General features: G+C 42.1%; 7 protein-coding genes and 1 long non-coding RNA gene across 24 annotated transcripts; 4 read left to right on the top strand and 4 right to left on the bottom strand.

The window, feature by feature from the left end:
* Positions 1-462: 462 nt before the first annotated feature.
* On the bottom strand, positions 463-13163 carry EIF2S3 (eukaryotic translation initiation factor 2 subunit gamma). Its single transcript, XM_033147242.1, has 12 exons — positions 13009-13163; positions 11235-11298; positions 10715-10842; positions 10478-10599; positions 8906-9000; positions 8470-8628; positions 6599-6733; positions 3179-3273; positions 2423-2567; positions 1579-1748; positions 1269-1441; positions 463-947 (listed from the first exon to the last, which is right to left on the bottom strand). The coding sequence occupies exons 1-12, from the start codon at positions 13075-13077 to the stop codon at positions 884-886; spliced, it is 1419 nt and encodes a 472-aa protein (XP_033003133.1). The 5' UTR covers positions 13078-13163; the 3' UTR covers positions 463-883.
* A 460-nt stretch (positions 13164-13623) lies between these two features.
* On the top strand, positions 13624-40494 carry KLHL15 (kelch like family member 15). Of its 8 annotated transcripts, none has more exons than XM_033147234.1 (5): positions 13635-13761; positions 16250-16344; positions 17083-17212; positions 24464-25175; positions 38337-40494. In XM_033147234.1, exons 4-5 carry the CDS (start codon positions 24471-24473, stop codon positions 39444-39446), a joined length of 1815 nt encoding a protein of 604 aa, XP_033003125.1. In that variant the 5' UTR covers positions 13635-13761; positions 16250-16344; positions 17083-17212; positions 24464-24470; the 3' UTR covers positions 39447-40494. The 8 variants fall into 8 exon arrangements, with proteins under 8 accessions (XP_033003132.1, XP_033003125.1, XP_033003130.1 ...); XM_033147236.1 differs by lacking the exon at positions 13635-13761 and adding an exon at positions 16570-16624 and having other exon boundaries at positions 16003-16344; XM_033147235.1 differs by lacking the exon at positions 13635-13761 and adding an exon at positions 16586-16624 and having other exon boundaries at positions 16003-16344.
* A 4539-nt stretch (positions 40495-45033) lies between these two features.
* On the bottom strand, positions 45034-58355 carry C4HXorf58 (chromosome 4 CXorf58 homolog). Its single transcript, XM_033147243.1, has 8 exons — positions 58201-58355; positions 56482-56581; positions 54147-54241; positions 52853-52964; positions 50151-50282; positions 49405-49634; positions 47222-47363; positions 45034-45223 (listed from the first exon to the last, which is right to left on the bottom strand). Exons 1-8 carry the CDS (start codon positions 58257-58259, stop codon positions 45062-45064), a joined length of 1032 nt encoding a protein of 343 aa, XP_033003134.1. The 5' UTR covers positions 58260-58355; the 3' UTR covers positions 45034-45061.
* Positions 58356-58411: 56 nt separating this feature from the next.
* APOO (apolipoprotein O) lies at positions 58412-75359 on the top strand. Of its 5 annotated transcripts, none has more exons than XM_033147244.1 (9): positions 58412-58511; positions 61153-61269; positions 61462-61581; positions 64271-64325; positions 67777-67872; positions 68354-68445; positions 70518-70625; positions 73382-73465; positions 74965-75359. In XM_033147244.1, exons 1-8 carry the CDS (start codon positions 58503-58505, stop codon positions 73436-73438), a joined length of 654 nt encoding a protein of 217 aa, XP_033003135.1. In that variant the 5' UTR covers positions 58412-58502; the 3' UTR covers positions 73439-73465; positions 74965-75359. The 5 variants fall into 5 exon arrangements, with proteins under 5 accessions (XP_033003135.1, XP_033003139.1, XP_033003136.1 ...); XM_033147245.1 differs by having other exon boundaries at positions 58449-58565; XM_033147247.1 differs by lacking the exon at positions 58412-58511 and adding an exon at positions 59225-59246.
* Positions 75360-80580: 5221 nt separating this feature from the next.
* Positions 80581-85475, bottom strand: SAT1 (spermidine/spermine N1-acetyltransferase 1). The gene is made up of 6 exons (XM_033147249.1): positions 85198-85475; positions 83767-83818; positions 83587-83670; positions 82136-82237; positions 82001-82041; positions 80581-81135 (listed from the first exon to the last, which is right to left on the bottom strand). The coding sequence occupies exons 1-6, from the start codon at positions 85261-85263 to the stop codon at positions 80965-80967; spliced, it is 516 nt and encodes a 171-aa protein (XP_033003140.1). The 5' UTR covers positions 85264-85475; the 3' UTR covers positions 80581-80964.
* A 5410-nt stretch (positions 85476-90885) lies between these two features.
* Positions 90886-111541, top strand: ACOT9 (acyl-CoA thioesterase 9). 2 transcript variants are annotated; one of them, XM_033147250.1, is made up of 16 exons: positions 90887-91222; positions 95223-95314; positions 96574-96600; positions 101096-101141; positions 101898-102068; positions 102331-102368; positions 103532-103615; positions 104393-104496; positions 104984-105057; positions 105481-105548; positions 106009-106120; positions 107645-107735; positions 108646-108731; positions 109406-109493; positions 109682-109832; positions 110805-111541. In XM_033147250.1, the coding sequence occupies exons 1-16, from the start codon at positions 91209-91211 to the stop codon at positions 110870-110872; spliced, it is 1314 nt and encodes a 437-aa protein (XP_033003141.1). In that variant the 5' UTR covers positions 90887-91208; the 3' UTR covers positions 110873-111541. The 2 variants fall into 2 exon arrangements, with proteins under 2 accessions (XP_033003142.1, XP_033003141.1); XM_033147251.1 differs by lacking the exon at positions 96574-96600 and having other exon boundaries at positions 90886-91222.
* A 1386-nt stretch (positions 111542-112927) lies between these two features.
* Positions 112928-120306, bottom strand: PRDX4 (peroxiredoxin 4). 5 transcript variants are annotated; one of them, XM_033147253.1, is made up of 8 exons: positions 119917-120306; positions 117696-117813; positions 115826-115942; positions 115352-115474; positions 114823-114953; positions 114440-114474; positions 113203-113249; positions 112928-113040 (listed from the first exon to the last, which is right to left on the bottom strand). In XM_033147253.1, exons 1-8 carry the CDS (start codon positions 120182-120184, stop codon positions 113037-113039), a joined length of 843 nt encoding a protein of 280 aa, XP_033003144.1. In that variant the 5' UTR covers positions 120185-120306; the 3' UTR covers positions 112928-113036. The 5 variants fall into 5 exon arrangements, with proteins under 5 accessions (XP_033003144.1, XP_033003145.1, XP_033003143.1 ...); XM_033147254.1 differs by lacking the exon at positions 113203-113249 and having other exon boundaries at positions 114757-114953; positions 119917-120304; XM_033147252.1 differs by lacking the exon at positions 113203-113249 and having other exon boundaries at positions 119917-120299.
* Positions 120307-120668: 362 nt separating this feature from the next.
* LOC117045820 lies at positions 120669-129101 on the top strand. Its single transcript, XR_004426476.1, has 3 exons — positions 120669-120902; positions 122523-122675; positions 129050-129101. It is a non-coding gene; the product is annotated as an uncharacterized LOC117045820 (long non-coding RNA).
* The last annotated feature ends 12665 nt before the right edge of the window (positions 129102-141766 follow it).

The raw sequence follows: 141766 nt of genomic DNA on the forward strand, positions 1-141766 counted from the left end.
AAAGTGTTTACTTCCAGGTCTGTCGGCCGCACGCGCGCAGATGCGCTCGATTGCGCTGTGCACGTGGGCAGAAGAGGCACTCTAGTTGCAAACTTTTCGGGGTGCAAACGGCACCCTAAAATGGATTAAGTCCGCAACTATAGGTACCACTGTATTGTTCCAAGGGCATATGGATCACATATACAGTCACTTTTCTAAAACTCATAGGACTGCAATTAAGTTTCTTCTTTTTAGAGAATCTGCTTTGACCATTATTAAAAGCAAACATTTAAAGTGTGAGAACTGTCTCGCATTCCATGTGAACAATATTTTATATCCTTGTGGTTTCAGAAACATCTACAAAGTAAGTAAAATCAGTAATTCTTAGTGATCTCAACTATAAACAGAAAAAATACAGTGACTTGCAGAAAGAAAATATTTGCTAGAAGCCTGAAAGCTAAACAATAGGGCAAGAAAGGGGACTGATCTTCCAAGGAGTGTTTATTATTATTTTTTCCACTAGTTCAACAATCTTTTCAGCTTTTTGCTACTCAAAGACTTGTAAGAATTAAATGAAAAAATAAGCAATATTTTTTATTTCAAAACAGATTGTGGGGTATTGTGTTACATTGTTTAAAGTTAGGTAAGCCAGCCCCAAAGAGTCTCAGACAAACTGACATAAATTAAACATGAGTCAAGTTTAGTTTTGCTGTGAGGATAATGAAATCCGTCTTTGCCAATTTCTTTTACACATTTATTGCAGATACCAACTAGAATTTCAGTTAAGAGGCTTGATTTTCAGTATAATGTGGACATTGTACAACAGCTTCCACTCTGAAAATGCACTCTCAGGTGTATGGAAACACTTCAGCTTTTACAAAGTGAAGCAATGCATTTCAGCTATTCAGTCGTCATCTATTGTGGGCTTGATTGTCACTCCTCTTCTAATTTGTCCCCAGCCAATTAAACTGCAAAACAGAGAAAAAGCTGACAATTACTGGAAGTTGCATTTTAAAAGCTGTAAATACATATTTTAAAAAAGTTATTCTGGACAAAGTGTGTCATAGAATGGTATGATGGCTTGTAGTTTATGAACAAAGCAATTAATGAAGACACACTTTTGTCAATAGCTGATGCTTTCATGAATGCTGCCTGTAGTGGAGAGGCTCAATCCTGCCTTACATTTTGCAACCTTTGCTCCGGTTCTCATATATTAGAACTACTAATGGGCAATAACCCACTCATCTAGGGATATCATTTTGACATTTTATTATTTCAAACCAACTTACCGCCAATGCTTCTCAACTCTTCGACTAAGGGCAATTTTTTCTCCTACTTCGGTGCACACAGGATTTGTTAGGACTATTTTGCCCAGATCAGCTTTCACTGCACTGACTCGTCCTCCAGTAGACAGTGATCCTATGTTTACCATTAGAACTTCATTTTTGGATAGTTTTTGCACCTGAAATAAGTGGTAAAGGAAAATCAGATACAACTCTTTTATCATTTGAAGTATATACACACCCTTTTCAAGTACTGAAAGATGAAGAATTTCAATTCTTCCCAGTATTTTTACATGGAAAGTGCCTAATAACTGACCTTTGCTGCTTTCTTGTCTCCTTCAGTGCGGACACCTAACAGTCGCCTCAGCAAGAAGTAGGAAATTTCAAGTTCTGTGAAGATTTCAGGTAGAGCTCCAACTGCACCAAGAACTTGCCCCACCATTCGATCAGCTCGGCACAAAGTTGGATCAATCTTGGTGCCAACACCTAACAACAAAAACGCTTAACTTACATCAAAAGCTATGTGACCGATAGATTCTCAAAATTTGCCATGCTGGCTAAACCGCATATATAATTAAATTCCTCTTCAGAATTGGATATTTTATCCAATATCAAATGTGTCATAACATCTAAATTTCAGATGAGGGACTCCCAAGTTGTCTCTTCAAGCACACTCTCTCCAGAGAGAAAGTGAGAGTGCTACATGCACTGTTGACAGTGAAACACCAACACTGAAGAGAAATCAGCCTCTTCAAATCACATAAAGGGCAGAACAACTAAAGTGCTATAGTAATAGTTTTCTCCCCTCTCAGCCAAGAGGCACAGCTATTAGTGAACGGGCAAAAAACAAAAGTACACTTCTTGCCCACAATTCTACATTCTGTAAAGCATCTTCTACATGCATATTCTACAAGTTAACTGCATCATTCAAATATTGGCTATGCAACTAAATATATGTGCTATGAATGTACATAGCTACCACCACCCAGCACATTCCTACACAATTTGTGTTAGAGAAGTTCTTGGAATAATCCTGTTAAGAAATCTCTCTTAATTAAGATGTTGGAACAGTTATGTCCGTTTATAGATGCACTCTTAATTTATGTTACGCTTCCTGCGACTCTTAAATAGGTGTGGCATAAATATCAAATATAACTTACCAATAAGCCCTCCAGGCACAGCATACTGCAGATCATTGTGTTCTGCAAAGAGTGATACAATTTTGGAAAAGATGGGCTTGCACATAAGTTTTCCTTCACTGTCCTTCGATACAATGCCAGGTCTTACCTCAAGCTCCTGGCCTACCTATAAACACAATAAAAGACAGAATATGAAAAGAAAATAAAGGTGTTCTATGCCAGTAAGATGCCAGTTACCTAGTTTAGAAATAATAATTAAAAAAACCTGAAGGGTTGCTCATAGTTGTATCAAGTTACAGACTTTGTATCTATAGTATCATAAAATTAACCTTTCTTCTATATAAAATTTTTGTTTTTTGAGAGAGAAATATTTATACGGGCAAAACCAAGGAGAGAATTAGGGTTTTTAAAATAGGGATGTGAAGACACGAGGCTTGGTTGAAAGAAACTAGTTTCAGTACCCCAAGAAAGATTTTGGTCTTTTCATCAAGCCCTTCTATGGCTCATGACAAACTCCATCTGAAACAAAATGGAGCACCATGAAAAGTTTGTGATTTAATATTAAAACCTATTGTTCCAAGGATTTATTTTAAAAAAAATAACATGTCACATCTAAGTCTTGGGGCTCATATTAAAAAAACCTTTTTGGATCCTGGTTATAAGTGCTATCAGGATACCATTTTAAACAATGTTTATTTCATCCTTGGCATAAATGCAGGTTCTGTGGCTTGCCATGCAGCATCTGGGGAAGCAGCAGTGAAATAAGAATGGCATTACCTTTAATACACCTTTTAGAATACTACCACCTGCTACACCTCCTTTCAGGTCATCTACTTCACATCCAGGCTTGTTGACATCAAAAGATCTAATAACTGAAAAGACACATCTAAATCAGATACATTCAGTGAATGCCTGTGTCAATCTTTTACTCCCAACAAAATTTTCTTGCTGACTAAAGTATATATGTAATGCTGTTCCCATGTGACTGTGGCAAGCACACAAAACTTATAGTGCAATTTTTACAAGTCAGCAGACAGACTTAACACACAATAAAATATTTCAAGGGCCCTTTAATGCCTACCTGTTATTACAATGTACTGTTCAGATGAAAGTATAATGGAACTCTCATGGACTGCTTCAAGCAAAGCAACCCCCCCCCCGCTATCAATTAAACCTAGATCTTTCAATCTTTAAACTGATTAGTTGAAGTTGTATCATTTGAAAGACTAGACAGATAAAACTGAACACAAATTTTACAAATCGTTGGATATGGGGTGGAATCTATCAAGAGAAAGAAGAAAACCTTTGGAGCCAATCTAAATTACAACCCAGAGTGCATTTATATGTTTAAGACAGAAATACTTGCTTATCATCACAACATCTTGATAGTGCTGTAATGGATTATGTAGAAGTGACTTCAGAAGTCTGCAAAAGCCACAGCAAAGACTCAAAAAAAGACACCTGTGCCTAGGAACTCTAGGAACACAGTACTTCTCCGGTAGATCACATGCTTATGTACATATGTCTGATAAATGAAACTGAGTGGCTGAATCCAGGATACAAAGAATTGTGTTCCTGAGTTAATTAGCCAAAGGGGACTTCATTTTTTTCAGGCTTCAGATCAAACTTTTCATCTCAGAGAAGGTGCAAAATGAGTTTGTGGAGGCCAACTGCTAAAGGACAAGAAACATTTCACTGGGTTAGTATTTGCCCTGTGTAAGCCTGAATAGCTCTGTGGTTCATGACTTCAATATTTAATGGTATCCTCTAAAAATGATGAATCTCTACTTGCACCATACTGTAGGTTGTAGTCCTAAACTCATCCATCAGAATCAGGATTTACTTCCCAGTAAATATGCTTGTAGTCATACCATTAAACATGGTATATACTAGGAGTATGCTCCAGGTCTGTGCATATCCAATTACAAGATGAACCGGAATGATTTGGGGAAGATTCTCCCATTTCTGGGTTGGAATAAGCTGTGAGCAAGGCATCTCAAATCAGATAAAGGGCACCTTTAAGCTTCCGAGTAGCTCTGTGGCCTCTGCTATTCAAAAAACACACACCTGTTTCTCTTCTCTCTTCTGAGAAATGAAACCAAGCTAAGTAGGGACATGCCCAGAAGGGATGAGGTACAGAGCAGGGAGATGGGTCTAGATTTGAATCACAGTGATCTGGGGAATGGATTTGTCACATGTATCTCTGCCTTCCCCTATACAAGTCAATGGAGAGATCTCCACTGTATCTCCACAAATCCAAGAAGGGCAGCAGTCCCCCACCCCTTGACATAACAGGGTCCTTGCTGGGGGTGACATTTACCCCACACCAGTATTTCCTGGCGATCCATACTTTTTTCCATCACCATCCACAGCCCCCTTAAGATTCCTATGGTGTCCACCCCATGCAGCTATCATTCTGAAATGTGGCAGGCTTCAACCCCTCACACAGGGTAAAGATGCTTGCAAATTGCATACAATTTTGGTGGAAAATGTAAAAGTTAATACTGTTTAATTAAAAAAATGAACTTTAACAAGCACCCTGCACAAAACTTCCCAAAAATGCTTCTGTCTACAATCTGGCAGGCTTAGTCCACTCAGAAGGGGCTTCTTTACATGAAAATTTTCACCTACTTCTACAAAAAGAAAAACTTAAAAGCCTATATACATATATATATAGAATGCATGAGAAACAAAGCTTCATTTTTAGCAAATCCTATTTAGTCTTGAATAACTAGCCAAACTAGAGAGACAAAGCAACTCCAAAACAAACCGGATTGCTTTTCAAAGATACAGATACAGGTCAGATCTTTTGGCCATTTTACATTCCTAGTTTATGCAGGCTCTGCATAAACAAGAGGGAGCAGCTCAGAATCTCTATTATTTGCAGCATCTACCAATTTTATTCAGCTTGTAACCTCCATCTTGGAATGGAGCCTACAAGCGGACTTTATGGCTGCAAAATTCCGCCTACCGTATGTTCCTCCTTCATCCCCCTCCATCCCTGCTGTGTGTAACATCTTGCCTGATGAAGAGTTCCAGAGAATTCAAAGGATCACCTCTTTTGTGACATTTTGATAGGCCTCCAAAAAGCTATTACAGTGGTGCCTCGCAAGACGAAATTAATTTGTTCCGCAAGACTTTTTGTCTTGCGGAAATTTCGTCTTGCGAGACACCGTTCCCCATAATTTAATTAATGCGTTCCTATGGGGAAAAAAGTCCGGGGGTGCCGGTTGCAAGGGGCGCCATCCGATCGCGCCCTTCCGACCGGCACCGGAGCCCTGACGCGTTTTAAGGCTGCAGCGAGTGAACAGCAGCGCTGCTGTTCGCCCGCTGCAGCTTTAAAACACGGCACCATACCGTAGGTGTAAAGTATTACCTTTTGGCTCCGGTCGGAAGGGGTGCCGTCCGCCATCTTGGTTCGACTGCGCATGTCTGGACATGCGCAGTCGACCCAAGATGGCGGACGCGATCGGACGGCACCCCTTCCGACCAGAGCCAAAAGGTAAGACTTTACAGCTATGGCGCCGCACCGTGTTTTAAAGCTGCAGCAGGCGAACAGCAGCGCTGCTGTTCACCTGCTGCAGCTTTAAAACGCAGCGCGGCTCCGGTCGGAAAGGGTGCCAGCCGATCGCGCCCGCCATCTTGGGTCGACTGCGCATGTCCACCCAAGATGGCAGGCGCGATCGGCCGACACCCCTTCCGACCGGCACCCGACCGCGTCGCGTTTTAAGGCTGCAGCGGGCAAACAGCAGCGCTGCTGTTTGCTCGCTGCAGCATTAAAACGCGGCGCGGCGCAGTCCGGTGCCGGCTTACAGTGGTACCTCGCCAGACGAATTCGTCTTGCGAAAAGCAGCCATAGACGAATTCGTCTCACGAGTCAACTAAAAACTCGCAAAACCCTTTCGTTTTGCGAGTTTTTCGTTGTGCGAGGCATTCGTCTTGCAGGGTACCACTGTACTCAGTTGTGGGTTTGGGAAGGTTTTTTAAAAATCCATCATGAACTAGCATGGTTACTTTAGTTTTTTTTTTTTTTTTTACATATTATTTATTCTTCAGATATTAAGTCTGAGTACTTGCACTACATACGCTTTACAACCGCATTCTAAATCTTATTTAACTCTAAATATTGTTTATCCAATGTTGTAAGCAAGGGGGTGAAAGTTAATATATAAAAGGACAGGTCTGAAGCGGACATACCAATAAGCCTTGGTTCTGATGTGAAGTCTCTTAACGGCACTGGAATTTTCTTTACTATGTACTCGCAAACAACTTCAATGTTGTATTTCAGCTGCGCCGAGATTGGAATAATTGGAGCTCCTTCTGCAACAGTACCTATTTTCACGGATAATAATGTATTAAAAGCACCAGTTATTATGTGACTTGTTCAAAGGTTAGCTACATCACAAGTAAGCTTTCTGCCTATTTTTTTTTATAGTCTACAAAACAACACAGAACTGTTGGGCGAATACACCCACACCAAAAACTAAAGCTTGCTCTTCAATGTGTATATGATTTAGCTATATATTCAGCAGTGATATTCATCAGCAAACAGTCCATACAGTTTTGAGTTTGTAGAAGCAGAATAGTCAATCTAAATTTTAAAACAACAACAACAACAACAACCCCTGGCTCATAGTAAAATCATCCCAATCTGCAAGAGTTCGAACCCTTAGAAACCAGGTGTTTCAGAATGAATGTCCAAGATCCAAACAAACTAGTGGCCAAAGAAACTTTGGTCTCTTCTTCCTTCCTTTTCTGAACAAGAGCTTCTCACACCATGTGGCAAATTACTTTTTAAATGAAACAGCCTTTTAAAAGCAATTTGCAACATGAGGTCTGCTACTAAAAAGAAAAAAAATAATTCCACTGGGAGAGAAAGCAGATTGTTATCTAGAAAGTGAGAATTTAATTTTAAAATGTGAGACTTTAGTAAAGAAAAGAAAAGAAAAGAAAAGGTAATCATAATACTACCCCTTAGGTGCAACAATATTATCAAATCAATTGTGCTTTAGTCAAGGTTTGGCCTTTGAATCTGAAAATACAATTGTTTTGGAAATCATGTCTGGATGTGGGTACAGAAAGGATATAATGCTTAGTATTTCTATTTGTTTACAAATCCTGGTTAAAATCAATGTCGCTTATTTTTGAGTGAACATGGTGAGAATTGAGCGTTGGGATGATTTTGCAAAAGAATACCACCAACTAAGAATCATTATTCCATTTTGAATTTAACTCAACTCCCTTCTAATTCAGTCCAGCTTGAAATAGCATTCACTCCCGGCTTGCCAGTCCTGTCAGGGGCCCCTTTCCTTTTTATTTGTGATTATCCACACAGATTACCATAATCTGAGGACTTCTAAGAGACACATATTTCATATGTTCAAGATTACTGAATTTTCTTTTTGGGAGAGACTATTTGAAGCAATTTTTCAGACACAGAATAATAAATACATCCAAGTGTTTCACCCAACAGAATGTTTTGAAATATTTGAAACTAGGAAAGGAACCATGGGAACCTGTGTGACTGAGGCAGGTAAAAAAAAAACCCAATGACACAAGAGCCTATGGTTGTAAAATGTGCCTTCCACTCGCACATGGAAGAAGCCAAAAGGGACTAATTTCGACATTTTCACCAACACCAGCTCCAGATGTACACACAGTAGTGCCAAAATCAAACTGCCATTCTAAATCTCTGGTGTAGTGACTATATACTGACACACAATGCCAATGGTCACCCAAGCCACTTAGAACTGCAAGAGAGAAAGCTCTCTAAAATTCAAGCACTTTGCACTTAAGCCTCTCTTGTACTGCACAAACATACTAGATGGGCCCCTTACCGTACCCATTACTTAGCATTCAAGAGGGGAGTCCCTGCATCCCATCTGCTCAAGGACTGAGCCAAGGTTTTTCCATGCTTATTTTCTAAAACCTTTTACAGAATTTTACTTATAGATTAATACACAAAGTGATTTTTTAAAACACGGTTAACTGCTGAACTCAGAATTTATGGTAAGTGTTTGCTTGTAATAAACTACTTGGCAGTGACTGGTTTTGTTCTAGAAACCTACCTTGTACAAAAGCTAGAATTTGCTCATACTGCTCCTTGGCTTGGCTTTCTTTTACCAAATCAATCTTATTCTGTAGAATCAGAATGTGTTTCAGTTTCATGATTTCTATAGCAGCTAAGTGTTCTGAGGTCTGCGGCTGAGGACATGACTCATTGCCAGCTGGAAAGACAAAGGAACAAATAATTATGTATTCTATTAGAGTATGGTCACTTTCCTTAATGAAAGATCACAATGATATCTCATCATATTATTTCTGCGGGTCGCAGTTCCTAGACAGGAACAATCTAAACATCCAGCACTGAAAACATACAGAATTCAATGCATCTTAAATATGATTACAGAACTGGATTAATCAACAGTGAAAATATTAAACAGCTATTAAAAAGCACAAGTACTGTATCAATACTATGTCAAATTTCTCCACTCCAATAGTTACCTATTAACAGCAGAGCTGCATCCATGACAGCTGCTCCGTTTAACATAGTAGCCATCAAGATATCATGGCCAGGACAATCCACGAAAGAGACATGCCTATTATGCAAGGAAGAGCAAAATAAGCAGCATTATTCTGAAGCAAAATAATAATTACTCTAATTAAAATAATTGAAGGTTTACGAATATGCAATAACCACACATTAAAGCAAATATGCAGAAGTTGGATAGTTTCAATAATATATGCTTCTCGAAGCAACTGAAGAATTAAAAGTGACAACTTTTGCACTGTATAGATTTAAAAGCAGATACATTCCTCTTAGTTCTTAAAATGTACTTGAAACGAAGTCACACTATGTTTAATGGTGCTTACTCCCTAATAAATGTGCTTAGTTTGGAGCCTTAATCATCTGAGATATGTAACAGGTTTCCAAATAACCCAAAGTTAAACTTCTTATGCAGCAAGCAACTCAGCTCTGCAGAAACTACCTATTCAGACAGGGAAAGCTGGAGAGACATGGAAAGGAAGGAACTGTCATCAGACTCACCCTTGGCAAATCAGGGATTTGATAGAGAAAGGCAGTTACTGGTTTGCTGGGCTTTCTCCTTCCATTTATTGTGAAACTAATTTGCCCTACTTCCTCCCCCCCCCAAACATGCTAAGGCAAAGTATCACACAACTGTAATAGGAGAAAACCCAAACAGCCAACAGCTTCTTTCTTCTAGCAAAGGCATGGCCAAACTTGGCCGTCCAGCTGTCTGGGGACTACAGTTCCCATCATCCCTGACCACTGGTCCTGTTAGCTAGGGATGATGAGAGTTGTAGTCCCAAAACAGCTGGAGGGCTAAGTTTGGCCATGCCTGCCATAGGCAAATCTGGTAACAGTTTCCCCCTTCCCAAAAACACAGGAATGACATGGAGCAAGAAAGCACCTCAAGCCTCTTCTAGCTTCCTTATCTGTTGGGACAGATTCTAGAGACAATCTTCAGCGTTTCAAAGTTCTTGCCATATAGGCAGTTGAACATGTAGCACTGCTCTTAGGAGAGCTCATTAGTCTTCTTCTGCTGTCAAGACCAATACTGGTTGCAGACTTAATCAATACAGGTAAATAAATAAAAAACCAGGTATTTTAAGTTTGAATTCCATATATGCACATAGGTAAAGGTACCCCTGAATGATAGGTCCAGTCGCAGATGACTCTGGGGTTGTGACACTCATCTCGCTCTATAGGCTGAGGGAGCCAGCATTTGTCCAAAGACAGCTTCTGGGTGGCCAGCATGACTAAGCTGCTTCTGGAGAACCAGAGCAGTGCACAGAAATGCTGTTTACCTTCCCGCCAGAGCAGTACCTATTTATCTACTTGCACTTTGATGTGCTTTCAAACTGCTAGGTGGGCAGGAGCTGGGACTGAACAACGGGAGTTCACCCTGTTGTGGGGATTCGAACTGCTGACCTTCTGATCAGCAAGGCCTAGGTTCTGTGGTTTAGACCACAGTGTCACCCGCGTCACACAGCAAAAACCACAACAAACTATGGGCCAATGCTAAATAATTTATGTTGAGCTTTTCATGTTACCTGACTAGTTTAAAATTCCCTTTGGTCCCAGAAATATCTGTTGGGAATTCGTCAGGTGTACTGCTCCCACACGATCGGTAACATTCTGGTCGAGAACAACTTGGATCATCAAGTTTGTAAATCTGCAGAGAAAAAGTGAAAATGAAGGTTTAATTTACTGACTTTGCACTGAAGAACAGTAAGAGCATGGCTTCAAACCAAAACAGGCAATTTGTTAGATGTATGGTAGTGACGTACCTTAGCATTGGCATAGCCCAGCTTGATAGTGATATTTCTCTCCAGTTCATTTTTGAATCTGACAGTATGAACTCCAGAAATAGCTTTTACTACTGTTGACTTTCCATGAGCTACATGGCCAATTGTACCTGGATTTTAAAAACAAATGTTTGTCAATTTCACAAAAATTCTCTACAGAGTAAAAATACATCACTTTCTGCATATACCTTAGAAGTGCTAGTTTCTCCAGTTATCCCTATGTATCCAAACCAATAGATTCCTCCATTTGTGAGAAGGTGAGTAAATTTGTTTATAATAAATTTGTTTATAATAGATCACAGGTTTAAAGCACTTAATTCCTATTCAACTCAATGGGTCTTAAGTACACCTAAATCTGTGCTGGATCGATACTTTAATCTGGAAGACCTCAACTCTCTTAGCATTTTTACGGACACCTCAGTTCACACAGAGACCCACAGGCTCAAGAAGCTATGCTATTAATATATTTCAACCTCTTCCAGTTAAATTTGTTTTAACTTACCTATATTAATTGTAGCTTGCCTACTGATGACTTCTGGTGACAGAGGTGTCAACTTAGTTACATCCTGCAGGAAAGAAATATTCTATTACTTCCAAAGACTTTGTTAACAAATACATTTGCTAAAAAACCTGCAATTGCTTATATTAGTTTTCTCTTTCAGAATACAGAGGGAAGAAACAGTAAAGTGTTTGCAATAGTGAACATAAAGGCATTCAAAACAAAGATTAACAAGATAGTTCAGCACTAAATAATTTATTTGATTGAGTTTATATTTATTCCTTGTCTATGAAGATCTAAGGGCATGTTAAGCTATTATGAATGAAATAAACAATTTTGCAGAAAACACTGTTCCAACATCTCATTTTAATCAACAGCCAAGCTCGATATAAATGGATTTGGACTGCCACCTGTAATTAACTGGGGGGGGGGGACACACCTGGATTTTTAAACCTGATTTTTACAAATGCTGTTGGCATAATTTTAAAATGTGATACAAGTTTGGATGTACAATGCTAAATCATTCATACTTAACTTGCAATATTTGTCAAATGTTCATGTTGTAAATTCTCTCATTAATTATGCAGCCTGTCTACAGCACAAAGTGTTCTGCATGCTTTATTATTACTGTCTTCATGTGATGGTATTTATCCCTATTTCGTAGGTTAAAAACTCAGGCTGAGAAATGGGTCAGTTGTCCTAGGCTACTTGTTAACACACAGTAATGCTAACCCCTGTGCTGCTGGAGAGAGTTAGGATGAAGTAAAGGTGACACTCTGGGGACTCTGATGTGGAAGGCTTTGTCACTACATCCAGCTGGAAGGATACTACTGTACCTACCCCGGCAGTGTTCCCATCAGCTGCTGCCTGTGAAGCAGCCAGAAGCAAGGCGTTTTGGGATGGAACAGTAGTGGCTTTGGAGCCACTGCATCAAAATCTCCCTTGGTGTAAATTGAGATTTGTAGTTTCCAACTACAGTTGAAGGTAAGATAACATACTGTGCTGACAAACTCAAAGTGTAGTCAAGCAGCACAATCCATTGCCATGTCAAGATCCAACCCATTTGCAATCAAACTTATGGCACGTTGCATTACACAAGATACCAAATGATATTAAAGCACGCCACTGAGCAAAAGCTACACCCTCTGCTTTTTGCACGTTTTGACTATTGCCATCTTGCTTCTCTCCACATAAGCAGGTAGGTGGCAGATAGTAGGAATATGACTTCATACCCAAATGTACCCACATATAAGTAAGGATCAAGTCTCCATCAACATACCCCTCCGATGATTTCTATCTACCCTGCTTTTAGTTATGCTATGGCAAGAGAGGTGACACCCCAAACTGTGGATGCATCAGAAAACTCATTTAGCTGTGGCAGGCTTCTAAACGCTGAATTTCAACTACATCCAGGCACTGTGCTTGGGACTCGCACTCAAATGACGAAGCGAAGCTGTCCCTCCAGAGGAATGAAGCGTGCGGACGTGCAACAGATCCCCCAGAGCAGGATTCCCAGAGCCCACCGCCCTTCCCGCCGAAGCTTTTGGCATCCACCTTCTCCAAATGGCTCCCTCTTCCAGCCCAACCACGAGGAGTGCCTGTCCCCGCTGGGACGGAAGGGGAGTCGGCAAAGCCCACCAGCTCCCTTCCCACTCGCTGCCCCTGGGCTTCGCAGGGGGTTCCCGGGCAACGGCCAGTCCGCCGCCGCCGCCTCGTGGGACGCTGCGCCCCGCGAGCCCACGAAACCCCCCCCTGCCCTTCGAGACCCTCTTCTCACCAAGGTACTCAGGTCCTGCCGGGAGAGGTGCGGCTGCCCCAGAGTCACTCCCGCCTCGTCCCCCGCCATCTTGCCTGAAAGGAAGTTAGGAGGCTTATGAAACTGCCTGACCCCTCGCCACAGAACACAACGGTTCTATTGCCGTCGCCCCCCGGCCCAGGCGACGCCAACAAAGGCACAGGAACACAAATTCTCCCCGCCGCCTCTTTCTAGCCCGGAGACTGGTTTCAAGGGGCTTCGGGGTTGGCTCAGGCATGGAGGAGGGCAGCCCTGGTAGGACCCCGGGCCTGGCTGATGCAACCGGCACTTGTGAGGAAAGGCGTGACTGCCATAGGGCGTCGCGGCTCCGCGTTCCCAAGCCCAGTGGGCGGGGCCGGAATGTAGAGAAGGGCGCGGGGCGGGGGGTGTTGCGGGTTGTGACTGAATAAGAAGGAAGGGACTGGAATGGTTGGTTCAGCGCGGTTCCGTTTTAAGAGCCGCCTTTGAAGGATCTTACGTAGGTTTTCTGAGAACGTTCAACATTCTGTTGCAGTGCAGCTAAATACAAGCAAGAGGAAATCCTACTTTTTTTACTTATACTTTTTATTGATGGTAATTTTGAAAAATATATACAGAACATGCAACATATTAAAAAATACAGTAGGAAATAAAATCTCAGAAGTTATTTATATGCTGTATGCGCTTGCATTTATAAACAAAAAACCTTCATCCCTCTTCCATATGTTTAGGAGCAGGTGGGGCACATGGACCAAGGTAAGGAAATTACTTTTTAAAAAATGAACATAAAGTCTTTAACCAAGCTCTCACTTTCTTTACAGGGAAGACAATATGGACTCTGGTCCGCCAGAAAAAGTGCCACTGTTTTAAGTATAAAGACACAGTTTACGTGGCCTAATAATAATAATAATAATAATGGTTTGGGAATAGCTAATTATACTGGAAATGAGTGTTCAACTCCACCAAAACAGTGTAAGCTTCCATTTTTCCTATGTGAAACATGATAACCAAGGTCTCAGATTTAAATCCAGAATATAATGTTTCTCTAGAAAAGACAGACAGGTGCTCCCATGCTGGGGGCAAGAGAGCAAATGAAGTGCTTTTTTTAGCTGTCAGCCCTTTTAACCTCCCTCTCCTGGCAAATAATCCGCTCTCCTTTTACTTTGTGAGGCAGGTCATTTTTTATAGGATCCCAGCAAGCCTCATTGTCCATCTTAACTTGCCCACACTGGTGTTATACAATATAACAGCAGCGTACACCCCACTTGTTTAATCAGTTTAGCTATTAATTGGAGTACGCTTTATGTATACATGTGAGTATGAAAATCTTTTAAAGATATGAGCCACTTCTTCCCCATCCCAGCTTTTCTCCTTAGGGAAGGATATGCATTTAGCAATAGGAACAACTGTTCTGGAATATTTAGCAACAGCAATTCTATTGGGTGGGACCAACTACAGTCCACTTCTTCAGATGCATATTCTGAGTATAAATGCATATAATTTGGGGGAGGGGAAAACTAAAGATGTCCGCTGGAAATGAAATGTAGAAAAGTTGTTGCTAGCACAAATCCTGGCATTGACAAACCAATTAACAGGTATAATGAGCACAAATCCATTTGTTTCTGTTGAATCTACAAGTGACAGCTTTGAGCTTTTGATGTATTATAATGATTGGTTTCATGCTGCAGTCTCCCTTTAAGTTCCTTTGGTCCAAGATGACTACTCTTAAGTCACTGAGAGTCATAGGAGACTTATATCATAGCAAAGGTAAAAGTAAAGGGACCCCTGACTATTAGGTCCAGTCGTGTCTGACTCGGGTTGCGGCGCTCATCTCGCTCTATAGGCCGAGGAAGCTGGTGTTTGTCCGCAGACAGCTTCCGGGTCAGGTGGCCAGCATGACAAAGCCGCTTCTGGTGAACCAGAGCAGTGCACGGAAACGCCATTTACCTTCCTGCCGGAGCGTTACCTTTTTATCTACTTGCACTTTTGACGTGCTTTCGACCTACTAGGTGGGCAGGAGCAGCGACCGAGCAACGGGAGCTCACCCCATTGCAGGGATTCGAACCGCCGACCTTCTGATCAGCAAGCCCTGTACCACAGGCTTAATGTTTGTTATCTATACGCTTTCCCAAGTGGACAGTTACTCTGCCATAGTATGCAAGTGTGCTGTAGCAGCCATGAAATATTTATATCATAATAAACATCAAAATGGTTTAGAATTTGTATATATACACCAGAGACCATCAACTAACTATGCTATGGAAAGATGCATTCTTAATTGCTTGCAGAAGTCCGAAATGAATAGATACCTCTTCAGGATTCTCACCAAACTACAGTTCCCAGGAGTCTTTGGGAGGAAGCCATGAAAATTAAACTGCTATATACAGAGCAATCAACGTGCGTCTACTTCAGGCACCCCCAAACTTGGCCCTCCATATGTTTTGGAACTACAATTCCCACCATCCCTGACCACTGGTCCTGTTAGCTAGGAATGATGGGAGTTGTAGTCCCAAAACATCTGGAGGGCAAAGTTTGGGGATGCCTGGTCTAGTTAGGAATGTTTCGTTCCCGTGCAAGCAGGCAGAGGACTGCAGACTGATATGTTTTTACAGTATTACACAACGATAACTCAAGTTGGAAGTGCCCCCCCCCCTCCTGAAGTGCACAGTACAGAATATACGTGCTCAGGGACGGAGGGAGGCAGCTTCTTAACTAGGTCAATGCACGTCCTGTGTGCTAGGAAATGGAAACTAACGAAACCAAACGATGTCATGTACGTTTGGTCTTTTCTGCTGTTAACCGCCCTGTGATCCTCAAGACGAAGGGCCATACAGGCATTTAATAAACGATTGTGGAAGTTGATAACGTGTGAGAACAGGAGGGGAGAAGGAAAGCCCACCCGACGGCGGCGGACTCGGGTCCTGAGAAGCCCCGTGTAACGGCCCGGGGAGCGACCGTGCGGGAGGCTGCATTTCGGCCAGGCTGAACGGGGAAGCGGCGGCGGCGTCCGGAGCTCCGTCGGGAGGCGGCTCCTCGTGCGGGGCGCTGCGCGAGGAGGGGCCAGTGTTGCGTGTGGGGTTGGCGGCTTTTGTGAGGCAGCGGCAGCACCGGCGAATGGGGCGGTCCTGCGAGAGCCGGCCGGGGAGCGCGCCTTGGGAAGGTGGCAGCGGCGGCGGCGGCCTGAGCATCCCATTCCGCCTTGATGGAGGTTCCTCCTGTGCGTGTCCCTCTGCCTCTCCCACAGGTGGTGGCGGCGGCGGCGGCGGAAGTGACGGCCGGTGCGGGGTGCTTGTCGTTGGGGGAAGATGGCGACTGTGGCTGTGCTAGGCAGTGAAGAAGGTAAACAAGTGTGAGAGGGAAGGGGAGAGGCAGGGACTCTGGGAGGGGGCGGGTGAGGCAGGGGCCGGCGAAAGCCGGTGCCTGGACGGTGCCGCCGAAAGAGGCCTCGCTCGCGTAGCCTCAGGCGAGGAAGGGGCCCGGGCGCGATACCTCGGTCTCCGTGTAACCCCACTTCAGCCCCACTGTGAGGCTCTCCTCCTCCTCCTCTGTCTTTATGTCACCCAGAGACCCCCCTCTGCAGGTTCAGCGGGAAGAGCTGTGTCTTCAGTGCTGCTGAGAGGTAGGTGAAGCTGCCCGAGGATCAGCCGTTCCCCTCCCCCTTGTATCTGTTCATGATGTTTGCTGCTCTTTTTCTAGACCCAGTTAGTCAAAGTCACTCCCGTTCCTCTCCTCCCTGAGATATAGTATTTCTTTTTCTGGCTTGCCCTCTCCTCCACCATGTTTGGGGCACATCAGTTGGGGTACTTCAATATACTTCCCATCTCCAGGTTTTGAAGGACAGATGCTTTTAGGTGTAAGGCTTTTTGGGGTGCGGGAAGAGTAAAGGCAGTGGCTGTGATGGAACTGGAGGTTTTCATGGTAGCATCATCCTAGTACATATCGGGTTCAAGGGTTTTTCAGTTGTTCCTGCTGCTAATTGGATAGTTGTGTAATGCCTCTGGGTTTCAGTCAAGCATCTTGCCCTCTCAGGTGTCGTGCGGTATGATGAAGCTTTCTTTCCTCTTTCTAATTCCTCAGAAAAGTCACCCATGATGAACAGGGTGGGGTAGAAGATTGATATATGCCCTGGCATTTGTGTATGTGAGCATGCTAGTGATGCTTCCAGGAACACAGCGCACTGAAGTCTTCTGTGCTTAAAATGCACATGGTAGGGACAACAGTGTCATACACTTCTTTTCCATTAATCTATATCCATGTTTTGATCTCTGGTTGCATGCAGCCCCTCCTTTAGTACTTCACTGTGTGCTCGAGATAGTAAAGTGTTTGACAGTTTATCTTAGTAAATATTACGCCATAGTGTTTTAGTTCTGTACCAGGTGTATTGGAGTCACCAGGGTATACGCTAAATTGCCACAATTCTGCAAAATTTTGATACATTTGAGGCTTGATATGTAAAAATGTTATGGGATTTTATAGTCTCCGAAAACTATTTGCCATCATCTTTGGTTTCAATGCTTTTTTGTAAAAGTTGGATGGTATACGAGTGAAGAAATCTTAAAATAGTTCTTGAAGAAAAGAAGCTCTTTGTTTTGAGATGGTGTGTGCTTGCCTTAGCAGAAATATTCCTTTTTGAGTGTAAGAGAAAGAGCAGTGGTCTTTTTGAGATGATACTTGCCATAAGTCATTTTTGTAACTACTCTTATTAAAATAATTAACATGAATATATGTATTGCTCAGTTACTCAGGAACATCTTAGTCAATGAAAAGTTCTAAAGTTTATTAATATAATAAACTAACTAAATTGTGCGGCCCTGATTTAAATGTAGCAGCAAGGTGTCTAGTGATGCTGAAAGATAACCTTACAAGACTTGTTGTATAAATATTAGGTTAATTTTTTAACTTTGTTCACAGAGTGCCTCTAAAATATAGTAGTACTTTCTGAAACTCAGGCCTCAACTATTTGAAGGCCGTGTTGAAATTTAAGTTTGGCTCTTACTGGGCAAAATCCAGCACTGCTTACAGTGTTGAGTCTCTAGCCACATTACAAATTTGCACAAATACTAAGATGAAAGTTGAATAAAGGAAATTGTTGAAATATGGAAGAAACTCCTAATTATGACAAAAAAAGTTTATGGTGCATAGGATAAATATTTTTGTACAATAATTTATAGAGCCCATGGGTTTTCAGTTGGCGCTATTCAGAACTGTGTTGTCTTCTGTTAGTATCAATTTCATGTAGCTTTCAGAGATACCACCTGTCTAGTTGTTTATTTAGTGTGGGATCCTAATACTTTAGTTCTTAATAATATACTATCAAATCAGCAATGTAAATTATAGTATCAAAGTATTGCTCCTTTCATAGTAGAAGTGTGAAAATTTACTCAAATGCAAAGTTTTATAGCTGATCAAAATAGAATATAGGACCAATCCAGATCTGTCTTGTTTTGGCAGTGATTGTCATTTTTAAAAATGGTTGTTTCTAGAAACTTCTTATGGAAATTGCAAAATGTAGAAATAAGAAATAAAATGAGCAGGGCCGTCTTAAAGGGATCGGCCGCCCTCGGTGCCCCCGGTAGGCCGCCTCTCCTCCCACCTCCCTCCTGCGCTGGCCGCCCCTCGGGAAGGGGGGTGGGCGAGCGGGGGATGAGGGGCGTGGCGCTGCAAGGTGGCCGCCCTCCGGAGCCCCAGCTGGAGTGCTGGGAAGGGTGTGCAAAGCCCCGCGCCGCTCCAGCGCCACGCCCCTCATCCCCCGAGGGGCGGCCAGCGCGGGAGGGAGGTGGGTGAGCGGGGGATGAGGGGCGTGGCGCTGGAGCGGCGCAGGGCTTTGCGCGCCCTTCCCAGCGCTCCAGCTGGGGCTCCGGAGGGCAGCCGGCTTGCAACTTGCCCGCTGGCGCGCGAGCGCCCGCCCGCCCATGGGGGCGGGTGTGGGTTGGGGAGGGGGCGCCCGGTATGCCGGCGGGCTCGCGGGGGCGCCCCTGGGGGGCCTGGCGCCCTGGTGCACCGTGCCACCCAGCCCCTATGATGAGGCGGCCCTGAAAATGAGCAACCCAAACATCACCCTCAACTATAATCTGCTGCTTTTTATTATGCATATATTTTGCTTTGTAAATTGGTTAATGCTATAATTTCATTAGTGGCATTTACATGTACACAGATATGTATAGTGCAATTATTTTTTCTGAAACAAGAACAATTTACTGAACATTCTGCCTTACATCTGATTGTAGGCAAGAAATGAAGAATAATGTAGTGTAGTTTGCATACCATGGCAGCTTTGATTCCAACCCCATGGTAATGGAGGTTGAAATCTTTGTTTATTTACCAATGATTGTTTTCATACATGAACAGTCTGGTAGATGGTATGATTTTGCAAGCCATCTGCCATCAGTAGAATGTGTTGATTATATATTCTGTGAAACATCTCTCTTCATTCACTGTATGTGCACTCACTGTTGTGGTTGTACATCACAGTATAATGTACCATTCAGTTACCTTAAAGAGTGGCAATGCTTTGGCCTTCCTTCATGTCTCAGACTGACAGCTTAATTAAATATTTTTGATCAGAATCATTGAGCACCTATCAGTGGCGGTGGCATCTTTTTATAGCATTCTCATTGACTCCTCTTTTTGGTTGTGTGGAGCAATGGTACTTGTGTCAAATTAACTGTTGCCCCTCAGGATATGCTTGTTTGTTCCAGATTGTCTCCACAAGAAAGTTTCAGTGCATTCCTAACCATTTCTACTCAGAAGCAGTGTTAGAAACCGAGATATGAAAGTTAGGAGCTAAATGTCACCTTAAACCCAGGTTATGGGTGCAACAACAGAATTTCTAGGCACACCTTTTTATAACAAGAATACAAAGCTGAAAATGAATGAACTTCAGCTAAAATATTATGTTCATTTTTCACATGGTTTAGTCCTTCCCCTGCTCACCTCTCTAATACTGTTAAGAGGGTCTCCAGTCTTCAGAGAGTAGCTAGAAGTGGGGAGGCAGAAAAGGGTCCTCCTTCCACTCTGCAGTTTTAATCTGAAATCTTAGGCGCAGCACTGCACCCAGAGCTGAGAAACTGCTTGCGCTAATGAAAATCCTTTTCGCAAAACACACCTGGAACAATGGGAGTTTCAAACACTGCTCAGAAGTAAGTCCTATTGAATTCAGTGAGTCTTACTCTTAGGTAAATGACATTAGGATTACTATCTTAATCCTATTTTCATTAATTTTTAAGAGGCTATAACTCTTGGTTAGCAGTTGTATTGAGGGAGTAACTCTTGAGTCTCACATCTGTATCTTTCTTTACACTCATTCCTCCAGGTTATTTTTGTGATTTGTATCCTACTTGACATCAGTTCAACCTGTTGTGGCCTGGTTTATTCTATGTAACAAGCATTCATACCAAAGGGAATCATCAGAAATCATTGTGATCTATATTACGTTTCTGCAGAAAATGAGACACATTTACCGGTAACTATGAAGTAGTCTTTCGGTAATCTTCTTTCAACTAATCATCCTTCATCTGAACTTCACTCTTCATAATAGCTCTCTGTTCCTTGTGTTTGGAAGCAGTATCCTTTTCTAAATTGCCCAAGAGCAGAAAACAGTTATTCTAGATTTTAGCAGTGACATACTGTGACTGGCCAAGAGTCTTGGTTACCTCTTTATTTACTAAAACATTTAGCCAATCCATCCCAGTAGCCACCTAGAACACCGTAAACTACTATTTTTCTGAGAAATTACATATATAAACTCATTGTGCTGTGTTTTCCTCTGTATTGGGGTTGGGGAATCTGTAGCCCTCCAGAGGTTGCTGGTCTCCAACTCCCAAAATTCCTGGCTGTGTGCCATGTTGGCTGATGCTGATGGGAGTTGTAGTACAAAACATTCAGAGGATCACAGTTTCCCTACTCTTACACCAAATGTAGTTAACATTGACTTCTAAGTTGTTTGCAAAAGCAAATGAGTCAGTAGAGATAGCAGGTGTCTATGCAGATTCAGATGCTTAGTTGTCACTTTCACAAAATTCATTGTATGCAAAATCAATGATACAGAAAGAGCAGTGGTAGAAGGCTCAGTTTGGGTAAAGGGCAAACATGCTGATTCTGTGAAGTATGAAATGTCAACCACATTTTTTGTCGATTTTCCTGATGTTCATGCTTAAGTAGTAGTGCTTCTAGAATAGTGAGCCAATTCAGATTCCTTTTTCATAATATTTGAATGGTTTACCTCAGTGTAACTAAGTATCAGTTGATATTTCAGGTTAAATGTTAGGGCCAAAAATATAAAAGCCTTTCTAAATAATACCAATTGCCTAAATGGTCATTCCAGAAAATGATTGCCACATCAAAATTACACCAAATTCAGATTGGCCCTGTCCTTTGATAGACGTGACTCACTCTGTATATATGACTTGCATTCTTGTTTCTACCCCAAAATGAGCAGTTTCTCACCTTAACAGATCAGTTAATACCTGATATCTAATTATAGTACAATTTTAGTATTATGTGGTGCTGAAGCACATATACTAGTACATAAGACATATAGAAGGTTGTAAAAGGGTATAATTGCATTACATAATAAAGAGATAGCTAACTTTTGGCCCTCTGTTAGACAGCATGGCCAATGGTCAGGGGTGATAGGATTGTAGGCTAACAATATCTGACAAGCTATAGGTTCCCCACCCCTGGCATATTACAAAATAAGAGTTAAAAATGTGGATTGGTTTTCTTATCAGATAAGAAAATTAAAGGTGTAGGTGGTGTAGGGTTTGAGACTGTTGGGCATAGCAACTGCTGTTGATTGTGGTTGCAATCCCATTGTACTTTTGCTGTTACTAAACATACGTGGCTTATTGAGAACAGTGAAGGCACAGTGGCTGCATTCACATACTACAATGATTAGGCAGAGTTATTGGCTTATTATGGTTTATTAGGAATGAACAATGTGCTTCTACACCCTGTTGATGGCTTCCACTTCACTTTTCTCCCAGTGCAAGAAACAAATTAGAAAGCTGCAGTTAAGCTTGGCCACTGTGATAGTCACTTGGGATTGTTGTTTGTTGCTCCCTATAAAGAGCCATGATTCATAAACCAATACAAACCATGGTTTCAGGCCAGGTTGTAATCATGGCATGTAAGGGAGCAATAAATCAGGATTCTGGGTTTGACTGTCATGGAAATTGAGACTCCATGTCTTGTTTCTCCTGCTCACACTAGAGGTGGTGTGAAACAGGAATGGATGGGTAATATGCTCTTTGTTCCCAATAAATAAGCTAGCAACCCTGACTTACTGTGATATGTAAGCCTTGCTAACAAGGAGTAAATAAAATTAAGGACAAAGATTCTAAGAACAACTATGCTTGAAGGTGGTCATTGGGGAATGATGATGTAGTCTTACAGAAATATTAAGTGGTATTATTATTTTGCTATACTACTGTGTTTAACAATATGAAGGTACGAACCAGTCCATGTAAGGTTTTACAACATAAGTTATAACTTTCTGAATTTGAATTCAAAGGTGCCCGCTTCTGTTTCCAAAATGCGCTTCTTAACTCCACTGCTTGCCTTTTGAATTTTTATTTGAATAAGTGCTGGCAACCTTGGAAGCACTTGGAGAACTTGCCAACATTGTTTTTAAAACACAGTGAATTTAAGCTTTCTAAATTGATTGTCTGCTAGCAGTATTTACTCTCAGTGATCTGCGTATGTGTTAAAAGTAGAGGAGTTCTTCCAACATTTTTCATGTTTAACTTGGTGTTGCAGAACAAATTAGCATGCTAAAGATGTCACTTTTTCTGATGGGGCCCATAACATGTCATGCTGCTTACAAGATGGATTATCTGCCTGTGCAAAGATTTTCCATGGCAGAATATACCATGTCTGTGTACAGGCTGTGCCATGGAAATTGCCTGGTTGACATATGTTAAAATCCTGCCAAAGTCCACATTGCAAAAAGCATGGTAAATTTCATTTTTTTCCTGCAGGGAGGAGGGGATCCTGGAATGGATTGTCCCTCTCACTTGCTCCACTAGGCAGGCCAATATGCAAATTAGAAGTCACTACCTCATGTGGGGAAAAGGGATGCGGGTGGCGCTGTGGGTTAAACCACAGAGCCTAGGGCTTGCCGATCAGAAGGTCGGCAGTTCGAATCCCTGCGACGGGGTGAGCTCCCATTACTCGGTCCCTGCTCCTACCCACCTAGTAGTTCAGAACCACGTCAAAGTGCAAGTAGATAAATAGGTACTGCTCCGGCGGGAAGGTAAATGGCGTTTACATGAGCTGCTGTGGTTTCACCAGAAGTGGCTAAGTCATGCTGGCCACCTGACCCGGAAGCTGTATGCCGGCTCCCTCGGCCAGTAAAGTGAGATGAGCGCCGCAACCCCAGAGTCGTCCGCGACTGGACCTAATGGTCAGGGGTCCCTTTACCTTTTAACCTCATGTGGGAGGCAACCTTCCAATTTTCTCCTGCCTAGTTCCACACAGGTTGGGCGACAGATGTTTTCTGTCATGCCATTACTTTTGAGGAGGTCTTCATGAATTCATTCAAAATTAGAGCATATCTACCAGCCAAATATATATTTTTTCTACAGCTCAGCTTTCTAGTCTGCTGTTCTTAGCAGATTCTTTGGCTGGGGAGCAAAGGTTGTCCATGGTGGCATACCTCTTCCTACCCTGATACAGGCTTGCTTACTGGAGGCAGAGCTTCCTGGACATTAATAAGAAACAAAAAGAAAATATTTAGCAATAGATTGTTGTGTCCCCTAAAGAACTATTTCGGCCCCCCCACCATATTTTCAATCCAAATAGTACAGGTTTTTTGTTGTTGTGTGTTCTTTGTGATATTGCCATGAAGTGTCGGTTCCAGGTAACATTGCTGCTTACCAGCTTGTGTTTTTAATTCACATTTGAAAGTTTTTTCTAGGACATGAGGAGAGATGTAGTCTGAGTATATCACAGCACTTGAACAATACGGCTGCTACACCAAAATGATCTCCACCATGGCAAATTGCCTATGCCATGGCATACTATTGTGAAGCTGCAGCAGTCTCAGCTGAGCTTGTGAATGACACTTTTTAAGAGTATAGTTCTATCTGCTTTAGGATCCTTTCATTTGCAATAGCAAGAATTATCCTACCTTGCCACTTGCAGATAGCAAGACTGATTTTGTCTGCCAAGTTCAAACCTAACACTCTGCCCACTATGCTAGATCTCAACCAATATATGTAATGCAAGAGTTTGGAGATAAAAGTTTTGAAATTTTGCTGTAGGTTATTTTCATGTACAGCTTCTCCCTTGTCCCTTCTCCAAAGCAAAATTTCTTGTATTGGTTATTGAATTGTTGTTGTTTTTTTAAAAGGGCAATTAACACTATTCACAAAGCATGATAAACACAAGTTTTATATGTTTCTACATTTTCATGAATCTTTAGAAATCATAACATTTCTTTATTTACATTTTTCCCCAGGTGATTCATGGCAGGGGACGTGGAAGGATTTAGTTCCTCCATCCATGACACCAGCGTCTCTGCTGGGTTCAGAACACTGTATGAGGAGGGATTGCTTCTTGACGTCACTCTTGTTATTGAGGACCACCAGTTTCAGGCTCATAAGGCATTGCTTGCCACCCAAAGTGATTATTTCAGGATTATGTTCACTGCTGATATGAGGGAGCGAGATCAGGACAAAATCCACTTGAAAGGCCTAACTGCAACAGGCTTCAGCCATGTTCTCCAATTCATGTACTATGGAACCATTGAACTGAGTATGAGCACTGTTCATGAAATCCTGCAAGCTGCCATGTACGTCCAGCTTATTGAGGTGGTGAAGTTCTGCTGCTCCTTTCTATTAGCAAAAATATGCTTGGAAAACTGTGCAGAAATTATGAGACTTTTAGATGACTTTGGTGTAAACATCGAGGGCGTCAGAGAAAAGCTGGATTCCTTTTTGTTAGAAAACTTTGTGCCTCTCATGGCCAGACCTGACTTCTTGTCCTATCTGAGCTTTGAAAAACTTATGACTTACTTGGATAATGATCGTCTGAGCAGATTCCCAGAGATAGAGCTCTACGAGGCTGTTCAGGCTTGGCTGCGGCATGATAGAAGACGCTGGAGGCATACCGACACCATTATTCAGAACATCAGGTTTTGTTTGATGACACCATCCAGTGTTTTTGAAAAGGTTGGTGCGTTTGAAAGCAATAGATAGAATTCATCATTACGTTTAGGGCAGCATGCTGTTAATAGGTAAAATTTCCAGAAATAGGAGGAGGGAAAAATAAGACACTGTTTTAGAAAATGGAACATTGAAGTCGTCAATGTCTGAAACAAGTGCCATCTAGCTTTTAGAACAAAACAAAACAAAATCCCCCAAATGCAAACTAGCAGGATTTACAGCCAGGAAAAAGGTAGGTTTGCAGCTTTTTCTGATTGTTAGTGATAGAGAAAACCTCATAAACAAGTACAGCAAGGTGACAAGACTACATGTATTGTAATCAGTGAAACAAAATATATTCCTGCAGCGGGGAGGGGATCCTCTGATGGTTGTCCCTCCCACTTGTTCCACAAGCAGGAATATGCAAATTAGACAAATTTTACCTCATGGTATGAGGGTAATGCCCCCTGTTTCATTCCTGCCTTGCTGCAGTGCAGGTTGAGTAATAATTATATGCTGTCGTCCTTAGCTTTGTGAGGAGAGGGTTGACTTTGTTGACCAATTCCCTGCGGGGGAAAAGAGGTGCACTTAATTACAGAGAATTCAACGACAAGAAAGTCTTGAGTCGTCTGTGAGGGCTCACAGCCCCCCTTTTTTGACTGATTCCTCGGAAGAAGAGGCCAGAGGAGCAGAGGTTACCCATGGTGGTGGGCTGTCTCCTTCAGTGTATGCTCAAGTTTGCTAAGAGTTTCATCCCAGGAAGCCAGCAGAGGCTGTGGAGGAGGCGATGGCTGACCTGACGGAAAGGCAGTTAAGATGGATGCTGGCCTTGCCCCTGCCTTCCAGTTAGCCCACTGAGAGAGCTGAGGTTTTGGAGGGTCTGCAGACACTGAACTTTGTGTCATCCCCTCATCTAGTGATCGACAACACAGCTCTCAGCTCCCAAATTTTGCTGGTGGATCTGACATATTGGTACAGGGCCTGGGGGTTGGTGTGGACCCAGTCCCTCAGATGGCCTTTTTGCACCCGCTCTTTTCCCCTCAACCATGGCCTGGAGCCCAGCCCTAAGTCTTACCTCAGGTTTGGGCAGGAGAGAGGGCCTCACAGTGCACAATGCTCCCTTTAGTGGTGTGTTGGGACTTCAAGATTCCTCAGTGACAATTCCTGTATAGGCTCTTTCCTGCTGTTTTGGGGGCGGAGAGCTATTCCTCGCCTTCCTCCTCTCCTGGCTGTAGTGATGCAGCAGCTGTTTCCAAATCCAGGTGGTGATCTAACCTTTGCAAGTATAGGGCCACCTCTGGGCAGCTGGAAGAGGAAATCTCGGTGCCACTAAAACACTGGGCCAGAAGAGAGGGAGCTGAAGCAGCTCAGAGGTCTGAAGGCAAGTCTATTCCTCTGCCTCAGCCTCCTATCAGCAGCCACAGAGTGGTGGTGCCAGGCAGGGGCTGCAGAGCAGGCAACAAGCTTTCAGACTTGTGATCGGCTGTGGGTGAATTGGAGGAGGATGAAGCCACTGTATCCGCCATGGCTTCCAATAAGGAGGAGGGGAAATTATCAGCCAGTGAGGAGGAGGAGGTGCTTTCTGCACCTTTGTCTTGCTTGTTTTCTACCAAGGATTTTGCCCTCTTAAAAAGGCATGTCATATCTTAGAGATCCCTGCTCCTAAGAACATGGGGTGGGAGGAAGGAGCCTCTGAAGTGAGAACTACCCAGCCCTCCAATCTCATTTGATACCTTTTCCATCTGTTTTCAAGAAGGCTCTGCCAGCTGAATGGGCCTGAAAGGCTTTATACCTTTCAGTCTGATACTATAGCTAAACTAATTACTTCTCCTGGGTGCCTGTTTAGTTTTGATGGCACAGAATCATAAAATTGTAGAGTTGAAAGAGACCTGGAGGATTGTGCAGTCCAACCATCTGCAGTGCAAGAATTCTACCCACAGCCATCCCTGGTTGGACTTGAACCACCAACCTTCTGGTTGATAGCCAGACACACTAACCCATTGCACCACAGGAGGGCAGCAAGGACAATGGCAGCCAAGGACACAGATAAATTAGCTATGAACACAGATGATAAGAGGACTGAGATCCTGCTGAGGCGTGCCCATGAAACTACTACATTGGAAATTAGGGTGGCCACAGCCTCACCTTGATGGCCAGGGCCTCCCTAAAATGGGCAAAGACTTCTGGAGGAGGCCTGGCTAGTAACTCCCACGTTCTATAGAGCATTTGAAAGCTGGAGAAGACAGCTGCCTCTATGGCTGATGATGGCTTAGATGTCATGTAGTAAGGGCCATGACAGTCAATGTAGCTATTAGGAAATACTGTACCTATGGTTTAAGATGTGGAATGCAGATTCCAAGTGTTAGGCAGGCCCTTTTCTAGGGGGCAGGCTCTTTGGTGACCTGTTGGAGCCCTACTTGGTGGAAACTAAGAATAAGAAAAACTGGGGGGTGCGTAGCTCCTTTCAGCCCTCCAAGGTTGCCTATGGTTCTAAAGACAACAGATGCCTGCGGTACTAGTGGGGTCGACAGAGATTCTATCCCAGGCAACAGTAGAACCAGTTCTCCAATTCCAGAGGCTCTGGACAGAGTCAGCAGGGAGGAAAGAAGTCAACTCAGACCAGACTCCCTAAGTCAGCTACAGGAACTTCCAGTTGAGGGTTGTCTGTAGTAGTTCTTCCTTTGTTGAAGAGAGATGACAACAGATCAGAGGGTTCTGCAAACTGTGAGGGAAGGGTATACTCTAGACTTTGCCTACTTACCTTAGGACCATTTGTGATTTCTCCCAGGTCCAAAAAGGAAAATTACACCATCTGGTCTTAGCAGCCATTCACCACCTGATATCCACCAATGCTATAGAGCTCTCATCCCCAAGTGAGCATTGCTACGGCTGCTACCCCATATTTATTCTTCATATTCCCAAAGAAGAAGGGAGATTTCAGGGCCATACTGGGTTTGAAGAGGGTGAACAGGCACATCCGGAAATGCAGGTTCAGACCCTTCATACCATCTTGGAGCATCATATCAGCTGGAGACTTTCTTGATAGCATTTCTATATCACACCTATACCAGTGTGGTCCAGCAAAACTCAAGAGTCTCCTACCTTTCCCATTGTCAGCCTATCCAGAGTTGACGGTGGAGAAAGCTACCTGCCCACACCGTTCAGTGCAAAATGTTTTATTGCCTCAAGACACAAGATAATTCAAACACATTATACACTTAGTAAGAGATGCTGGTACATCATAAACTATTCTACTAAGTACAGTAACCTGGTCTTAGAGGTTAAACTGAAGAGATCCAAATATACAGAGAGGTCCAAGTTTTGGGAGAGTTCCACCACCACCACACACCACATTGCTGCTGAATGCAGCCTTGGTTTTATACCTGCTAATGCACGTATACCTGTAGACGTTATTTGAGTTATGCCAGAGGCCTGTAGCCTTGAGCTGTTTCAAGAGGCCCACCATACTTGACATCCTAACCCTTAACAGAAATCAGTTGCAGAGGAAGGGCAACTCGAAACACAGACCAAGCAGTGCAATTTCGCATATATTCCAAAATTACACCAACACCCCTTCTATTGGGCTGTTACCTTGAAATATTTCAATCAGTGATACCTAACTGAAAAGTTGCAGACTTGTTCTTTTCTGCAGATACAGGCTTTGTAAATATATCTGCCAGCATAGACTCTGAAGGACAGTATTGGAACTTAACTAGACCTTGCTGAATATGATCTTTCACATGATATGGGATATCAGTGTGCTTTGTTCTGGGGTTACACAGCTCAGCCTCAGTAGTAGAGGGCCTACTATTTGCTTGTTCTTCCTCTTGCTTCGAATATAGCCAAAGAAACCCTTTTTATTATTTTTACCCTCTCTTGCAAGCCTGAGCTCATTCTGAGCTTTGGCCCACCTGGTCTTCTCCCTTAAACCGTTGGCTACTCATGTGTGCTGTTCCTTCATGATTTTCTTTCATTTCTTATACATACCCTTATTAAATCTCAGCCCATTTGTAAACTCCTTTGTGTAGCCACACTGTTTTCTTTAGATGCCTCCCATTTTTCTTCCTTGTTGGAATTTTGCATTCCACCCCCCCCCCCCCCAATATTTCACTTTTGAGGAACTCCCATCCATCTTTGACTCCCTTCTCTTTGAGTATGTCTGATGGGATGTCACCCAGTAATTCCATTAGCTTTTTGAAATCGGCATTCTTTCTTCTGGAAAGTGTTTTCCCCAGTAGCTATTACATCAGCACATTGAGTGTCACAACTGGGGGCACTCTCAGCATGTAAGGAACTGTGCTTGTTTCACAAAGATTCCGTGATGCAGAAGTTGGTCCCCACGTTTTAACTCAAGTTTTCATAGGAGCCAGGATGTCATCTTATCTTCTTTCTGTCCCCATTCTAGATCGGACAAGGGGAGGGAATGGTACTCTGGACTTAACAATGAGCACTGCATATCTGTCTAAAGAGAACAGATCCTACCTGTCTGACTCCCTGTTCATCTCTTTCCAGCCACAGACCATGGGAAAGAAGGTTTCAACTGCTACACTTTCCAGATGGCTGACAGGATGCATTTCCAAATGCTATGTGGTTTCTGATTCGGCCTTGCTGGCTGGGGTCACTACTCACTTCACTAGGAGTACCTCTGCTTCAGCTATCTTCAGCACTTTGGATATTTGTAGGGCAGCCACCTATTCTTCTCTGTCTGTCTTTGTGAAACATTACAGGATCAATATCTATGCATCTGCCAAAGCTTCTTTCAGTAGGTATTACAACAGGTGGTTCCCTAGTTAGGGGTAGGGTCCACAGCTGGCTCCACCTGACAGTAGCTTTGGTGCATTCCATCCAAGGATTCCCTACCCCTGGCAGGAAATTGTGATATTGGACCTTCAATGAAGGTCCATTTTCTGCAGGGGATGGAAGTGATCCTACCCACTCTAGGCTAGTTTTGGCTATTCATTGCAGCTTAGACAAATTCGTTTATATACTTTTTTTTTTAGTATTCTCCTCAGTTCACTTCAGTTCAGTTTTGTATTGGGTTTTTTTAACCGAATGTTCCTCTTTCTCAAGAGTTGCAGTTCTTGCCTTTTTCCTTTTGCATCCATGGCATGCAGTGCTTTTGTCTGAGATTAACATACTTTTTACTGCGCTGAATTACCTTGTCAACTGGAGGTGTTGCCCTCTCACCGTGAGGTAAGATCTGTCTAATTTGTATATTCCTGCCTGTGGAGCAAGTGGGAGGGAAAACCACCTAAGGATCCCCTCAATCCCCTGCAGAAAATGGACTTTTGCAGGAGGTCCAATGTCACAATTGCACACAATGACTTCTTTTTATAAAGTGGAAAATCAGAAATGCAAAAGTGTATTAGAAATATAGGTGTTACTTGATTTTATGTTTTTAATTCTACCCTTGATTTTATATTGTTAACCCTACCCTTTTCTTTATTGATTCCCATGGAATCAATGGAGGATCTAGGTTGATGTGCTCCAGAAGTAGAAATGAGCTCTGTTATGGCTCTTTATTTTTTTCAGCTGTTCCTGTCATTTGTGGCTGAAGTTTAAGGCAAATGGAAGAGTCTACTCTTGCTGGGGCCTTTAGTACCAGTTCTCTTTCTGTTCCGTCTCCTCTTTGTTGGAAGAGCCATCTCTGATTATTATGGGGCTTAAAGCACCCCTGTATTTCTTATAATTATTTATATTATTATTATTATTATTATTCTAAAAATATAGATTTCAAGTGTCAAAAGCCAGGGTACAGAGGCACTTCTTCAGCGTTCACAGAAAGCTGTATAATAATGTTGCCAGATGCACCTCTGTGGGAAGGGATTTCCACAGCTTAGGGGTTGCCACAGAGAATGCCCTCTCCTGGGCAGTGGAACAATCAATGAGGCCTCCCGTGCCAACACCCAACAGTGTCTGTAAATTAGGAAGTGGTTTTTCAGGTGTTTGGGGTCTGAGTTGTTCTACCACAGGAAGCTGAATTCTCAGTCTGCTTGGAAAGTTACTGTATAATACTGTTCCTCTTTTAGGTTTGGTCTTCTCCAATGACAGAAGTGGGAGGTGGTAAATGTCTGTTTATAAAAGTATTTACAGTGGTACTTTGGTTCTCAAACTTAATCCGCTCCAGAAGTCAGTTCCAAAACCAAGGAGCGCTTTCCCATAGAAAGTAATGCATAATGGATTAATCTGTTCCAGACTTTTAATAACAATTCCCAAAACAGCAATTTAACATGAATTTTACTATCTAACGAGTCCATTGTTCCATAAAATTAAAGCAATAAACAGTGTACTGCAGTCACACAATCAATCAGTAGCTGAACTGGGTTCCACATAGTCACACAAACAAAAAAGAGCCACAAAAACGCAAAATAAATAGCAAAAACAGACAGACCTCAGCGTAACACTCCAAACGGAAGTGTGGCACCCCAAACGGAAGTGTGACACTGAAATCGGAAGTGTAACACTCCAAACGGAGCACATTCAACTTCCAAAAAAAGTTCGCAAACTGGAACACTTTCTTCCGGGTTTGCAGTGTTTGGTTTCCAAGTTCTTTGAAACCAAGACGTTTGAGAACCAAGTTACCACTGTATATACTTCCCTCTTGCAGAACATCAGGGAGGTGTACCATATAAAAACATTTAGAAACAATACAAAACTCATTAAAATGACTGGCTGTTGTGCACTGGATTGAGGTCTGCATTCTTTACAGGGGCTGGGTTCCCTGAGGAATTAAGAGACCTTTGGAGAAGCTTGTTATTAGGAGAGTGGACTGCAGTTTCAATCAATCAGTAACAAAGCTTCTCATTCAGGAAGACTAGCAGTGGCAACTTCCTTCTAGGTCTAGATATGATATTTCAAGAGTTGGGCAAACTTTGATTCTAGGAAGCCCATCAGTATGGGGCAGGAAAAATGGGAAAGCAGAAGAGAGGAAAAGGTTAGGTGGAATACCACCTCAACTTTGCAGCTGTACATGGGGGGAATCCTGGCTGGGAGGAGGGGGAAGATCTCTTGGTGCCTAGTACTAAACAAGGATCAGCCAAATTACGAAGTAGATGGGTTTTTTCTTCTTCTTTATATTAAGAAAGCAAATACATTTTCAATAGCATTTTCCTCTGGTGGCTGTACACAGCCTGTGTTATCTTGTACACAGAGTTCTGTTTAAATAGAAGTTCTAAAGTGTCAGTACCTGTGTGTAATCAGACATATTTCTGCACTTGTTATCACCTGCCACAAGTACAAAACTATCATTAGAAAGATAGGGTTATATAAGATTCTGTAACAGTGACCCATCAAGTAAAGCTGTCATACCAGTTTGACATTTTTCTTTGTATTAGGACTAAAATAGTTGTTCAAAAGAATATGCAAAATGTTTAAATCCATGTACATTTTGATACTGATATGCATTAGAAGAAACCTAATGATATGGTTGATTTTAAAATTAGGTTTTTAAGTCAGGTGTCCAAATGCCAGCCTTATACATTTGTATTTTCATGCTAAGATGCGTTAAATAATTTCTTAAGTTTAGACTTAAGTTCTGTGAGCCAATAGAGTGAAATAGAAGCCTTTAAAAGACCAAACTAAACAACCAAGAATGACACGTATATTTTCTAACACTTATCCCTAATGCCACACTTTTGAAATTTATTAAATAAATGTGTTGTATTCTGATTGTTGTGTACTGTAGTCATTGGTTACAAACATTTGATGTATCTTTTAAACCTTATTTTGCTTTTCATACATTATTCTCTTTGTTGACTTGCTCACTTTTTATGTTAGATCAGCATATGTGTGTTTCTCATCCATATTTTCTGTTTCCATTTATATTACAGGTAATTCACAACTTACATGCACTTGTGCACATTCAGATTTACATGCTTGACAAAAAATGTTAAAAAATTCAGAAGGGGTTGAGTTTCTGGGGAAAATTACTTTGGCAATCCCACTTCGCCATGGAATCCAGTGTATTCTTACTATACACAATTTTGGCTTTACGCATAACCCCTGTGTAAGTTGAGAGCCACCTGTATTTATTAGTCTATTCTGTATCCAAAATATGGTTGTCTTGGTGTCAGTTCACGGCATAGTATCTTAATGAGATGCTTCCAGGCCTACATGTACATAACCCCTTGTGTCCCTGCCCTAGTTCTGAAAAGAAGAGAGGGACCTTCTTCTCCCAGTGACCAGGCTTTTTGTACTTTTTATTTCACTGCTGTTCCTCAGCTAGTGATCTGTTGCCGTCACACACAGTCCCATCTTCTAGCAACTTTTGGGTATAGTCTCCAGTCCTTTCTCAAAATCCAGTTTCCCCTGGCAGTATCTATTTTCTCCTGAGAACTCTCAAAGAAATGCAAACGCTACATGAGTGAGGATTATTTGAAGGTGGGATGAAGAGAGAAAGGGCTAGATGCGAAAGCCAGAAGTTGATAGAAATTGGGACCCAGTGTGGCAGTGGTGATTTTCTAAATAAGCAATATCAAATAAGTCTAAGCAAAATCTCGAGCCTGGATTGCTTTCTCCTGTTTTCTGGTACAGGCAAAGAAAGCATTAGATGAATAGTGTATGATTTAATCATTGGTATATTTCTCTTTTAGAGTTCAGCTTCTAGAATAAGTAACCTGCTCAAGGAAGAGCAGTATATGTATGGAAGTTACTTCATAGTTGGGTATTCCCTGGAATGAAAAGACTGCATCCACAATGCAAAACTGTGTATGTATCACCTAACAGTTAGTCCCTGACAGTTGGTATAACTGGGTTTCATAGCAAGTGGGAGGACTTGCTGGAAGTGGGTGTAACTGAATTCCAAACAACAGGTGTTTCATAACAAGGCCCAATCAGTTGAAGCATTCTTAGGATAACAATGCATTGTGGATTCATGGACTTCTTCCTTCCTCTCTTGCCAGGGGCTCTGACTTACCCCCTACATGGGGGGAGGGCATCATGTGATGCATCATGTAATGCATCTATGATGCAGCATTGGGTGGGGAGGAGGCGGAGTGCAGTGCTGGGCTCCAAGCTTGCACCCAGCAGGGACAGGGCGTGTGGAGGGCGATCTTCACCCTTGCTCGTCCCAGCCCGGTACCGGCTCCCGAGTGTGGGTTGGGGTGCACAAAGGGCATCTGGCAGCAGCAGGGGGTATCAGCCCCCTCAATATTGGGGCTGGGTCCTCTGATTCAAAACACAGAGGGCTGGAGCCCCCAGTGCCCCCTATACCTGGCACTGGTGCCTCTTGTATGGGTAGTCCTCCTTTTCAGTTTCAGAATGAGCTATGGTAGCAGCAGACTTGGCACCAAGCCATTGTTTGCAAACCTGCTTCTAATCAGTGTATCAGATTGAGTTTTTGTTTAAACTATAGTAAGGAAAACTTAGGTCTACTGGTAGTACTGAATTTAGTTAGTCCCCAAACTGAAAGAACAGGAGAAATGCCAATGGGAGAGAAGATGAGCCCAGAAGCACTACAATTAAGGTTACATTGGGTTGTGTTACATCTGCACCAAGCCTGTGCCAGTTATTTACTCAGAAGATGTGTATCCACAGATCTTCAGCTTGGCCTGTTCTTGTGTTTTAAAAACTGTAAATCAGAATAGCTGCCGGTCACAGAAGTATGCCAATTTGTGAAACTACAAATGCAGGGATAGGAGATACCGGTAGGTTGAAAGTTTTGGAATAGTATTTATTGACAAGGAAGGGGTGATATTCAATTAAGTTTTAATGCAATTAATGGACCTAACTTAGTAATGTTTATTAATTTTAATGGGCCAACACTGAGTAAAACTTAGCTGAATACCAAGCTACTGTCTTTAATGTAATAAAAGGGGAGGGTGGGGAAGGAATCCTCTTATCCCCACCCCTCCCTTCCTAGTGGTACCTGATAGCTTTCAACAGTACATTATACGGCTACAAGCTTAATTACTAAATATTGTGCTTAATAGGCAAGGATTAATTTTCATTCATCAGGACAAATTTTATTCATTGGCACTGTGAATTAAGAATGCATAATTATTTTGCGGGCTACCGTATTTTGGTCAAAGGTGTGATTCTGAAGCCAACAGTGTTAAGGATAAGCTTTCCTTATAACTGGTTTGTTAAATTCCAAGTTGTCAGACAACAAACAAAGATTCTCTGAAACAAAAAGTATATTAAGGGCATGAGTTGGATGCTTTGCTCAGGCTGCTTCTAGCTCATGCACGTAGTGGTTTGTTCAGGGTAGGGGTGGCTAACCTGTGGCCCGAAAATATGTTTCTGAGGGTTATGCCTGAGCAAGCCTAGACTAGTAATAGCCTTTGCTAACAAATGGCAATTAAGATAGGAGATAGAAAAGACTTTTGTCCTAAGAGAAGCCTGTCATATTGAAAACAAATTCAACCAGGTTGAAAATGAGGATTCATAGCTGCCTTTCGTTTTACTGATAGCAAAGGGAGACTTCTCCAAATTTTATACTTAGAGAAGTCTTAGATTTTATGAGGAAGTCATTATTTTGTAGCCTGTGGGAGCAAGTTGTCTTGGAATGCAAATGTTCTTTAATGTTAGTTACAGCTTGTGGAGTGGGATGGTGTAAGTTCTGCCAAATTTATGTGAATGTTGACTAATCTTATGTTACTTGGACTGCCAATCATTATTCAGTTGCAAAGGATGAAGATTTGAGGATCTATATTCAACTTTTTAGTTGCTTTATCAGAAATTTGTGCTGCTGCATGTGTTTACATTTCCTCTATTGTAGTAACTTTTCGTCTAAGCTACTACTTTGTTAGGTTTTCCATGCAACTTTGACAAACTAAAAATTGGATATATTAGTAAGTAAGCTAATAAAATCAAGAAAATGCACTTTGTCCAACCAGATGCCTCTAGGAGTAGAACTTGCGGTTGCTCCTAGCAAACTAGCTGGCATACAGTACTCCATATATAGCCATTATGACTTAATTAAATAATTTTTCTAATCTTTTAATGACTACTGGCATACATTGTTGCAGTGAATTTCATAAGTTAGTTATGTGTCATGTGAAGTACTACCTTTTGTCTGTCCTGAGTCTCCTACCAATTCCATTCTAGTATTATGGAGAAAAAATTGTTCCGCAAAGTTTTTGGGAAGCAATTTCAAATATGTGTACTAAATTCCACTGTAAAAAATCAAAGACACTCTAGAAACTTTCATAATGCAATAAAACTAGCTGTTCAGATTACTCTAGTTTTCTGATTTGGTTTTTCACAATGAAAAAAAAGTAAAGCATTTCAAATGTTTCTGTGATCATTTGTATTTGCAGTATTCAGTATAGGTTTGTAACCCTATCGATAAACCCAGTGTACATTTTTTCTTAGTCTAATGACTAACTTGTGTTCACAGCCAAACCTCTGTTCACAGGTCATTCATTGTACCACTAAAATTGAAACAAAAATACTATCTATTTACTACAACTTCATTTGATGTTGCAGGAAAATAAAGTACTTCTAACATTGATTTCCAAATACGTGAATATATAGTATTCCATTGTATATGTATTTAAAATTAAGAGAAAGTGGGGCTAGCGCTTGGTCACAAAGGTTCAAAATGTGGTCATTGTTGGAGCATGTTTTTATCTTGATGCCTCTTTGTATATGACTGAAATGCACATAGCTCTAAATGCTTTGGTAGCTTGATTCTTTGGTTAAGATCAGTAGGACTGTGGTTGTTAATGTGTAACTTCCTTGAGTGTAAGATCACAGCATCCATGAGGCAGTGGTGAAAAGTCACTTAAGGATGATCTTATCTCAGTTGCCTGTTATTTGTTAGATAATAGAATCTAAACCCCCGTAAAGGTAAAGGGACCTCTGACCATTAGGTCCATTCGTGTCCCACTCTGGGGTTGCGGTGCTCATCTCTCGTTACTACCGAGGGAGCCGGCATACAGCTTCCAGGTCATGTGACCAGCATGACTAAGCCGCTTCTGGTGAACCAGAGCAGTGCACGGAAACGCCGTTTACCTTCCCGCTGGAGCGGTACCTATTTATCTACTTGCACTTTGACGTGCTTTCCAACTGCTAGGTGGGCAGGAGCTGGGACCGAGCAACGGGAGCTCACCCCGTTGCAGGGATTCGAACCACCAACCTTCCGATCAGCAAGCCCTAGGCTCTGTGGTTTACAAAAGCAGCTCATTTGACGCCGGAATGGCTCTTGTAAATCTACTCCTGTCATGCCTTTCAACACTTAGTAAAGAGGTGTTTTCACGGAAACACCATTTACCTTCCCGCTGGAGCGGTACCTATTTATCTACTTGCACTTTGACGTGCTTTCCAACTGCTAGGTGGGCAGGAGCTGGGACCAAGCAATGGGAGCTCACCCCGTCGTGGGGATTCGAACTGCCGACCTTCTGACCGGCAAGCCCTAGGCTCTGTGGTTTAACCCACAGCGCCACCCGCATCCCTTTAAACCCCCTTACAAGCAGCAAATAAAGTCTTTCTTGTGAAAGTCTGTTCTGTAGCAGCAAGGTAAAAGGTCTTGGTGTAAATATGTAGCTTTGCTGTTAAACTTATCAAAAGTTTCCTATAGATCTTGGAAGGTAGAACCAACAGTTTTCCTCCTGCCTTAAAACAGTCAGCTGTGTGACCAAAGCTTGTTGGGCTCAATGAACATCAGAACCGGTGGCAACCACTAGGTATATGCTTGCCAGATTTGTTTGCAAGAGTGACAAAAGCCCACTGTGAAATGCATGGGCTTGCTGGCACGCCACCAGGAATTAACTGAAGGAGCTACTCAGCATTTGATGGCCTTTAAGGACTTTAGTAAACATTAGAGCATTAGGAAGGTAGTGGAATTCCTTTAGAGGCTATCTAAAACTGAATTGGGTTCTAAGCATTTAAAAACTGCCATGGAAAAAGCAAGTTCTATTTAATCCTTTTTGCCAGACATCTCAAGGTAATAGTTAAAAGGTTTTCTGGGAACAATCAATCAGATGTAAAAAAGAAAAAGAAAAAAAGATTTCATTAGTTATGAGTCCTGTTGAACATAGGCAGGGCAGTTAGATAGAAAAGTGACAGAATAAGAGGTGCCCTTTGTCAGAAGGTTCAGCAGGCTCTGTTGGACTTATGGGACTTATTGCTGTGATTAGGTCATGTTTCCCTCCTCATGATTCAATTGTGTAAAATTAGGCAGCATAAATTTCTTCCTCATACTGTTTTCCTTGGTCAATACACACGTGTGTTTTGCTCTGTCCTTAGGTGAAAACATCGGAATTTTATCGTTATTCCCGGCAGTTGCGGCATGAGGTGGAGCAAGCTATGAATTACTTCCATAGTGTGCACCAGCAGCCTTTGATGGAAATGAAATCAAATCGCATTCGTTCTGCCAAACCCCAGACTGCAGTGTTTAGAGGAATGATAGGACACAGCATGGTAAATAGTAAAATTCTCCTTCTGCACAAACCAAGGGTCTGGTGGGAGTTGGAAGGTCCACAAGTACCGTTACGACCAGACTGCCTTGCTATTGTTAATAATTTTGTATTCTTATTGGGCGGGGAAGAGTTGGGGCCAGATGGTGAGTTTCATGCTTCCTCCAAAGTGTTCAGATACGATCCAAGACAAAATTCTTGGTTACGAATGGCAGATATGTCTGTACCACGCTCAGAATTTGCTGTTGGTGTTATTGGAAGGTATATCTATGCAGTGGCCGGAAGGACAAGAGATGAGACATTTTATTCAACAGAGCGATACGATATCACAGAAGATAAGTGGGAATTTGTGGATCCCTATCCAGTCAATAAATATGGACATGAAGGAACTGTTCTTGGTAACAAGCTGTACATCACAGGTGGAATCACATCCTCGTCCACATCTAAGCAGGTGTGTGTATTTGATCCCAGTAAAGAAGGGACTGTGGAGCAGCGAACAAGGAGGACTCAAGTGGTCACTAATTGTTGGGAAAACAAATGCAAAATGAATTATGCAAGATGCTTTCACAAGATGCTTTCTTATAATGGCAAGCTTTATGTTTTTGGAGGCGTCTGTGTAATCCTGAGGGCCTCTTTTGAGTCTCAAGGGTGCCCTTCCACAGAGGTTTATGACCCAGAAACTGATCAGTGGACTATTTTGGCTTCTATGCCAATTGGTAGAAGTGGTCATGGTGTAGCTGTGTTGGAAAAACAGATAATGGTTCTTGGGGGCCTATGTTATAATGGTCACTACAGTGATTCAATTCTCACTTTTGATCCTGAAGATAATAAATGGAAAGAAGATGAATACCCAAGAATGCCCTGCAAGCTAGATGGCTTACAAGTTTGTAGCCTACACTTTCCTGAGTATGTGCTGGAACATGTTAGACGCTGCAGCTAAAATTTAAAAAAAAATACAAAACTATTTATAATTTGGTGGGATGGAGGGCTGGGGTAAGGGAAAGCAGATTTAAAGCCCACTGAAAAAAGTGTCTTGTGTAATATGCCACTTAAATTAATAAAGAGAAAAAAGAAGTGTACAGGGAATGCATCTACCAAGTTTATTAGGAATGCTAATACCTGTGTTTTCATACTGATTTTATTTTTTACATGCTATTACTGTGTTTTGAGAGGGGAAATTGTTCTTCCATTTCATGTGTTTTAACCCCATATACTATGTCCATTCTGTATGAGTGAAGACAACACATGCTTTAGGACGCACTAGAATACACTCTGTTTGCAAGGTGGGTCAAAAGCATATATGTATTGTGCATTTTTATTTTTTAAACTGTCAGGATAAAATTCAGCAGCCTTACTAGAACAGAGCCTGACTTCCAATGTAGCAGTGAAAGGGGCCTTTCAATTTGTTCCTGTAATTACTTGTTGTTTAAATGTTATTTTTATTTCCATTTATGACTCCTCCCAATCAGGTTTGACACTCGTCATTTTTATATCAGTGACAATTTAAAATGGTTTTCTATTTATTTTTCTATTTCTATTCAGTTTATTTTAATGTACAGTAGTTCCAGTAAGTCTGCTGAAAAAATAGGTTTTTGAAAAAAGAACACTGAAGATTTTCTACTAAAATAAATTATAGGCTGCATTTGTCTGCGTTGTGGTTTGTGAATAAAATATATCTATATATATATATATATACATACATACATGCATACACTGTAAGATCAAAATGAAATGCATATTTTTATGTGCAGCTGGAAGTCTATTTTTAACTAGTGGACAGATATGAGCTATATCTGTTTAATTTTAGCTGTTAATAGCACCCTTTCATGTATTTAAATTTGTTGGGTAACTGGAGGCCTCGTTCATATCAATGTAAACTTATATTTGGTATATACTGATTGATTCAGTAACACTTGAACTCCTTTATAACCAGGTGATAAAAATGTCGAAGCTAACATTTTTGTTTTTTATAAAGTCAGATCCCAACCCGTAGTCTTCAGTACTTGATTCTAGAAATACAAATCAGAAATGTTTATAACAATCACTGCCTCTGCTGTTCTTGAAGGATGGTAGAGCTTTTTAGTTGGTGTTTATTGCAGAAGCATTGCAGATGTACAGTTCTTTGCACTGATTGAGCTGCTGAGCTCAAAAGATGCCGAGTTAGGCAAACTTCTATTTTTTAAGCAAATTTAGAAAATAACCACTGGCTCCACAGTATACTTGTATGGAGGTCTGAGGATGTTGAGCAATTGTATCTTGTTGAGATCACTTTCTTAACTATTAGACACCTATCTGCATATGAGTGATAATATCACCAAAAATAAATCTGAAAAGAGTTCTGAGCTGAAATACTCAAGTTCCAGTAGCTGCCTGTGGAATATGGAGGTGAGCCAATCTTGCCTGAGCAACGTAAGGTAAGGCTCACTGATGCTTGGCAAACTGCTAAAAATGCGACTTCAGAAGAAATGCAAGTGCAACTGTTTGTGTAAAACATGGAGGCATTAACTGTACCATTTTGTTCCAGTATCATGAACTGGAAATCACTGTAGAACATGTAGTGCATTTCGTATTCTGGGAGTTGAAGCTTATGCATGCTAGAAACCTCCACAACGGACACATTTGACTGTGTCTTGTTTCATGCCCCAAAGTGGTGTTAATATTCTGCATCAAACATGTAAACGTCTACCCAAAAATGTTTTAACATTTTTCTCTTTTTTTCCTGACACATGGATCAAGATCTAAGCTGCACAATCTCACATGATGTGTCTCCCTGCACATACAAAACAAGCACGTACGGGAATAAGTTATAGCCCAACCCTTCTCTCCTACCCCCCCCCCATATAAGCCATTGCTTCACATGTATTCTTCGCCTATGACCTTTAGCATGACCAATGAAATCAAAAGCTTTCACTTCTGGTTTTAAATGAACCCAAGTTCCTCATTGAACTTGGGGGAAATCTGGTTTGCTTGATCTATGGTTTGTTCAATGAAGTCAAGATCAACCCATGTTTATGATCCTTTCAAAAAAAATGCCAGTGTTCCTGGAACAGAGAACTAATACCTTTAAAATATGTTTCCATTGAAGAGCCTCCAAGGCTCACTGCTGCTCATGCATTCAACACTAAACTGATTTAGCATTATGTGTAAAATAGGCCAAAATATCTCTGCACATGCAAAAGTAAACAAGGGCACTTTGTTGTGGGAGTGCTTTCTGAATCAGCTTGGGCGTCAAATGAGCTTTTAAAAAACGATTTACCTGGGTTTCTCTACCTTTGACGAAGACCAAATGTGTAGAAGATTTAGAAGTTATTGCATTGCATATGTGCCACTTTTCAGCTTCTGACTTGAGCTAGGTACTTGGTTTTCATTGTTGCTTTCAGCATAAAAGGAAGTTAGGTCTGAAATGATTCACCAAATGTAAAGCATTGGAGAATTAATGATGGCAAGCCAAGAAGGGAATGATAAGACGATGTAAAAATATTTTAACCTGTTTAGAAATCTCTAGTGCTTGTGGTTATCAAACCTTTATTCTTCATTCCATTGCAATGCAACTGTTTAAGAAGCCCAATTCTGTACATGTTTTATTGGAAGCCCTAATGAATTGGGGCTTACCTTCAAGTAAGTCTGCATGAAATTGCAGACTTATTTTATTCAATTCCTGTATTTTTTACACTGGATTTGTTTAATTGTATGTGTTTGTTTTTATTATCATTGCCCCATGTACCAGGTTTGAAAAACCAAAACCAAGCATCAAGCATTCAGTTTCAAATCTAAAGGATGGTATTGTTCTTCTCTCTTGTATAGGGTTAAGAAATATTTGTCAACTTGGGTGTGTGTCAGTGATATTTAGCCTATTATCTTGACTTTGCCGATGATGCCAGAAACAAATAGTACCAGTATGTTCTCAGAACTGCTGTGCATTGCTTGAGTTTGTTTGCTTAATATAAGAGAAAAGGATGCACCTTTTCTTTAGTTCAAAATTCTAGTTCTCTGGCATCAGGTACTTGCATCTTTTTCCTTTGATTCTCAACACATTTCCTATTATGGACTAGAATCTGTCAAGTACTAGGCAGACTAGTCTAGGCTCGTAATAAAAAGCTCAATACTTTGTTTAAGCCCTATGGCTTCCATTTGTACTGGTGCTTCAGCTGCCTGTTTAACTGGTGCCAAAACAAGGGGCATGAAACACAAAAACTCCATACAGGCAGTAACCACAATCCAAGACATACCCAGTACTTAAGTCCTCAGGTTCTGAAAGGAATTTGCTTAACATGAGCTTAAGTACCATATACTACATTATACAGTCGTACCTTGGTTTTCTGAACAACTTGGAACTCAAATGTCGCAAACCCGGAAGTAGGTATTCCCGTTTGCAAACTTTGCCTCAGAAGCCAAACATCCGTCACACCTTCCGTGGCTTCTGATTGGCTGCAGGGTGCTTCTGCAGCCAATCGGAAGTTGCTCCTTGCTTTCTGATCGTTTCAGAAGTCGAACTGACTTCCAGAACGCATTCTGTTTGAAAACCAAGGTATGACTGTAATGGTATATGGCCCATACGTTTCAGTGGAAAGAGGGGCATGTGGGGCAATCAACTGTAGGGAAACAAGGCTGGGAAAGAAGTGGCTGCTCTTAATGTTTTTTAAGGGACCAGTGGCTCTCCAAGGAGTTTACAGATGTTTTATACTAATGGAAAAGTTGACTTGCATTTTAGTGACATAAGCCAACCATTTAATAGATGAAAAGGTTTGCAATCATAATCTGAGCCCCACCCCCCAAGCATGGTAGCTGAGAAAAAGGATAAAGCTAGAATTGGAAGGCTAGACATATTTAGTATGATGCTGCTAAGTCACTGCTACAAACTAAGTCATTTAGAAACCATGCGGATGGGGTCAAACTTTTTTTTAAAAAAAATTGGGATGATACTGTAGAACTCCATCACTGCTAGTCTTTTTGCTTGTTTCATAAGTTAAAGGGAGAAATGCTTTCTTCTTACTAAATCCTGGTCACAGAACTTGCTAATGTTCAGAGTAGCATCAAGATTGCCCATATATGGTGTAAACTGTAAAAGTCAATTAAGGATGAGCTTATGTCTCTGTAAAACAATATGTACTGTATCATTAAAGTGATAGGAATTGAAAATCTTAGTTTTCCTATAGTGTGATGTCTTATCAGTGGCAGTTTTTGTTCCAAATAGTGTAGCAAAGAGAAAAGCAGACAGAAATCTGGATTAATAATTCTGGATTGCTTTGGTGGACTTTCAAAATTATAGTATTGAGTTAGGATCAGGATTCCAGTTATAATCTCAATAACTGGTAATCTTTACTATTAATATTAATGCCATTGGAAGTCTGGAAAAAAGTACTAGTGTAAAGCAAACTATGGGTCTGCAAATGTTGTTGAAGCACAACTCCCACCAACCCTGATCATTAAATGTGATGGCTGGGGCTGATGGAGATTGGGCATCTTAACAGCATGTGGAGAGCCACAAGTTTTCTGCATTCCTGGTGAAAAGGTTACCGGGCTGCAGTGGCATATCCCTATACGGCATAAATTCTACTGTTGCTTTACTGTTGTTCTGAATGTGTTGGCAGAGGTTTCATGAACAACGGTCTTGACAAGTTAACTTGGAAAGCTATCTTCTAACTGTGCTGAATCAAATGGAAGTACTTTGTTCAAACATACACGCAAACTCAAATGTGCGTTTTGGGGTACTTTTTCCAGGAACGTTCCCAGAGCTGCTATGAAATTCTGTGATCTGTCCTTTTTAACTTTCTAAAAGCATTTTTTTCTTCCCACCTGTTTCCGAACATTAACTTCTCTCATGCTGTGAATGCATTATGTTCAGTGATGCATATGTACTCTATTCTGTTTTTAAACTAATGTGTAAAAATTGTATATATTAAAAAATGTAAATAAAATATTTTTAATCTTTAGTGTACTTTGTCCATTGTGTATTATACTTCCAAGTTCTTCTTTTCTATGGGTCAAGCATGTTGACCTAACTCAAAAATTACTGTTTATTTAAAACATTCAGCCCAATTGATAAGCAAGCACAAATTAGTGTTAAAATGGACACTAAATTAACATTGCAATTTACCAGGCAATATCCTGCTGTGTCATGCTCAGTGTAGACCCCTTGAAATAAATACTTACCCTGCAAAATGGATCTACCCTGAATATGACTTAAAATGGAGATCATAAACCAACTTTCATTCTTTGAGCCCTCTTAGCTGTAATTCAGAATGGGAAACTATAACTCTCTTCTCAAAGTTGTCCATGTCGGTTCTAAGGATAAATAACTCTGCTTCTCTCCCTATAGGTCATGTTTCCTTTCCTCTCATCTGCTAATGATACCACCGTCATTACTTTAACACAATAACTTGCTGCACCATGAATTTCCTTCCTAAAGCCAGACAGTAATTATTTACATGCTATTCATGTTCATGATGTCTGCAGCATGATAGAAAATTACACACATCATGACAAATTATCTGTTTTCTACAATTCTGTGATTCAAGCAGAAGAAATGGAAGGGAACATAAGTTTTATCATGGGTTAGTCTCCCCCAATATCTTCCACTCGTAGGGATCTGGACCAGTCGTATAGCTTCACTGCCTCGTGCTCCCAGTCTTCATCTGACAAAATACTTTCATGGCTTGACTCTTCAGTGACTGTGGAGTCTGAATGATCACTTAACAATGATGAAGTTCTCAGCATCTGCTCCAAAATAATGAAGTACAGATTATTCAAAGAAGAAATCACAGCTTACTTGTTTAGCCTCATACTCCTAAACAGAATCCATGGTATATGTTGCACTATAGGATGGAATTCAGTGTGGGATGAGGGTCATCATTCCATCAGTGCAAGAATTTTTGCTTCCCAAACGGAACCATCTCCCTCCTCCCCTGTGCACTGTTCTATGGGGGTTCTCACCCGCACAGAGCCAATTTGGGGGAAGTCATGGGGGCACACAAAGGGGGGGGGAACCCTGTTGCACTAGCAGTTTTTGTTCATTTAGTTCAAGGGTCAGCAACCTTTTTTCAGCTGTGGGCCGCTCCACCGTCCCTCAGACCATGTGGTGGGCCAGACTATATTTTGGAGGAAAAAAATAAACGAATTCCTATGCCCCACAAATAACCCAGAGATGCATTTTAAATAAAAACACACATCCTACTCATGTAAAAACACGCTGATTCCCGGACCATCCGTGGGCCGGACTGAGAAGGCGATTGGGCCACATCTGGCCTGCGGGCCTTAGGTTGCCTACCCCTGATTTAGTTGAACCCGCCCCATAATAAATAACAAGCAAACAAATGTAAGGCAGTCTTGGATTGGACACTTGAGCAGTGTCTGCACTAATCTTCCTTCCTAGGCTATGTTGCAGCAATAGTCAATGCACTATGCATCAACCAGGATGGTGTCCTTCAATAGGGGCCCTATTGCAGGTTTTGTTGCAAAATGTATGTAACTTACTAAAGCAGCGCTTATTTTCTAAACTACTGAGCCTCTTGGGCTTGCCAGTCGGGGTAAACTCCCATTGCTCTGTCCCTGTTCCTGCCAACCTATCAGTTCGAATGCATGTCAGTGCAAGGAGATCAATAGGTACTGCTGCGGTAGGAAAGTAAACGGCATTTCCGTGCACTCTAGTTTCTGTCGGTGTTCTGTTGTGCCAGAAGCGGTTTAGTCCTGCTGGCCACATGACCCGGAAAGCTATCTGTGGACAAATGCCGGCTCCCTTGGTCTGAAAGCGAGATGAGCGCCGCAACCCCATAGTCACCTTTGACTGGACTTACAGTTCAGGGGTCCTTTTGCGTTGCCACTTAGTCAGAAGCAGATCTCAAACACCAGGTGTTTCTTTAGAACAGGGGTCGGCAAACTTACCTGGCCTCAGGCTGGTTCCTCCAGCGCCGATTGTGCAGTGGGCCGGAGGGCACACGCACATATGCGCGCGCGCTTGCTTTTTCCGATGCACTTCCGGGTTGGTGCGGCGCTGGAAATAGCTTCTGCGCATGCATCATTTCCAGCGCGCTTTTAGGTTGGCGGAGCACCGGAAATAGCTTGTGCGTGTGCGCACGGGCCTCCACAGACTCGGAAGTGCGCTGGAAATGACGCTTGCGCATGCGCACAAGCTATTTCCGGTGCCGTGCCAGGAGACGGGGGTCATCGCAGGCCGGATAATTGGCTCGCTCAGGCCGTATCCAGCCCGCGGACCTTAGTTTGGGGATCCCTGCTTTAGAAGGTCTATTACAATTAAGGACTGCAGCCAACCCCTTGAGATCTAGCAAGTGAGGTTACTTACTAACACATTAATTCCTACATTTTTTGCATGCCAAAGCTAAAAATGTGTTGTTTTAAAATTATGGTGATGGATTTCTAATATGTCTAAATGTCTTTTAATAAAATTAAAACAAAATAAAAATGACAGGATCAGTAAAATACAAAGTTTTTGGGGCCCTTTATTTAGTAAGTTACACAAACATTCCTCAGCATAGGTGATCAAGAACAATTAGTTAGACATAGTGTTAGGCTCAGTTTTCTGATGGCTTTTATGTAGAACAAGTAGGATTACCCTGGTTATAATCTTAGAACTGTCTTATTAAATTCACCCCAAGGGGGAAAAACAATAAAAGCTCTTTAAAACAGACTAGTAGAATCCTAGCTGTGAGATTTATCAGCATCTGATCAGAAAATTTCTTTTTCTTTTAACATGCTCACCTCTCTTTGTTTCCCAAGGCTATAAGCCTTTCTCATTTTTGCATTCTTCTTCTGAGCTTGGTAAGAGCGACGCCCAGTTTTATGTGCTGATTTTATAATCAGTTTTGAGAGTTTTGCAATTGTGGGAATTTGTTGTGGACATCTGGGGGGGAAAGCAATGTTTTAAACACTTTCCCCACACAATTGTACAGAATTAAAATGTTATCAGTGTTCACTATAGAATAAGGAAATTCAACTTAAAAGGTGAAACTAATATATGAGATAGACTCATGACATGCAAAACGAGATATGTCAAGCCTTTATTTGTTATAATTGTGATGATTATGGCATACAGCTGATGAGAACCCCAAATTAACAATCTCAACTTTGGGGTTTTCATCAGCTGTACGCCATAATCATCACAATTATAACAAACAAAGGCTTGACATATCTCGCTTTGCATGCTTTGAGTCTATCTCATATATTAAACTCCAGTAGCCAATGAAAACAATTGCTTACATTACCAACTCATTACCAAACTCAAAACCAAGGAGAGACCTGGTCTGAACAAAGACATTGGATTCTTATCTCATTATACATGACAAAGCTATCTTTAGTTACAGGTGGGTAGCCGTGTTGGTCTGCCATAGTCAAAACAAAATCTCACCCTTGCTTATTCCTCGTTAACAGTCATCAACAGGTTTTCCACACCCATCAGCCAATCACCCATTCCCACCACCCTTCTGAGTAATACCCCTCCTCACTCTCTCACTATATATAAGGGTCTGGTGACTTCTGTTTCAGTGTATCTGAAGAAGTGTGCATGCACACGAAAGCTCATACCAAGAACAAACTTAGTTGGTCTCTAAGGTGCTACTGGAAGGATTTTTTAATTTTTTTTTACTATGGCAGACCAACACGGCTACCTACCTATAACTAATTTTTCGAGTTTCACCTGTAAATTAATGTGAGCTGAGCCATTTAGCATTACATGGAAAGCCCTTTAAATACATAGCTGCTATAAAACTAAACATGATATGTAATTGTTTATATCGTAATATATAATAAAATAAAATAATGTATTAACTAAGAGCTGAAAGTGGACAGCTGAGGCTAGAGCAATGCTTATCTATATCCAGAAGGGGGAACACCTGCCTTCAAATAAACATTCCATTCCATATCAGTCATGCACATTGTATTTATTATTATTAATATTCTGTGGGGAGCCGCCCAGAGTGGCTGGGGAAACCCAGCCAGATGGATGGGGGAGTGTGTGTGTGTGTGTGTGTAATTTAGGCCATCTTGTTTAATGATTTCTATCATTAAGTATTCAGAATGCTCCTTAAGTGTTTGCCGAAACTGGTGCTTCAGAATAATTCTATGAACATCTGTGAAATGTGATTGACTGCAACTTTTAATGTTTGAGCAGAAGGCTTCATAGCTCTTTATACCACTTATCTATGTAACCAACAGAATGGAATTTGGACTGTTGCAAATGAGCCATTTAGAGTTGTGGATATCCACAGCTGCTTTCCTAAAAAAGCCCCTCTTGAGCAACCTATTCTTCCCACAACACTCTTTCATATTCCCCATCCCCTTGTGCTTCTGGGCTCCAGCTGGCATAATGTTTGCCTTGGTGGTAAGTCTCTGCCTGCTGTTGTGAGTTTACTGTGCCAGTGTATCTTGGGAGTCTGATGGGAGAGTGGGATTTAAGAGTGATCCTGTTCTGTCTGCTGGGCATAAATTCTGGGACAGGATCATGCTGAAACTGGTTTCCCAGAATGCAGGATCAGGCCTACGGTACACAATGGAATTGAAAAACCTTGATAGTTTATCTGCCAAAGATGGGTTCATGGGTATCTCACATGGCCTGCTGCTTTAGTGGCTTTGTGAATAGAAGTCTGGCTGCTAGCCTTCCCTCATCTGTCTCAAGATATGAGAGTACAGGTGCTACATTATTAAAAAGCAGCACTCATTGGGTGGCCATATACCTAGAGCTTTTCAAACTGTGTGTCACAACACATTAGCGTGTTGATTGCAGTGTGTAGGTGTGTCACGTGAATGCTCTCCGCGCTCCTCCTGGGGCTGGAAAGGGGTTAGTTTACTCTCCAGTTTACTAGTAAAACTGAATTATTATGTCGTGAAATGATGCATGTCTAAAAAGTGTGTCACCAACATGAGGAGTTCGGAAAGCTCTGATTTACCTGATTTGACAAATAGCCATGATTTGAGCACGACATGTTTCTTCATTCTGTGGCCTCAGCAGCAGAAATGGCAATTCCATCCTAAGTCTGGTAGATAGCTTCCCAGACTGTGCATAGTCCATGATGTCATACACAATCATTGATCTGGGAAAATCATGTAAAGACAGCCTTCTCCAGCAGTTATGTCTGCCACCATAGCATGCTGGAACCTCATCCATGAGATTGCTATACTAGACAGTCATGAAAGAACAATATGTATGAGAAAGTTGTACTAGGACTCTCTGGTTATCTTTTGTAAACTACCCCCTTTACTGCAATTCTTCCATTTTATCAGCCAAGAAAATGAATCCTAAGGCTCCAATTCTGTGAAATAGCGGTAAGTCCCTCTGAATGCAGTGGAACTTAATTCTAACATATGTAGGGTTGCACTGTATATTATTACTGCTAACATAATATTTTCTATAGGATCTGTTGTCTGAATTGATTATTTAACTGAATTTTACAAACACACAAATATAATCACAGTGTGTGTGGTAATATGCTGTTGCCTTGCTCTTACTAGTGTTGTATTTATGTTGACTTTGGGGCTGTTCAGATCTTCCTCCAAATCTCTTTCCAAGTGAGACTGAAAGCAGGGTCTTGGACTCATTCATTCCCTCCTCCAACCCTTCCCACGTGTTCAGTCTTTTTCATTATAAGATTAATTAATTATGGCATAAGGGGTGGAGAACATAAGAATTGCTTACTTGTATGTGGTCTCTTATTGTAGCCACATCCAACTCCTCTGTTATTCCGTATTTCTTATGCTGAAGTTCATCCTGCAATATCTGATTATAATACGTCCGATATCCCATTAACTTGCAAGCATCAACAGCCGCCTATCAATCATCAGAAAATATAGAAAATAGCCTCAGTATCACTGTAACTCTACCCTAAATCACCATTCTGAAATCCTCATGCATTCAAGACAAAGCTCAACCTGATTATACCATTATAATCAAAAGTGCATCAATTTTGTATCTGAAGATTTTATAGGAGCTTGATGGTGCATTTTCTAAGGCACAGTTCAGAAGCTTACTGGAAAATAATCCTAGTCTCATGAAGGAAATGTAGCTGCATCCTGCTTTCCATCATGAACTAAGTGTTACATGTGTTACCCACATCAGTTTTTAAGAGGGAAGAATAGCATGAATATGTTCTCCATACAAAGTGTGTGCATCATACAGTAAGTTTATAATATTCTTAATATTTTATTGTACACCACTTACCGTATTTTTCACTCCATAAGACGCACTTTTTCCCTCCTAAAAAGTAAGGGGAGATATCTGTGCATCCTATGGAGCGAATGGTGGTCCCTTGAGCCGAATTTCCCAGGGGCCAAAAGCAGATCCTGCTTTTTATTTTACAAAGAGAAAAGGGGGTGTTGAAAGGAACCCACTCAGCAGCTGATCAGCAAGAGATAGGGAGAGAGATAAGAGTCCCAGCTCCCGTTCAGCCCCGCCCCCTTGCCCAGGCCTCCATTATTGAATGTGCTGCAGAGGGAGGTTGTTTGTTTCCCCAGCGACATGTGACTGGCTGATTAGATTATCTGTCTGGAAACTGTAGAAACGGCTCCCTTTCCTTAAGAAGCTGCAGAAATGTGAGTTGAACCCCATAAAAACGGGGCTTTTCCTCTTTGCTTTCCCCCCTTTGCAAAAGGAGCTTTGCTTTTCCCCCTTTACAAAAAAGCTGCAAAACTTTGAGCTGATCCTCAAAAAACAAACAAACAGGGCTTTTCCCTTTGCAAAAAAGCTGCAAAACTTTGAGCTGATCCTTAAAAAACCAGGGCTTTTCCCTTTGCAAAAAAAGCTGCAAAACTTTGAGCTGATCCTTAAAAAAACTGGGCTTTTCCCTTTGCAAAAAAAGCTGCAAAACTTTGAGCTGATCCTAAAAAAAACAGGGCTTTTAGAGGAGGAAAACCAGAAAAATATATTTTTTTTCTTGTTTCCTCCTCTAAAAACGAGGTGCACCCTATGGTCCGGTGCACCCTATGGAGCGAAAAATATGGTAGATAATGTATGTGAAGTGCAGGATATAATTTCAAATAGTAAATTAAAACACAATGTGAAGAAGCAGATATTGAGGGGAAGGGCAATCTGTACACTAACTGTGATATCTTAGAACAGGGGTAGGCAACCTAAGGCCTGTGGGCCGGATGTGGCCCAATCCCTTCTAAATCCAGCCCGCGGACAGTCCAGGAATCAGTGTGTTTTTACATAAGTAGAATGTGTCCTTTTATTTAAAATGCACCTCTGGGTTATTTGTGGGGCCTGCCTGGTGTTTTTACATGAGTAGCATGTGTGTTTTTATTTAAAATGCATCTCTGGGTTATTTGTGGGGCATAGGAATTCGTTCATTCCCCCCCCCCAAAAAAAAATAGTCTGGCCCACCACATGGTCTGAGGGACAGTGGACCAGCCTATGGCTGAAAAAGGTTGCTGACCCCTGTCTTAGAACCAGTAACACTAAGAACTCAAAAATTCTAAAGAATCATATAATTGTAGAGGTGAAGGGATCCCAAGGGTCATATAGTCCAACCTCCTGCACTGCAGGAATCTCATGTACAGCATATGTTAGATAGGCATCTAACCTTGGCTTAAAAACATGCAAGGAAGGAGAGTCCACCACCTCCTGAGGGAGACAGTTCTACTGTCAAACAGGTCTTACTGTCAGAAAGTAGACTTGGTGTTTAGTCGGAATCTCCTTTCTTTTAATTTGAAGCCATTGGTTCAAGTCCTACCCTCCAGCGCAGAAGAAAACAAGCTTGCTCCATCTTCCATTTGACAGCTCATTAGATATTTGAAGACAGCTATCTTGTCTCCTCTCAGTCTCTAATTTTCCAGGCTAATCATACCCAATTCCCTCAACCTTTCCTCCTCATGCTTGGTTTCCGGACCCTTGTTTTGCTCTTGTTGGAACTGTCTGCATTTGTGCCTTCAATATTTCACCTTTAAGAAACTCCCATCCATCTTAGACTCCCTTCTCTTTAAGTATTTCTGACTATGGCATCTCACCCAGTAGTTCCTTAAGATTTCTGAAATCAGCCTTCAAGTTCAGAGTGGGTATCCAACTATACTCAGCTTTTCTTTGCTTCTATATAATGAAACTCAAGAGAACATGATCATTTCCTCCCAAGGTTCCCAGTACTTTGACTTCTTCAATGGCCAAATTAGGATCTCTGCTTGGCCTACTTAGGCCCATGGGCTGAGATTTCTGCACTGCACTGCAGGGGGTTGGAATTGTTTACCCTCATGATCCCTTCCAACTCTACAATTCTTATTCCTCACAGTTGGTGTAAAGGTATCATAAGTAAAGAACGGTAGTGTTTTAAATATAAAAAAACAACTTATTATAGTTTTAAGCTTAAGTAACAGATGATACAGAACATTAAAAAAAATCCAATAGGTTACCTCACTTGTTGCTGTTATTACGCTTTTCCCAGTGATGTAATGGGTGTTTTGGTCTCTTGACTTGCAAAATATCTTGAACACAACGAAAGGGGGAAAATCAGATCCAGCTAATCTGAAGGGAGGGGAAACACCAGAACTTAATTACCTATTGTTATTCAATGTTTGGCAATGGAAGTGACTGTTTTCACTTTAGTTCTAATTTAAATAATATGATTGGTAATGTTTTAAAAATCCATCTGTGGTTTTATTTAACAAAGGCAATCAAATGAATTATATCCTTAATCCCCAACACATGTTCCCTTGAAAGGTATGGGATTAGCTCCAATCTGTATGCAAATTCAGGTCTATGGGGTGGATTTAACTAATCTGGTTTGCTAGTGGAAGCCAGGGCATGGATTCTCACTATTGCAATGGGGCCCCCTCCTCTTCCTCCAAATCTGCTCTGGGTCAGGAGAACCCCCAGAATAGTGCATGAAGGAAGAAATGGTTGCATTGAAAGAAATGAAATGCTTGCATTGACAGAATGATCAAATCAGCACAATGTTGAATTCTACCCTATGTGTATAAAATGTTTTCCCTTCTGGATCTCTATCTGCTGGGAACAGAACACATTTTGCCTCATTGGACTAGAATTGAATGTACAGTGCTAAACATATCGCTGATCAGTGAGTCTTGGCACATCTTGGGAGGAAGAAGTGAAAATAGATCTCTTGCTGTCCTCTCTTAACAGCAGCTCTGCCAATGCTATCAAGTCAATGGAACTCTATGGATGTGACTCAAGTGTGTTTAAGGCAACAATCTAGGACATAGTTATAAGGAAATAAGAGCAAATGTATATGTTCAGTAAAATCACTTGGTAAAGTCTATATCATTTCAGACTATAAGCTGTCTAAATGCCTATCTATCTATCTATCTACACCTCCTGCATGTTGAAAATCAGCATATCAAGCAGAAAGATATACGTAGGACTGCAGCCTTAGTTACTGTCATCAGTAAAAAATAAGCCTGCTCAGATTGAGTCTATATTGGTGTTTTTTCATAGTAAAATATCACTATAAGATGTTTATGATTCTTGTATATCACTGTTCTTATGAAGCTACTGCCACACAAAGAGAATAAAACATTTGTTCATTTATCAATAGGAACAATTCATTCTCAATTACTCTTCTTTGGAAGAAACATACTCCATTGGAATCAGCCCACATACAGGTAGTAACATTTAAAAGGTGAAGAAAGAGACTGTTAAGCTAAACAAAATATATTAAACCAAGGCATGGAAATGTAGTACTTTTACCTGAATCGAACTCTGCACCTAAGAGTAGGGTCTTTAAGAAGTTCAGCCTCCAAAGGACACACTCTTTTCAAAATATCATGGGTAATGCAGTACTCCTGAAATAAATATATGTTTTGCTCACAGAGTTTTCAACAAGCTTTGTTTTAAAGCAGCATTTAAAATATCTCTATCTTGCAAAAAAAAAAAACTATATATGAGACAAGAAAGAAATGGAGATAAGGCATACTGAAGCAGTGATAATTAAAAAGGAAAAAAAGGAGGAACCCTCAGTGAGGAGGTTGGAAGTCATATGGAGAAATTAAAAATTTGTAAATCTAGAAAAAGACTTAAACAAAATAACTCTTTGTTGGGAATTTCAGGATTTGTATATATAGGTTGTATTTGGAAATTTGTTGTTTCTTTTGTGTTTTATTTGGAATGTAAATTTTTTGTTGTGTTGAAAATCAATAAAAAGCAAAAAAAAAAATCTCTATCTTGCTCTTCACTGTGAATAACAATTCTAGAGCAGATAACAATAAAATGTACATATGAAGGTAAAAAAAAGTAAAGGACCTCTGGACGGTTAAGTCCAGTCAAAGGCGACTATGAGGTTGCGGCGCTCATCTCACTTTCAGGCTAAGGGAGCCATCGTTTGTCCACAGACAGCTTTCCGGGTCATGTGGCCAACATGACTAAATCGCTTCAGGCACAACGGAACACTGTGACGGAAACCAGAGTGCACAGAAATGCCATTTATCTTCCGGCCGCAGAGAAACCTATTTATCTACTTGCACTGGCATGCTTTTGAACTGCTAGGTTGGCAGTTCATCATGGGGATTCAAACTGCCGACCTTCTGATCGGCAAGCCCAAGAGACTCAGTGGTTTAGACCACAGCGCCACCCGTGCCCCATATAAATTAGGCTTGCCATACGTCAAGAAAATTCCTGACATGTCCAGGTTTCTTGGGTGTCAACAACAAAAGCTCAACAATTTTACAGTAAAGGTAGAATATATTACAATCACAACCCAGGTCATGAGTAAAGGAAGAAGGAAGTATCAGCACGCTATGGGAGGGCAAGACTCCAACTCTGAAGTGTTTTAATTGACTTAAATTTTGTAATTTTATATTGTTGTAACTTGCCTGGTGCAACTGTTTTTAAACAAACATCAATGTACAGAAGTAGAAATTATTTTAAAGAAAAATTCTAAGGACAACCCCTCTTGTAAATAGCAAAACAAAATAAGAAACTCAGTGACCACAGAATGTTGAGGGTCTATGGATGGGAATGGAAAATTGGAGGATAAGGTAATAGAATGGAGTATGAGGAAGAATGCATGGCTAACTAAAACCATGAATAGCAACATGGCACACTGCAACTTTCTGTTTAAGGCCCATTTATATAGTCGCCTTTTCAGTCTGAAAAAGAACAGGTGCCCGTCAACGTCTAACTTCAACTAGAATGTTGAGGCATTGGCTATTACAGGGTCTGCAGCAAACCAACACATCTTCAGACAAATTAGAAAAAAGTAACAGTTGGGTCATTATTCTGCTTATTTGGCTTGAAAGGCATGGAAGACTGGGAGTAATGAAGAGCCTCTCAGATTGTGTGTGTGTGTGTGTGTGGAGGGGTACTTCTGGTCACAGCCTGGTCCCTGGATAACCAGGTGGTAACAATGGCCAGGAGTGCACAATTTGGAGTAACTGGGGTTGGCCTCATGCTTCAACCACATACAGGATAATGTAATGCGCTCTATATCTACCGGTAGTTGCTTTGAAGATAGTTGGAAAACTTCAAACAAATGCATCTACTATGGCTTTGACTCCAATTATATTATCTAATATAGTAGCCTTCTGCATTGGTTACTAATTTATTTCTGGCCTCAATTCACTGTGCTGGTTAGACCTTTTAAATCTTAAACCAGTTGTGGCCCACCTCTGATCTTCTGAATTTGTACTGTTTTACTTTCAGGAGCAATAATTATTCCTGATGGTGAAATGGCCAAAAATCAATTCTTGCTCCTCAGTCATTTAGGATGCAGCAACTTTCTGGTGGGCTTTCCTCTTACACCACACAGCCCAGCCCCTCTGTGTTAGCAGATTTCTACTGCCAACAGTGACAGAGAGCATGAAAGCATTATCCCTGGGTCCCTGCTGGCTTTGGAATATTTGTGTGTATACTGTTGCAAACAAAACAAATATATTCATGATACCTTGAGGGATACCCCTTGCAAGCCAGAGCTTGTTTCTATTCCTCAATGCATCCATACAAAGGAAACCACTTTAAAAAGAGTTATAATCACACATTAAACTATAGGACTACATCTAGTCAGCCCAAACCATGTGCAAGAGCATACCGCTGCCCGAATTGTATGTCTCATCAGTCTATACAACCGTATCCTTGTGTGACTCCACCATGCCTTCTGAATAATTTTTGCTGCTGTGTCAGGATGAGCCCTGGTGGAATAAATTGCAAGTCACAAGACTATGGTGATTGGAACTTAAAATTATTGCCAGAAATCAATTACATCCCCACAGGCCCATACGGGGAGGAAGGGTGCACAGCTGGGTACACTTGTCCTGGACCTCAGAGAGCTATGACAGCCAGGGCGGGTTCACCAGGGGCCTGCCAAACTTATGCTGTTTGAGTTTATAACTTTACCCTAACAAGACTCCGGCCCCCAGGCCTTATACAAGCTCTGCGCCAGCCTGCACCCACATGCTGGAAAGAGCTTCCCTGTTGCTTTCTGTTTTGCAGCTATTACAGACACAAAGTTTCTGACAATGTTTGAAACTCCCAAAGTTCTAGACACATTTTGCAACAGGGAATTTCATTAGCACAAGCAGTTTGAGCTCTGGGTGCAGTATTGCGCCTAAGATTTCAGATTAAACCGGCAGAGTGGAAGGAAAGGAGGACCTTTTTCTGCCTCCCCACTTCGAGCTACTCTCTGAAGGCTGGAGAAGAGACCCTCTTAAGAATATTAGGGTGGGCAGGGGAAGGACTAGACTATGTGAAAAATGAACATAATTTAGCTGTAATTCATTCATTTTCAGCTTTGTATTCTTGTTATAAAAAGCACACCTAAACATTCTGTTGTGCCCATAACCTAGGTTTTAGGTGCCATTTAGCTCCTAGCTGTCATATCTCAGTTTCTAATACAGTGGACCCTCGGGTTGAGAACGCGATCAGTGTGGGAGGCACGTCTGCAACCTGCAGCGCCGCATCTGCGCATGTGCAGGTTGCGATTTGGCGCTCCTGTGCATGCGCGAGCACCGAAACCTGGAAGTAACCTGTTCCGGTACTTCCAGGTTCGGCATGGAGCACAACCCAAAAACGCGTAAACCGCAGCCTTTGCAACATGAGGTATGACTGTACTGGTTTCTGACCATCAAAAAGGTGGCACCCTTCAACACAGATTAAACTGTGCTCTCCAGGCCAATGTTTGTGAGCCATAAAATAACATATTCGTCAGAAAACTGCTCACAAAACAAGTTGTTCTATTTGTTCAACCCTTGTAGTTTGGGGGCCAGACTCTCCACACAGATCCATATTCATATTTAAAGATTGGTTAGGTTTTTCCAACTTGCACAAACTTTTCAACGTGTTACGTTACGCTTCCCCTGCAAACACGTTATAAGCCGGCCGTTTGGGACTTAAAATAACTCCGTGGTATGCTTAGCCTAGGGACTCAGCTATCTATACAGCTGCAAATAAAACGTTTTAAGCGTGTTTCAAGTGCAATATACAATGTGACACGAAATATCAATGGTGAGCCTTATGGAAAACTCAATGTATTTTTAAAATAGCATTTTCAGAACGGCTTTTACATGTGTGTAATTCGTTATCTTTCGCGGCACCTTAACAGTTGGATGAGGCGGAAATTCAGCACGTGGGGAAAGCTACATTTACTGAGCGTCTATCTCATATACGGATGGTAAAAGCCGCCACGCGAAAAGGTGCCAACCCGCACGGCCACCTCCTTCTGCTCTATCCTTAACAAATTCACGGTAGAACTGGAAAAGCATAGCCCACTTTCAGCCCAGAGCCAGGCTCCCAATTTATCCGACGCCCTTACCTCCTCTTTGCTCTGCTGTCATTCTTACTTCCTGCAAAGCGAGAGCTCCTGCTCAACATCGTGGCCAGCCTCGACTCAAGAGCCCGCAGGCGCCGCAGTCGAACTCCTTTCGCCTGTCGCCTAGCAACAGGGACGCGCAACGCGACAGGAAGCCAATTTGGGCACCACCCACCAATCGCGCGCGACGTCTCTCCTCCCCCTTCTCTCGTGTCGGGCTGGTGCCGCTGTGGCGTCCGTCATAGGCGCGTGGTTTGTGCGTCATTGCCGTCGCGCCGCACTCCAGTAGCGGCGCTGTCCTCGGCATGTTCAAGGTGAGAAAGTTTCACCGGTAGTTCTAGAGGAGGGAATTGAACGATATCACTGTGGTTAGTTTTCTTTATCTTCCTCCGCCCCTCGCCCCCCGCCCCGGCTCTGATACTGTTTCGCCGCGCGACTTTCTAACTGTGTGTGTGTGTGCGCGCGCCCTTGCGCCGTAACGGTCGGCGCCGCACTCGTATTACCGCGCGGTTGCCATGGAAACATGCCGGTCAGTCGCGGCGGTTTTTTAAAAAAGGGGTGTAGACGGAGGTTTGCACGCGCCGGTGTTAGCAGCCCCGCCCTCTTCAGTTTTGTCTTTTGTGTGGCCGTTTGGGCTCCGCGGGGTGGGGGTGGGGAGCGAGGCGGACCGGAGAGTGAACTGCTCTTCTAATTTCGAATCCTCCGCCCGCACACATAGGGAGACCTCTCGATGTTGGGCCAATACAGTGCGGGGTTCAACTCGCATTTCAGCCCTTGCCCAAATCACCTCTTCCCTCCCATTTAGAAAAGAATCTAAATGCGATCTGGTGCTGTCGGTGCAATTAGATATACGCATATGTCGATCAAAAAAACCCAGTGATGATGTTCCCCTGTCAGTGTTCATTTCCTAGCAGAGTTCCTAGCAGACTTTTTAAAACGACTAAATCGTATGCATTTTGATGGCTCTTCCTCCCAAGCGAGTTTAGGATTGTAGCCTTGTGTTGTAGAGGGGCTGTTTATAGTGCAATGCTGCACACGTCAAATCAGAGGTAAATACCATTGAATTCTGTGAGACGTGCTCTCAGATAAGTGGCTGTAGGGATGCAGCCTTAGTTCGTAGCACAACCAGAGAATCCTTTAAGACGAAGGTTGCAGTCGACTCCTAACACCACTTCGTGTGAAGTGAACCCCATGGAATTCAGTAGGACTTCTGAGACCATGTTTACACAGTGAATAAATTAAGTAACTCATCACGAAGTGAACTGTAATGCATAGGTGTTTATTATGCCATAATAAATCTGCTGGTCTTTAAGGTGCCACAAGCCTCTTTGCTTTTGCTGTTTTGCAAGGGATACTGTAGGGACAAACAATATAACTTTTTAAAAAGAAAAAGAAAGAGGGTCTGCCATCTTATTTCGAATCTGTTATAGGAGTAACTACTCATCCCTCATCAGAGGAGCATTGACTGTTGATTTGTATTTTTCTTAAATGTTTCAGTTTGTGTTCAGTACAATAGTTGTTAGTTTTCTAGGGTTGTACATCCTGCCTTTCTCCAGGGGGAGCTATAGGACCAAGCTTTGTGAAACAGAAAGGTGTTTTGTAATGTAATTAACAGCGTAATTGTCAAAAAAATCATGATCTGGTTTTTCACTTAACTGTATTTGATGTAATACATATTCCTAACCAATTAATTTGTGAAAGAAAAATGCATATGCTCTTAACTATTGGATTTGAAAAATTTGTTATTCTATCTTCTTTGCTAATTTAACTGCTGTGGTTTTGATACAATCAAGTAAATACATTTTGTTGAACAAAATAAATAATTCAATGGTAATTTCGAATATGTAAAATAGAGGCTATTAAGTGCTTTCCTTGTAATAAAACACTATGCACATTATATATTCTATGAATTAACAGTTAAAAGTATAAATTAAACTTTCTGGGCCATTTTCAGTACTGAGCATTTTCAGAGTTTTGTGTTCTACATTATAATCATATGCATGTTTACAGAAAAATTCCCCCTCCCCAACTTCAGTGGTGCATAATTCCAAATAAGAGTGCACTGGATGGAAACCATAGAAAACCTGATGAAGATTGAAGTGTTGTTCTGTTTTAGGCATCTGTTTATTTTAAGAGAACATGTTACTGATGGTATGATTTCTATTTGAAATGTTCACTTAAATTCAGCAGTGCCATGTGGGAGCTCAAGTGTGCACATAAAGTTTCTTTGTCTCCCAGTGTTCTTTCTCCCTCACCCAATTTATTATGGTAGAAAGAATAGCTCTAGTCTAGACAAACAAAGATGGGCACACACTGCTTTTCTTTCTCTAAGCCTGACCATGTAGCAGCTCTATACTGTATCTGTATTGGTCTGAATAAGGGTGGCTTAAAATCATTGGAAGAGTGATACAGATTGTTTGTAGTCCTTATGCCGTCAGGCATTTACCCGGTATATAATTTGTGTGCTCTATTCATCTTGCCTCATTCCTAAATTTATTGTAGCAAACATGTTGGTATTAGTATTTACATTTTATCTCCAAAGAAGCTAATTTCCCTAACCTCTGAAGGTTAGTATGTTTTCTTCTTTGGTAATTATTATTTATTTATAACAATAAACAATTACAGAAATGATGGACAGTTTCATTTTTGATGGCAGCTGAGTGTCAGGAATTGAAAGCACAGCTTTTCAAGCTAGATTTCCGTGGAAGCTTATCAGAAATTACTGATTTGCCTCCACTGTGCTCCAGTTCAGGCTGAACTGAAAACAGAAATATTATTGACATGCTATCCTCAGGAAATGCAAACAAAAATACTGACAAAAATGTAGATTGATAACAGTGAACACACTTCTGATAGGCACCCTGGATTTTTTATTTGCGTGTATATTAGGCATATGGGATGTGCAATATAATTCCACTTGAGCTCATAAAATACAAATGTTTTCATCATATTTAGGTAAAGCAATTGATGGCTGCTCCTGCTAGCTTAAGCTTTCTTGCTGTACAAGTTTATGCTGCTGCTCCTGAGAATGATGCATCTAAAAAGAACTTACCGGTACTGAAAGTTGATGAGGTAAGAGTCTGTTGTCTTAGTAAACATTTGTTTTTGGTTAGCCAGCACCCAGTTTCAATGTGACCATTCTTAATTAAGAAGATTTCTCTTCCTGGGGTGCAATTATTCTGCGTACACATTGATGTCTTAACGTTTATTATTGTGGAATAATTTGACAATAGCAAGTAACTTTGTGTTTTCTGCTGTTCACAGCTTTCACTCTATACTAGTCCATCACCAAAATCAAAGTATGTGGAAGATACACATACACAGTTGGAGGAAGGTATCTGTTATGTGCGGCAATCTTTGGAGCCATACACAGCCTGGTTTCAGGTATAGCAGTATGTAATATCATTGAGTGTCCTGGCAACTGATGAATTCATACTAATGTGAAGATCTCATTCCAGAAATTCCCATGAGTAGAACCAGTTCTCTTGCATACTAACTGTTGATACAGACTTCCCCAATATCATCATTTTGCCAGGATATGTTGTCTTGAAGTAATTCTACCATTTTCTAAATACAGATTTGCCTGACAAGCTATCTGACCTCGTTTTTGTCTGGTTTTAGACACAAATTGAGTGTTAACAAATGTTACTTAGCTCTTTTAATGAATGTGCTTGAAAATGCCCAACTTGTTCTTTGTTGAAGGAAGTTCTCTTAATGGAGTTTTTGGGTTGTAAACTGAGGGGTACAGTTAATAGGAACTTTATAGAGTTTAAATTCATAATGAGACTAAGCTTTAACTGTTAATTATTTCAGATTGTGGAGATGCAAGTATAAGAATTCCACAAACAGGTTGCAATCCTGATAAGCTAATGGACATTGCATTTACATTTTAATCTCCCAGTCTTGTTACCGAAGCTTCCATACACCCCTCTGGTTTTAGGGCCCCCCCAAGACCACCTGCAATTTGGTGGTGCTGGCAGATTTTTTTAAACAGGGTTGTGTTCCGGATTCGGTCAAGGCCTGAGCCAGGGGAAAGTTTGGAGCTCACTGCCAGAGTTTTCTTCCTGCAGGGTGCTCCTTTGCTAGCAGCTTTATAAGTGCCCCAAATTGACACCCCTGCTCTCTGCTTCCTTCTTCTGCCTCTCATGACTGTTAATTAGGCTTTGGTGTTGTTGTTTTTAACCAAATAAACATAAGCCCTACACCTGAACTACTTTGGGGCCAGTTCCAGGGTGGTGCAGGTGGTTCTAGATGAAGTGTCCTGATATGGGACCTGGTGATTGTGGTCATGGCTGATGGGGCTGTGCACAGCCCTGTTTTTTTAACCTACCTTTAAAAACTAAGCCAACACATGCCATGTTCCAGTAATATTCTGCTTGTGGTTCAGGTTGTTCTGGTTTAATTTGCAGCTGTGGCACCATTCTTGGTACCACTTCCATGTTTCTTTCTGGTTGTGAGTATTACTGGGAGCAGTGGCATGTGGTGAAATTTTTCTTCTTCGTCAAACCTTTATTAGGCATTACAAGTATAAGCCATCATAAAATATCAATCTATAAAAATTTAAAATATATACAAACAAACAGCCATATAAAATATATAATAATGAGGATTTTCATTGGGATTTTTCTATGAAAATTTTCATAGGGGAACAGCTGGAGCCAGAGGCACCAGCTTGCAAGGGCGATGGGGCGGCATATCACACATGTGACATTGTGACATTGCGTGCATGAACATCGTGCCTTCCTCCCTAAGCTGGGTAGAAGCTTCCCATGCTTTGGGAAGGAGGCACCAGGGTTCTGATAGGATGCTGGAGCACTCCTGCCTCTTTCTTAAAGCCAGGATGGCTCTTGGACCCATGAGCATCACACCTCCCACCCTAAGCTAGGCAGAAGCTTCCCAGGATTTGGGAAGGAGGTGCATGAGGAACATTTAGGGGACTAGCCTTGTGCCCCTAGACCACTGGCTGGGAGGTGCGCTGTGTAGTGCTTGTGCGGGATTTGATCTCTTTCTTTGTTCCCACCCTGGCTAAGAAGTTGGGGGGAAAGCAGCAGCCAGGACATTTGAGCATTTTGACTTCCTAAAGTCTCCTCTTGCCTTCCATATCAGAAAAAGTGAGAAGTGAGGGAAGCTACCTCAGTCAGGATTCAGGAATTGCTTCCTCAGATATGGGAATGCAGAGCTCCTCTTCCCCCTCCTCATGAGGTCAGTCTGATGAGTAGAGTGAGACATGAGCTTCCATGAATTGTAAGGTTACAGAAATAGAAGAAGGGGCTAGAGCTAGTGCACTTGTCTGCTCCCCCATCCAAATCACACACTTGCAGATTATTTTGTAACACTCAAGAAGGCTCTAGGTTGCCATGGTTGCCTTCTTGATATAACGTGGTTGGATTAGAGTGTTCCTGTACAAATGACAGGAACATTTAGACAGGAACATTTAGAGACACCTAGAAGTGAGGAATCACTAGCTTACATTCCTTCCTGTGCGTGGTAGACATTCTATAGCAGAGATGTCCAACAGGTAGATCGGGATTTACTGGTAGATCCCTGGAAGGTTTTGGTAGATTGTGGTCGATCGCTGGATCACTTTCCTTAGCGTAGGTAAAATAAAATCCTGCCCTGCCCCGTCGCTCCACCCTCCATTGTTGCCTGATCTGCAGAATGGAAGACGGAGTTTAGTAAGTGATGCTGTTTGTTCCCCCAGCGATCTGTTGGTGAGTGGCTGATTCCGCTTCTCCCTTGAGTTTAGGCTCGAATTCTCAAAAACCAGGCCTTTCCTCCCTAAAAAAGCTCAACAACTTTGACCAGAACCCCCCAAAAGGGGGTAGATCACTGCCAGTTTTTAATTCTATGAGGAGATCACAGTCTCTTGGGAGTTGGTCACCCCTGTTATAGCAAGCCTGGTGTTACTGGGTAGCCTACAACACAGTATAATACGGTATAGAGATATGATCTATATAGAAACCATTTTAAATTGCTTTGGAATACCTGTAATGCCACTAGGTGCTTACAAACGGCTCTGTGATCTTCTTTGATGAAAAACAGTAGCAATTATCACTGTTGTTCCCATCTCTAGGGTTTTTCTGACAAAGCCATGCCCAAAGTAGAAAAAGCAGCTGAATATGGCAGAGGTAAGATCCATTGATAGTTCCTACAACTAAATCAGATGTGGTTAAGTAGTAGCAAGATTATAAAAACAGTTTTACATGACCTGTGTGATTGCAGCTGTATTGAACATTGCTAAAGCAGCTGCCTCATTCTGCTCAGGGGGAAGCTAGCCATGTAAGGTGCTTATTTCTGCCCTCTTAAAGGTCTCATTTATTATAGGCACATTACACCAAAGGTTACCCATAATGAGATCCTGTGGGGGCCTAGTCATACTGAGCCCATTACAGTGGTTGTTTTGTTGTTAGTATGCTGATTATAATTAACACAAAAGGCTTCCACCTTTTTTACTGCAACTTTCAAATCTTTGCCTAAGTTATGCAGGAATGTACTTTTCTCAGCTTACTGTAGTTTGTCACTGCAGGTCTTAATTCTCTCCTCTCCAAGAACAGTGGTGGTGATGGGTCTGATATGCTACAAGGAAAGCCTGGGAGATGGGAAGCATTGGAGGGCAACAAGATACCTGAATTCTGTGTTAAGCCTATGTTGAAATAATAGGTTTTGATGCTCCTATACCTGTACTGAAGCATTAAAAGATATGCAGCCTTGGCTTCTCTTTCTCTCTGTAAAGGAACCCCAGTCTTTTCAGCATTTCCTGTTTAAACAAGGAAATGTTTCTGTTCTTTATTGTCAAGACTTTGTAGATGTGCATTGTATTTCTCCATCTTGGCTGTACAGTGAGGCGAGGCACCAGTTAATTGCTGCATATTTATTTGCTGCAATGTATTTGGTTTTATTGGAGCGTATTAGGCTTGGAACAATGTGGTTATAAGAAGATAAGAGACCTATTAGAAACGAAACAAAGGTCTTCCCTATGCTGTTTCGAATAATGGTCAAACAAAAAAGGATTCAGTGAAAGTGCAAAACAAAAGATCTCAAAATGCATCTCTTCAGGGGCATAATGTGCTTTGGAATTTGAACCATAAGCTGATAGTTAATAGGTTATACAAAACAAAAGGATATTTATTTAGATAACTTCACTGAGGATCAAATTAGACCTTAACATGGAGTTGTCTCTAATGATCTTGTTACAAAAATGAACTATGGGAACGATGGTTTCTAACCCTTCCCTCCATGCCATTTTCTTGCTACCTCCCCCACCCCGTGTCATTTGCCCCTACTGGAAACAGTATAGTCATATACTACCTGTCCATGTAAGTCATTAAAAATTAAAAATCCTTAAGCTAAAAGAATCCTATTCTTTTTCTCTCTCTCAAACTGTTTAAATGATTTAAAAAGCAGAAAGAATGACGAAATCCACCGTTGGGCAGTGGATTTGTGGCAAGTTCTCAAAAACTCTTCATTTAGATTACCGTTGCTTTTTAAAAATGTAGAGAAATGAAAGAGAAAATATTTATCGCTTAATACCTTGATCTAACTTCAGAGTAGCAGTTCCCTTTACCCTCCCCAAATTACTCTGGCCCACTGTTTCTGGGGCTTAGTTCATAAATGATTGTCAATCCCAGGCTGCAGCTGACTAACCATGGATGATAGGCAGTCCTGTGCTTTGTACAACAGAACAGAATGCTTACTGCAGATGTATTTTTAAAGGGTTCATGTTGGAGAAAACTGCACATAAAGGAATCTGATAAGCTACACCCTGAGGAATCGTCCCTTATTGCTGTAGCAATACAGCAATACCCTGTTTGATAGCAGATAGGGTCAGAAAAAGGTAAATGGTAAATAATTGTACATTTCTGAATCATAGCATTGTAGAATTGGAAGGAACCCTGAGGTCATCTTGTCCAACCCCTTGCAATACAGGCATCTCATCTAAAGCATCCCTGACAGTTGGCCATCCGGCCTCTGCTTAAGAACCTCCAATGAAGGAGAGCCCACTACCTTCCAACAGGTGCATTCCACAGTTGAGCGGCTCTTACTGTCAGAAAGTTCTTCCTGATGTTTAGTGGGAATCTCCCTTCTCGTGACATGATCCATTGGTTCAGGTCCTAGCCTCAAGAGCAGGAGAAAACAAGCTTTCTCTACCCTCCATGTGGCAGCCCTTTAGATATTTGAAGATGTCCTGTCATTTAAAAAAATCCCTGTAACTGTTAGTGATTAAGGGAGAATTGTGCTTGGATTAGTCTGTTGTAGCAAAAATCGGCAAAGAATATTGTAGCTCCTGAAAGTCTAACATAGTTGTGGGTGGAACCCCTTTTTCCGTATGCATACCTGTTCCTCTTTAGCTGTTTATGTTTATCTTTGTTTTGCCAGCTTATTGCCAGTTTTGATCTTTTTACTTTTTTGAATATTTCTGTCTTCTGCATACTCATAGTCCACCCCTGCCTCTTGCACTGCTTTGCCTTCTGGCCTCACTTTGCAATAGCAAAGCAGGATTGGAGGAGTGCATAGAAACTAAGGCATTGGTTCCGATTTTTGAAAGTATTACTGTAATTTCATTTACTCAAGAACTCTCAATCAAACAGCACATTCACATTTGCTCTGCAAGAATGGTTACCAGAGATTGTTTCTTTGCCTAACCAGAGATTGTTTCTTTGCCTAACTAGTAGCACAAAGAGGACAAGGTGGAAGTTCCATAGTGCTCACTGGGGTTCTGCAGAGATCTTTTGGGCAAATGGCTACTCTTATAACTTTTCTTTTAATTCTTATACTCCTAGCTCAATCTTTTGGTTATGTGACACAGTCTTGATTGCAGATATTCTTTGGATTGCAAGATCAACTTGGAATGTTTTTTGGGCTTGCAAGATTCTTGCAGTATCTTTCAGATCCCCATCTGAATGCTTCTAGGTTTCAGGGTTTCAAGGTCTTTTCTGACTACATGACTCAAACGCCATAATCTTTGTCCTTATCATAGTGCCTTTAGGGTCTATGCAAATCGGCACTGTTGTTCTGGAACATGCAGTTTCATCCCCCAAGGAATGTTGTTTTTCTTTAATCTGATGTTATTCTTAAAACGAAGCCCTGTTTTTAGCTGTGTGCAACTGGATCTTGTTTTCCCTGACTTTGCACAGCCACATTTCCAAAAATTCACCCATTCCCTATTCATACAAATTAGAATTGATTACATTAAAAAAATTATAAAGTATAACAGTGTACATGATTATATTCACAGAACCTTCAGATTCATTTTGCAAAATAAAATCTGACTTGATAAGGTGTGCGACAGGTGCCAGAAACCTGGGTAGAGCCAGGTTCAAATCCCCACATTGCCTCTCATCCTAACCCACCTCATATAATTGTTTTGAGAATAAAATGTGGGGAAGCTATGTATGCTGTCCTGAGCTCCTTGGAGGAAAAGTGGGGTATAAGTGGATATTAAAAGTTGTTTGTAGTTGTAGTGAATTATTTGTAGTAGGAAATATAAGTTCAAATAATACTTTTAAATTTAATTGAAATTATGAAAATATATACAAACTACATGGCGTCTAATATGCTGCGGTCTGATTTTTATTTTAGAAGGCTACGAACTTCTCAAAACCCCACCTCCAGGATTTTATCCTAGGCTTGGTGTCATAGGTTTTGCTGGTATTGTTGGCTTGTTTCTGGCTAGAGGTATGTGATAGTTTACAATTTCACCCTTCAAATTCTAAATGATAATTTTCTCTTTCATTGACATAAATATTGATGTGCAGTGGAGATGTAACTGTATCTTTTTAATGTGTTGAATCCTCATAATTATAAAGAAGAATTTGGAATTATGTGGGCAGGATCTGCTAAAGGTTTGGAAGCCAGGCTTGAGTTCTTTAGTCATCAGTATATTTATATTCTCTGCAATTCTGATCTTCAAATTCTAACCCACTACACAAATTCTATTCCACTAAACTATTATGTTTAATCAGATCCCATTGCTTCAAACACTTTCATCCAGATCTACTTTCTGTCAAAAAGACAGGTACTTATAACAAAATAATGTGTCATTTGGATAGCTTAGGCTGGCTGAAAAAAATGTGTTATAATGTGTGGATCACCTTGTTCAGCATGTCATTTGTTGGATACAGACATCATGAAAAGTAATGTATATTCTTTGGTGCAGGTTCCAAAATAAAGAGGTTGGTGTATCCAGCAAGCTTCATGGGGATTGGTGCCGCTCTCTACTACCCGCAGCAAGCCATTACCCTTGCCAAGGTTAGTACTGTGGGAAATCACACAGTTCCTATTTGTATAACTGTAAATATGGCTTGCAAATAGCAAATGCTCATCTGCTGTTGTATGTACAGTGGTACCTCGGTTTAAGAACAGTCCAGTTTAAGAACAATTCGGTTTACAAACTCCACAAAACCGGAAAGAGTGTCCCAGTTTGAGAACTTTACCTTGGTCTAAGAACAGAAGCTGAACAGTTGAAGGGCACTGGCAGCGGGAGGCCTCATTAGGGAAAGCGCGCCTTGGTTTAAGAATGGTTTTGGTTTAAGAACGTCTTCCGGAACGGATTAAATTCGTAAAACGATGTACCACTGTACTTTGTTCTAAAGGCAAGCACAGCTTATTTCTTACAAAAGCCTGCATTACTAATACATGCAGGCTAAAATGCCAGAATGACACAACTTAGGGTAGTCTGCTTCTTTTGGTGTCTTTGTGTCAGCTAGGCAGGTTTTAAGGTTTTGCAGTGTTGTATGAATTATCAGTGATCAAAAGTCTTGTTTGCACACTTGTATTCCCCCTAGGAGTGCCTTAGAACTCGTAGAATAGTCCTAGGTATGTATTTTTCTTAAAATTGTCTCTTGGTTGAGTGAATCCTTGTGGTTGCTTGTTCATGTGAAATAATTCACTCTCATCCACTGAAAATGGTGAGGTTATCCTCCTTATCATAAGTAAAGCTGAAGAAGCAGCTGTTTTTGAGGCCCTCTCTAATTGTGTAAACCAGTGCTTTTTTCTAGAAAAATAGGTGCTGGTGTTCACCATGAAGTTGTTATAGTAAGTGTCACACTACAATAAAAGGAGGTGCCGGTACTGCGTACCCTTGAGCACCCCCTGAAAAATAAAACACTGGTGTAAACCCATCCTTCTCAAGTGTATTTGAAACAATTAAGTCCCACATTTAATGTGTTTGAAGCGTACAACAATGCTATATGGAATGAGTACTGAAAGTAATATGCTTTGAAGTACAAAGACATTGAGTACAGATGGAGCACAGCACAGTTTGTTTACAAGCTGGTGGCTTAGCCTTAAATTAATGATTAATCAGAGTTCTTGCATATCATTTTTTGCAGCTGAAATTTTGAGCAGATGTTTTCTAGATTTATCTTTGACCTTTCTTTAAGGATAACTAGTAGTCATCATATGCTTCTTTAAGTATTTTTCTATCTAGCCAATCTCTGCATTTTGTAAGGCTGGCTTTCTTACACAGCTTGTGTGGTTTCCGTCAAGGTGTTCCATTGTGTCAGAAGCAGTTTAGTTGTGCTGGCCGCATGACCCAGAAAGCTGTTTGTGGACAAACGCTGGCTCCCTCAGCCTGAAGTGAGATGAGCACCACATGCCATAGTCGCATTTGACTGGACTTAACTGTCTGGGGGTCCTTTACCTTTTTACTGGATTTGATCCAGTAAAATAAATTGAATAAAGGAACTTCATGAATGTAAAGTTTGCTACTACGTGTACCGCCACATCCCTTAGAAACCTCTACAAACACTGCTTTGACAGTGTGGGATGGGGTTGCTGTGAGCAGCAGAGTACAGGAGCGTTTTCTTTCATTAGCTACTTTTAGTTATTTTGGGAAGTTTTCTGCATTGCTCAAGAAGCCCCTGAATCTTCTCCTTTGCTAGGGGTGCTACTGTGTTGGGGCGGGGGAGCAGGGGACTGGGAAATTTCCTTCCATAAACCAACTTAATCTGCCAATATCTTTAGCACTGACATTTTTCTAGCAAGAACAGCTTTTTTAAAAGGTTGATACTTGTGAATATCTGTTGCATTGCTACAGTAGTTTGGTTAAGCTCATAAAAATGATGTTGTCCTTGTTCAGAGGGCTCTAGGCCTGTACTGCATGAATAGCAATTGATCTTCCCTGCCATTATTGGGCTGGGTCAATATTTTGTTGTAATGGCCTATGGCTAGATACAATAAAAGTAATTAAACTAGCACTTCTTCATAAATGTTTGTAAAGTTGTGGTTTTTTTTTTAAAAAAACCCTAAAAATAAAAATACACAGTGTTGCAAGTGGATGTTAATTTGACTGTTGTTATGAAATCTTCGATTTCTGAAAGGTAACTGGTTCTCAGCTGTATGACTGGAGTCTGCAAGCCTACATAAACATAGAATCTCTCTGGAAAGATCCTCCCAAAAAGAAAAAATCTGCAAAAGCCAGTGACAAGGTATGAAATTTGAGAGATTGTTGTGCTGTAGGTGTGTCTCTGTTCTTGGCTGTTTTGTTTTGAATTGCTGTGTTCTTTGTTTCTTTGCTATTCTCCTTATGCTTTTAGAGCACCAGAGCTGTGCAGGGATAAGTCAAATTAGTCACATAGTTTCAAGTACCATGCTGTTGTTCCCAGCATTTGAAACTCCCATTGTTCCAGGTGTGTTTTGCAAAAGGGATTTTCATTAGCACAAACAGTTTCTCAGCTCTGGGCACAGTGCTGCACCTAAGATTTCAGATTAAAACTGCAGAGTGGAAGGAAGGGAGGACCTTTTTCTGCCTCCCCACTTTCAGCTACTCTCTGAAGACTGGAGAAGAGGCCCTCTTAAGAATATTAGAGGGGGGCAGGCTGGGGAAGCACGGCTTTGTTTTTTGCAGTCTTCAGATGAAGACTAGACCATGTGAAAAATGAACATAAGATTTTAGCGCAATTCATTCATTTTCAGCTTTGTATTCTTGTTATAAAAAAGCCTGCCTAGACATTCCATTGTTGCGCCCATAATCTAGGTTTAAGGTGCCATTTAGCTCCCAGCTTTCATATCTCAGTTTCTAACACTGGTTGCTCCTAGTTTCATGTACCTGTATTCATAATTAGGAAATGCAACACACTACTAGAAATGCCATGCTCTTATAGGTTTGGGATTCAAGCAACATGCTATTGCTGCTCTTAAATTACGTTTAAAGGGAGATGCTGTTTAATATGCCATTTGAATCTTCTACATATTATGCTGCTCATTCTTCAAGTTTGCATGTTTAAGCACTAGTTTGTTGCAGAAACAGGCTACAATCCTCTACATCCCATCAGTCAAAATTGTAGTTACCTTTCAGAGATGTCGGCGACATTTTTCAAGTTCTTATATACTTCTGCTGTTAATTGCATCATATCCTTCCCTAACCTCATTCCTCTCTTGTTCCTTTTGGTTAAACTATTTCAACACGTTAATTTCAGTTGATGGTATCTGACTCACTGTAGGCCCCTTGAAATCCATGGATTTGTCAGTGATGATCGCCTTCAATCTATTTGTTTCAGTGGGTTTAGTCTGGGTTTGACTGAGTTGGATAGAACTCTATTTTTTTCAAAAAATGTTAAATACTTTATTGAAACAATACTTTAAAAACAAATAAACAAACAACAAAACAAAACAATGCAATAACAGCACCAAAGAACAAACAGACAAGGGGGGGGGGAAATCACATATTCCTTTGACTTCTATTCATCCCACTATGTTTTCTAGGCTTCATTTTTGATTTCACACTGTGCATTTACACTTCTTAATTTTAATTATCACTTAGTTTATTCGTATTCCATATTGTCCTGCAAGATTCAGTCTAGACTCGTCAAAGCATTAATTTTTTTTTACAATGTATCTGTAAATATTCTTTAGAGACATTCCATTCTTTATTTAATCTCTGTTTTGAATCATCTTTTATACTTCCAGTCATTTTGGCTAGTTCTGTATATTCTATCATCTTAACCTGCCAGTCTAATTTGGTGGGTATCACTTCTCCTTTCCAATTTTTTGCTATCAAAAAAGTTGGATAGAACTCAGTATTCCCAAGTGACAAGAAGTGGGGGGCGGGGCTTTAAAAAGGGCATGCATTTTTTTAAAGTAATTAAAATATATGAAAGGTTTCTTGATATCCAGTCCATGGCTTCTTACTTATGTTTTTGTTTAACATCTAAGCATATGACGGTGAGAACCCACTTTCATTGCAAGGGTTGCAGTCCTTTCTTGGCAACTCTCTAGGGACCACATGCCAGTGGTCGACAGGACCAGAAGCAAAAGTGGACAGAGCAATGAATTTACCTTTTTACTTTACCTTTGTGAAATGGTCTAGTTCATACACAGGTTCACACACCCCTCCCCATCCTCCTTCCAGGCAGGCAAGACAATATCAGAATTCAAGGCATCATTCTGGCCAGGCAAAAATCCTTGTGGGGAGTACAAAACAAGGCTGGGAGCCGGGTGGCCTGGAGAGAGTCCCAAGGACAAGAGAGAAACCTGGAGGGCTACATTTGCCTCCTGGGCCTTAGGTACCTCACCCGGCATACGATATTCTGTGACCTTCTAAGTCACAATTCAGAATAAAACTGTGCAGGGTCTATCGGGAAAAATAATTTATGTACACAGGCAGGAGTTATTACGCTGATGGAATGTTTGGTCCTCCACCCCCCCATATAAACACGTGTGTTTCTAAAATGTCCCAGCTGAGGAGACAACAACTTGCTTTCAGAATATGAGATTCTCTCATGAGGTTAAAGTCTCCACAACAAACATGGATTGCCTAAGGGAAATGTACCCATCAAAATTAACTTCAACTTTCCTAGAAACATATAGATTCTTTTTTCCTCTTTAATATTGGAATTTGTCCTAGGTACAGAAACACTGAACAAGCCAGACTCTCTTCATACTCCAGGCATCTTGTTTCACTCAATGATATTTTGCAAGTGTGATCGCTTTTGTCCAGAGGATGGACTAAGAAATCAGTTCCTCTGCCATACTTGGGCAGTTTTCTGAAAATTCAGAGATATGCACAGGCTTTACTAAAGGACCCCAAAATACATACTGAGGAGAAACTAACATTAGATCATCCTTTAGAGATGGTATATGCCCAAAGACTATGGAATCTTATAATCAAATACTTTATTTTGTGGAGGCAAATTGTTTTGATAAAAATTATTTAATAAAGTTCAATCTGTGATGTCTTTTTAAGGTTGATGCAGATAGTGACAAAACAGCAAAAGTACAAGAAGAAAAAGCAATAAAATAGAATTGTCTATGGCTTCTCAATGAACAGGTAAGGTGCACTAAAACTATTCCATGGCTCCCATGAGAAAAATAAGAATAGCCCTAAAAGTAAAGCTGGATTAGTTGTTAAGTTTGTTTTTTTAAATTCTTCTGGCTCCAAATACATAATTTACTCAAATAGAACACTTGAGTGATGCAATTTTAAAACTATTAGCTGTTTTTATTACTTGTGTTATCTCTCCTGACCATTCCAAAGGTATGGTGATGTGCATAATATTTAACTACAGCAATCAAATGTTTTCAAAGGCTTAGAACTTTGTAAAATATAAATCAAGCTGGGGGTTCATCTCTAGAGCACCAGTTTGCAAACTCTGCTTAGGTGCATAGCTGAGTGGCAGAAAATAATGCTTTGAAATCCATGTTTAGAATAAAAGAGTGCAGTGGTACCTCGGGTTACATACTCTTCAGGTTACATAGACTTCAGGTTACATACTCCGCTAACCCAGAAAATAACGCTTCAGGTTAAGAACTTTGCTGAAGGATAAGAACAGAAATTGTGCTCTGGCGGCGCAGCGGCAGCGGGAGGTCCCATTAGCTAAAGTGGTGCTTCAGGTTAAGAACAGTTTCAGGTTAAGAACGGACCTCCGGAATGAATTAAGTACTTAACCAGAGGTACCACTGTAAATACATTTCTGAAAGTAATGTATTGGCTTGCGCCCCTCTATAGCTATGGTTCCTGTTCCCTCTTTGCCGGAGGAAGAAAAACTAATAAAATAGCTCCATTACTTCTCACTTGGCACATTCATTTGAAGCCCTTCTGCCATGTGTTCCCTCCAAGGGAGATGCGGAGAGTGCGGACATGAGAAAAATATTTCTCAGCAATGGCTCCCCGCTTATGGTATACTCTCCAGGCAGTCACATTACCGGTACTTATCTTTAGGTGGTAGGCAAAAACAATACTTTTCCATCAGGCCTTTAGTTTTTAATTATGTCTCGCCTTTGTCAGTGGGTGTGATGATTTAGTCCTTTTTTTCAAAAATATGAATCAGTTTTAGATTTTAGTGTATTGTAGTTTATGCTGACTTTAATGCATGTTATTAATTTTTTGTTGTAAATGCATTGAGATTTTGTAATGAAAAACAACTAATAAGTTTGATAAATAACCATTTCAGAGTTTTCTAGAAGGTAAATCAGATTACTTGAAAATTGGACGGTTGCTGGCTAATGTGAAATATTATGTTATCTATAGAGTTGTTTTATATGCACTAACAGCAAGAAAACTGGGCTACTTTTTGGATCCCACTCCAAACAGTGTTGACTAAAAATTTTGGGGAACTTAACAATTTTTTTAAAAGTTTTGAAAACTTGCAGTTCTGTTTCACTTATTATTGAATAACCCCCCCCCCCAAAACACACACACACACACACACACACACACACACACACACAACAAGACTCCTGCTGCTTGGAGTAGTTTTTGGTTACAAAAACAGCAGAAATCTTGACTGACTGCAAAAACTAACTTTAAAACCCTTCTTTTGAATACAGATTGATTGAGAGCCTGCAGGAGATCAACACTTTTCTAAAAAAAAAAAAGCACAGAATCTGTGTTGACTATGAGGACATTTTGTCTGTGGCTTGGCTCAACAAGAACAAGATTTACAATCTGTTTGAAAGCACCATATCTGGATCTGAAGGGTTACAGTCCTGTTATTTGCCAGCTTTGGACTTTAGGTCAGAGTTCAGCAAGATTACTCATAGATTTTGTCAGGACCTCGGTCTACGTCTGCAACCCTGAGCCCTGCTTACAAGGAAGTACTGCACTTAATGGGACTTAATTCTAAATAATTGCTTAGAACTGTCCTGCAAGTTGAGTCTCAGAACTCCTCTGTCTGTTGTTACTATTTATAGGCTTAATTAAAATGAATGCCTGATTCCCCCCTTATGTTTGGTCATTTAATCAGCATCCATATATTAATCAGAATAAATTCCATTCTTGGTCAGAACAAAGCTTAATTGTGTTACGGGTGATGGTGGAGAAGCTAAATAACATAAGAGCATTAAAATTGTGCCCAGCAGTAGACTAGCAAACTTGACAAAAGGCTCAGAAATACAATGGCCTTGTCTCTTCTATGCGCCTTCCCCTTCCCCCTCCAAATCAAACTCTTCTGGATGACGAAGGTCAGTGGGAAGTGCATAATGGAATGTCTGTGAGATTCCCTTTATAGATGGATGGGAACAGAACTCTTTGTTTTTCTTTAGGGTTTTTTGTCTGCCTGAATGCACAGCTCAGTAAGGGTCAGAATGCTGCGCTGGTGAGAACTAGCTATAGCATAGCTAATGACTTCTTATCGGCTGCTCAGGAAGGAGAACTATAGAGCAAGGGAACGCAAACATTTTGTGTAGGGTTGGACACAATAGATGAGCTTTTTCTTGCTTGCAGCCACATCACATCATTTCCAAGTGAAAACAGCCTGGCTGAATGGTGGCATGCTGGCAGGCTGCCCATTCTTTAGTTTCACATGCAGGAAGTTTGCAAATGCATTTCAAACATGTAAATGAAACAACACAAGGCATCATTGAGCATATGTGTTCATGCCAAGAACATTCAACTATCCAAATGGGAACACATTTCAATATTTGATCGGATTTTTCAAGTATTGTACGGTATCCTGTATGAGTGTGTTGTGCTTCCTTTACAATTCAGGAAGAGGTTATGAGGCATGGGAAATCCTGTATTAATGTAGTATCTGTCCTATTAATAAGAGCAATTGTATGCTGGCTGTGTGAATACCTACATTACTCATGTCATGGCCTGGGAAAAAAAGAGAAACTACACAATAGACTTCAGTCTTATCAGACTACCAAGTAATCTGGTGCTGCTTCTAATGCAGCCTTTTTTTTTCTTGTTAAAAGCCCTCTCTTCTCTCTTTTACATTGGGACACTGGTTCTTGTGTCTGTTTGCATGCCACTTGACTGCTAACAAATTACCTCATTAGTTCAGCTTGTTTCTATAACAAATGTGCACTTAAATTTAGCTTTATGAACTTTATTTTAGACCCTCATCCACATACTAAGGGTTCATTAAAAAAAAAGCTTGCAAATCCATAAGACGTGTTCTATAACGGCTAAAATCTGGGGCATGTTCAGATATAGAAAGTCATATTCTCAAGATACTGAAAATGAGGCCTGGTGTATCAATTCAGGGGTCTGTCTTGCCCAGCATCCGGCTTCAAGCAATGGCCAGCTGGATGTCTCCAGGATGATAATAAGCAGGGCATTAAGAGGACCTCTTGTTTGTCCCCAGCATCTGGAATACTGCCTCTGGACAAGGAAGATTCATTTAGCTATCCTAACTAATGGTTAGGCAGTTCCTTTGCCCTCATGGTGCCAAGCGGTACTTGGAATGAATTAGATTTAGTGTATTTGTGTTACATAATATATACAGTGGTACCTCGGGTTACATACACTTCAGGTTACATACTCCGCTAACCCAGAAATAACGCTTCAGGTTAAGAACTTTGCTTCAGGATAAGAACTGAAATTGTGCTCTGGCGGCGCAGCGGCAGCAGGAGGTCCCATTAGCTAAAGTGGTGCTTCAGGTTAAGAACAGTTTCAGGTTAAGAACGGACCTCCGGAATGAATTAAGTATGTAACCAGAGGTACCACTGTATAATAAAACCTACAAATCAAAATACCCAGCTGATACTGTGGCTGGCATATAAAGTACCAACATGTGTTCAGGAGGAAGTATGTGTGGAGCAGATACTTATCTATCTCTAGATCTCAGCCTATGTAAAATCCAGATTTTTCAAAATCACCCTAAAACACAATTGGCTCTTGGCTGTTTAGGGCAGCAAAATCAAATTGTACAGCAGTTTTGTGATAGAGGTTTCTGGCATTTACCTATGCTGGTGTCCAGTGGAAGGGAGTTCCATAGTTCTAGGGTAGCCATTGAGAATGCTTATTTAATTATTTGTTTATTAAATTTGCCTGCCACCCTTCATCCGTAGACCTCAGGGCTGTTCACAACATAAAAATACAAAATAAAAACATAAAACACATGATAAAAGCAAGAGCAGCGACAACAAAAACCAATACCCCCCATCCACTCCCACAAATACATTTAAAAGTGAATAGGATGTTAATCAGCCAAAGTCCTAGTTGAAGAGGAATGTTTTCGCCTGGCACCTAAAGGTGCATAATGAAGGTACCAGCCAAACCTCCCTGGAGAGAGCATTCAACAAATGAGGAGCCACTGCAGAAAAGGCCCATTCTCATGTTGTCACCCTCCAGACCTCTTGTGGAGAGGGACACAAAGGACTTCAAATGCTGTTCTCACGGTCTTGGTAGGTCCATATGAACCTTGAGGTATTGCGGTCCTGAGCCGTTTAAGGCTTTGTAGGTAAAAACCAGCTGTTTGAATTGCTTGTGTGCATAGTAGTCAAGCACATTCCAGCAGAGTAGCAGAATGACCACACACTAGATAAAGTATGGAAAACCCAACCTTGAAATGTTTTCCTGAACTAAACCAGGACAGCTGCATGTTTGAACATTCTTCTGTGGTAGGGGGAGGTCAGCCACACAGTTCAGTTGCAGCTTGAGGCAGTGCAATATCGAACATTTACCGCTTGGACCTCCTGACTGTATGAATTTGCACTTATTTAAATCCTGTAAGAGAAAATTATCCAACTGCATTTCAGAATGCATTTTTCTCACCTCTTTAAAGCTAACGCTTGAAGGCTAACGAGGCAAGTCTCATTTCCTCTTACAGTAAAACCACAGAAGCTGAATTTCCTGCTCTTGTGAAATGCTGTGGTATATTATCTGTCCATTCCTTCTCAAGACAACAATAAAGAAATACTTGGGTAACAACATGTTTTCTTTTGTTGCTTATATTCATTTAAGTGATTTATTTTTCTATTTCTCAGTATGCTGGGGCTAACCAAACTAACATGATGACGTGATTATGAACTTATCTAAATTCATAACCTGCTGAAGAAATCTGAACAGTGCTATAAACAGTTTGTGTCATTTCCCTCTCTTTTTGTTGCCTCTAGCTGACAACTTGCGTTAAGGAAGGCTTGGCTGAATTATCAAAACATATGCACCCACCATTGTTCTACTCATGTGCTGTCAGCTCATAAAATGCAGTGGGAAATTCAGATTTCTAGTATTTTTATATTGGCTTAAGAGAGAGAAGCCGTATATTGCCCTCAAGTGGTTCTGGTTTTCATTTCCCCGCTTTTGTTCTTAAATATAGTAACAGTTGTTAAAGCACATGAGGCAGTGATATGAGCCTCCAGTGTCATAGCCACTTCCTGAGGGGCACTGTAAGCCTTCCTCTCATGTCTGCTGGTTTTCAGTCCAGAAGGGAATGTGATGTGAAGGTGGCATGGCGAACAACAAGTGCTGGGAAGGGGGGCACTTTTTAAGTGAAAAGCAGAGGGACGATGGGGAACCTCAGGCCTTTCTAACTGGCCCTCAGGATTCTCCAGACCACACTTTGACCAACATATACTCCTTGAGTGTTTTTGTGTGATTGGAACGTGTTCTTCAACTCCTAATCCCTTCTGCTTGCCTGGATAAAGATGACAGAGGGATGAGTGTGTGTACTGTAAAAACTAGGCTACTGTACCAAGGTCAAACTCACACTGGTTGCTTCATCAACTTTTGTCTCTAGCCCATCACACCTGGCACTTGGCCCCCACAAGGTTGGCCAGAAAGGAATGTGACCTGAAAAAGGTTCCGCAGTCCTGGTCTGCTACTGATCACCCATCACAAAGTGGCTTTAACAGGGGAAAACTAAGTGCTAATGAAAATTACTACTAATTTAAGTAATGTTTTATTGATAGAGCAGGGATGGGCTGCAGGTTGTCCTGGACTACAACCCCCATCACCCCAGCTCCTTAGACAGGCTGGCTGCAGTTAGTGGGAGCTGGGAATCCAACAACATTAAGAGTTGCAGGTTGCCCATCACAACCCAAAAGAAACAGATACAGGAGGAAAGGGTAGCATACATTTCTGTGTGTGTATGCCTTGCATGCTTCCTCCCCTTTAATATATAAAAGGATACTAAAAGTGTTTTTCAGTTCCTTAAAAAGATTTGTGCCTAGAGGTATAATGTATGAGAAATGTGGCTTATAAGCTAAACAATAAAAGCTCTACAGGAAATGAGTCAGTGACGCAAAATGTGCCCAACTTGCCGACATTAGTTGAAGGAATTCTGATTACGTTCTTCAGTATCATTCTTAGATCGTGAGTGTAACAGAGTGCAATGGGGGCTTTCCTTGGAAATTCTTGCCAAAGCTACTGCTAACAGGAAATAACCAGCACTCTCTGACTCTTAAGCAATGAGAGGACAGTTGTATATACTGATTTTGGGGGGAGGTGGGGAGAATAACGGTAGGTTAAAAAGAAAAACAATACAGGAGGTGGAATGAACAAGTTTGTTGGCTTTTAAAAGGTAAAGGACCCCTGACAGTTAAGTCCAGTTGTGAACGACTCTGGGGTTGCGGTGCTCATCTCGTTTTACTGGCCAAGGGAGCAGACATTTGTCAGCAGTGTTTTTCTGGGTCATGTGGCCAGCATGACTAAGCTGCTTCTGGCGAAACCAGAGCAGTGCACGGAAACATCGTTTACCTCCCTGCCAGAGCAGTACCTATTTATCTACTTGCACTTTGACATGCTTTCGAACTGCTAGGTTGGCAGGAGCTGGGACCGAACAACGGGAGCTCACCCCATTGTGGGGATTCAAACTGCCGACCTTCCGATTGGCAAGCCCCATGCTCAGTGGTTTACACCACAGCCCCACCCGCGTTGGCTTTTAGCAACCATTAAAGACAGGTATGTACACAGCACTGTTTTGCTTTCTTTACTGCTTCCGACTCAGAAATAACTAAGCGGCACTTGGACTATGATTTACAAAAGGGTAACTGTTAGTACACAGCAGCAAAAACAAGTATTGTGGCAGCTTTTTAAAACCAGACATTAACCCTGTCCTGCAGCTCGTTAACTGATGACACCATCAGCGAAGTCAGCTGATAGGTGGGGGGACCCGTCTTTGCAAAGCTCCCCACAGTGATATCAATGAAATTTCATGGGGCTAAAAGTACATTATAAACAAGTGCAGCAAAGAGCCACTGAATAAAAGATTATACCAGTTTGTGGTCGCTAGCATGAAAAACAGTTTATTTGCTTATGAATGCAAATAATTAAGAAAAAACCCTACCAGTGTGTACACTGTACACATTTGAATGACACTTACAAGAATGAAGTTATATACAATATACATTTCAGGATCACAGGTGTACTGATGAGAGGATGGAGACAGACAAGTAACTTGACTCTGTAACGGTCACTGCCTGTGGGATTAGAGTCCCAAAACTCCAGCAAACAATCATATTTATGCCACTGGTAATAAAGCTTTTGAATTAGGGTCCATATTAACTTATTTCATTACTACATGGTTGAATAGGAAACAGGAAGGACACAGTCAAAAAGGAAATTTTGGATGCAAATTGCTATTGTCCTGAGAGCTCAGCTCCTCACTCTTCAGCTGCCATCTTCATCAAATACTCCTTGTCTATTTTGAAAAGTCTCCATCCTTCCTCAGATGACAGGTCAGAAGCTCCCCGTCTCTTGTAGAACCTGATGGAAGGCTCATTCCACTCAGCTACTAAGAAGTGCATACTGCTGCAACGACATTTGACAGCCACCTAGAGAAAGAAAATGGGCATGAATAATTAAGGGAGTATTTCTGTGTGCTGGGATGTGGTACTGCTGCTTTTAAAAAGATCTATGTAGGCAATTTCCAGATGTGGTAGCAGTTATGTTGTTTCACTGAATCCCTACTTGATCTATTTTCTAGGTTCCCTAGTCCACTATAAATCTCATAAAAGCGAAGTGCTCTAGGATAGTTAGAAAAAACATTCCCAATGCACTTCTTGAGCAGTTTGCAACCTTGAACAAATAATGTCAATAGGCAGCTGAAGAAGAAGGGGAACCCCAAATATCTGAATGGCCTGGTGGATATTGCAATATTCACAAGTTCAAACATAGTGGTGTGCTACTGCTATACGTTTCCTTGAAAAAAGACACATGGGACTGAGTCACGCTACATTTGGTCATGCAGTTTACTGCTTATACCTCATTTGAGAAGATGTTTCCAAGGTGGACTGGTCATCTGAACACTCCCATCATCAGAACAATGAGGCAGTGTGCTACCACAAAGAACTCTTATCATGGGCCAGGCTGTCACAAAGAAGGCAGCACCATGAATCCAAGGAAGGATATTTAAAAGCAGCATGAGAGATACCCCAATAGGTGCAGGAAATGCTTTAATGACACAACTCTGTTGAAAACATTTACGTAAAAAATTTTTACATGTTGGGACATGTGTTCTAAATAAAAGTACTTCTTGTACCTATTGGGATACTACTTTCTATGCTGTATTTATGCAAGCGCAATCAAAGGCACACTTATCCATGGTAAATGCACAATCTGGATTGAATAATTTCCCAACTAAGTATGACTTTGGTTAAGTGATCATTTTAGAACACTTTTCCCATATCAGCTTCTTACCTGACTTAAATTCTTTAGAATTTCTGAACCAATGCCCAAACCTAAAAATAAAACAAGTGCAATTGTATCAGTCACATTTTTAGAAGAGTTGAATCAAACTTAATTCTAAAATGTTCCTTAAAATTTAAATAGTACCTCTGAACTCATTCATTACAAAGAAGTCTTCAAGATACAGCAGTTTTCCAATCCATGGGTCATACGTGAAGTAATACATGGCAAAGCCCACAACACTGTATCCTGCAACAAAACATATTTACTTTACATACATGTGCATTCATACAGAGTACCTTTTTAATAAAGCAACAAGTTAGTATATATGAAATATCACATGCTTGTGCAAAAATAAAGTCACTCTGAACATGCAAAATGAATCTTATGCTGCAACAAGCCAAGTTTAGCACTCATCATACATTATAACGAATTGCAGTTTAAGTAAGATAGGAATTCCTAGCAAGTTAAGGCCATCCTGGAAAGTTCTAAGACCCTCAAAAACCAGCATCATATTTTTTGGTCACAATTTCATGTTGTTCTTGCACATACCCAGGAATTACGTAATTGCAACCCCTGGCAAGTTGTGTCAACAATTACATCATAATTATAGCCTTTTGCTGGAGAGTCTCTGTACATACCCTATTGATACCACTTTGGAAAACAATTCAGGCTTCTACAATTTTACACGGCAGATCAGAATATTGTGGCAAACATTTCAACTCTGCTTCCTTCTAGATTTTGGAACATAAAACTCCCAAAGCAAAAGCCCCTGAAGTTTGTTTTCCGCGTTAATTGATGTCCATTTGTTTACAATGCAATCACTCTTTTTTTAAAGGAAGAGACTACAGGATTGCCTTTGTGACAGCTAAGAGCAAATACAGCAGCTATTATTTTTCCAATCTGAACATGTCAAGGAAATACTGATTGCATTTAAGTGTTTTCTTCTTGCATCATTCTCCTATGCTCCTGCTTGCAAAGGGAACAATTGTTCACTGCAACTTATAACCCTATCCTTACTACATCCTAGTCAATATTCATAATTTAGAACTTCAATCTTGTTACATGTAATCCAAGGAACAGAGTTACATACAGGATTTCTGATCTACCGAGTGTTTTGTATATGCTTTTTTCTCTTTCTTTTTGAGGTACATGTTTTGGAATAGGATTTGACCCTGGAGACCTTACCTCATATATCATGATCATCTACTTTATTGTGTAACGGATCTTTTAGTTACCTCCCCGCCCATCCATGTACACGGAAGGGCCATGTACATGGCGAAGCTAGAGACTGTAACCTGAAGATTGGGGACAAATTAAAGAAAACATGTGATTCAACAGGATTACATAGTGATAAGTTAGGGTCAAACAAAAACAGCCATGTAACGAAGTGGAATTATAATTTTGTTCTTTTACGATTATACCTGTTTCTCCATCACCTTCAGGATAACTGAACAATAAGAAAGATACCATTTGAAAAGTTCAGCAAGTTTTAGCATTCACCTTTTCAATGAAGTACAGCTAGAGTCTTACTTATTATAATCCAAAGCAGTTATTTACATTGTTATTTTCTAATTAATTTTTTTAAAAAGTTTCACCTTCAGCTGTCCAGTGTTCTTTTGGCACTTCTGCAACAAGGCAGTGGTAGAAAGGATGTTCTCCAAATCCGTCCTCAAGTAGATCTACAGGATTACAATAAATGTATTATCTAGCTAGAGTTTTCCTATCCCCAGGTTGAATTGTCACAAAACTGTCCAGGTAGTCTCATTTTATATTACCTTTTTCAGTCAGTACCACTTGATCCTCCATTTCTTCATATTTAGCAAGCTCCTGTCCAAAACAAAGCATGTATATTTGGTTATATTTCATTGGACCAACTTCTGTTAACTTAATTTGCACTTCTTTTTCTTGTGCCATGGACCATAGAAAAACCCATTTTATAAAATACTATCTGCTTCTCTTCTGGGAAGAGTGAAAATTCAGTAGGGAACTATACAGTTAATGGATTATCTACAGTATTGATTCTACACCCTGAAGGACCTGAGGGAATTGCCTAAAGAAGATATAAGGCAGCAGCCTTTACACACATTGCCCCCAATGCAGGCCCTAGCGAACACTTGAGACTAACTTCCAAATAAGGATGCATATAATTCAGCTGTTCCACTTTTGACACATTTTAAGCATTTAAAATGACAGGAACGAAAGGGTTAACAATAATAATTCCAATGTATTTAAGAAATGTAAGTTAATGCTAAACCTTTGGGGGGGGGGAATTCTCAAGTGAAATATGTGTTCCTCAATGTTTGTACAGTATCTAATGGGTCATCCCATCAAAGGAATTAAGACCAGATGAGCAGCTGAATCACTTTCAAGTGCAGTTCTGGAGCTGGGTCCTTTCTTCCTTTTTTCTTTACAGCAGTCACTTGTGCAGGGGGTAGAAACTGTCAGCAGCCTATTTCGCAACAGCAGGAAGAGGATGTTTTGCCAACTCAGGAGGGCAAAGGTGTCTGTGCCCAGAAGGAAGTTATTTCTGTTGCAGAACAAACAGTTCCCACCCTCAGTGGCCTACCTTTGCCCTTGAACTGTATGTGCTAAGCTAGACAAGAACTAGACTTGGGGGGGGGGGGACTCCTGAAAGATTGAAAACACAAGATCGTTTCAGCTTCCAGAGTAACTGCCATGGTGAGAAATTCTAGGCATGTTTACACTCCCAACGCATAGGATTGCAGTTTAAACTGGTGTGTCGCCGAGTACATACGTGGGGAATTTCTCGCTATACACACGTCAAACGTTAGCATTTTGGTTCCCTACACAAACCGCCTAAAGCAGGTGCAGGCTTCTCTAGGGTAAACATACTAAGAGATCCGGGTCGTCCAGTCTCTTGCTTTTATCCCACCTTAACTAATTTTTGAAAAAGTCGGAAGGCATGTGGTGGCAACTGATAAAAAATACCCCACTTTGGCGTGACTCGGTAAGCAGCCCCTCTGTTTGCAAAGATAAAAGCGCGAAATCCTTCCTTCCACCTCCGCCACCCAGGACGGCGCGCTCTGTTCAGAGAACAACTTTTATTATATATATATATATTTTATAAAAAAAAAACCTCTCAAGACGAAAGGAGGCCAATGGAAGTGACTTTTGTTTTTCCACTCTTGTTTATTGCATCTGCTCGTTTCTTTCCTGCGACTGGCCTGGTACAGAACGAGATCTACCTTTATGAGGCGCAGGAGGTCGGCGCAGTCCTCGGGCCGCGCGGCGCGTATACGGAACGAGGCCATTTTCGGCGGCGTTTCCCTTTGCGTCCCCCGCCTCGCGTGAGTCCCCGATAGTTGAAGAGCAGGAGGAGCAGTTTCTTCATTCGCGTCCCGGGCGCGGCGTGGGCAGCTGCGGCGGCGGCACAGGCACAGTCAGGCTGCCAGCATCCCGCAGCAGCTCTCGGAGCGAAACAGCAAAGCCACCGAACTAGGGCGCAGCAGACTCTATTCCGGGTGCCCGCCAAGCAGCCCTTATTTATGCCCCGCGATCCCGACTCCCAGCCAATCACAAGTTACCCCTCTATTTCCCCCCCCCTCCCGCCGTTCCACCTCTTACCTCATCTTTCCAGGAAATGATGCCGGGTGGAAACTTGTGACTCATCAAGCCCCGAGGCAAAAGGCAGGCAAGCCTGTGCAGAGATCGCCACCCTCTGGAGCGAGCAACCCGCACATCACCGCGCCCTGGAGGAAGAGGGCCTTTGTCTCAGGCTTCCTGACCTTTAACATCCCACCCTGCGGCACAGCCTTCCACAAAGGCTATGATCCCACCTACTGATGTATATGCTCACAAGGGAGGACAGTTTAGCATCCTATGCGCACGTTTTTCACATCATCTGCACAGCACTGTTTTCATCCAAGTGGCAACCCAAGCTCCCTCCCCCACATATTTAATTCTGATTTTCCTGGTCCCCAGTTGGGCTTATCCATACCTCTGTTTGCCCCTCTCTTCCCCCAGGGGAATCAGAACAAACAGCAATCAGCCCTTAATGTGGTAAGAGGGGATAATCCAACATAAATCACATGCTACCCAACTATGAGGGTATTGATTGAAGTTCATTTTGTGGGTGGGTTTTGGTTCTACATGTGTGCTGTGCAGTAATGTTTTGCTAGGTGTCATCTATCACCATATCCCTTAGTTCTGTTGGCCAGGCACTCCTCCGTGGGCTGGTGGTGGGGCTGGTCACAGGCCACAGGACACACAATGAAGACAAAAACCAAAACCTGCTTTGTGCAAGTCTGGTATACCAGAACACTGTTTGCCACACGCCCTGCTTGGCACACACTCCACATACATTTGCATACACATGTGCACAGGCAGGGAGCCTCAATGGCAACCCTCTGGAAGATTCACTCTGGGCAAAAGAAACCCAGCTAGCCCCTTCCCACCCCAGCTATGACATTGCCTTATTGTCTTAGCCTTTAATTCAAAGTAGCTGCCAGAGAAGGGCCACAATTTGATCAAGGAAGTGGTGCTGGGGAAAGGGATGGGAGCAAAGAAGCTTATGGCAGGTCCCCAGTCTGAATTGTTTCACAGGTTGCTATTAGCCCTGCTCAAAAAGGAATACCACAATTGAGTAGCTTTGGGGTAACAATTTCATAAGAACTCCAGAAACCACCTTATGCGATTGGTCCGCCTACCTCAGTATTGTGAATGCTGACTGGCAGTAGCTTTCGGAGGATTTTGTCTGGAGTCTTTCCCAACTCTGCCTGGAGGTGCCAAGAACAGTTGTGAATTACAACTTCGTTGTAACAGGTTGAACACCAACTGCTCTCAAGACTTGTTCCATTTAACTCCTTGCTCCTTAAGGAGACAAACAGAGAGGAATCCGTGTTATAATCTTCTTTCTAATAAATGTACAAGCAGCTTGGCCATTTAGTTTTGTTTTTAGGCAGATGCAGAGATTTATAAACAAATAAATCAGATGAAAATTATGCCCAGTGACGCAGTCACCATCTGGATTATATTAACTATGGTTAGCCTCGCCCACATATATATATGTATGGTCTGAGAAATAGGGTTGCCATATTGCAAAAAGTAAAATTCCCCACACCCGCAAATGTGTTGAGCTTTTTGTGATTTTAAGCTCACATCGGCCCCAGCCAGCGTGACCGGTGGTTTTAGGTGTTTGGAGTGGTGGTTCAACAAAATCTGGAGGGGCACAGGTTGATCATCCTGATAGGTAAAAGAACAAAATTTATCAGAGAGCAGGAAAAAATTACCTTGTATGTTTCTAATTACATGTGTGGGAGGGAAGAGAAAAAGAAATAGAACTGCCACATCCTATGCATGCTTCGCCCAGAAGGGGAAGAGAAAACACAGCACAGAAACTCCAAAAACAGCATTAAAAAAGCAGACATTTTCCCCAGTATCCTGAGAAAAAATACTACAGCCCATTAACTGGGGACCATGCTGGCAACCACACCCATCTGCCACCCACATACAGAGGCAAGCAAGTGAAAAAAACTGAGCACGTGGCCTCTGCACATATACCTGTACCAATGAAAACACAGTACACACAATGCCACGCTGTTCCCATTCCATCAGCTGCAGTAGCGTAGTTTCCAGTGTGGCTACTATCCAGACACCTCTGACACAAGGATTTGGTTTCATTAAAGCTTTTCCTGAGCACTGTTTTCTGAGTGCAACACACTGTTGCTGTGTACACGCTACCATTTAGTCTAGCTTCAGTGAGCTCCCACCGCTGGTGTTTGTAGTGGTGTAAAAAATAAATAAATACACATGACTTTAGCCACAATCCGTATCTATCCTATAGTTGCCTGACAAATACTGCTGTTTCATGCATTCTCTCCATCTGATTTGAAAAGGTAAACCAACACTATCCTGTCACAATTAAGCTCAGCTGTGTATGTTTGAGACAGGACTATGCTAGGGAAAGAGGCAACGCTTCCCAAACTTCCTGCCCCACATTCCTCAACGTCCAGTTGCCAAGCGCGCGCGCCAAATGTGAGGAGCGAGGAGAGAGCCGCGTCCTGGATCTGAAAACGAGCTATCGTGCAGCGCAGGAGAAAAACACCGAGAGGACAGGTGAGGGTGCTGATCCCTTATTTTCAAATCCGAAACTTGACAGCTATGTGCAGGAGTACAGGCAGAACAAGGCCTGCCAGGTGTGTGGAATAGCCCATGTTTTAAATGCAGAGGGACCTACCCAACACTAGAAAGGGACGAGTTTAGAGAAGTACTGTATGCACTAATTGCTTGGGTTCTGTACAAGCGCTAACCAGTCGTTTTGGCCTTCCTCTGGAAAACCTTGTGACCATCCGCTCACCCTGTTTTACCTGACAGACCAGTCCTGTGAGTTAGCCACTGGACATACCTTGTTCTACTCCTTCCTTATCTCGTCCTTCCTGCCCCCTCCTTGCAAGTGACTGCCTCATATGCCCTTCACAGCAACACCCATTTGATCTGTGAACCCTGAGACACCATCCCTCCTTGCAGTCCTGAGTGAGCAAACAATTAAGGGGCCACTGCCATTCAACATGAGGGCAGTCGCCACTAAAACTGACAAGTATTCTATGAAGGAATTTCTGCTAACGTTGAAATACACCTGGATGCGCTCATGAACATGCTATAAAAACCAGATGCACATTAACTCAAATAAACCAATGCAGCTGCACTTGAGAATGGGTGTGTGTGTGTCGTATTAGGCCAATGTTGAGGATTAAGATAAAAAAAAATGCTTAATCCACATTCCACAGCTAGGCTACAGCCACGGATGATTTCACATGCTGCCCAGCCCATATCTTCATAGTTTATCTTGGGGGGGGGGGACACACACATCTATAATTCATAGCAAACAAATGATTCACCATATTATAAAACATATGTTTGCCACAGGAGGCATTTCTTTTGTGATACTTATCCCTAAATCTGGGAGCTATTCTTTCCCAAATCAGATTCTCCCATGTGAACTCACCCCATGGCTCTGTTCTGAGGAATGGGGTCAGGGCTGTCTTTAGCAGATGCAGCACCGGGGTACAAATATCCACCTAGCACCCACAAATTACCATGGATAGTGTTGGGGTGGCCGTAGCTGCGCACTGCCAGCCATCTGGGGGGGGGGGCATAACTCTCTCCCGTGCTGCTGCAGGAGTGCGATCCCCGCAGAGGCTTGGGAGTGAAGTTGCGCCCCTCCCAAGCCTCCTCAGGAGGAGAGCGATCACCACAGAGACTTGGGAGGGAAGCTGCATGCCCACCAGCCTTATGGTTGGTGGGGCGCAGCTGGCGGGTGTGCAGGGAAAGGGGAGGCTGCCGGCAAACCTGCGCAGCTCCCCCACTTGCTGGGGCGCCCCTGAGAGGCCGGCGCCCTGGCGCAACGCACCACTAAGCCCTATGGGAAAGACAGCTCTGAATGGGGTTATTATTAGCAGGCCGGGGCACTGGTCTGATTTGGGATTCGAAGCTCAGAATCAAACTAAACATCAGTTTAAACTGGACAACTAAATTGCAGTGAATGATTTGGAATGGAAAGAAGAGTGGACCTGGTCTGAACGAGGAAATACCGGTAATGTGGATAGATTGCCACAGGAGAAAGCCCCTTAGAGTAGCCCCTTAAAGACCAACTAAGTTAGTTCTGGGTATAAGATTTCGTTTGTATGCACACTTCTTCAGATACCTGCATGCACACAAAAGCTTATACCCAGAAGTAACTTAGTTGGTCTCTAAGGGGCTACTGGCCTATTATTATTATTATTATTATTATTATTATTATTATTATTATTATTATTATTAATTTCGTCTGTGTCAGACCAACACGGCTACAAATAATTGTAATAACTACCGTTATAAAGCACTGCTATAATTATATATCATTTTCTTAAAATTTTGGTTTCATTTGCTTTTTCTGTGCTGAAATGTCACAACCTGAACGACCATGGCTTGCCCCCCCCCCCCTAGTTTTGATCCTGGGTATGCCCCCGGACTGGTATGCTCTCTGAGGGGCAAAAACTACAATGACCATAATTATTTGAAGAAAAGAATGCGTTTCAGTTGTGTTTTCAAGGTATATGTACACAGTCTCAAAATGGCTGCCATTTATGTCTGGGATGTGGGGCGTACTGCTCTTGGGAATAACACTGCAATGGGGCAAAACCTCTGTGGTGAGCACCCCGTTTTCTCAGATGTAAGTTCTGGGATGAACCTTTCCTGGGCCAATTTTTGGTGTTCCAGTGTAAGAATCATAGAATTATAGAGTTGGAAGGGATCACAAGGGTAATCTAGTCCAATTCCCCCCCCCCCCCGCCACCCACAATGCAGGAATCCTGTCCACAGCCATCAATGGGTGGGCTCAAATCACCAACCTTCTGGTTAATGGCAAGACCCACTGGTGTTTGAAGGAGCCTTGCAGGCATCCTTCCTCCAGTGCTGTTCTAATTTGGTTTTACGAAATTGATTTTATTGACTATATTGTATTGCATTTTATATGTAAACTTGCTTGATAAGTCACACTGGAGTGAAAAGTGGTATACATACAAAGTGGGAAATAAATAAGTAAAAGGAGCCCAGTGCTGTAACCAATATGGTGCCCTCTGGATCTTGCTGGACTTCAACTCCCAGAACCACCTGGCTATGCTGGCTGGAGTGGGGCTCATGGGAGTTGGAGTACAATTGGAATGCATCCTATTGGCTTTCCTTAAGGAGTGGAATCCCGAATCCAGCTTTTATGCATGCGTTGAACGCGTGAGGAAAAAACCTAATTCTGAGTCTAGCCCGCTATGGAACAGATCACGGCACTCCACACAGACTTGGGAGCAAGTCCCATTGAGTGGGGTTGCGCTGCAAACCCGCCACTTGTGCTATTAATCCCTCGCCGCACGGCCCCTGTACTCGCAAGCACACCGGAGAATCAAGCCTAGCAGTATGAGAGGGGACTAAGTCAACGAGAGCGGCTCCTCCGAATGTAATGGACGAGCCCGACGCTTAAGCGCGGAGACAGGCCTTGGGAGCAACTACTGCGGGGAAGAGGGGCGCGTCTGCCGGAGAAACCAGCAACCCCTCCGAAGAGCTTGTCGGTCCGGGCGGCAGGGCCGAGTTCCTGTTCCAGGCGTGGCTGCTGCTAGTCGCAAGCGGCAGGGTCGCGTGCCTTGGTAGAGTGAGTCAGAGGGCTGCCATTCAAGGAGGTTTCCCAAGTGCCGGAGGAAAGCGGGCTGCAGCCTCTGCAAGGAGCAGAATGTTGTCCCCGAGGTAAGGCGATTCCTGGCGGCGTATGCATCGTCTGCATCCAGCCGGCTCGGCACAGGCGCGGGGCGGGGAAGAGGGCTCCGCACAGGCAGGCGCGCGACACTTCCAGGGCCGAGTGGCAGCGCCGAGGCGGGTTAATAGAAAGCCAGGCAGCGCCGACCGTTTGGAGAACGGAGGCCCGCTCATCCTTCCCCTTTCTCCCCGCTTCGGCCTGCGCCCTGTCGGAGAAATGCTGACAGGACGAGAAGACCTGGCCGGAGCCAAGCATTGCTGTCGGACCTGCGCCTTGTTTGGGGCCTCCTTTTCCTGGAAGACAAACGCTAGACACTGCATACGGTCTCTGGGCTCCAGAGGACTAGCCTCGTGAGTCGTGACAGCAGAAAGCAGCAAGAAGCGCTACGGCAGCGCATGGTGCAGTTTGAATCACGCTGACTCGGAAGTAAAGTCTTCCGGTTTCCCTGGAACTTGCAGCTGCGTAAATGTGACTAGGATCGCGGACGTTAAAGACTAACCAATGCTGTTAATTTCAGGAGCAGAATTTGGTGGGGTTGGCCACCAATGAGTCACTCTGGACCAGGGTCGTTGAGTGGAAGTTCTGCCACCAATTTTTGTATATTTTAATGCAACGTTTTGCAAAGTATGAAAGTTAAAAGTTATACTACACTCAACTGTGTATTCATAAAGTACCGGGGCACACAGGACGGGTGGTGCTTGGGCCAGTAGCCATGGCCAGTTTGTGCTTTTGCCTTCCCACCACTGACAGGCCAGCATGCTTCAGTGCTCCGCCAACTGGCGCATGTGCCTGACAGGAGTACCCTGTTGAGAGAGAAGGGGCCACTGCTGCTGAACCCATTCAACTTCCCTGCTGTCCCATGAAAACATGTGAGGCTAACTAAAGCTAGATGATACTAGGATGTGGGAAAGGTTGTCATGTGACAAAGACGCATAAGAGCAGGAACAGCTGTTGGAGTCTAACTGCCATTCTAGTCTGTAACTGTCGTTCAGTGCTGTGTGAGTTACTTACCTTGACTGTGGTGACTACTTTCTCTCAGAGTGTGTGTCAGTACAGAGAAGAGCCTGTATTCTATATGTGATCTATTTTTAAGAAGAAGTTTGTTTTAAGCTTAATAAAAGTTTTATTTGTTTCAATGAAAACTCTGCTTAAATAATTCCCGCTGTGTGTCAAAGGTATCCCTTTCTACAAAGGAAACAACAGACGTACCAAGCCTATATTATCCAGGTTGGGGTAGATCATGAAAGGGAAAGACAGTTGGTCACCCCAGCAGGGTCAGTGGCATGACACATAGCAGGGATAGCAGTCACAATATCTCTTCTGGTTTCATCTGCAAGTTAGGAAAACCTTCACCTGTTGCACAACAGCTGGTCAACATGCAATTGTACAGGAACCCACTTGGGAACAAGTTGATTAAGAATCCCACTGAGAAACAGCCAGGAGCATCCTGGTTAGTGCTACCCGCGGGGTCCAGGGGAGGGGGTGAAACTTGGGCCAGCCCCACCCCGCTGGTGGACCGAGCAAGCTGCGGAGCGAAGCTGCCCCACCCCGCGGCCTGTCTGGGGTCCGCCTGCCGACACCGCTATGGGGCTGCCCCACGCGATCGGGACGGGGAAGCCCCAGGAGCCGGGGCTCGCTCAGCGGGTTGCCGCTGAAGCAGCAGAACCGGCGGGATGGACTGTGTAGTCCATCTCAGCTGGCGCTGCTGCTCCAGCGGCGACCAAGCGCCGGCTCCTGGGGCTTCCCCCTATGTGCTGCTTTAAAGCAGCACGGAGGGGGAAGCCCCAGGAGCCGGTGCTCGCTCGGCGGATCGCCGCTGGAACAGCAGCACCAGCGTGATGGACTGCGCATGCCCGGCTTTCCATGCACGCACAGTCCTGATGCATGCGTCGTGATGTCAAGATGCATGCGTCAGGTTGCCGCACCCCCGCGGGGGTGCCTCGGCGCGGCAACGCCGCCCCGGGCATCCGAGAGGCTTCCTACGCCTCTGGTGCTACCTTTCTCTTGATCTGCATACAGAGGGAAGCCCAAAGCCAGGGGCGTCGCTGGGGAGGGGCGGTGGGGGCGGGACGCCCCCAGTGACAGGGTGAGCAGCGGCGGGTGGGGGTGTCAAGCGGTGGCCCCTCCCGCCACTCCCACGCGCCGCCGCTCCCTCCGTCACCCCCGGAGCAGCAGCACATGGATGGGGTGCTTCTGCCGCTTTTTTTCGGCGGGGGGGGGCGACCCGCGAGGGGGGTTGTCACCCCCTCCTCGCGGGTCACCCCCCCCCCCCGCCGAAAAAACCGCGGGAGGGCGGGCGGGGAAAGCCTGGAAAGGAAGCAGAGCAGGCGTGTTTAAGCGCCGCTCTGCTTCTTTTTCCGCTTTCCGCCGCTTTTTTCGGCGGGGGGGGGGGCCGACCAGCGAGGTGGGGGTCACCCTTGTCACTCCCTCCTCGCTGGTCACCCCCCCCCGCCGCAAAAACCGCGGGGGGGGGGGGGGGAAAGCCTGGAAAGGAAGCAGAGCAGGCGCGTTTAAGCGCCGCTCTGCTTCTTTTTCCGCTTTCCGCCGCTTTTTTTCGGCGGGGGGGGCCGACCAGCGAGGTGGGGGTCACCCTTGTCACTCCCTCCTCGCTGGTCACCCCCCCCGCCGAAAAAAACCGCGGGGGGGGGGGCGGGGAAAGCCTGGAAAGGAAGCAGAGCAGGCGCGTTTAAGCGCCGCTCTGCTTCTTTTTCCGCTTTCCGCCGCTTTTTTTCGGCGGGGGGGGGGCCGACCAGCGAGGTGGGGGTCACCCTTGTCACTCCCTCCTCGCTGGTCACCCCCCCCGCCGAAAAAAACCGCGGGGGGGGGGCGGGGAAAGCCTGGAAAGGAAGCAGAGCAGGCGCATTTAAGCGCCGCTCTGCTTCTTTTTCCGCTTTCCGCCGCTTTTTTTCGGCGGGGGGGGCGACCAGCGAGGTGGGGGTCACCCTTGTCACTCCCTCCTCGCTGGTCACCACCCCCCCCCGAAAAAAACCGCGGGGGGGGGCGGGGAAAGCCTGGAAAGGAAGCAGAGCAGGCGCGTTTAAGCGCCGCTCTACTTCTTTTTCCGCTTTCCGCCGCTTTTTTTCGGCGGGGGGGGGGCGACCAGCGAGGTGGGGGTCACCCGTCACTCCCTCCTCGCTGGTCACCACCCCCCCCGCCGAAAAAACCGCGGGGGGGGGGGTGGCGGGGAAAGCCTGGAAAGGAAGCAGAGCAGGCGCGTTTAAGCGCCGCTCTACTTCTTTTTCCGCTTTCCGCCGCTTTTTTTCGGCGGGGGGGGGCGACCAGCGAGGTGGGGGTCACCCGTCACCCCCTCCTCGCTGGTCACCACCACCCCCCCCGCCGAAAAAAAGCCTCGGAAAGGGGGAAATCCCCCCTTTCTGTATACACGTGCGTCGTGACGTCATGATGACGTCACGGCGCGCGCGTCGTGCCCCTCCCCCAGGGGGTGCCTCTGCGCTGCCGCCGCCCCCAGCAGCGCAGAGGCTAGCGACGCCACTGCCCAAAGCAATTAGCAACAGTTAACAGCCAGAGCACAGAGTTCCTCAACCTGGATGCACCATAGGTGCTGTAAAGAAGAAGGGGAGGGGTGGTCCCACCAGCTCAACCAGTGTTGGTGCTTCAGCCTCCTCCCTCGTGGAGTGGGTTGGGGGGAAACCAGAGTGACTGCAAGTATACTTCTTCCTTGTTGCAGTGGCCCTCTTAGTGTGGTGACACCTTATTCTTCCTGGATCCAGACTTTGATTCTGCAAGGCAAAAATGTTCATGCCTGTTTGGCCAGCAGTGGCAATGCTGTCAGTGGCCCACATCTTTCCTGCATTTTAGCTGTTCAGCCAGTATATCTGTTCTGATAGTGATGCTTGCATACTGCCATCCAGGTGGGACTTCTGCCATATCCTCTGGCTCCCATTTAATGAATCTCAAGTATAGGATTGCACCTTTAATCCCACCTATGATATCATACTGTTGACAGTATTCATTCTCCTTTCGATGCAGATGGTTTTCATTAAGCAAGGCCCGTCCTGCCCTGGCCAGGATGCTGACTTCCTCCACCAGTGGCTCCCAGGCTTCCCAGACTATGGAGGAAGGTAATGTAACTGGGCTGCAGGCAGGTGTGAGAATACAACCAGAAAGGTTGATCTGTTTGTTAAGTGGCATCTATAGCAGTAATAGCTGTAACTGGGCTTCTATTTATGTGGGAACTGTTTTCGAAACAAATATATTCTTAGCGTTACTTTTTCCAACAGTAAACAAAGTAAAAGCAATGAACAAAGTGAGTTGTCATTAGAAGCACATCACTCCACAGCACCAAATTGCTTAGTGGAAGAAAACTGGACCCTCCAGAATGATACTCAGTGACCTTGAGGTCTCTTTGCATCAACATCCACATTTACACGTGACAAGAAGGGAAACTATATTTTTATGAAATGGCCTTCCTCTATGGCTGCAATGGGTGAGGTGTGTCTCAATAGTGTTGGGTGCCTCAGCAGCGCTTGACTTAGGGCAGTGTGGGCAGTTCCCCTGCATGGGGATCCAAGTTGAGGGGACACAAAATAATAACAATAATAACCACAATAAAACCCATCTATTATAAGGGTTGTGTGCCAAATTTTGTCCCAGCTCAAGGTGCCATATTACCACAGTGTTCTAGCAACTGTGTCTAGCAAACCAGCCCTGTTATCTTAACCTTCCCACAATTTACAGTGACTGGCTAGTTCCATGCAGGCAGTGGCCTGCATCATCAACACCAGTTCCTTGTAACACTTTATTATGCAATCTATAAAATCCATAAAAGTGCATACACGTGTTTTGAATTAAGTAGTTGTTTAATCGTATCTGTTATTATTCTGTATACTGCAGCCTAGAATGTCTGCATTTTCAGGCAGACCCACCACAGATGAAATAAAGTTTCTCTCTTACCATATCCCAGTCTAGCACATGGAAGACATTCTGTTCAGTTTTATCTTTGATACACAGTTTTGTTCCCTTTTTTAATTTAGATTTTAGGAATCTTATTGAAAGTCATTGTGCTTTTATTATACTTTGTGTGACGTAACTATAAGAATAGTTATGAGAAACGTGGAATAGAGGATGAAGATAAAGGAAGCAAACACAGCTATTCAGTACCCTGCAGTGCTATGTACATTTGGAAAACAAACAGAGGGACATCTTAACTTTAGCACGGAATAAATGATCAGCACAACAGAATTAAATCCTATGTTAGCACACTTGTGCATACACTTCTACATTTTGTCACTGAGTCCAAAATGACCAGGAAAACAATGCAGTTAGGGTTTTTGCCTTGTGTTTTACGACACTAATCTAAATGGCTTTTTCTACTTTACAGGACATTCACCCATTCATGTGAATAATGGTGTGTTGTGGTAACCTGTATGCATTTTAATATGACTATATATCTACTTCTATCTTGCTTCTATCTTTCTTTGTTGGACAGTTAATGAAATATATACATTAATATTTTCTGGCACCGGTTGCAAGTTAGCATTGTTGGTGGCACTAAATGGGTTCACACTGCTAAGCAAATAAAGCATGTCTTTTTAATCAAAATATCATCTCTGTATGCCTGCATCTTGTGCTGTTATTTATGTTTACAATAAATCAGAAGACAAGTACCCAGGGACTTGTATAGATTTATGTTGAATCTAGAACCCTGTATTCAAATAACTGGTGAGCAAGCTGTCCCTCTTAAATCCCTGGCTCACGATCTCCAGTTTTCCAAAGCTTTCTTAAGTCCACGTCCTTCCAGTGGTTCAAAGTGTCATTTACAGACCAACATAAGAAAAAGAGAGGTTGGTAAGCTTGACATTTTGTAATACTTTGAAATAAATATGGGTCCAATCATGTGCATGCAACCTCTTATTCCTATGTCCCTGTGTGAGGATTTGCCTCAGTCCTACTTTTTTGTTTTGTTTTCCTTACTCAGCTCCATACCGTTGCTACCCACTTTTTCCTAATGTTCAAACTTAAGACCAATGACTCCCCCCACCCCCGTTTCCTTTAACAGTTTACCAGATGGGCCTATAGGGACATTGCTAATCAACGCTTAACCAATGATAGGTGCTTCACTTACTGGTAATAAGAGTTTGACAGAACAAAGGGCAGTAGCTCAGTGATAGCAGGGGCGTCGCTGGGGAGGGGCGGTGGGGGCGGTACGCCCCCAGTGACAGGGTGAAAAGCAGCGGGTGGGGGTGACAAGCGGCGGCCCCTCTTGCCACGCCCACGCCACCGCTCCCTCCCTCACTCAGCAGCACCTGGAAGGGGTGCTTTCCGCTGCTTTTTTTCGGCGGGGGGGGGTCGACCAGCGAGGGAGGGTGTCACGCTTGTCACGCCCTCCTCGCTAGTCGACCCCCCCCGCCAAAAAAAACCCGCGGGGGGGGGGGCGGGGAAAGGAAGCAGAGCCGGGGCTTGAATGCAGAGCGCCGGCTCTGCTTCTTTTTTCCCCTTTCCGCCGCTTTTTTTTCGGCGGGGGGGGGTCGACCAGCGAGAAGGGGTGACAAGCGTGACACCCTCCTCGCTGGTCGACCCCCCCCCCGCCGAAAAAACCCGCGGGGGGGGCGGGGAAAGGAAGCAGAGCCGGGGCTTGAATGCAGAGCGCCGGCTCTGCTTCTTTTTTCCCCTTTCCGCCGCTTTTTTTTCGGCGGGGGGGGGGGTCGACCAGCGAGGGGGGGTGTCACGCTTGTCACGCCCTCCTCGCTAGTCGACCCCCCCCCGAAAAAACCCGCGGGGGGGGCGGGGAAAGGAAGCAGAGCCGGGGCTTGAATGCAGAGCGCCGGCTCTGCTTTTTTCCCCTTTCCACCGCTTTTTTTCGGCGGGGGGGGGTCGACCAGCGAGGAGGGTGTCACGCTTGTCACGCCCTCCTCGCTAGTCGACCCCCCCCCGCCGAAAAAAAGCCTCGGAAAGGGGGAAATCCCCCTTCTGCACCCACGTGCGTCGTGACGTCATGATGACGTCACGACGCACGCGTCGTGCCCCTCCCCCAGGGGGGTTCCTCTGCGCTGCCGCCGCCCCCAGCAGCGCAGAGGCTAGCAACGCCACTGAGTGATAGCATATCTGCTTTGCATGCAAAATGTTCTGGATTCAATCCCTGGCATCTCTTGGTAGGGCTGGGAAGGACTCCTGCCTGAAATCCTGGAGAGCCACTGCTACTCAAATGTTGACAGTATTAAGCTAGATGGACCAGCAATGTGACTCTATAAGGCATCTCCCTGTGCACTGTCTTAAGATACTTCATTTGTAGTAATTTGGAATGCTGTTTCCATATTTGCATGTGAGGGTAATACAGCTTGTAACTGTTCTTTCAGGCAGTCTTTCCCCACATTTGGACAGACATAAGCAGAACAGATGTGTGGGGTGGGAAGCAATTTCACTCCTCAACAGTGGTGTAATATCCATGATTAAGGATGAATTATCCCTGTCTCTCAAGGAGCAAATAGCTTTCTGAAGGACAAACAGCTGGCCCTATGTGTCAATGAGTTGTGGTCATCAGCAGCATATCAGCTCACAGAAAGATAAGGAAAGCAAACAATACAGCTTGTATAGTTGAACAACACCACCTCACGATATGAAAACTGGGTTGTTTTGATACTGTTAGGGTAATTACTGCAAATGAGCAACACCAGGACAATTATTGTGTTATTGGGGATGTCAAGAAAAAAAGAAGTCATATTCCTTGATAGCTGGAAATATTTCCCTTTTTTGGATTTAGGCAGTGGAGCAGCAGAGAAATGCTGTTGTTTGAATGTGGGAACAATGAGAATCAGAGATACTGGGAGGTTTTTGAGCTTGAGTTTAGCTGTGCCAGAAGCAGCATGGAAGGAACTACAGGGGCCCACTCTATACAGTTGCTCTGTGGAAACCTGAGGATTAGTGATTGTGTTTCCCATTTTAAGGGTCAGCTTGTTTCCACTAAGCTCTGCTTGAATAAGATAATCAGTTTCCAATTCTTTCTTGTGCAAAGGAAACAAAAACATGTGCTGCTGCTTCTGGAATCTCCTACTACTTGAGAAAGGAAAAGTGTTTAACAAGAAATGTTACATTCTTTTATAGTTCAAAAGAAATACAAGCATGTGTATAATGGTGATTTTTTTGAAGATGGTGTACTTGGGGAGCGAACATCTGATCCCTACAATCCAGACATAGAAGGAACACCTGGTTGACGTGGCTTCCCTGCTTTTCCTACCGGGCTGATTCCTACTGAGGGGATCCATAGGAAATATGCCTGCAGCTCCCAAGGACATTCCTTCAGGAGTATCGGCCACTGCTGTACAGATGTGCCCTAAACACAGCCTATGGGTGGAAGTCACTGTTGGCCTTACCACGAGATGAAGTGAAGCTACTTTCTCAGATCATGGATTGAAAAACTGAGGGCAGCAAAAATGGGCCACTCCTTAAATTGCAAAATGTATACATGAAGCACACCAATCTGACCATTCATAGGATGAAAATAGGTCTAGAGCAGAGGTGCTCTAGAACAGGGTAGCTAACTGATGTGCCTTCAGATGTTGTTGAATTCTGACTTCCATCATCCCTGCCAGCATGGCCAGTGGTCAGGAGCAATGGGAGTTGCAGTACAACAAACACCTAAAGGTTCACAGGTGAGCCATCCTTGTTCTAGAATATATATGGCATTAGCAGGTAGAATCTGGATTCTGCCTTGAGGGGCAAGAAAAATAAGGCTGGACCACAAATTTTGAAATTTGCCCTGATAGGTTAAGTTGACTGCATGTGTTCTTTATAGTTGACCTGGAAGAAGAGTCCTCTGACTCCTGTACTTTAAGAAAAAGTGCACTGGACCTCTAGTAATTTCAAGTACATATTTGATGTTTCTTCTGGCATGGTTGTACATTATTAAATACAAAATGATTAATATTCTAGTGATATGTAGTGTCATAAAACCTTGCCCAAGGACGTTGCTGGCTCTGTGGGTTGAGCTCAGCTGACTTAACTAGAGCAAAATGATTGGTTGTTTTTTTAAGTCATCCAGTTTACATGTAACAATTTTAATTTGAGGGCTGCAGGTCTTTTAGATTGTTAGATTTACTTGCTCTGATGAGTAGATGTACAGTCATACCTTGGGTTACGTTAGCTACGTTTTTTTTGCGTTACGAACGCTGCAAACCCGGAATTGTTTACTTCCGGGTTTCGCTGCGCTCGCGCAGAAGCGCTCCACACAGTCTGCACATGTGCAGGTTGCGCATGTGCAGAAGCGTGATATCGCGCTTCTGTGCATGCACGATATCACCGTTCGGGTTGCAGACTTTTCGCGGTGCGAATGGCACCCCGGAACGGATCGTGTCCGCAACCCGAGGTACCACTGTATTAGCCGTGAGCCAGCTGAGGTACCTAACATATAACTGCCAATGGCCCTGCATGGGGATCCATATCGCAACCTGCCTCAAAAGTGTCATCCATCCAGTCTGTTCAATGGCAAAGAGCATTCTGATATGTAGCGGCATCTTTTTGCCTATGCATGGAAGCTTAGTTCTGTTCATGGGTTTCCCTTATACTGCAGTATCAGAGCACATGAATACAGAAATTTATGAATGTAGACTGAGTAACTTAAACATTCATTTTAGAATGTGCAGGCAGTCTTGCTGGGTCAAATTTGACTTTCACAAAAAAAGTCACAAGGATCAGTTGGATATTTTTGGTTGTGAAAAGGTAAAAGCTGTCATAGTCTCCTGTGGTTATAATGGTTTATCCCCTGATAGCAGGAATGAACTTCACCAGCTGTTGCTTTTCATCTTCTCTTTTGCATGACTTTGCTTACTCTTCTGCTTCTTGGGTGGGTAGTAGTACCCTTTTGTTCAGTTAATGCATCAAATATTTCTGACTTTGTTGTGTTGCAGTGCGAAATAGATTGAGGGAGATAGTGGGAGCATCAACCAATTGGAGGTATGATACATGCAAAGCTTTCTTTGATTTTTTGATAGTTTCATTTCAAAATAAAGCAGACCTGAGTGGAATGTACTCTTTCAGAGATTTAACCAGCTGTCTTGAAACTCTGAGGGTCTTTGCCCCCACAGGAATGATGATGATGATTATGATAATACTTCTCCTAAATGTTAATAGTTTATATGCATTATTTTAGTAATCACCTATAATAAAGTGCAAGTGTCTCTGCGTCCAGTCCATGTGTCCGTGGGATTGCGCTACTGCGCATGTATGCCACAGACAGCCATTGGGACTTGGAGCACAGAGACACTCTGTGCGTGTTCCCGGTGTTGCTAGGGCAACAGGGACACTATGCGCAGAGCTGGCTACGTCATGCGGCTCCCACGTTGTTAGAAAAAAACAAACGAGATAAGCGAGAGCCGCTCAGTCAGCTCTGCGCATGTCCCCGACGTTGCTAGGGCAACTGTTTGACCACATATGTTCTAGCGCCCGTTAATTTAACGGGGTTAATGTACTAGTATTTCATAAAAATCCTTTCAGAGAAAGTAAATTATTATTATCCCTAAATTACAAAAATTATTTGAATCTGATAGTGCTTGCCTTAGGCTGTAACCATGTTCAAGGTGGTCCCAAGATTTGAACTTGTGATTTTCCAGCTCAAAGATCTTGATCTTAGCCATTACACTATGTAATTCTCTAGTAAACTTGTATTACGTTTTGCAACCTGTGTCTACCATCTGATTTGTTTTCCTCCAGAGACCATGTGCAAGCAATGAATGAAAGAAAAGCTTTACATACCCTCCTTGCAAAAAACCAAGCTGACCTGCCCCCTAGGAAAATGAGAGACAGCTATATAGAAGTTATCCTGCCTTTGGGAAGTCAACCTGAAATAAGAGAAAAATATCTGAACGTTCACAACTCTGTCAGGTAAAATCAGCTGCCTTTTTAATAGAATGATTATCTTCCTACTTGGTGCCTTACCATTTGCAGTTATCTTATGTACCATTTTGATCTATAAATCCCATCCCCCCTTCAAACCTGGCTCTCCTAATTATTATATGTGAATTTTCAAAAGGATCAAACTATTGATTGTACTTTTTTTTTTTTTTAACACCGCTATAGAACTATGTTGGATTCTTCCCAGTTTCTTGCAAAGTAATCTTATCATGTACCATTTTAACCTTGGTAGGTTTGGCCGAATTCTTGAAGATCTTGATAGCTTAGGAGGTATGTAACAGCCATGCAGTTTCATTTATCTGGTGGTCAGATTAATTTGGGTAATTAGAATTCTGGGGTCAGATATTACACCGAACTGGGATGTGAGAGAAAGGCATGTGAGTGACTCGGGCTTCTTCTTTTTTGACGTTCCTGTGTAAATGCTCAAATAGTGAATAGTGACATATGTGACCTATATGAGTTCTGCTCATGAATGCCCTCAACCTGCAGGAGCTAGGTGGGAAATCTTCCCTTGCCATGGTAAGGGTGGTGAATAGAGATAATGGTCACTTGATTTTTTTGATATTTTTCTTTAATCTATCCCAGATCCTTAGAGAAGGCAGCCAGACTGTGATGCAAAGCACACCTATCCAGAAACAAGGGCTGCCAAAATCTCTGAAACTTTTTTCCAAGCCAGGATTTGTGTTATGGCGGTGCAGTGCCATCCTCTTGAGCTCTTCACATGACTGATTGAATGAACCCATTTTAATTATATTTGTGAATGAGACATTTTCATGCATGTTCCTTGTTTGTTTGAGCTCTTAAAGTGTTATTCTTGGAATTTCACGAATAGCACGTTGTGAAGTTTTTACTGCACCCCCTTTCATAAAAAACTATAAATACGGATGTCAGGGAACTGCCACCTGGCCCACTGAGGGGAATGGAGGGTCCATTAGCATATAGAGAGCCCCATTGAGCAGCAGCACCTCTTCCAGCAGGAAAAGCAGCCACACCTCCAGCGGGGAGGAAGGGGGAAGGGATGAGCCGGGAGAAGAGAGGGCTTGGGGTTGCTGCAAAGAGCCCCAGCACCTCAGCCAGTCAGGAGCGGCAAACAGGGAATCTGGCGGGGAGACGGTTTGGGGATGTTGCAGAGACCCTGCGCTCGGCTGGGCAGAAGGGAAGCACGCCATTTCTGGCGCCCCATTTTCGCAGAGGGGTGAAACTCAAGGAGGGTAGGAGGAGATTTGGGGTGCCAAAGCTATTATGCTGGGGAAGGAGGATCCTGCCAGTGACTGAGACAGACATGCCTTTTGTAGCTCTGCACTGTAAATAGCTTGCACAATAAATCTGCCAAAAGACTGTTTGGGCTCCTGCTCCGTTACTCGTGAAGCACCATCACGCGAACCTTACAACAGAGAATAAATCATGCAGTCTCTCTTATCCTTTCTCTACAGTTCTGATTTGTTATACACACACAAAGCATGAAGCTGGTCAGATGTCTCCTTTGTCAATTGTTACGGCGCTGGTGGATAAAATTGGTATGGTGTTGTTTGATCTATTAAAAAACTTAATGCTTGAACTAGGAGTGCTTGCTGTGTTGGGTAAAAAGAGCTAGGCTTCATTTTGACATAAATGTTGGGGGAAACGGCAGGAGATAACTGCTCCACCTCTTTTGGATAAGACTTTCTTCAGGCTGACAGATGTTACAGTAAATGTGCATTTGCTTCCAGAACAACACCTGTGTTTCCACCCCCCTTTCATTTTAACAACTTAGGTCCATTATGTCATTAATTCCGCCCCCTCTGCTTCTCCCCCACACTAAATCAGTGATGTGGAACAGGGCAGTGCTGAAATATCAGGTCACACATTTCTCCAATTAGATACTGCCCCAAGAGGAAAGGCAGCAAAATGTGTTGCACCCATTTTCTGTGGCAAATGTGCACTTCCTGTTACATCTTTCTTGACCTGAACAAGGTATCTGGCAAACCTTTCTAGGGAGCATTCTACAGCTGGCAGCTGGAGTCTGAGAAGGCTCCTCTCACTAGTAGCCACCCAGCTCACTTCTCTTGCTGGTGGCACCCAGAGTAGGCCTTTAAAGAGGATCTTAAGCGGTGGGGGGCAAGGGCAGTCTTTGGGGTATCCTGGTCCCAAGCCATTAAGGGCTTTAAAGGTTAAAATGGGCACTTTTTCTGACTTGTAATAGATAACCAGAGATAAGTTAGCTTCCTTGAGCTAAAGAAATTAAGTTTTTGTTAATTTTGTTTTGTTACTTATCTTTAGTGTCTATGCTCTGACTCCTGTTTGTTTGCTTTTAGGATTATGGAAGCAGGATATTCGTCCAGACTGTGATATCAAGTTTGTTGGGAATGTTTCATGGGTAGGAAGGACATCAATGGAAGTAAAGATGCACATGCTTCAGGTTGTAATTTTTCCATATAAAAAGTAATACACATTATGAGTGCCTGAGAGTTCTAAAACAAGGACCTGGTTCACATATGACATTAAACCATAGTTAAAAACAAACTTTGGTTTAATGTGAACGTGCACCCACTGCTGAAAAGTTCTCTCTGCTCTGCTTTTGCACTTGTCACATCACCAGGAAATCTGACATGATGTGATGTCCCAACCCAGGCTTTTGGTTTGCTTCTCTCCAAACTGACCCTAGCTGGCAATTAAGGTCTGATTTGTTTTCTGATGGTGCAGTGGGGAGAGAGAGAGAGAGAGAGAGAGAGAGAGAGAGAGAGAGCCCCAGTTTCCAATAAACCATACCTTGTATTTAGCTATAGTTTAATGTGGTGTTTAAACCAAGCCACTATGAAGGCAGAACATCAAGATCTTCATTGCATTATCAGCAGGAACAAGACTAGTTTGCTAAAGATGATTTCCCTTCCATTGTTTTCTTTTAGTTTCACGATGGTGCCTATTATCCTGTATTAGATGCAACTTTTGTCATGGTGGCCCGTGATCCAGAAAACAAAAGGTAAGGCTTTCAGTAGACCATTGGGAATAATTGTACAGTGACAAGTGGGAAAGTCTTTTGCTGAAGGGAGGGCAAAGGAGGAGAGAGCTGCTTGCCCAGGGAGGGCAGAGCTGTGGCACTAGCTTTCTGACACCACTGCTGCTTACTGAAAAGGGAAAAGAGATCAGGGTTATGCTGGCGTACTGGTGGAAGTGCTGCATTGGCTCTGCATAGCCTCCTCACCCCTCTCCTTCTTGGTAAGTGACAGTGATGCCTCTGCCGGGAAGCTAACACTATAGCTCTGTCCCGCCTGGTGAGCTGCTTCTGGTGATAGTCTTAACGCTGCTGCATTCAAACACTCAGGCAGGCATATACATGCCTCATTTATTTCCTCCCCTTTGAAGTATATTGTTTAGACTGTTTTTGCACTTTGTGTATTCACAGGCCAGCATTTGTGAATCCACTGATTCTTGAAAGTCCAGAAGAGGAAAAAATATTTAAGGAAGGAGAAGGTATGTAATGCATTCCCTGGGGTTGTGAAGAACTTCTGGTTGTGGTCCATTCTCCCATTTCATAAAGGGCATTTAAAGATGCATTTTCGGTGTTCTCTCTCCAGCTCTGCACTTATAAGTATTGAATATGTGGAAGACCAACATGATTAATAGATAATAGGAGAAGGAATGTAATTGTCCCAATTGACTTGTAACAAGCCTGTCCACTCCATTTCACTTCCTTAAATATCCCTTTAAAGCCATGGAAGCCTGTGGCTATCATTATGCTGTGTTGGCCACTTCCGTAGGTGAATTATGAATTGGGTGAAGAAATATTTTCTTTTCCCTGCCCCAAAACTACCTTTTCCTTTGCTGACCCAATGTGTCAATATTAGTTTTGAAACAGGACGGGGTTGGATACAGCTCTTGGAAACTTATTTCCACCAAGTAATTTTCTGCTCATTTTCATTTACTTGGTTAGCAAACAAGACCAGAAGAGTTGATTCCAGTAGGGTTTCCTTGCTAAAAATGGCTCCTACTGCAGAAGAAAGAAACATTGTACATGACATATTTCTTAATACACTGGACCCAAGGTAGGTAGCGGGGCAATGAATGCTTTTACAAACTTTACTTCTGTTTGGGTCTGAATTTTCTTAAAGGTGGCAACTTGTTATTCTATCATTTCTCAGCATGTACCTGTTTCAGGCATTGAAAAAAGGGCTGCTCAGATGTTGTTTACCCTTCTTTTGCCTTGTGCAGAAGTGAATGCCCAGGCCAGGAGATCCTGCATTTATTTATTTGCAGTTGGGAACCCAGAGAGGTATACCATATAATTAAAATACTGGTACAAAAAGAATATTTACAGCCCTACTAAAAAAAAAGAATCTAAAAAACTGAAGTGACTAACGCTGACATTAGCTTCTCCTCTAACGCTGGATACTGAAACTGCTAGAGGAGGCAGTGTCATTACCAACAGTCAGGAGACATTTGTGAAGGTTGTTTTTTATTACCCATGTGTTTTTCTCTGGGCAGCATATGCAAGATTGTCCAAAATTATCCCACTAGCCCCTCTCAAATAAGTTAGATCAGTAGTTCTCAAAGGGTGTCGCAGGAGAGGATTGCAAGTGTGGCAGGAAGATTCAAGGACAGTCAGCATTATATTTTGGGAATGATTCATGTTCTTATGTAGCTGCATTGTATTATACTTTCTGGATGTCCCATGATCATATTATAAAGTAGCTGTCTTCTATGATACAGACACGAATTTATTAGCTCTGCACTGTACATAGTTTGCACAATAAAACTCTTAAAGGAAACTTGGAGTTTTGCCTGCTTACTCATGAGCAACTAACAGAGGACCTTACAGTTATTCTGAAAGTGTGGCCAAGAGAAAAAAGTTTGAGAACCAGTGAGTTAGACTGAGAAGTTAACCCTGTGAAGTATGTTAGGCTGAGAGATATGGCTGACCTGAGGCTTCCAGTGAGTTGCATGGCTATGTGGGGATTTGAACCTGGTTCTCCCTGAATCCTAGGCTGGCATTCTAACTATTGCACCGCTTTGGCTCTAAGAGGTATCCTCCTGGCTCCCTACCAAGGTGACAAAAGCTTACCTGAGGTAACCTTGAAAAGCTATTCAAGGGAAAATGCCACACTGATCCCCCCTAAAAAAACCTGGGGTTGATGGGAAGCTATACAATTATCTGAACCTTTAAAGAGGAAGTGCTTTATTTTAAAGTCCTGAAAAGCTTAAAGCAGCTTTGTCTTTTTGCTAGAGGTGCAACTGGATTTTTTATTACGAAAAAATAACCACAAAAGGGGTCTTAAAAACACAGGAGTGGATACATAGGCTGTGTTGCAATGAGTGGATGGCGATTCCTCCCAGAAGCAAAGGCGGAGTGGATATTTGAATCCAGGTCTTTTCATTCCAAGTGCAGCACATTTAACTACATCTATTATACGCATCCTGGTTGGGGCATTCACTATGTGTGTCACGGTGCAATGACGATGTGGGAGACATGGGGGGGGGGTGACATTCAGATAACCCCAGGTGGAGGTTAAGCAGGGGCTTTGCTTCATAACGTTGGGCTGAGACAACATCTGAACTCTCCTCTTTCATAGGACAGTGAGTTTTCGGAGTCGGCTGCTGCCACCCACTGCAGTGTGGATGGAAGATGCAAAACTGAAGGGTTTGGAAATCTGCCATCCTCAGGTACGGTATTTGAAGAGCTATAGCATGAATGTGTTTGGGGTGGGTTTTGGTTTGCTCTTGGTAAATAGATGTTTGACTCCTTATCCAAGCTGTGATATTTGATGGTGCTTCAGTTATATGGTAGAAATTGCCATTTTTTTTCATTCTGAAGGTATCTCCATGTAAGGAAGTAGTCTTGATAGATTTTTGTAGTCCCACAATTGGTTGTGAGTCCCCTTCAAAGGTCAGCTTAATTTTTAATTGTAGCATTACAAGAATGGCTGAGGAATCTGTAAAATACGTCTTGCATATTGACATGTGATTTGTGTGTATTGATAGCTAGATCAATGATATAATTCCATTGCTCTCTTCTCTTCCTCACCCATTTTAATCATTGATTTGCATTTCTCAGTTGATCCAAAATGCTTTTATCACCAAAGCTGCATACGTACTATACATTTAAAGTACAAAGAATAATGGGAGCTACATTTTACCCCTCACAGAGTTACAATTATCAGTCCTCAGCATCCTTTGGGGGTGAGGAATGTCATTTGCATTTGCTTTAAACATATACTGTGTTTGAAGCCCAAATCTCCCTGTTGTCACTGGACAAAAATTCTTCTATCACCAGCACAACTGGACTGGCACAAAAAGTTGGTACTGTAGTTCTCTGTATCCTTCATTGCAGTTAGTTGGACTAAATGACTCTTGGGAGTCCCTTCCACCTCTACAAATTGTATGATTAAGTGATTCACAGTATATTTTATCCACAGATTATGCATTTTGTGCTTTTTGTTATGTTGCCAGTAGCACAAACTGCTAGTTACTTGTTTTATGGCTACCTTGATGGAGAACAAAAAATAAATACACATTTTAAGGCAACATTTTCTGTAAGGGTGCATCATTCACCACTGAATATTTTTGGCTGTAGGAACGCAACATTTTCAATAGAATCTTTGGGGGATTTCTCATGAGGAAGGCATATGAACTTGGATGGGCTTGTGCCTACAGCTATGGGTAAGTCACAGGATGGTTTTTTTTTAAGGACTTAAAGCCCGGCAATTCTTTTGGGAGGGTGGGGGTAGGGGAAGAGGGCAGGGGTTCACTTGCTTCCCCCTCCAGACTTCTTCCTTCCCTGGCTACGAGTGGGAAGAGCACCTTTCTCCTCTAGCACCCTCAAATCAATACAATGTGAGCAGGGAAGAGGCCACGTAACCTTGTAAAGTGATTTATTTTACAGATCCAGTACAGCAGCCTTCCCCAACTTGGTGCATTCCAGATGTTGCTTGACTACAGCTGCCATTTCCCCTCACTATTGGGAGTGATGGCAGGAGCTAGTTGGGAGTTCAACAACATCTTGGGGGATCAGCTTGTGGAATACAGTAAAGTGATGCTTCCAAAGACGTGGGCTAATTTTGTAGGAGCTATACAAAGGAGTTAGTGAAATCTCAAACAGAAAATGAGTATCATGAATTTGGACAGTGAAAATGGTCTTAGGAACTGCCAGCTGGTCTTACCCCTTTCTTTCATAAAACATAATTATTTAAAGCCTTTTTCTAACTGCAGGTGATATCTGTACACAAAATTCAGCTTTTATGTAGTTTCTGATTTCTCGTGTTTTTTAATGTTACTTACAACGCAATGTTCCTCACGTTTCCCTTTTAAAAATGTATTATTTTCCTCTGCTCCAGAAACTCCCGGCCTTATGTGGTAGCTGTAGATGATATCATGTTTCAAAAACCAGTTGAAATTGGATCTTTGTTACTACTTTCTGCCCAGGTAATGGATTTATTTTACTGAAACAATTTTAATACAGTATATCATACTGGTATAAATCATTTGGCTATCCCTGAAAGTGAGCAATAACAAGTCAAAGAAACACTGGCTTTCCTTTTCAAATATTAAATGTTGTGTCTTCTTTGTTCAGTTCTGAATATGGAGGCCCATAGCTCTTTTTTGTTTTAAAGGTATGCTATACTGAAAATAATAATGCCCAGGTTCGAGTACACAGTGAGGTGTATGACCCAGCTACCAGAGTGCATCATACAACCAACGTCTTCCATTTCACCTTTATGTTAGAAAATGAGATACCAAGTATTGTTCCCAGAACATATGGCGGTGAGTACCTATTTTGGAAGCTTCACACAGTGCATATTGCATGATGCAGTGCAAAAGTAATGGTATTATAGGTACTGGCAGACGAAGATTGGGGCAGGGGAAGCAGCGCGCCCTGGGTGCCATCAGGGTGTGGGTGGGTGCCATTGCGGTCGGCCGCCCCCGGGACACTCGCTGCACACCCCAGGATGTGCCCCCCTCGCAACGCGTGCCATTCCTCCTGCGATGAGCGCCAGCCACGCCCCTGCCTGTTTGCCACTCCGGGTACCGGAGCATGTCGCTCTGCCACTGATTATAGGATCATGGGCCCAGGGTGGATTCCTTCCTATTCTGGTTGTCCCCCACCCCACCCCAGTACCCCTATTCCTTTCCATCACCTCTCCTTCTGAGTTCATTTAGGTAGCCCAGAGAAGAATTGTATGGTACCATATTGGCCCGAATATAAGCCGCTTCCTTAAAATTCCACAGGCACTCACACCTATTCCATTTTACCGTATGCCTGTTTCAGCAGCAATATCATAGAAGCCAATTTTTGTAAGGTCACGAATTTAAGCCGCACTTTTAACTTTTCTCAGTTGGAATTTGGGGAAAAAGTGAGGCTAATATTCAGGCCAATACAGTAATTTGTGCATTCTGTTTTCTGTACTAACGTAGTTCAAACTCTGTGTGAATCTAGGTCCACAGTTCCTATCCATTTTTGTTATTTTAAGGTATTAATCTGTTCACTTGTTCAGTCTGTGCTGTGTGAACTAACCTAAATGAAAGGAGGAACGATGGAAGTGTTCTCAATGAAGACAGAGTAAAACTTTTATTCCAACGTTGGAAACAGGCAGGCTAAAAAAGCAGGAACCCAGAGTGTGCAAGGAAAAAGTGTGAAAAATTGACTCGAGCATGTCTTACTAATTGACCACATAATCTTAGGAAGTTTGAGAAGTATCTGTATAGATGACTTAGTTGCTTTTTCTTGTCTTTCAGAATCCATGCTGTATTTGGATGGGAAGCGGCACTTTGATTCAGCCATGAAAGAAAACATAGCACCCTAGCAGAGTGCCACTTTTGGAAGATCGCCTTGGAAGCTTTAAGCATATTGCATCTCCACAGTGAAAAGCATTTCTGCCATTAAAAACAGTATGATCATGAATGCAGAAATACTCTAAAGCACTTACTTTTCTATCCATTTATTGTTTATTTCTATTTATACATAGTTTTTAGATTGATTTTTGTATTTCATATCGGTGTTTCATATATTTTATGTATTTTTAATGCAAAAAGGCAAACTATATATAATGACCATCACAGTGGTAATTTGCAAAGTGAATAAAGGTAGCTCTGAAAGTTGGAGGATGAAGGAAATGCAGTATGGAATTCTGCTGCTGAACAACTTTTGCATTCTTCGTTACTCAGAGGTGGTTATCAGTATACCATTTAAATTCATATGCTTGTGCTTAAATGTTTTCTACCACTGATTTCAGACTGATAAAAGCAGCTAAAGCTCCTGCACACTAATTGAAAAGGATTAAGCAGTTACATGGTGTGTCAAGGCCACATCAGGTCCATGAAGACCATTACCCTGCCTATCACAGTGGAACTTCCTGAATTAAGCAAGAACGTCTCTCGATTTCAGCCTCTGATTAACTACTACCAGATATGGAAATGTTTTACTGAATAATGTATTATATCCTATAATAAAAAAATCGTATGCTTGATTGAAATAATCTTGTTCTTAGAAGCTATAAAAATATATTCCAGGATGCTTCATATCACGTCTGGTAGATCTACCCTCACATTGAAAAGGATTTGGCAAAGATGGTGTTCCAAATATCAGTGAAGCCCGAGATTCCTCTTGGAGCTTTACCATTTTGTTTTTTCTTCTTTTCATAGAAATTTCTCTATGCCAGTTGCATTTTGAAGTTTTGGGCTATTCAAAACTGAGAATGCAACTCCCCCTTGTGGATGTTTGAAGCATAACCATGCTTCTACTATGAATAGATTGAGATACCCATCACATTACTGGATGCCGTCCTCCATCTGAGAATAAAGATACTTGACACTGTATTATAGTGTTTAAATTATGCATTTAATTTGTAAAAATTTGAGTGTTTGGATTGTGCTATTTTTGTAACTCATCTAACTTAAAAATACACCCCCAAAGTTTAAGTAAATGTGATTCCATCTAGTCCTGCACCCTTTGCAAGAATATAAGCAGGTGGCAGCACAAATGAACAATGATTACCTTCTTCTCATGCTCATCTTGCACTCGCTTGTTTTGTCTCTGCGTTTTCAAAATAGTAATCATAGAATACGGGATGTCTGAATTATGTAATCAATATATTGGGGTGGGCAACCTCCAGCCTGTGGGCTTCCTGCTTGCCCTGCAAAGCTGTTTTCCACAGCCATACCCACCTACCTTCCTGTGATGTCAGGCAGAGATGCAGCTGCTTTCCCTGTGGAAAGCAGGGCTGATCAATCAGCTGATGACTGTGTGTGTCCTTGGTTTCGGTGTGTGAGATTAATTTGTACACTTACAAATTCTATGGAACACGATGCTTCCTTCAAAGTAAACATGCATATAGTTGGGTTAGAAATCAGCATGAGGGGACGCAGGTGGCGCTGTGGGTTAAAGCACAGAGCCTAGGGCTCGCTGATCAGAAGGTCAGCGGTTCGAATCCCTGCGATGGGGTGAGCTCCCGTTGCTTGCTCCCAGCTCCTGCCCACCTAGCAGTTCGAAAGCATGTCAAAGTGCAAGTAGATAAATAGGTACCGCTCTGGCGGGAAGGTTAACGGTGTTTCCGTGCGCTGCTCTGGTTCGCCAGAAGCGGCTTAGTCATGCTGGCCACATGACCCGGAAGCTGTACGGCAGCTCCCTCGGCCAGTAACACGAGATGAGCGCCGCAACCCCAGAGTCGGACATGACTGGACCTAATGGTCAGGGGTCCCTTTACCTTTAGCAGCATGAGACTTCTAACAGTGAAAGTAATTTTACATGGTAATATTTTAGCACTGCTTCACTGCTATTCTACTTTAGTAGAACAAGGAGCCTTATACACACATCTGAACGAAACCCTGTACAATTCTACCAAGAAGCAACATGCAAGCAATTATCAAAATCAGTGGAACTTTTATTGGCAGATTCTTAGCTGTGAATTGTAGAATAAAGCAGTCAGTTCACTTTACCAAAATACTTCAGTTTTCCTGCAGGATCTGGAATTATCTGGATAAGGAGAAAAAAGTCATAATCAAAACCCAAATAGTCTAATGTTTGTTACATATCTGCTGTATAAAGTGAACTAAGTCCTGTGCTGATGATTGGATCATCCTCCTCCAATGATTTCCCCAAGGTAACACAGGTACTCAAATACCCAACGGTACTTACAAATCTTCTCTTGGCCACCACATTCTCATAGCATCTTCAGGTTTGATCTAAACATGCAGAAGGCATGGCTACAGCTATTAAGTGTATTCCTGTTTTCATGTCACAACAGTTTGATAATACAGTGTACCCTACAGACTCATGTGCCCTACCTCTCCTGCTGCTCAACACACACATTTCCTGGTAAAAACTAGTTACACCAGTTCAGATATGGTAAACCAAGGGTGGGTAGTCTTAGCCCTCCATGCGTCTTATCTTTCCCTTTCCCTTCACTGGCCCTGCTCTCTAACAAGCCTTTTTGCTTGTCTGAAATGTGTCTGAGAACTTTGACAATGCTTCTTGCTTGTGTGGATTTTGTATTTTGTGACTGTGTTCTTCCCCTCACACTGGATATGGTGACACATACACCCCAATCATAATGTGAGCATAGGATTGCACTGATAAGCACCGCTGATTTTTCTGGTACCAATTTTCACCTAATGCTCCCAAAATCATAAGGGGGGAGGCAGACTGCAATCATCTGTGTCTTTCAGTAACATGTCTGGTTAAAACAAACTACTGTAGGGATGTAGAATTGTCTTGAGAACACATGCAGTGTTCTTTGTGACCTGTCTACAATCACACTTGTGATAAACCACATGTTATTCCATTGCTGCACTTGTAAAGTCACTGGCCAAAAAACTCAGATTAATATCCTCAACTTTGATGTTTCTTTACTCTGAAAGTCTATAATGTAGAAATAAATGGCAAATACTTCTACAAAATGTTTATAAAGAGTGCAGCCCTGGGCATACCTACTCAAAATTAACTCCAATTGAATTTAATGGGACTTATTCCATGCTAAACGTGCATAAGACTGTAGCCTAAGTGGATGTACTTGGAGACTGGGAAATTATTGACCAATGAAGATACTGTTATAAGTTAAGGTACTGATATAAGTTAAGAATGCAAAAATACTAGTTATCTAACATGCAAGCACCTTAAGGAAATAATTAGTATTGATTTTTCCTGCACTGTGTAAAATCTTAGCAACAAAAGCATGCTGGAAAAGCTGATAGAGATAAGATGAAGAAGTAAAAGGCAAGGTTTCAAATGGCATTCAAAGTGCCCATACATTGCTTGTCGCCTGCTGATAAAATTCTCCACATGACATAAGATAAAATGGAGAAGATTCAAATGGAGCATTCAAAAAAAAAAAAAAAAAACTATGTTCCAATTATATTTATAAACACCAACTTACTGTTTCACTGCCTGGTCTCCAACCAGCAGGGCAAACTAAGAAGACAATGAAAGGAGACATTAAGCTCATGGTTAAAAATAACCCTGCATTCCTATTCCTTTTGTTCTGTGGAACATGAAAGAAATAATTCATTTTCTGCAAGTGCAAATCTATCTATGATGAGGTAGCTGAACGAAGTAGGATTTAATCATAGACAGAACTTTTCAATTAGTTTTACAGCTAATACCAGGAACCAGGTATTATAGTATTGAAGATTACTAGAAATGTTAAGACCAACAGTAATTTGCCAAAATATCTAACAGTCTCGGCTTTCTTACTTGCTATCTAGAAGAAATCTTTCTTTTCTGTGTAGGCAACTGAATGTTTAACCATGCAGGAAATACCTTCTCCATGTTCATCAGTATACTGGAATGCTTGTACTAGACGAAGAGTCTCATCTACAGATCTGCCAACAGGAAGATCATTCATTGTGATTTGTCGAAGATTTTTCTTGCCATCAATAATGAACAGGCCTCTGTGGAAACATAAATATAACAGATATTGGCAAACAAATATCAATAAGCTCATTCTGTGTATATATTTATTACACCTGTCTGCTAAACACCTGTACCAACTCTTCACTTAAAGCAGTATTTTATTTCACTGTGGGATTTAACTATGCACGTCACAGATCCACTAAAATAACTAACTGTTAACCCAACTTTAAAGAACTGTGTTCTTGTTCTAGTCAAGTTTTTCTCTCCAATAGACTCCCGTTGTAAAATTAGCAATTCTGATCTTGCAACTTTTTAAAAAGTTTTTTGTTGAATGTAACAGAATTTTGATATAGCATCATGCAGGAAAAAATATGACAATAATCTATAACTATTTGAGCAGCAGACAGAGAAGGAAATGGAATAGTTAACATTGTACCTAAGAGCATGTCCTTGATCCTCTAGGTAAACTCCATAATCTTTTGAGATCTGGTGCGTCAAATCTGAAAGAAGTGGTATCTTTATTGGTCCCAGTCCTCCTTGCTTCCGAGCTGTATTAATCCTATAGCAATGAAGATCACCAAATACTTCAGTGAGAACTATTCCATACCTGCACTATCAACTTAGTATCATTCACAGTATCTACTCTACATGATAGGTGGTGAATTTAATGGACCTGATCTAGTATTTGCATTTCCCTCATCCTCTCCTATGTACACTTCTCCAGAAATGGAAGTTTCTTGACAACACATTCCTCCTGCCATTGACAGGCCTCCTGTAACCAGGCAGCTATACTCATGGGATGGCTGCAGTTACTTAAACAGTCCCAAGTTTCCAATCAAGATTTCTGCTCTGTACAGAAAATGTAACAGCTACCAGTAAGTTGTGTAAATGAAAGGGGAAAAGGACTTACCATGCTAAATGAGTGAACTGCGAGTCTACTGAGCAAGCAACCACTTCAGCACCTATTGCTCTGAATTCTTCAATTCTGTCACTAAAGGCAATGATCTCCGTTGGACAGACAAATGTGCTAAATTTAAAGAGAGAGAGAAATGTAAATTTCTAAAAAGAACAGATCCCTACACTTATAACTAATCACTAAAACAGAGATGAACTGCTTTCTGCAAAGCACTCTATTTTCCAGCTATTTATTATTTTCTTTTATTTATGCCTGCCCATTTATAGCCTTTATTGGTCACTGATTCAAGGATGAGTGTAGGAAAATAAGTTTTATTCCATTACAACTTCTAAAACTCTAGCATCCTATTCTAAACATCTTTGGCATGTATTTTGTTGAACCATCTTGCAGTGCCAGAATAACTACATACTCTGTGATGTGTTTGCATAGCTGTTGATATGTGACATCTTAAATACTTATATGGTGCTACAGCCAATATTTTGAGTGCACCACTAGATAGAAAATTCTATTTCCAGTTTGTAAGCAGCAGTCAAGTTCAACATTATTATGTTTAATAGAAAACTATCTTATTTGTCCCTCACTTCAAGAATCAATCAACTATATAATCTTCTGGTACTGATGATGACAGCAATGAAGTCATATTATTAAGTGGGGATTCAGAACAAAATGCTGTGGTATATCCCCATCCCCTAATACAAGTTATTCTGCTCAGGGCTTCAGCAAGCTGGGATCCTGTCCTTATAGTGCAGCTTTGGGTTTAAACATACAGGGGAAGGTTTCAGGAGGCTACTGAGATAATCTCTGCAAAATCGGTGCAAGGCTGTGATTTTTATATGCTTACAGAAACTCCTTAGGCCTACAGAAGTATTCATGTTTTTATAAGAAGAAAAAGTCTAAACAGCCGGATGAAGACTAAGCATGTTCAGTGGCCTCCAGGAGCAACAAGATTACCAAGGGGGGAAATTTACTTGCTAGAGACCATAACGGAAAGAGACACCTTGTCTTTCCCACCCTCTTGAAAGCTTTTTATGCAACCAGAAACAAATTTGCTGGATGGTTCAGACCCACAGTGCCTGATAAATGGCAGTGGGATGGCTGCCACTCACCAGGAGGAACGAAGTAGCAGGAAGATTGGTGTGATGGGGCACACGGGTGCAGCCAATACAGCACTCCTACTAGTGTTCCTGTACCACATCAACCTCCGCACCATTTCACTGCTCTTGGTAAATAGCAGTGGCCCTGTGGCCAGCAAACTGGCATTCCTGCTCCACACCACTTTGTGAGCTGCTTTTGCTTGCTACATAGTGCTACAGGGCTCTGCTGTGTATAGTGGGACATTTCTGGCGAGTAAGGTCCCTGAGCATGAATCCCTGCTGGGCTGTTATCCCCTTTACAAACTAACAGCTTGCATAAAGACTACTACCATATCTCTAGGAGGCCCTGTCCTGTTGTCCTACTCCAAAAAAAATCAGACCACCCAAGTTCAGAATTAGAAGGATTGATGATCATTGCATGGGCATAGTCAGGATTTTTTTTTGGGGGGGGGAGGCAGGAATTATTGGGGGGGAGCAGAACAGAGTTATCTGTGATGCAATTGGTCACTTAGTTAAGTAATTTTATTTATTTACTTGATGGGGGGCAGATGCCCCCACCCATGAATCATTGTGAATTTCACCCATATTACCCCAGTAAAACATTTAGGATTATAATTTGTGGGATTTCCATAGCCACTTTCATAATTTTATATTTTCTAATTCTTTATTCCTGTTAGATAACCAATTTTTTTGGCCTAAAATGAAAGACTGCTATGATCAGCAAGCATTATATTGTGAAAATATACATATATTTCATGTGTTTTGCTTACAAGTCAAGTGGATAAAAGAAGAAAACAAGGTATTTTCCTTCAAAATCTGTTAATTTCAGCTCTTTAAACTCTCCATTGATGACTGCTGTTCCTTCCCAATAAGGTGCTGGTTCGGAAACTAAAAATGAAGGATACATTGAACTTTAATTCATTTTGCCTGATTGTGCTGGTATATAAGTGCAATATTTCTCTTTGAATAGATTAAAATATATAATGTTCATTTTAAAGAAGCAATGCTGGAAGAACTCAAATATTGGAAAAATTATTTCAGTTGCGGTTCTTATGACTTACAGTAAGTTATTGAGAACTGGTGTACCAACAAAGATACACTAATGCCATAGCACACTTATTTATTTGCAGGTGATGTGTGCAAATATGCCAACACAAATGTTTGGAACGATGCCAGCACAAATTTGGAAATTCATAGGATGGGTGAATGGAATATGTTGGTACTAAGGTGTGTACTAAAAATGGCAGCTAAAGGGTTAGGAAACTTAAACTGCAGTGCTGAAGATTGGGATTTGAGGTTCTACGAAACTTTTGTTAACTCATACTTCACAAGGTTAGAGTATGATATCATCAGAAGAAACCAGCTGGATTCAGGCCAAAGGATGCTACTTCAGCATCCTATTCTAGTGGTAGCCAGACAGACACATATGGGAAGTCTGCAAATGGGACCCTCTCTGTTGTGATTCCCAGCAGCTGATATTCAAAATATATTGCATCTTACAGTATTTTCAATGGCACAGTGAAAGGTAGCAGTCTAAATCACAGTAAACAAGGCTTGGTGTCACTGAAGATACCACTTGATGAAAAACATAACTGAGATATATATATATATATATATATAAAATGGACCCAACTACAGCCCAAGTATGAAAACTAAAGAATCACTGTCCATTGATTAACAAAACTCTCTTGGTATCTACTCAGACATAAGCCCTACTGAATTAAATTAAATGTAAGTACAATATGTATATGAATGAGGATTGCAACCTAAGGACATATACGCAAAGCACCTTCTTACTGGGTGAGTTTATGATGACTATTTACAAAAATAGACAAGCCACTCTTGGAACTAAGTGACTATTGGATACAAAGCTTGTCTTCTTTGCAAATTCTCTAAAAACAAACAAACAAGAAATCTGACAGATTATTCAATCTTGCAGTTTTCTTACCAAGAGATACTTAGGTGAAACTTTTTTGAAAAACAGCATATTGAGTTTATTGTACTGTACTACAGAATGCCACTCTATCATTTCAGAATGCTGTAAAACACAAGGCTACTCACTGAAGTACTGTGTTCAATGGGGCTAGGTGTAGGATTGCAGCTTTAAACTTCTGTTAAAAACCTCTCTGCACTTTTAAACCAATAGCCTTTGTCTGACGTGTCCTTACCAAAAAAACAAACAAAAAACCACCCCTCTAATCAACCGTGCACCTACAAGGAAAGTAAATACAGTATTTGAAACAAGAGGGAGGTGCTTCTTTTCCTTTAAACCCATTCCCACTCTGCCATTTGCGCTGGGGGGAAAGCCTTTAAATTTTACCCAATTTGCAGGAGAGCACTTTTTTGGCTTTAACCTGCTGTTCCTTTTTTGGAAGGGGAGCTTAAGAAGAAACACTTAAGAGGCCTGTATGGCCACTTGATTCTGTTTTGCCTATTGCAGAATAAGCTCTCGTGATGTGCTGCGAAATAGCTTATGCCACCACAAATCCCTTTTCTTCTTTGAAGGCCCCTCTCTCTCCCCCTTTTTTCTGCTGCAATTGATCAACGACAAGAAGCCACGTTGCGGCAGCGACATCATTCCCCGCCCCCGCCCCCGTCGCAATTTCCCAGCAGCGTCTCTAAACAACACGGCACGTCCTGCGCGTCTTAGCAGCACTCGCGTTTTCCCCACTTGCCACCTCCGTAAATTCTCTTCCCCAAAAGGGAACAAAACTGGAGCGGGGACTGTGGGTGTGTGGGGCTTTGCTGTGCTTTGCACAATGCCAACGTCGAGATGAACAATCACGAAGAGTAAAAAAAAAAAAAAAAAAAGGCAGAGGGACCAAGGAGGGGGGAAAGGCTGGGCTGAGGGGCTCCTCCTGGCCGCCGCCGCCGCCCCGGCTTCTCCCTCGGCGCCAAGGATGAAGCCACAAGGCAGCCGCCTCTTGTCTCCCTCCCGCCTTCCCGCTCGCTCCTTCCTTCCCTCCCTTGCCGGGCCTCTCCGGCACCTACTCTTGGCCTTGCTGAGGTGCAGCGAGTGGTCTCGGACGGGCACCCGCGACGCCTCGCCCGGGTACACCTCGCCCCCCGCGTAGTAGTGGCACTTCTCGTCGCCCGAGCCCTGCGCAGCCTCGGCGGTGGCCGCCTCCTCAGTCATGATCGCCGCCAGCACCAGCAGCACGCCAACGGCAAACGGCCGCCTCGCCAACCGTCGCGGGCGCCTCGCGCTCCCCGCCGCCCTCTGGCATTCTGTGGGTGTCCCGACGCGCGGCGTCTCCATGGCGAGCTGGGAAGCCGCACGACTCGCTGGCCCCCGGCTAAGGGAGGAAAGAGAATGGCAGCGCCGAGGCCTGGCGGGAGGAAGAGGCAGGCGCGCGAGCCGGGGCTGCTTCTGGGGGCGGGACCCGACGGCCGACACTGACGCGCCCGCCCTCTTCCCCTCGCGGCTGTTCCCCGCTTGTCCTCAGCTGAGGCGCAGTTGCGCATGTCCCGCTGACTGCGCCCTAGTTTGTGAGGCAGAATGCAGCCTCGTCGCGGGAGGAAGCTTGGCGGCCCTTCAGGCTGCGCCTCTGACCGTTGGGCATGCTGGCCCGGGCTGAAGGGATCCCAGCAGCGCCTGGAGGGCCACGGGTTCTCATTCCCTGCTTTACAATGACATGAGTGTCAGTGCAACACCGGATGTGGCATAGCCATAGCATCGCATTCCGATCAGCAGGTCAATTCTTCTACTTCTGTGGCATTTCCCCCCAGAGTAATCATCATAAAAGCTGCATTCCCAAATCTTTCTCTGGGAAAGGACACAGATGTCTAAAAAACATCTGATTCACAGCTGCTTGCTCCTTTTTGGAACTGAATCGCTGGCCATGAAGGAAGCATAGAAACGTTTTACCATAACAAGGACAACAGCAGCAGCTCCTATTTGCATTCTCACAAAGTGAAAGCAATGAAGCACCCAGCTTCTCATTAACAAAGTGTCTAATTCACTTGACCAGAAACAGGTGCTAAATCAAAAGTGATTTATTATCAATAAATGAAATCCAGGACATGGTATCGCTATGCTGAATCATCAAGGACACATTTTCACTTTTTTGCAATTGTTTACTGGAAAAATTGGCAGCCAGGAATTCAGTGAAATGCAGCAGCAGCCAACTCCTGTGTGCACCCCCTTTCCACTGCTGCCAGTCCTGTTCTGCCATGCCCAATGAAGCTCATGCAGACCAAGCTAAAGTCTGGAGTCAAACTGTGTCTGCACACAGAGTTTTCCTCTTCCTACAACTTTGCTGACAGGAAGCCCTTTGGAAGTTTACACCTCACCTAATGGCATCAGGTGGGCCCTGTGCACCTGTGGGCCCTCTGCACCTGCCAAAATGGCCTGAGGGGTGGTGGTGGGAGAGGTCAGAATCTGGAAAAGGTGATCCATCCCTGTTGTAGAGGTGCTGCTTTTTCCTTATGTTGGTGAAAGACAACTTTTTTTTAAAAAAAAATGTACAGTACTTGTATTTGATTTTTAAAGTGACTGGTGACTGTGCAGGAAGGCATTTATAGCTACATTTCATGCTTCTTGCATTTTTGTGCTACTTGTGAACATGTTATGTATCTGAAGCTCAAGTTATAGTCCGTCCACCCACCATTTTTCTTGTATTGAACTATATATATTTGGGAATGTTTTCCTCTATGGAAGTGAGTTTCATAGAGGCAGATTTCCCTTTACCATGTCCCTTCTTCCCTCTCTTGTGAAACTAACAATGTTGAGGGAGAAACCTTAGCACTTTCATGGAGGCTATGAGAGCATCACATGTCCATCTTAGAGACTTCTCTGCTGTTGTTACTGTTGCTACTCAGCAGAGCAGGCAGTTTTTTTCCTACTTCAAAAATTATGTATGCACAGCACACCAGTCTAGTTGCACACAGGAATACTTTAATCAACATAGAAACTAGAGGGACAGGTGAATCTGATATGGTTTCCCCCTGACTTTGTCAATGTCACAGGAGAATAGGGGAGTAGAAGGAAACCATGAAGGAACTAGCAGTATTGCAGGCACATACAGGGCAGTCTGGCTGGTATTTAGGATAGGAATGTGGAGAGATGTCTTCTGAAGGCATGTGACATTTCAGGCAGGAAAAGAATGGTGATAAATTCATTAACTGAAAGGGAAGGTTGCCCTATCAAAATTAAAACAGATTAAAATGCAAATGCAATTTTTACCCTAGAACGGATAAAATAAAATTATCCATTAGATACTAAACATGTTGACATGGAAGCAAGTCTCAATGTTTCAGTGCAACTTGCTTTCAAGTATGTGCTAAACCATTATTATGTGGCTTAGAATACAGGCTATCAAACTTCAAAACATTAGTTTTCATGGTATCTTTCCTAGCTTAGATTGTTCCGGTTCTAGTCATTTTGGCACCCTTTCCTTACCTCTGTCCTCAGTGTCTTCTACCTTCCATTCCATTTGTTATTTTTATACTCAGGGCTTCTGTGGAGGCTCAAAAGCAACAAATATTAATTCATTGCAAGATCAGTTTCATGCAATGTTGGGCTCAAGGAAACCTATGAAGGCTCATTCTATCCTTTGCCTCCTATCATTGCCTTTTCTCTGGTTGTTTGTTGACAGCAAGAGCTATCTTTAAGAGCCAGAGTGTCTGATTGCCAAGGATTTGTGAGGAATGGCAAAACCCCCAGTGTCCTAACACAAAGACAGCTTACTGATTTACTGCAACCCTCTGAAGAAGAGCTGCTCCACTTTTCCCATCTTGGAACAGTCAAGGTATTAATTTTCACTTCACTTGCTCTCTGTTCTGAACTGCAGGCCCAAAGGAGGGCTCGGGGGAGGGGTTGGGTACCGGGATACCAAATAAGGATGTTAAAAACATCCAAATGGCCAATTCTAGTGCTTTATTAAAGAAGATGTAGACTTAGCAGCAAAGCAGCCTGCTAGGCCTCCCAGCCTTTATAGACACAGGATGGGCACCAAAGCAAGGCAATTGCTTGTCCGTGCCCAAACAAATGTGCCTACATTCTTTATACGCAAAGCAGCGTATGTCACTTTGTCTAGGACATCCCATCACTTCACCTGACCAGATGAGGGCATAGGCAGCAAATACCCAAGTCTTACAGATGGTTCCTCATTTTGCTCTCAGAGCCCAGTACTCCAAGCCCACAGATAGGAGTATTTGCATTGAACTTCCCTCTTTAACCTAATACAGCTCTATGCATGCCAGTCTGGTAGTAATTGCCTTCTCCTCTCTGTAACTGGCATTGGGGTCTTCTTACCACTATCCAAAGGTCAAATTTAAATACTGCCAGTATTTTGTTTCTTTGACAAACTGCATAGCAATCAATCTTCCATTTTTGTAATATATCTTCCTTGACTCTGTGATTGCTAATTCCCCCTGGTACAAGTATAATATATATGTAAACTGCCTTGTACACAGTGACTGAACTAATGATCTGACCACTCTTCCTCCTGCATATGTGCATCTCCCTAATGTGTGTAGACAAGGGACTCAGTTATACAGCTGCAAATACAACATTTAAAGTGTGTTTTAAGTGCACTATACAATGAAACATTTCCAATATCTTTTTTTGCAATATGGAAAATATTATGCCAAATGTAATATTTGGACTGCAACATGGCATTCATTGCCATTTATTGGAGGCACTCACTGATATTTAACAATATTCTGCTGAAATTGCTAGCTAGCTCCTTTTATCTTCTCAAACTGAAAAGGGCATTTCAACAAATATATGGCACTGGCTGTCATGTATGAGAGAAAATCTATAAAGCAGAGGGAGAGGGAATTTTTTACCAGGGAACAAAAAGAAATGTGGTTTCGAAAGTGGCGTTATGCTCAATAGAATGAACATGATGAAAATTACTAATTGAAAAAGTGAAATGTTTTGGCTCTCACTAAGGCAGACTGGTGGGTAGAGTCATGTGCAGGGACTGCAAAGCGCCTGTAGAAAGGAATTCTGCACACATAAAGATTCGGCTTCCTGAGCAGCTTTTGCTTTTACATTCCTGCCTGGAAGCAACTTCTGGCAATATCAATTAGTTAAACCAATGAAAACATGGGCTGATTGAACAATGGTGTCAGTTTATTATCATCTGCTTAGACATGCTTGTTCTGGTGGCTGCTTTCCATCTTTTGGGTGCTGAAAGTAAGTGTACTTTTCTATACAGTATAAATTTGGTCATGATTCAGCTGAATGTGATTCACAAAGCTGTTTAGTTTATCAGACTTATGATGTACCTGTTCAATACACCTTGGGGGGAAATGAACATTAAGTAGTTATTTTAAAACTATAGTTCCGTCTATTCATAATATATCTCTTTAGCACTGCTGAGGCATTGCTTCCTGCAATCAGTTGGAGATGACATTGAAGTAGTGGTTCCACACATATCTAGCAATCCTTCCCCATGACTAAGATCCTTAAATAATGCTTACTCAGAAGTCTGTCTTCTTCAGTTTAGGTCCTTTTCAAAAGCTCCCTATCCCTTTTATTGCTTTCTGTTCAATGTGGCTTTGAGATTACTGATGAATAGCCTGTTAATTACACCTGGAACAGTCACCTTCATTGCCTATTAATATTAGTTATTGTTTCCATGAAGTGCACTTTAATGCAGATTTTTCTTTCTTTCTGAATTTATAAAGCAAAAGAGTACTATTTCATTATATAAAAATGAAAAGTAAAAAAAAAAATCAATGAGAAGAAATTGGTAAAAATATAACCATAATTAAAAAATTTAAAAATGGAACACCAGTTCAAAATAAAACAATGCAGTATCAGATTCAGAAGGGAAAGTCCCCACAAATCACGTTGGGTGGGGGAAATAGAAACTTCAGAGTGCAACCATCTGGCAGTAATAGTATCTGGTTTCTCCGTAAAAGGGGAGTGGGGAAAAGGCAATTCTTTGCTAAACTGCCAGTGTGGCATTTGTCTGTGTATATCTATCTATAGCTATAGTTTCCGCAGAGTAGATTTAACAGACCTCCCAATATTTGACTGCCACTTCTCAAATTTGTCAAATTAATCTGTCAAAATTAGCTCTGAGTCTATAATTCTGAACTGAATTCATAGCACATGCATCTATATGCATGTGTCTGAAAATATCTCTTTCATTTACAAAACAAAATCGAAAATTCTTTCTAGTAGCACCTTAGAGACCAACTGAGTTTGTTCCTGGTATGAGCTTTCGTGTGCCTGCACACTTCTTCAGATACACTGAAACAGAAGTCACCAGATCCTTAAATATAGTGGGGGAGTGGGGAGGGGTATTACTAAGAAGGGTAGTGGGAATGGGTGAAAGGCTGATAAGTGTGGAAAACCTGATGACGACTCTAAACGGCTGCAATTAGTCTTGCAGGAAAAGGCAAGGGGTGAGATGGCTAAAGATAGCTTTGTTATGTATAATGAGATAAGAATCCAATGTCTTTGTTCAAACCAGGTTTCTCCATGGTTTTAAGTTTGGTGATTAGTTGCAATTCAGCCACTTCTCTTTCCAGTCTATTTCTGAAATTTCTTTGTATTAAGACAGCTACTTTGAGATCTTTTATAGAATGTCCTGGGAGATTGAAGTGTTCTCCTACTGGTTTCTCTGTCTTGTGATTCCTGATATCAGATTTATGTCCATTTATCCTTTGGCGTAGGGTTTGGCCTGTTTGTCCAATATAGAGAGCTGAAGGGCACTGTTGGCATTTGATTGCATACACAATGTTGGAAGATGAGCAATTAAATAGTCCTGAGATGGTGTGTTTGATGTTGTTGGGACCAGTAATGGTGTTATCCGGGTTTATGTGGCAGCAAAGTTGGCATCTGGGTTTATTGCAGGCTCTGGTACCAGTGTCCATGTTGAGTCCTGTTTTTGTATTATTGTGGGTGAGGAGCTGTTTGAGGTTGGGTGGCTGTTTGTAGGCGATGAAGGGTCTTCCTCCCAGAGCTTGAGAAAGAGAACTGTCATTGTCTAGGAGAGGTTGTAGATCCCTGATGATGCGTTGTACTGTTTTAACTTGGGAGCTGTATGTGATGACTAGTGGTGTTCTGTTATTTTCTTTTTTGGGTCTGTCTTGCAGCAAGTTCTCTCTGGGTATCAGTCTGGCTCTGTCGATCTGTTGTTTAACTTCATCAGGTGGATATTTTAGTTCTAAAAAGGTTTGCTGTAGATCTCTTAGGTGAGAGTCTCTGTCTGTAGAGTTGGAACAGATGCGGCTGTAACGTAGGGCCTGGCTATATACAATGGATTGTTTGGTATGTTTGGGATGGTAGCTAGAAGCATGTAGATATGTTTGTCGGTCAGTTGGTTTACGGTATAAGGTGGTGTCTATGTGTCCATCCTGTATTTTTATAGTAGTGTCCAAAAAGTGTATTTCTTGCATAGATTGGTTCATAGTTAGGTTGATGGTGGGGTGAAAGTCATTGAATGTCTTGTGGAAGGTGTCCAGGGTCTGTTGACACAAGACATTCAATGACTTTCACCCCACCATCAACCTAACTATGAACCAATCTATGCAAGAAATACACTTTTTGGACACTACTATAAAAATACAGGATGGACACATAGACACCACCTTATACCGTAAACCAACTGACCGACAAACATATCTACATGCTTCTAGCTACCATCCCAAACATACCAAACAATCCATTGTATATAGCCAGGCCCTACGTTACAGCCGCATCTGTTCCAACTCTACAGACAGAGACTCTCACCTAAGAGATCTACAGCAAACCTTTTTAGAACTAAAATATCCACCTGATGAAGTTAAACAACAGATCGACAGAGCCAGACTGATACCCAGAGAGAACTTGCTGCAAGACAGACCCAAAAAAGAAAATAACAGAACACCACTAGTCATCACATACAGCTCCCAAGTTAAAACAGTACAACGCATCATCAGGGATCTACAACCTCTCCTAGACAATGACAGTTCTCTTTCTCAAGCTCTGGGAGGAAGACCCTTCATCGCCTACAAACAGCCACCCAACCTCAAACAGCTCCTCACCCACAATAATACAAAAACAGGACTCAACATGGACACTGGTACCAGAGCCTGCAATAAACCCAGATGCCAACTTTGCTGCCACATAAACCCGGATAACACCATTACTGGTCCCAACAACATCAAACACACCATCTCAGGACTATTTAATTGCTCATCTTCCAACATTGTGTATGCAATCAAATGCCAACAGTGCCCTTCAGCTCTCTATATTGGACAAACAGGCCAAACCCTACGCCAAAGGATAAATGGACATAAATCTGATATCAGGAATCACAAGACAGAGAAACCAGTAGGAGAACACTTCAATCTCCCAGGACATTCTATAAAAGATCTCACTGGACACATGGTCAACAGACCCTGGACACCTTCCACAAGACATTCAATGACTTTCACCCCACCATCAACCTAACTATGAACCAATCTATGCAAGAAATACACTTTTTGGACACTACTATAAAAATACAGGATGGACACATAGACACCACCTTATACCGTAAACCAACTGACCGACAAACATATCTACATGCTTCTAGCTACCATCCCAAACATACCAAACAATCCATTGTATATAGCCAGGCCCTACGTTACAGCCGCATCTGTTCCAACTCTACAGACAGAGACTCTCACCTAAGAGATCTACAGCAAACCTTTTTAGAACTAAAATATCCACCTGATGAAGTTAAACAACAGATCGACAGAGCCAGACTGATACCCAGAGAGAACTTGCTGCAAGACAGACCCAAAAAAGAAAATAACAGAACACCACTAGTCATCACATACAGCTCCCAAGTTAAAACAGTACAACGCATCATCAGGGATCTACAACCTCTCCTAGACAATGACAGTTCTCTTTCTCAAGCTCTGGGAGGAAGACCCTTCATCGCCTACAAACAGCCACCCAACCTCAAACAGCTCCTCACCCACAATAATACAAAAACAGGACTCAACATGGACACTGGTACCAGAGCCTGCAATAAACCCAGATGCCAACTTTGCTGCCACATAAACCCGGATAACACCATTACTGGTCCCAACAACATCAAACACACCATCTCAGGACTATTTAATTGCTCATCTTCCAACATTGTGTATGCAATCAAATGCCAACAGTGCCCTTCAGCTCTCTATATTGGACAAACAGGCCAAACCCTACGCCAAAGGATAAATGGACATAAATCTGATATCAGGAATCACAAGACAGAGAAACCAGTAGGAGAACACTTCAATCTCCCAGGACATTCTATAAAAGATCTCAAAGTAGCTGTCTTAATACAAAGAAATTTCAGAAATAGACTGGAAAGAGAAGTGGCTGAATTGCAACTAATCACCAAACTTAAAACCATGGAGAAACCTGGTTTGAACAAAGACATTGGATTCTTATCTCATTATACATAACAAAGCTATCTTTAGCCATCTCACCCCTTGCCTTTTCCTGCAAGACTAATTGCAGCCGTTTAGAGTCGTCATCAGGTTTTCCACACTTATCAGCCTTTCACCCATTCCCACTACCCTTCTTAGTAATACCCCTCCCCACTCCCCCACTATATTTAAGGATCTGGTGACTTCTGTTTCAGTGTATCTGAAGAAGTGTGCATGCACACGAAAGCTCATACCAGGAACAAACTCAGTTGGTCTCTAAGGTGCTACTAGAAAGATCTTTCATTTACGAAATGCCCACCTGTGGGCTTGTGTGTGCATTGGACATGCTCTTGACTCCAATTGGAAGTATCAGATAATAGCATTTGCACAATGCTTTTGAGTTTCTAAGCAGGCACTCCACATATATTATCCTGTTTCTAAACCTTGCAACAAACCAAAGAGGTAGGTCAATATTATTATTCCTATCTTGCATATGAAGAGGGCCAGGGCATAAGCAAAGAGAGCACACTTTGCCTAAAGACACCAAGTGAGTTCCTGGTAGCGGTGGGATTTTATAACAGGGACTTATTGAATCTTAGACAGCTGCTTTACACCTAGGAACATGCAACAATTGGTTAGAATGTCAAATAATATACGTTACATAAGCAAGGATCAGTGTAACTATTTGAAAGTCCCTTGGGCTTAGGAGTGGGTTGGAGTTGTTTTTGGAAAGATGTAGATGCCTCAATACCCAGACCACTATTAATTTTTTCAATAGGTGGCAGTGTTCTCCTACTTTCGTACCTCGATGGCAGATTTCACAGCAGAAACAAAAGCCCATGAAGATAATGGCCTGGATCCAAACTACCACATAACAACTGTGTTGTTCTGTTACAATATGCTCTAGGTGGAGCTGCCTTTGAAGATCTGAAAACTATAGCTGGTTCAGAATGCCGCTGCCAGACTGTTGATATGTGGTGTGTGTGTGTTGTTATTCAGAGCATTTGACTCCATTGCTATTTAATCTGCTTTGCGTCCTGGTGCGTTTCTCAGCCCAAATCAAAGTTCTACTGGTAGTCTTTAACGTTTAAAGACAATAAGTGTTACTTTGAATTCTGCTCAGAAACACAGAAGGAGCCATTGCAAAGCTAAGTGATTTGCGTCTGGAATACCTAAAGGCCTGGTTGCTCCTACATGTCTCTATCTATTAAGATCTTCGGAGGAGACTCTGGATCACACCTCAATGCTGTCTGAGGTGTGCTTGTTGGTTATGGGGGACAAGGCTTCCCAGTGGTGGCTCCTAAGGTCTGGAATCTTCCTCAAGAGGTTTGTTCTGGCCTTCTCTCCTAACCTTCAGGGAAACAGCCTTGTTTAGAAATGCTTTTTATATAGTTTTGTTTTTAAACAAATTACTTGTGGTTTTAAATCAATGCTATTGTTTTGTTCTGTTTACAGCCTGTTTTGCAGACTCCATTTGGAGCAAAAAAAAGAAGGATACGGCTATATAAATAAATGAAATAAATGAATGACTTCTGCACTCTTAAGGGTTTTGTATGTGTGTGTTTCTTATACAGCAGGTGGTGTGAACTTTTGGTCCTTTAATCCTTTTGGCCATGCTTGCTGAAGTTGATGTGTGTTGTAGTTTAGCAACATCTGGAGGGCCAAAGGGACCTTTCATACAGTATATCAAGGAATAGTTGTAACTCAGGGGTAGAGCTTTGGCCTGGCATGCAGAAGGCCCAGGTTCATTCCCAGGCATCTTCAGGTAGAGGTGGGAAAGAGTCCTGCCTAAAACTCTGGACAGCGAGCCATTGCCAGTCATGATAAAAAAAATTGTGCAAATGGTCTTAAGTTCAGTTTTCCACATTCTCAAATCAGTTTTTTTAAAGTCCTCATGAAAATTTATCCACATTTTAGTGCAAATTTCTTCTCTCATACTCATTTTTTTGTATGCAAAATAGCTTTATATACAAGCAAGCAATTTCCTCTTATTTATTGCTTTTTGTATGCTGTTTTCACTAATCTAATTTTTTAATGAACACTTTACCTTAGTATATACATCTACAGCACTTGACTTGAGAATGACATTACAAAATCCAAAGATGTGTAACTTTTGAAGGATGCCTTTATTTTGGTTTGCAAATTGTTTTGGGAAGTTTGGATTAAGTAGTCTTGCCTTTAAATGCAAACTGAACTAAATTTCTCCCCCATCCCTGTCCCTGCCGAATGCAACATAGCAAACTTCTTTTGCAACATGAGACACAGTTGCAAATGCAGCAGAATGAGGGGGAAGGAAGATGAGGTGATAAAATCAACCACACTTAAAGCACCATTTTTATAATGTTTTCCAAGATATGATGGGAGTGGGGAACCTGTGGCCCTCCAGCACCCATCAGTTCCAGCCAGTAGAGCTAATAGCCATGGATGATGGGAGTGGGACTCCAACAACATCTGGAGAAGCACAGTTTCCCCACCCCTGATATAAAAACTCCCTGAAAATAAAATAAAATAAAAACATTGCACACCAGGAAGAATGGCTCTAGCCAAACTCTTTCTCTGCTGAGAACATTTTTTTTTACTAACGGAGTTGTTTTTACATTGGAAACATTGAAAAATGTGATTATAATCCATTCCACTGCCTTCAAACTCTTCCATAACATTCCAGTCTTCTTTTGCAGCATGTCTACATCCAGCCTAAGGAGACTTTCTAAAGTGATGTGGCATAGGGTGGCAGAAAATATCTGAAGGCCAAAGAAACATAGTTGAAAAATTGCATTGGGCATGCCCTAACCCTAGGGCAAGCTAAAGCAGTACTTTGATCTATCTGTGTTATGTGATTATCCAATGATTATTTCAGAAGGGTGTGACTAGATTAGAGGTATGTGGAATCTGAAGAAGGAAAAAGAGGTAAGATTGCATATTTCCTAGAACAGGCAGAGGGAGCAAAGGTGGCCAGAAAAGAAAGAAGGGAAACCAAAGGAGACAAACCAAAAGCCACCATCTGGGACATTTTAAATATTAAGTGGTTGGCGTGGGATGCATTTTAATTGGTCAGGAGAGGATATATTAATTGCAATTTATCCCTCCAGGTGCCCATGTGTGTTGGTTAAACAGAGTTTCAAAATCCAATTCTTAGCAGCAAAATTAAAAGAATAGGAATTAGGCTGTAGAGTCTTGTTTTGAGCAAGTCCAGCTATGAAGTAAGCTGGCTCCCCTTTCTTACTCCACTTAATAAAGATTCAGACAACAACCTGGGAAGTAAGTATAAAAATATGATCTATTTATCTTGCATTGGTTCACAGCAAAGGCAGCAATAAAAACTATGAAGACAAAATACTTACATTCACAGTATAACCAGCTTCAGAGCACATCTGCCCCTATGGCAGGCAGGTCACAGGAAGAGAGAGAGGAACAGGAAGTACTATATGCTCCTTCCTCTCCAGAAGAGGGGAAATGACACCACACAGAACCCTTTCTACCAATTGTCTTTCTATGGCCTATCACAGGTACCCCCAAACTCGGCCCTCCTGAAGTTTTGGGACTACAACTCCCATCATCCCTAGCTAACAGGACCAGTGGTCAGGGATGATGGGAACTGTAGTCCCAAAACATCTGGAGAGCCAAGTTTGGGGATGCCTGGCCTATCAGCTCTGTGGACTTAGACCCTTCTCACGTTAACTAGCAAGAATATGCATTTGTTAGGTTTAGCTGCTAATCTCCCACACTTGAAACATCTGGGAAGGGAGCAACCCAAAAACTGTGAGAGCACATGTATAGTGGCTGATGTTGGTTTTTTTTGGTAAGTTTCCATACATTATCCTGGTGACTGGGATTGTGGAGGTAATAGATAAATGAACACAAATGGCCCTTTTGCTGTGAGTGGCTAATGGCAACTTTCCCCTTCATGTGAGAACGCTGGCAAGTGACACCAATGGCAAGTGAACATGATTATTCATGCATCTGAAAATCATTTATATTCTTTAGCTGTATAGCCAGTCTGTTAGCAGACTTCTGTGTGTGAATAATGTATCCTGAACCATGACAAATGAGCAAAACCTTTACATCAAACTGAAATGTTTATGACTGTAGTATAAATTTGGCATTAAAATAGTGCAGTGGACTACCTTCTGTTATTACCTTTGCCAGAGATTTTAGTCAACTGCATTGAGTAGGTAAGGCGCCACTGTTTCAAACCAAATTAATTTGCCTGAAAAAGCGGAAACCTCTGTTTGTATTTCCAGAAGGGAAATGAAGTGTAGGTTTTACCCAAAGCTTTACAAGATAGAAAGAGCTACCCATTACTTACCCTTATCTTGTCTCAGCAGACACTCAGACTTTGCCTTGCTACAGAAATTATCCTGGACTTTTAGAATGGATTTTTTAAAAAGCCTGAAGGAAACCAAGTCTACACATACAGTGAGGAACACTGATCTCTAGCAATACTTTCACTTTCTGACAACATCAGGAGAAAACAAAAAATCTGGTCAAAAGTACATGAGACTGAAAAGAACAAGATACATAAGAAAAAGATGAATCTAGACTTAAGCCTAAATATAACACATACTCTTAAAAAAATGTGATCCTGCATATGTAAGATGTAAATCCTCCTAATTTACTCAGATGTAAATCCCATTGATTTCATTCAGAGTAACCCCCAAATAAATATTCACAGAACTACAGTCTGTGTGTCATTTTGACTGTATGGAACATACAAGCCAGTGAAACACAAGACAGCTTTATTTTGAATGATTTTGTGATGTATGCTGTATCTCTATTATACAATAATTAGAAACCATCATATTAAGTGGTTTCTAAATTATAAAATAAATAAACAGAATGGTTGGGATTCAAAAGAAAGTCTACTCAGACACTGAATTTCTTACTCTCCCTCGAAGAGAGTCTTAGTAGTAGCTACTAGTATAGAGGAAGTTTTATTATACATTCAGATCATAGTGTGTGGCACTCATGTCACGTGACCTGTCTCTACACATGGCCAAGCTAGGAGGGAGTCACATTTATTGCACTTCTTCATTTGCCCTCTCCATGGGAGGTTGGGCCTTTTCAGTGGTGGTTCCTCACTTGCGGAATGCTCTCCCCAGGGAAGCTCACCAGGCACTATTATTATTATTATTATTATTATTATTATTATTATTATTATTATTTTATTACATATCTTCAGGCACAAGGCAAAAATCTTCCTTTTCCATCAGGCCTTTGACTTTTAATTATCTATGGCCTTTTTAATGTGTGATGTTTTTACCTAGTTTTTTTAAATAATATAATTGTCTTTAAGAGGTTTTTAAAAATAAAATAAAATACTGGTTTAACTATATGTATGCATTTGTTTTTTGCTTAAGATACTGAAAATTGCTTTGAGCTACAATGGCAAAAAAGCAACCATTACATTTAATAAATAATGATAATAATTGCTCCACCCACTTTGCCTCCAGCCCCACTCACTTTTTGCTTCTGGCCCCACCACAGGCAGGCAGCCTTCAGATGGTCACCTGTGAGGAAAAGTGGCCTTCAGGCATTTAAAGTTCCTCATCTCTCAGTGTACACGGTAGAGGAGAACAGGAAAACAGTCACATCAAGCAAAATCCAGTGCCTTCCAACAAAATGAAGGATCCTCCTTGGTGGACTGGTGCAATGCTGCAAGCCAAAGTGCAAGTATTTACTCAAAACAATGATTTCAGGTGCCAATGTTCATAGTCCAAGAAAGCCAAAAGATTCCTGATTATTTTATATTTGTGTAATTATGTTACTGCAACGTGACAGGAAAATTAATTCACAGCTTCTTTTTCTGGACAAAGTCAATGTGTTCTTCTATCCATTCTAAATACTACTTTTTGACCAAAATTTTTTCACCGAATTATTGGAAAAGTGCTGATTTTGAAAAGTGATAAAAACATTTGCAGTGCTAACATGTCTGTACTTGTATTACTACATTATAAAAGCATACAATTTGATCTAGTTCTAAGTGCCCTTAATAGTCCTGTTTGAGCAGCGTTCTAATATGCAGAATGGTATTCATTGATTTGGAATGATGTGTTTTGGGAAGTGAAATCCTGGGTAGTAATAGTTCTTGATTCAATCTGCTTAAAGGAGGCAAAGACATAAAGATTTGAATTTCTAATGGGAAAGCAGCTTGACTGAATGAGCATATTAAACTTTGCTTATGCAAGCTTTACTAAGCATTAGATGTATAACTGAATAGTGATAATAAATCTGGAAATAGCTTTTTTTATTAGTGTCACATACTGCAGTTAAAATAATGGTAGAAAAAAGGATGTGCACTGCCTCATAACAAAATGAAGGTCCAGGGTGATCTTGTTTTCCATACTGTTTATGACAGACCCATGGCTCTGTTTCCAATTGTTGTATGTCCCGTTGCTTCCTGCTGAAACCCTGTAATTTTTTATACCAGTTTGTTGTTGTTGCTTGTCCCACTTTTGTTGCTTGGGAGTGCAAGAGTGCCCCTCCAGATAGCAATAATATGCTTACACTGGGTAAGCATCGCAGAACAACTAACAAAGTGGAATGGCATGTGTATGGTTCAGTCTAAACCCACCACCAGCAAACAATTATTGCAGCCATGACATGTTGCAGAATGCACCAGTAAAACAGCAACAACATGCCAGTCTGCCTTAGACAGAAATATGTAGCTCAGTTCATTTTTCTTCATTGAAGAGTCAATGACAAAGGTATGCATTTTTGTTTATAACTTTTCCTGTCCCTAAGGAATGGGTCCTTGGTATTCAATGTGATGTGCAAGACAGGAAGGTTGCAGTCGCCTCAACGGCACCACCCAAACTTCAGGTGACGGACTGTTCTGCTGTTTTCCTGAGGTACGAATCAGAGGTACAGACTGAATGTCCTTCCAGAAAGGTTGTGTGGAGAGCAGTCTGACTTCTAAGCAGAAAAAAAGAACTACAATAAAATAGAAGCATGTCTCTCTTGTCACACTGAGACACACAAGCCATTTTTAGTGAATTGACCCTCCAAGTAATCAATCTTGATCCATCATTTGTTACGCTTTTGTCACTTTTAAAAGAAACCATCTCAGCCTATTCATATCTCATGCCAGATAATAATTGAAATAATCCTTAAGAACCCTTTACAAAGGTACTTGCAGTGCGGTAGTTCAGTCACCTCCCCGCACCCTTTGAGTCAGTTAGAAATAGGGGATGAAAAAGGGTAGATGAATTAAGGTACATGGATTGATTTGATTTGTAAAAACCAAGTTCCATAAGATGGATAAGAAGATGCTCCTGAAAATATAAGTTTCAAGAGGGAAAAATAGTTATGTGCTGAAACACCCCCCCCACTCACCCACCCAAAGAACTTTCCAGCGTACAAACTGAATGGTACCTCTCTTTGTGGACAACATTACAGAAGATGGTTCCATCTCTATCACTAGGGATCTATTTAATACCATGTAAACGTTTTGTTTGCCACTCAGCTTTTAAGATGCTTTTATTACGAAGAGAATTAAAATTAATTCGCCACGTTATACAGTATCTGCGCAAAAAGTAAAGAAAATGATCAGGGTCCTTTGACAATAGAGAATGAGTCATGACTAGAAAAAGAAGAAGAAGAAGACGGCGGATTCTTTAATGTACCTGGCATAAGGGGAAAGTCTGCAGAGTGGAAGATTTACTGAACTACATAACATCAGCTTGAGTTACTATTATCAAAGCAGCACAGATGGCCAGACAAAGGAGCATATAATGAAATAAATAAGAGCGAAACACTCAGTGATTTTAGAACAGATGTTAGCAAGCTCCTTAAATATTTCTAGAATAAATCTGTTGAATGGCCTGCTGTCGTAATCAAAGCAATGTCATGGAGGACCTCAGGCTTACATTAGTCAAAGAACGGTGAGGTTAGATACTTGAAGTTTGGAGTACCTGCTATCACAGGTATGTGAGGTGTTTCTAATTCATTTAGCTACACAATGAGCTGGTTTGCACAGTATGGTAAGCCAAACTATGGCTAAGCAAAACCACACAATTATGGTGGGCCCTGGAGTGGAGCTCACAGCTCCTTTTGGTGGTCCTGCCAGTGGATATTGCAGGGTGTGTGTGGATAGCTAGGACCCCAGACATAAACTTATTTGTTGTGGCGCCATGTTTGTGGAACTCAGTACCTTTCAAGGTGTGTCAGGTGCCTTTGGTATTCACCTTTTTTGGGATCAGCTTTAGATGTATTTATTCACTATGGCTTTTGGAGACCTTTTAATGTCAGGTGCTGAGCCATTTGCTTCTGTGTTGTGGTTATGTCTTGTAATATGGAAATTTAATGTATGTTCTTATTTAAATATTGTATCAATATAATTGTATCTTGTGGCTTTATCTGCAGTGTAAACCACTCTGTGATCTTTAAGGGCCTACAAATGTAAATTAAATTAAATTAAAAAGTAATTTAAATGAAGCAAAATAGTTTAAGATTCAGGATTCAGAATAGTTTTTTTCTTCACATAGCACATAATTGTGGAATTTGCTGTCACAATATATGGTGATAACCATTATCTTAAATGGCTTTAAGTGGGATTAAACAAATAAAAGTATCAGTAACTACTAATGATGGCTGTACACTACTTTCCAATATCAGGCATGCCTCTGAATACCAACTGATGGGAACAACAACAGGATATTTACAGTTAACGCCAAAATGGCCTAGGACCCTCGTACTTATGGGACCGTATGCCCGTGGAGGACCTTACGGTCCACAAACAATAACATCTTGGAGGTCCCAGGCCTCAAGGAGATTAGACTGGCCTCGACCAGGGCCAAGGCCTTTTTGGCTGGTGGAACGTTCTGTTGCAAGAGACCAAGGCCCTGCGGGATATGACATCTTTCCGCAGAGCCTGCAAGATTGAGCTGTTCCAACAGGCCTTTGGTCGGGACCCAGTCTGACCCCCCGCCCCGCTTCTTTTTTTTGTTATAAGACCCAGTGTGTAAGTGGCCTCCCTAACCCTTTCCACTGGTTCGTATAAGACCAGCACAAACAGTTGGGCCTGGTGAGCACTCAATGTTCCCCATCCCCTATAGTTATAATCCATGGGTTGCCATCTGATTTTATTCTGCTCCAAATTTGATTTTAAGATGTATTTTAATTGATTATTTGATTTATGTTTTTATTGTATCATATTTTGATGTTAGCCACCCTGAGCCTGGTCCTGGCCGGGGAGGGCGGTATAAATAAATTTGTTGTTGTTGTTCTTGTTGTTAAACTTTGTAGATGAACAAGGGCATAAAATAAAGAGTATGACTGCAATCTAGACAAGCCCCCATAGGTGTAAACCAAGTCTTCTGCATTGCACAGAACGATGTCCAACTTCTGTTCTGTCACTTATCACCCCACCCCCACCCCCAGCAATAGCTACATTGCATCACAAATCGCTTTCAAAACTTCCTGGAGTTTGAAAGTAGTGTGGAAGTAGTGTGCACAGCTGCTCTTAGGAAAACAGAGTCCCACTACCCAGCTGGAACCTGCCACATGGTTTTGGGGATCATATGTAAAATCATTTCTTAGCAGCTGAAAATGGTTTGACTCACATGGTGCTAATATTTCTTAATGACATTAACAGCACGGAAGGAACCATCTAAATGGGTAATAGGTTGCTATTTAATTGAGAAGGAGAAACACATGCATGCAGAGAGCTTTACATTTTAGCATTTTAACAAGACAAGCAACATTTGTTAAGGCTTATGAATTATCTTGAACATGAGGCTATTTAGTGTTTTATATTATACCAAGGAATTTAGGAAAGATATCTAAAGTGTGGATTTACAGTTCTGCTCACTTTAAGCATTGCCCCAGAATGCTTTAAATAGGCTCCTTAACAAATTGTGATATTTGAGATAAATATGTAAACAGAATAGGAAGTACAGAAGGACACAATACTGTATGCTTGAAATAGTAATGAGATAGATAGATAGATAGATAGAGAGATAGATAGATAGAGAATGTATGCATGGGATGTTCAGTCCTGAGCATATAAAGTAGGATCTTCATGAGAAAGAATCTGGTTCTTCTGTGATTAAACATTATGGCTTGTGGCAAGTTAAGAGATCCTGCTCTTGAAGGCAGAATAACTTTAATATCATATCTAGGAAGATCAACAATGGACTTCCATGTCAAGAGAACTAGGTCAGAATGTAAAGATCAAGGGGGAGACAGAGCAGAAACCATTTATTGGACAAGTAAAATGACTAGAGTCTCAGTTTAGGAAAAAATCAAGGTGATGCAAAACAATTTTTTGATGGACTGGTTGGCATCTATGAAAGTAAGCATCCTTTCTGTGATTGATTCTAAAGTAAGTGCATATGTAGATACTCTTATGCAAAAACACAGACTAAGGTTTAGCAGTGTGTCCTATCAGCTTGAAAGCAGAGGCGGAAATTGCTGTGTAAATCAACCTTCAAAATTGCTGAGCTTGCTTAATATAGTATTTGCAATTAGCATCCCTTTCATTATTACTAGCAACCTTATGAAACAAAAACATTTTCGTGGATTAAAGAAAAGCACTGGGAATATTTTCCACATAACATCACTGCAGCCAGGTCATAGAGGATATAGTCTTTGAAAAATTGAACATAGCTGTCTAAAAGTAAATGAGAGAAGCATTACACATGAAGCAAGCTAAGACAAGAACACACAACACTTCTATCTAATGATACCTTCACTCAAGGAAAAATAATCAAGTCTTGGAGAAAATGTAATTAAAAGTCAATATAGATCAAAAACAAAGATGAGAGTTATGGGATGAGAGATGATCTCTTCAGTCCTTTCTTTCATGTATTCAGAGAATGTGTGAAGCAGGAGAGGGGGGCTGTGTGTGCTCGGTCCACACCCCAGATGTCCACATGTTTGGGAAAAGGAAAGCCTATGCACCCATAGATTATTCTATGTGATCAGGAAACTGAACTGCAGTTGAGTTCTTGCTGTCTTTCTGTGCACTGTGGTCTTCAGAAACAAGAGATACTGAGGCTTGAAGCTTGAAGCAGTCAGCAAATACTGGACATTTCTCATCTCTGAATACTATACAGGTCCACACCATTTTTTCTCTGAAGTACTCTCTAGCTTACTACTTTGGCTGACCACCTGGTATGGATTGGTCTGCAATCCTAGGAACAAATCCATTGTGAACACTACATCCATGCTGGGAATTATTACTTTTCTTATCAAATTTTGAAAGCAATGCTCTTTGTAATGCACATTAGAATGACCAGAATTTTGTGCTGCACACACTTTGGATTTGCAATGTTTGCTTTCCGCTGTAAACCATAAATCTCTCTCCACAGTGCTGAACCTTCATTGAAATAGGGATTGGTTTGATTTTCTATATTGCTATTAAGAATTGTGCTGTTCGTATGGAATTGGAAGTTCACTGGGGATTACCTACAAATAAGTGTGCATAGGGTTGCTGTTACATTTTATCTTCTATAGGTCATTGAAAGGTTATCTACCCATAATGAGCAACTAGGTATATTGCAAGTAGGGAAGACCTTCCAAAGATCAAGTCTATATCTGCCACTTTTAAAATGTGAGTTACTGTAGGTTAACATAATGTACAACAGAAGGAGGATACACTGGCCCCATTTGACACAGTGAAGTACTTTAAAACCCTGTTTCAGTGTGAGCGTGTTATCCAGGTTCGTAACTCAATAAGAGAAAAATGTTCATTTTGGATGAATTGTGTTTTCTGTATAATAGTGCCAGGTCTATCTTAAATCTGAAAATGTACTGTCAGACTGGATGTGATGACACATGCAGCTTGGCTCCTACTGAATCCATTTAAAATGGGATAGGGGTGATTGAAAGCACAGCATAGGAAGCAGGGAACTGAATCTCTTCTCCTGCTCACACTGTTTGCCCTAGAACTGTTGTCCCTAGCACCACCCAGTAGAGATTATTTCCATAATGACTCAGTCTGTATGTAGCACTAAGCCAAACCACTGTTTAGTGTGAATGAGCAAATGTGTAGCTTCCTAGAATGCAGAATGTGCCTGCAGTGCTCCACCCCAGTTCTGCTGCTGCTGTGCTACCAGGGACAAAGCCATGGTTTTTGTTTAGCATTGCATCTGAACCTGGGCCCATGAGTGGTAAACCAAGAACAAACCTGGGCTTGTCTGGAGTGAGTCAATGCACAATTAAATGGGAGTAAGATTATTGAATTGAATTTAGAAGAAAGATGCATAGGATCGGCCTAGTCTTGATTATGTATTCTGGATTGTGGCCTGTCCATCCTCTGAATGTTTAAAGAAGCTATTCTTTCAAAGTGATCAGTACACAAGATGGTGCTTTGTGCTCACATCAACAACATTCCACATGTAACACTCATGATCTGACCTTAGTAAAAGCCAATGGCATAAAAGTGTCATGCAAATATAGGAAGATGATAATTAACAAGGGATAATTAAGCATGTGGAATTCTTTGAAAAACAACAATGGCACAAAGCTTTCTTGACAGCCAACTGTTTAACCTGAACCAGTGTTTGCTTATAGAACTGATTTGGCTGCCTGCTTCATTTACACAATAGTAACGGGGCAACAGGAGTTTTAACTGGAAACGCCATAGTGATAGAACTATTTTCAGCTCTGTTTCCTCCATCCTTAACAATCTAACAAAACAGAAGAGCAAAGGAGTGTGATCATGTTGCTATTCTTAGCCCCATGCCTAGACCTAGAGGAGTAATGATACATTAAAATAAATATAAAGCAACCAGTTAAAGATTAACAATGGCAAAAAACAAGCCTTCACTTGTTTTGAAACAATGATGGGAATGGAAAGCTCTCTCTCTCTCTCTCTCTCTCTCTCTCTGTGTGTGTGTGTGTGTGTGTGTGTATTTGTGCAAAGAAGTAAATGGGCACATTCTGTTCTATTGCGTGGGTGTGTATGTTCTATACACTGAAGGTGTTTTAATCCTCTGATTCTCTCATTTTGTTGTTTTTGTACCTTTTTTTGATCAGAAGATTTGAATTCTTACTTATTTGTTGTTTGTGTTGTAGTTTTCTGTTAAGCCATTTCAAAACGTATTTTATAAAGGATCGTTTTTCATGTTTGTCACACTGTAATGTATTAGGATTTATATTGCTTTATCCTCCAGCAAACTTCCCTATGGCCATTTCTAGTGAAGGGCAGTACAGAAATCTCAAAACAAATTAGACAAGTAAAATGCTGTTATTACTTTGGGGGGCCCCAGGTTGAAAACCCCGGGATGATGCTGATGTTTCTGATGACAGTAACAACAACCACCTTTTATAGGAGACTTACCAAATGAGACATATGGCACTGCGCTAAGCATGTTGCCTCGGAGTTCCCACTCAATTAAATGGGTTTTACTCCTAGCAAGTGTGTTTAGCAGTGAAACGAGTTTCTTCTTCCTGCTAGCAGTCTGATTGCTCATCCCCCTGCTCCCAGAACACAGTCTCTCACTTGTGGTCTATAGAACTAAAAGGAAAAACTCAGGTATGTTTACTCAGAGAT

The sequence above is a fragment of the Lacerta agilis genome, chromosome 4 (assembly GCF_009819535.1).
Source record: "Lacerta agilis isolate rLacAgi1 chromosome 4, rLacAgi1.pri, whole genome shotgun sequence".
Taxonomy (NCBI): Eukaryota; Metazoa; Chordata; class Lepidosauria; order Squamata; family Lacertidae; genus Lacerta; species Lacerta agilis.

Excerpts from the sequence above, each read along its gene's own strand:
- EIF2S3 (XM_033147242.1), bottom strand. The coding sequence starts at position 13,077 with ATGGCGGGGGACGAGGCGGGAGTGACTCTGGGGCAGCCGCACCTCTCC. Across the intron at positions 6,734-8,469 it reads AATTCTAGCTTTTGTACAAG|GTACTGTTGCAGAAGGAGCT; the intron begins GTAGGTTTCTAG and ends CCGTGAAAATAG. Across the intron at positions 1,749-2,422 it reads TGTGCCTGGAGGGCTTATTG|GTGTTGGCACCAAGATTGAT; the intron begins GTAAGTTATATT and ends TTTTGTTGTTAG.
- KLHL15 (XM_033147241.1), top strand. The coding sequence starts at position 24,471 with ATGGCAGGGGACGTGGAAGGATTTAGTTCCTCCATCCATGACACCAGC. Across the intron at positions 25,176-38,336 it reads CATCCAGTGTTTTTGAAAAG|GTGAAAACATCGGAATTTTA; the intron begins GTTGGTGCGTTT and ends CTCTGTCCTTAG.
- C4HXorf58 (XM_033147243.1), bottom strand. The coding sequence starts at position 58,259 with ATGTTGAGCAGGAGCTCTCGCTTTGCAGGAAGTAAGAATGACAGCAGA. Across the intron at positions 50,283-52,852 it reads TAATAACAGCAACAAGTGAG|GCGGCTGTTGATGCTTGCAA; the intron begins GTAACCTATTGG and ends GATGATTGATAG. Across the intron at positions 45,224-47,221 it reads GCCTTGGGAAACAAAGAGAG|ATGCTGAGAACTTCATCATT; the intron begins GTGAGCATGTTA and ends ATTTTGGAGCAG.
- APOO (XM_033147244.1), top strand. Across the intron at positions 61,270-61,461 it reads CGGTACTGAAAGTTGATGAG|CTTTCACTCTATACTAGTCC; the intron begins GTAAGAGTCTGT and ends TGCTGTTCACAG. Across the intron at positions 61,582-64,270 it reads CATACACAGCCTGGTTTCAG|GGTTTTTCTGACAAAGCCAT; the intron begins GTATAGCAGTAT and ends TCCCATCTCTAG.
- SAT1 (XM_033147249.1), bottom strand. The coding sequence starts at position 85,263 with ATGGCCTCGTTCCGTATACGCGCCGCGCGGCCCGAGGACTGCGCCGAC. Across the intron at positions 82,042-82,135 it reads TGTAATGAATGAGTTCAGAG|GTTTGGGCATTGGTTCAGAA; the intron begins GTACTATTTAAA and ends TTTTATTTTTAG. Across the intron at positions 81,136-82,000 it reads TTCTAAAGAATTTAAGTCAG|GTGGCTGTCAAATGTCGTTG; the intron begins GTAAGAAGCTGA and ends TTCTTTCTCTAG.
- ACOT9 (XM_033147250.1), top strand. Across the intron at positions 95,315-96,573 it reads TTCCCAGACTATGGAGGAAG|GACATTCACCCATTCATGTG; the intron begins GTAATGTAACTG and ends TCTACTTTACAG. Across the intron at positions 108,732-109,405 it reads GCTTGTGCCTACAGCTATGG|AAACTCCCGGCCTTATGTGG; the intron begins GTAAGTCACAGG and ends CCTCTGCTCCAG.
- PRDX4 (XM_033147253.1), bottom strand. The coding sequence starts at position 120,184 with ATGGAGACGCCGCGCGTCGGGACACCCACAGAATGCCAGAGGGCGGCG. Across the intron at positions 115,943-117,695 it reads TTCTTTTATCCACTTGACTT|CACATTTGTCTGTCCAACGG; the intron begins GTAAGCAAAACA and ends CTTTAAATTTAG. Across the intron at positions 115,475-115,825 it reads CAGTTCACTCATTTAGCATG|GATTAATACAGCTCGGAAGC; the intron begins GTAAGTCCTTTT and ends TCATTGCTATAG.